This window comes from Anastrepha ludens, chromosome 2 (genome assembly GCF_028408465.1).
Source record: "Anastrepha ludens isolate Willacy chromosome 2, idAnaLude1.1, whole genome shotgun sequence".
Taxonomy (NCBI): domain Eukaryota; kingdom Metazoa; phylum Arthropoda; class Insecta; order Diptera; family Tephritidae; genus Anastrepha; species Anastrepha ludens.
The window spans coordinates 7,548,489-7,692,667 of NC_071498.1; the positions used below are offsets into that span (position 1 = coordinate 7,548,489).

The window sequence follows — 144,179 nt, forward strand, 5'->3', positions numbered from 1 at the left end:
CAATATCCTTTTCATCAAATTTTCCATAACCGAATTGCAAAGTGGCTGCTATGTACTCGATAGCTTCACGAGGTCTTGAATCGACCCTTTGCTGTTGGCGTAGACCTTCTCTTTCACATGGCCCCAAAGAAAAAAGACACTAGGTGTTAAATCACAAGATGGCGGTGGCCAATTGTGATCACCTCTTCGAGAGATAACACGGTCCGGAAACTTTTCCCGTAAAAGATCAATTGTTTTGTTGCTTGTGTGGCACGTAACGCCGTCTTGTTGAAAATCAACGTTGTCCATCGATTCCATTCAATTCCAACCATAAAAAATCGTTAATCATCTTTCGATAACGCAATTCATTCACCAATAACACCTGTTATTGGAAAACCCTATAGTAAATGTCAAGCAACGGCACACTACACAAGTACTTTAACAACACAACAAGGACTTTCGATGTATAGTTTTGTAATGAAACTTTCATACCTTCTTAAGTTCAATATAAAAATTCGAGGTGAAAATTATATTGCCAAAAGTGCTTTCCATGCGTCTCTTCACAAATTGTTCACTATCTCCATTGAACACCTTCCTTTTCCTTAATTCTTTCGAAGGTGTGTATGTAACATCAAAATCCTCATCATCACCAGAAAATTCAATTTTATTTATTTACATTTCAAACAATTACCGGCTGATAACAATTACGGTACTTGAATAACCACATGTTTCCACATACAGTGACTTGCATGATGTAAGTTACATCATTATTCGTTCACTTTAATAATTCTTTGCAAAAAATTAATTTTTATCAAAATAATTAATTCTACTTCGAGCTAATTAAATATCTAATTGCATTAGCAGAAGTCAATTAGATTTCTAATTGTAAAGGTAAACCAATTTTTTTTGCTAATGGCAACTAATTGCAATTAGTTTTACCATTGGAATAAAAATTTCAATTATCTAATGGGAATTAGTTGAACTCATTCTAATTGTTTGATGAATTCGAGAATATAAACCAATTGCATCAATTGCTAATTCTAATTGGAATTTAACATATTTGATTTGTACACGCTCAACTATGTCCATGTCCCTATGTAGCTCATAAACTCGCTATCTCACCGTACGCGGTACTCCTGACTAACGCGGAGGGGGCTAAAGTTCTTACGTAGAATTTTTCTCTCGAAGGCTCCCAAAACTTTTTCACCCGCTGTTGAGATCGTCCATGCTTCTGCACCATATATTAGGACGGGAATGATGAGCGTTTTGTAGAGTGCCAGTTCAGTCCTTCGAGAGAGAGCTCTACTTGCCAGTGGCCTACTGGGCCCAAAGCAACACCTGTTGGCAAAAGTTATTCTCCGTTTGATCTCCAGCTTCATTACTCGCACAAAATATATTGTTTTAAATCGTTCGTAATGTTGGCCTTGATTCGTCGAAATAGTTCTTCGTTCTCTGATCCCTATACTCTTAAACTGCTGTACTCGTCCTTAGTTCGGTCCAGGTGCGATATTCGCCAATGCGCGGTACTCGCCGGATACCGTTTAATGCAGTCTAAATTAAGAGATTAACGTCTATTCAAAGAGCTTTTCTGCGCCTTGTTTTGCGTGCATAAAATCCGTTGATCCCATTCCGTCCTATCGCTCTCATTGCTTACTAATAAACCTGGTCTATCATAACCTTAGACTCTAGGCGTGTTCTGTTTCCGTAGTGTTTTGTCTTCAATATTTGTGCGGGCTCAGGACATAGATTGTCCGCTCAATGAAATTTATTTTAATGTTCCCTTACGCATTTTCCGTCGTAATGAACTGTTTTTTCTGGGTATTGCTAACACTGTTTATGGGACGAGTGCTCCTTTTAGGAGGACGCTAGCTCAATTTATTGCTTATTCTTCTTCCTTAGACTTTGATTTTTCTTACACTAAGTCTACTTTTAAGAAGTTGCTTATAACTCTCTTTTCATAAGGTCTTTTTTGTATCTATGTATCTATTTTATAGTCTGTAATCATCTTGGATTGTGATTAAAAATAAATAACTGATGTAAAAAAAATGTCTGACTAGTTTTCAAGTCCTGTGTGGTCTCTTCGATTTTTTTGATTTTAACAACATTTTCGACGACTGACCAATCAGAACCGAATAGTTGAAATCACCCCTTCGCTACAGCATTCGATAGTGTATTACTCCGACTTTTCACTGTGCTCGTAGTGGCATTAAAGAATGTAATGGATTTTTATATTTAATATTTTTACCTTTATTTTGGAACGCTGTGATATATAATTGGATGCACCAAACACTAAACTATCAAATAACTTTTTCTCACACAATTTAGCATCACATGGTATCCTAGCAGTCCTGACCAGACTACGATTAGTGTGCAGAGGTCAGTTACGCTGATCGAGAAAATTGGTAAAGGTTTTGGAAAATTCCTAAAGTCTCTTGGTCAACGCAACATCAATCTGAACTAGAACTCTGAGTACCGGAAGCCAAAGTGTGCGAAAGGAAGTGTCGTGAGACACAGCTTAGCACATGGAATGCAGACAAAGGATCCCCTCTGGACTTACTTCATCCGATAAGTAGCTGTCCTATATTTTTATTTTCAATTTGACAAAAATTCCAGCCCTGCCTCGAATAAAGTACTCTGCTTTGAAAAATTTTAAACTAATATAAGTTGAGACCCTCCCTAATGAAATTGCTTGCAGTTAAATATGTGTAAATACATACACACACAAGAGCGCAACTACATAAATGCAAAACCTAATTTCTTCCGTTTGCAATGTTTTCGCTTTAATTGTTTGCATATCCGATTTTACCGCTTGCCGATTAATGCTTAGCGATATATCAGATAATAAAAATGCAATAGAAAAAGAAATTTAATAAAAGCATATAAAAGTTGATGCACTTATCAATTATCGCTTTAGTTGAACGCATTTGCTTACTTTCGTTGTTCGCGCTTACGGCCCTCATCGGGAATATGAGTGTCTTAATTTCATTGAATTCGGTAATCCTTGCCGCTGCAATTCTATTCCTTTATGCCAGTTGGTCGTTGTATATGAAACGAAGATCCTTTCGACATATAACCTCCAAAATACCAACGCGTTATGGAATACCTTTCATTGGCATCGCATACGAGTTTTTGGATTTAACCAGTAAGTGCTGTGAAAAGTGTGTCGGTGATGCAGTTTCTGGTGGAGTTGGTGTAAAATCATTAATTTCAATAAAATTGCAGAGGTTTATAAAAACGCCAGTCGTGGTTTCGATAAAATAAAAAGTTTAACCGCTTGCGTGTGGGTTGCCAACACTCCCATTGTTATTACCATCGATCCCGAAGTGATCAAACATGTCACAACTTCACCGGAGTTTCTCAACAAAGCCAGAGATTTGTACGCCCACTTCCATAATGGTGTAATTAATGGGCTCATCGTGAATCCAGGTGATGAAGAAACAATGCTACGAATCCAAACATTTTTAAAGTGTTTTTTGTTTTTTTGTTTTGTATTTGCTCGAAAGTGTAGTGAAAAAATGGAAGCCTGATCGCAAAGCTATAACTCCATTCTTGAGCCACAATAACATCTTAAGTTTTTTCCCGTTTTTCAACGATAATGCAAAGAATGTCTTGCGGAAGCTAACCGACTTGGCTGGACGCGGTGAAGAAGACGTCTATGGAATTATCAAAGCAATGGGCTTACAGTTGAGCATTTGTGAGTATAGTTTAAGTTTTTTTATTCTTTTGATCTGTGTCAAGTTAAGCCAAAGGAAGAGTTTAACACAACAGCCCAATATATGATATAAGGCAATCAGAATGAAGTCTTTACTATCGTTAGGTCTACACTATTTTTACTCAAAATACGGATCTTAACAATTATATACAAAGAAATACATTGTTTAAATGTCCATCATGACAGGCTGTCACATGAGAATTTAAATTTTCAAGCAGCCACTCACACACTATCGCATTGTGCTCTGCAATCTCGGTTCAAAAGTGAGATCAGCTCTGGAATCTTTGTTGGCTTAGATTAGATTAGATTTGTGAGGGGTTGGACAAGTCCAAGCACTCAGTCAGTAGAGTATTGTACTACACCCGGATAGATTTCAGTAGAAAGAATGGAGATAGGAAAGATAAAAAGTGGGTAGTAAGACAAATAAATTAGTTTGAGGTCACTCTTCCACAAATCTCTTGGATTCATTGATGAATCTTAAGAGATCCGGAAGAGGAAGAGTAGGAACTTTATCCATACTCAGTGTATCGCAATCCAATATCCTAAGTCTGATTCTGGAAAATGCAGGACAGCTACAGAGAAAACGCTCTGCAGGGTCGTCATTCTCCAAACAGGATAGCATATCAGGCTGTCTACGACCCCCATGGTAGCCATATGCTGACCACAGACGTTGTGCCCTGTGATTACACCCACCATTGCTCTCAGGTCCTTCCTGCTGAGTTTTAGGAGAAAGGTTGCTTTTTTCCTGTTTGGTTCTTTCACAAAGCACTTGGCTACTCTGCACGAGTTCAACCCAGATCAACGTCTTCTATGGGTAGACCTCATGAAGTCGTCAATCTATAGTTGAATCGATGCGAAATTGACTCCTAGAACTTTGTTCGCTTATTTATATGGATTTTACTTTTCGAAAAGCCGCACAAAACGTAGTCCAGTGGAGTTAGATCGCAATATCTACGTGGCCAGTTTGTGTCGCTATTTTGTGAATTTAGTCGACCGAAAAACTATGATCGCAATAAAGCAACATTTTCAAGTGTTGTACGACTTGTGGCTCTGTCCAGTTGAAATAAAGATCGTCTATGTATATTCCTTCAAAGATATTCAATTGGCTGTCTATGGTGATGTCCATTGACAGTAGCAGATCTTTCATTTTCATCTTCGGAACGAGAAATCGGGCCCATTATTCCAACAGCACAAAAACTACACCAAACAGTACATTTTATTCATTGCAACTAATTTTCTGACATTTCTGACAATGTGAAGCTCATTCTCCCCAGATGCAGCAATTTTGTTTTTTGACAAATCTATCCAGTGTCAAATGAGCTTCATCTCAAAAGATTGATCTTGACGACATTTCTGCGTTGATAATCATTTGTTGGTTTCAATTATTGTGTTAATTGAATTTTGTATGGATGCAAATGCAAATATTTTTATAACATCCGCCAAACAGTCGATTTATGAATGCGTAATTGTTGAGAATGTCGAGATATCGATTGCGCTACAGCAGCAATATTCTCAACAGAACATCCAGTTTTTGGTCTTCCAGTCCTTTTTCTATCCGCATCTTGGAATTGTTTCACCAACCTTTGAATTATCGACTCGTTCGGATGATTATTTCCAACAAAAAATCTAGAGTTTTGCGATATGTTGATCTTAAAGATTGACCATTTTCATAATTTCATTTTGCTGGGCTACTACCGCAGGGCCACTTTGCAATAACCTCCGAGGCACATTACTAAGACTTGACTGACGAGATCTATGATCACAATCAATATCTACTGGAGCCGCCAGGACAAAGAAATATCATAAACGAAATTCATCGGGAGTCTCTCATCACCTTTATGAACTGTCGCCTCTCAATGTCACCAGCGGAGTTCAACCACCACCTAATGCAGATGAAAAGCGTCAGCTGCCTCGTGAAATACGCGAAAGCAGACTTTACTTATAAATCTCTATTTACCCCTTGAAATCTAATGCGTTCTCCTCAAAATACGTTGGTTTTGGAATTATGTGGAATCCAACGCGGACCCATTTTCTTTACCACAAGGTGATCGTGCAGAATTCGGCCGCCGAAGCCCAATGGGTTGGTGCGTCGGTTCGAATCTTCATGCCTGAAACAACAAATGATAGAACAAGTTTTTCTAATAGCTTCAATCTATACACGAGAAACGATAGAATATAAGACTTGAAAGTTTGGAGTTTTGCACGCGCGCTGAAAATACTCGACGACCAAATAGGTCGGAGCTGTGAATACGCGACGTTCGTTTTATTTGGGAGATAACGTCTAGTTTCGCATTATATTCAGCGGCAGTGATTCTACCCAGGTAAACGAAAGTGTCAACGTTCTCAATTTGATCATCATTTAAGATGAACGGGCAGTTGTTCGTAGACCGTATTTCCATAGCTTTCGTTTTCTCGTGTTTTATTGTCAAACCTACACTCAACGATGTTGAAAATAAATCGCCAATATTTTTTCGGCGTGTTTGACAGAGGGAAGGCAGATATCATCAGCATAGGCAAGGTCTGCAAGGTGCTCATGGAAGTTCCGGTAAACACGCCTTCTTTTCACCTCAATGCAGCTCTTTAGTAATATCATTTACAACAATTAGAAATAGTCAAGGGGGCCAAGTACATACCATATATATATATATATATAAATATTCGACTCAAATTACCCAACAACCAGAGCAACAATTGTGTTGACCACAAAATATTTCAGCTCAATAAGTAACGCTAACTAATCCAGCGTTCACGAATAATTCATAAATGTATCGATTGTCTTATTTGTTGGTATTCAAAGAGGCATCAGTTATTGTTTTATATTTGCTTTATTGATTATCTCATAACAACTCATTAATTAAAGCTAACTTTGTCACCTACCATGAATAAGTAAATATTAAATATTTAAAATAAAACTATATAGCTTTAAAGCTAAAGAAAACAGACAACATACAAAAATGCATTGCAATGAGAATATAGACCGTAAAGCAGAACAAGTGACGCTCTACTTGGACCGTTAAAAACCTTTGAGCGAAAAGGTTCATTTCATAAATTCTTATACTCGTGCATAGCCTAATGGCCACTTGTTTAAATTGAACTTACTTGTGTGTGATGCGAAAGCGGCTACTCAAATTGACGCAGTCAGAAGTGCACCAGCGAAATGCTTTTTCTATTTAAATTTTACTTTCCCTTCACTTATATTCAAAATTTCTAGAGTTAGCAAGCAACCCACTGACTTGCTAAGTAGTCGATTTTTCAAGCGGGATTGAGAAACTGTTTACTGAGCAAGCACTTTGTTATTGCCAAAGTTTTATTTTTGTCTTTTCAAATTCTCAGGCAGCTATTCGTGTTGAATCCCGTCTCTGTGAGTGGCCTCCTAGTTTACTGAATTGGCAGAATTCACGCGGAGGCAGCTCAATGAAAAAAAGTCTACGGCTTCGCAATTACATATGGATAGGTTCCGATTTTGGACAAAAGTTGTCTAGCCAAAAAGGTAGCCGTGGTCTTGCGCATAGCTTCACGCAAGCGACGCACAACTCCAAAAAATCTGTCAAAAGCTTGGGCGCATCGAAAGAAACCGTTTAAAAAGACCTCATTTTTTAAGTGGGATTACCTAAACCTTCTCCTTTCTTTTTTCACTTTGAAAGCTATATTCATTCGCCTAGTCGGTTATATCGGGATTCTAAAAAGATCCAGGTCTCTATGGGATCGATCAGTACCTGTGCTTTAAAATAAACTGCGTTACTGAAGAAAGTGAAGGGTATTCTAGCTCACCTTTGAGCATCACAAGATTTTAGTTTAATAAATTCAAACGTACCTGAAAATTTCTTTTTATATAGGTGAGACCAACAGGAGGACCAACCATGAGGATAAATATATTATATAAAGGGTGGTTAAGCTTCAAGGGCCGGTGTTGATTTTGAATCAAATACAATTCTTTTAGGAAATTATTGTCATTTCTCTTTATTATGATAATATTGGTATGGCTCAATTACGTATGGAATAAAATATTGGCAAATGACCACCGCGGCCTCGGCGGCACACCGATGTGCCGAATTATCTCATTCTTTAGCTCTTTCAAATAACCCCAAAGAAAGAAGTCCGACGGTGTCGTTGACGTTCAGGTGTGGTTCACATTCAACATGGGCCCTTGAAATTTAACCACCCTTTATATATTTATATATTGAAATTCGGGAGTAAACTATTTATTCGGTATTTTAACGAGCTCCTCGTACTATTTGTTGTGTGTGTGTCTCTTGAAGTTTTTATTTCACAAATGGAGGAACCTACAGTTTTAAGCCGCCTCCGAACGACAGATGGTTTTTTATGAGGAGCTTTTTCATGGCAAAAATACACTCGCGGGCTGCCATTACCTGCCGAGGACCGACCGCTATTCCATCATTCTACTGTTTCATACTCGGGCACTTCTAAGTCACGCACCAACTTATTCAGCTACGGTGGGTGGCAGACCTACTTGTTTTCCCAAGAAATCGAGGGAGACAGCTAGGACATAATTTTCGCTGATTTTTCCCCTACAAAACTTCAACTAAGTTCAATAAAATACGAGTTCCATAATACCTCATGTCAATTAGAGACTTCTAGTGAGGGCTTTCCGACTTGATAAGTAGATTATGTTAGGTTAGCTTGAACTGGTTCACTTGCAGTCACGCATAGACCGATAGCGTATTGAAATAGTCCAACCCACTGCTGAGATATCTTCGAATCCTTCAAACTGTGCTGCCCCCAAATATTTTAAGTGTGTTTTGAATAACACAGGGCATCCGCAAAGCCGATTCTCTATAGATTGTTTTGAATTTTCGGAGCATGTTTTCGTCTAGTTCGTTGTAAAATATTCGTATTGGCTTTGATACTTCGTTGACAAAATTTGCTATATCGACTACTATCTCGTTCCCTTCCAATAACTAGAAGCCCATTTAAAGCAACACTCACCTAAATACATATTTATTAGTACACCAGTATATTGCAAAGAAGTAGACACTCTGAGGACAAAAAGATCCCTACACCACTTACTCAAAGAACTCCTTATAAAAGAACTCAACTCTCAGCTCTAGAATTGTCTCAACAAACTTGGCACTGACTACTGTCCATAGAAGGCAACAAAAAATTTAAAATGGTCAACCCCAGAACAATCATCCATTAAAATGAAAACTAACAAATGTGCTAAAGCAGATCTCGAGAAGGTAAATAGATTTGCTCGTCACTAAACCCGATTTTTGTAACCCCAAGAAATTTTTACCCTCTCCAAGCATTGCTCAAAAAGTTAAAGATATCCTGGAACACACACACCATATGGACCCATCCATAAACAAATTCTCGAAAAATGAAGTTAAAGAAGTGATAGAGAAACTTAATAAAAAGAAGGTTCTGGGTGAGACCTCATAACAGGAGAAGTACTGAAACAATTCCCAGGAGAAGCACTTGCTTCCTTACGTATATATAGAAAACTTTTCCATTATTTGGTTTTGTTCTACCTCAATGGAAAGTGCCTCAAGTAAAAATGGTCCTCAAACCAGGAAAAAGCAAAAGGAAAAGCACAAGTCGAATCATAACAGTCCATCAGTCTATTGCCTCTAAAGTAATAAAACCCTTTTCCTCAAAATGATGCCTATAATTTATGAACGAAATATAATTCCAAATCACAAACTCGGTTTCAGAAAAAAACACAATACCATCATAAAAGTCCATAGACTCATAAACAGCATACACAAAGCATTTGAACAAAAAAAAATATTCCACAGCGACTTTTCTCGATATATCTGAAGCCTTTGACCGCGTTTTACACGATGGCTTGCTCTATAAAATAAAATACACTTTTCCAATAAATTATTACATATTTATTACGGCGGCCGCCGTAGCCGAATGGGTTGGTGCGTGATTACCATTCGGAATTCACCGAGAGGTCGTTAGTTCGAATCTCGGTGAAGGCAAAATTAATAAAAACATTTTTCTAATAGCGGTCGCCCCTCGGCAGGCAATGGCAAACCTCCGAGTGTATTTCTGCCATGAAAAAGCTCCTCATAAAAATATCTGCCGTTCGGAGTCGGCTTGAAACTGTAGGTCCCTCCATTTGTGGAACAACATCAAGACGCACACCACAAATAGGAGGAGGAGCTCGGCCAAACACCTAACAGAAGTGTACGCGCCAATTATTTATTTTTTTTTTATTAAGTCCTACATCGAAAATCGATATATCTTTGTCAAACAGGGCAAAGGTCAGTCTGAACTAAGTGAAAGTTCAGCTGGTGTACTCCCAGGCAGTATTACGGGCCCCATCCTATACTTGCTATAAACTTACGATCTACCAGCTTCTGAAGAAACAATTGTTGAAACTTTCGCTGATGGCACTGCCATACTCACTATTGACTCCCACCCCCATATGGCCTCCCAAAAACTACAGAAAGGACTTGGTAAAATAACTCATTGGCTGAAAGATTGACACATTAAGCCGAACGAGACAAAATCTTCCCAAGTCACTTTTACACTGAATCGAAAAACTGGCGCACCAGCTAAGATCAATCTGGGATTTCCAAACAGAGGTGTTGTTTTGATATTCAAAGGAAAATGCTATTTTTTAATATAAATGATCGGATTTTTATTTCATTATAAAGAGGAAGGTATAGTGGAAAATAACATCAGACAAATGACCACCACAATCACGCTTACAGGACAATATCCTTTTCATGAAATTTTCCATAACCGAATTGCAAAGTGGCTGCCCTATGTCATCAATAGCCTCACGAATGTCATCTTTAATGTCTTGAATCGACCCTGGGCTGTTGGCGTAGATCTTCTCTTTCGCGTGGTCCCAAAGAAAAAAGTCACAAGGTGTTAAATCACAAGATCTCGGTGGCCAATTGTGATCACCTCTTCGAGAGATAACACGGTCCGGAAACTTTTCCCGTAAAATACCAATGGTTTCGTCGCTTGTGTGGCACGTACCGGCGTCACTGTTGAAAATAAACGATGTCCAGATCAATACCATCCAGTTGAGGCCATACAAAATCGTTAATCATCTCTCGATAACGCAATTCATTCACCAATAACACATGTTATTGGAAACCCCTTTATAATCATCTCACAAACTAACCTCACAAAATATCTCGGCATACATCTTGAAAGGATAATGGAAAACCCATATATTCACTAAACGGAAGGCTATAGGAATAAAACGCAGAAGCCTTTACTGGTTCTTTCTTTCTTCTATCTTTCATAGCGTTACAACGCGGGGTACGTCAAAGCTTCCTTCAAAATGCTCCTCCAAACCGGTCTATCCTGAGCTGTTGCTTCGTAGTTACGTATTCCCAGCTTCTAAAGATCGTGTTCCACTGCGTCTCTCCAACGGTTCCTCGGTCTGCCTTTGGCCTTCGCGCCCATTAGCTTTCCTGTCAAGGCTTTCTTCACGGTACAGTCAACAGGCATACGAATCACATGACCTAGCCATCTTATGCGCTGCGCTTTAACACAACGCACAGCTGTCTCGTTCTGAGTTAGATCGTTCAGTTCAGAGTTCAATCGGATTCTATAGGTACCATCATCCATTCTTATTGGGCCAAAGATCTTTATTAAAATTCTTCTTTCAATGCGAGCAATCTGAGCACAGTCATCAACCTTAAGAGTCCATACCTCACAACCAGTGAACTTTGTAGCTTTAGACAAAAGTCGGGGCTTGAACAAGTTAAGATGGGCATAATACGCTTTGTTGGCGGCGTTGATCCGATCCCTGATGGCGGAAGTTGAATCACCGCTACATGCGAACATAACTCCTAGGTACTTAAAGTGCTACACTGCTTCAAAAATAAAGGCTCCCACATGGAAATTTGGCATCTGTGCAGGTCGCCTCGATTTCAACAGATATTTGGTTTTGCCCTCGTTTACAAAAAGGCCAATATCGTTCGCAATTTTGTTAATTTGCATGAACACATATTTGGGTTGTTTTAGTTATCAAGGTACCACTTTTGTTGACTTCCCTTACGACAAAGTGCAGCATCAAATTGAATATGACTGTTGATAAGGCATCACCTTGTTTTACACCTGTTTCAATAGGGAACGACCCTGTGAGCGCCCCTTGAATGATCACTTTAGCTTGTGTATTTATGAGCGTTGCGCTACCGAGCCATATTAGTTTGGCAGGTATTCCAAGAATAAGCAATATGTGCTGGATCCTATCTCTTCTGCACTGGTTACAACACCTTTACTCAGCTATCTTGAAACCGATATGGACATATGGTATCCAACTTGCACTACAGCTAACTTAAACATTGAAAGATTTCAGTCGAAACCCCTCAGCATGATCTCAAATACTCCTTATTATATTACAAATACACAAATTCATTGTGATCTCAAAGTCTCTACAGTAATTGAAAAAATAAGAAAATATGCCCCTTCGCACAACACACGACCCCAATCGTACTCAAATCCTCTCGTCACAGAAATAATTGCAAACCCCATAACCTTCCCCATATTCAAGAGAAAGTCTACGACATACTTCATATCATAATAAATTAGTCTATGCTAATATATATTATAAAATTAATAAGTGGTTGCATCAGTGGGTGCATTCCATAAGTGTCTCTTCAGTTAATTAAATAGCTTTAAGTAAAAATATGACTTAATGTTTAAAAAACAGCTTACAATAAATAAATGGCTTAAAAAATGTTGCAAATTTCATAAACTTACAGTAACTATTATGGGTATTAAGATAGAGGAGGGCACCCAGAAGTACAACGAGATTATGAATTCCTTTAACATGTAAGTGAACCTCCAATTATAAAAATTTTACTCAGTTCCTAATTTATTGTACTACACACACACACACCCACACGAATTATGACCAACACACAGCTTAGTTCACCGCATGGCAGATAATTCTGTTTACTCCTCCGTGGGTCTTGGCTTTCTGACCCAGACGCCAACGTATAATAGAACAATTAAATATTTACGAGAATTAGTGCGCTCTGTAAGTAATAAAAATAGTTCAAAATCTCTGCTAAATCAACTGCGAAAGTATTTGGTAATGCTACTAATTTTTTTTTTGTTGTTTTTTTTTTCAATTGCAGTTAATAAAAGAAACACTCGCACGACAATCCGATGAGGACAAATTCGAAGAGGGTAGGCAAACGCTGATTGATTTGACGCTGAAAGTTATGCGCCAAGGACATTTCACAGCCAACGATGTGGAAATCGAGAGTTTCACAATGATTGCGGCGGTAAGAATTCGAAAAGCTTAGAAATAATATAAGTTTACAATTTTGGAATTTTTGGGAAAGGGTGGCAAATTTCAAAAGTTAAATCGCACAATAATGGTAAAACAAACTATACAAGAAGATGAAATTCGAATGGCAAAATATTTTATAGAGAGGACTGTTAAATTATTTCAAGTGCGCGCCCCCTACATTACCCATTCGATATATGGATTATTATTATGCATTCCAGTTGAAATACAAATTGTGTCTTCAATCTTTCTTTTTAACTGCTAGCAACTGGTACTTTACCCGTTGCAACTCCACGGACGGCATATTAAATATCAGCCTTTAAATCAGCATTCTACAATTTAATGGGTTGGTGCATGACTACCATTCGGCAGTGGACAAGCTCTAATCTTCATGCATGAAACATGAAATGAAAAGAGCGGTCGCTCTCTTCAGGCAATGGCAAACCTCTGAGTGCATTTCTGCCATGAAAAAGGTCCTCATAAAACCATCTGCTGTTCAGAGTTGGCTTCAAACTGTAGGTATCGCCATTTGTGGAACAACATCAAGGTGCACGACACAAATAGCAGGAACTCGGCCAAATGCCCAATAAAAGGTGTAAGCCCCAATTATATAAATCTATGTATAATATCGCCTTCAGCTCTAATTGATCATATGCAACTGGTACAATTGTAGTCACCCTAGTACTAGTAAGACTTTTATCATGAAGTACCAGTTTAAGAACTAGAATAACTGAGTAGTTTGGACTTTCAATAGAGGGTGACAGTTACATACTTGGATGTGTTTAGCTCGATTTGGTCTTACAAATGTAGCAACCAACAGATTTTATGCCGTCTCACAATGACAGCATGGGTTTATATTTATGATAGAAATACCCGCAGAAATTTGGCATTGGCCACTGAGGCGCGACTACTAATAATATAGAAAAAATATCTTCTATCACTTGGATTCTCCTGCCCACAGTGGATATCGAATGCGTCACGAATCAAGTAGTAATCACACAGAATCCTATCGGCCACTACTCGGTTACTACTTATACAAGATGGCGCAAAATTAATCACCCTGTTGGAAGATTTATAATTTTTGCGAATGGCGACGTACGCCAGTCATATTGTGTATCGCCAACGTGCAAAGGTTCAAAAATCTCTCAAACACTCCAAGACGCATCATCGGAAGTTGTCATCGTCGAAGCTTCTGCGCCATACGTTAGGACGGAAATGTTGTTAGTTTTGTTCGTTGAGACTACTCAATTCCCTACTTAGTCCAAAGCATTTGTTCTCAAGAGAGATTCTTCGCTGGATTTCATGGCTGACATTATCATCGGAGTTAATGCTGGTTCCTAGATAAACAAAGTCTCTCGCAATGACAGGAGGTACTACCTTTTGCTCTCGTTCACCACCACCATCACCTCGTTCGCTTTGCTTCTTTATATAGTCTGGAAAAGGCAGAACTAAGAGCGCGGTTGTTAAAGCTGATGATGTCAATATGTTTGCCTTATGCTTATTGCTTATTTCCACATCACGTAAATATTTAGTTAAAAGTGTAGTGACGAAAAGTGTGAAAAATATTTAGCACCCAACCTGATAATTAATTATTTTCAGTCCTACGAAACCTCAGCGATTGCAGTCTACTCAACAATTGTGATGCTGGCAATGCATCCGGAAATTCAAGAACGAGCTTTTCAAGAAGTCTATTCCGTATATCCAGACAAAGTCACATCAGTGGAATATGATGAATTGAAGAAACTTCCTTACTTGGATATGGTTATAGCAGAGTCATTGCGTTTGGCTCCACCCATACCCTACATCGGCCGGCAGACAGTTAATGAAACCGAACTTTGGCCAGGCCTTACGCTTCCAAAAGAAATGCAGGTCATAATTCCAATTTACGAACTACATAGACGCAAAGAACTCTGGGGTCCCGAGGCAGCACGTTTCAATCCCGATAACTTTTTGCCCGACAATATTGCAAAGCGTCATCCGTGTTCCTATATGGCTTTCTCGAAAGGACCGCGAAACTGCATAGGTAATTCAGGAAGTGATTTTAAATTTTATTAAATTTTTTTTTTTTAATTTAAGTGGAATAATTTATTGCTCTTTATATTGCAGGTTTTCGTTATGCTGACGTCACATTGCGTGTGCTCCTGATAACTTTGCTGCGTAGTCTGAAATTCTCAACCACTTTTAGATATGAAGATATCGTCTTTATGCCAAGAGTTACTTTGTCTTATGAAAAGGAGCCGCTACTAAGCATAGAGCTCAGAGATTGTTAAGGTGGAGCCCTAAATTGATTATTAGTCTGCAAATCTAGTTAAATTGTATCACTTATAAATACCAGCTCTGCAAGTTTACCATGCTTTATATGATAATAAAAACTTGCTTCCTCAATTATTTTCGTAATATTTTTTATTAGCTAAAAGAGTTTTATTTATTCTAGTCGATTCTAACATAACCTAAACGTCTTAAACCAAGCTTAGACATATGGTAAACAAATTGCTTCGACACATTAGTGATTTTGTTTTGGTATCATATACTTTTGGTTTAGTGAAAATGTCTGATTTTGTGCCGAATAATCGTAATTTGCGGGAAGTGTTAATTTTCCTCTTTCGTTCGAAAAAAACGGCGGTTGAAGCGCATCGAAAGCTACAAAAAGTTTATGGAGATGCTGCTTTAAGTGAAACAACGTGCCGAGATTGGTTCTGTCACTTCAAAAACGGTTATTTTAATGTTGTCGACCGTCCGCGTGAAGGAAGGCCAAAAACCTTCGAAGACGCTGCATTGGCATTGCTCAATGAGGATCCGTGTTAAACGCAAGAAGAGTTTGCTTCAGTATTAGGAGTTACCCGCCAATCCATTTTCAAGCGATTGCATGCTTTGGGAATGATTCAGAAACAGGGGACTTGCGTTCCTTATGAGTTAAAACCAAGGGATGTTGAACGTCGTTTTTTCGCCTGTGAACAACTGCCCTAGGGGCAAAAAAGGAAGGGTTTTCTTCACCGCATCGTGACGGGTGATGAAAAGTGGATTCATTAGAGCAATCCAAGGAAAAGAAGGTTATGGGTGCCCGGTCATGCTTCTACGACGTCGCCTCGGCCGAAAATTCACGCTGCGAAGGTATTATTTACTATGAACTGTTAAAACCAAGCGAAACCATCTCTGGGAATCGGTATCGACTTCAATTGACGCGATTGAGCCGAGCACTGCGCGAGAAGTGGCCGCCACACGCGGAGAGGCATGAAAAAGTGATTCTACAGCATGACAACGCTCGGCCTCACGTTGCCAAATCCGTTAAAACCTACCTGGAAACACTGAAATGGGAAATCCTACCCCACCCGCCATATTCTCCAGATATTGCGCCGTCCGAGTATCACCTGTTCCGATCGATGGCACATGGTCTAGCTGACCTACAGTTCCATACATATGAAGACATCAAAAAATAGCTTGATCCGTGGACAGCCTCAAAAGATGAACAGTTATACCGCGTCGGTAAACGAGATCTACCAGAAAGATAGGAAAAAGTAGTAGCCGATGGGCAATGCTTTCAATGATGCACTTGTAACCAGTTTTTCAGAATAAAATTATATTTTCATTGAAAAAACAGCGCGAACTTAGTTACGCACCTAATATTAAAAAAAAAAACAAAAAAAAAATAAAAACATAAAGTTCGACCGACGATTACATCGTCAAATCAGCTCTTCAAGTAAGTTCTGGGATCTCTGTTCATCAACTCCATGCTGCAGTGAAAATTAACTCGTTAAGTGGCCAAGTAGAGGTCATAATATAGATTTGGACGAGCAGTTCCTGAGTTGGTTGAGTAGTGAACCCGTTTTTATGTAGAAAAACACCTTAGAAAGTGGCAATTATAAAAAAGAGCTCTGTAAATTTCAGGTTAATTGCGAATTTTCCAAACATTCAAACTATTTTCCCAAAAGTTACAATACTAAAACAGACGAAATTCTTTCCGAAGATATTGTAAAACTGAAAATTGCAAAAAATTAAACAACCAAAGGTTTGTTTTGCAGGCGAGGTCGGACTGCCTAGACAAGGAACATGCGAGGTAATTACCCCGCAAAACGAGAGGATTGGGACCACATTGACTACCTGCGCGCCCAAGGGTCTTCTGCGGTTAACAAAATCTCAGCTCTCGAATTTCGTGGGTGTCCTTGCAGGACATTGGCCGCGTGGTATAGATACTGTGCGACCCGGCATTTCTTCGAGTCCAGTTGCGAGGAGCATGAGGTGGAATCATCTCAGCTTTTTCTCCTTAACTGGGCTGTTTTCGCATGCCACGCCTGCTGATATAGCAATTTTCTGTGCGCCAAATTTACCGCACGCATAAATGCGCGTGTAATAAAGGGTGGTTAAGTCGGCGACACACTTCCATCCGATGGTCCAAATTTTCGTTGACCTTGAGGCATAATTGAGGTTCTATGTCGTTAATGTGCCGAATTATCTCATCCTTTAGCTATTGAATTATTGCTGGCTTATCGACGAACACCTTTTCTTTCAAATAACCCCAAAGAAAGAAGTCCATCGGTGTCGTTGACGCTTAGGTGTGGTTCACATTCAACATCGGCCCTTGAAATTTAACAACCCGTTGTTTTTTTTGTTAAAACAAATTCGAACATTTAAAGCAGAATGCATTTAATTTTGCAAAAATCTTCATTAAACAAATCGAGAAACAAAATTTTAAAATTTATGTACAGCAACGGTTAGAAGTATAGATAATTTCAGGTAGATTTTGTAGCATTTGGATGGACCTCTTTCGCCAAATAAGGTACCTTCAAAGAACGGAAAAAATGTTTTATTTAAAAATGTTTAATGAAAATATGAGGAATCATAAAATATAACAGATTCCTCATTAACCCCTACGGGTTAATTTACCCAGCTCACTCTGCTCAAAGCACTATGAGAGAATTTAAAACCACAAATAAAAAATTCTAGCGAAAAGTTCACTTCCAGTCGAAAATGTTTTATCACTCAAATTATTTTCACTTTCCAATTGAGTGAAGAGCACCCATGGCGGAGTAAAATGTGAATGAACGCGCACTACTACAACCCCGTTACTGCATTGCTGATCAACAGCATCAACATCTCCTCAGTACCGTTCACTCTTCACAGATTATGCCTGCTATTTATTGTTGCAAAACATTTTCTACGCCATATGTGCGAAAGCGTAAGCAGAGGATACTAAAAGATGGGCAATGCTATGAGATTAACAAACAATGGCGCGTGTGTAGGGGGGGTGGTTATGCGTTATAATAATAAGAAAAAACAAAAATACGAAACTTGGCACCCTCTCGATGTGAACATAATTTTATCGCATTCAGTTAGCTGTTATTCCTTAGAAGAATATATGAGTTATACAAATTTATTCTCTCTATTGGAAAATTTGCATTTTTTGTAAGTGGTTCTGTAAGTCAGCCATATTTGACACTTGTGAACTAGACAGTAGGCAAGCAGACTAGCAAAGGAACGCGTAAAGGTCAAAACACAGATTTCCCTCACTCAAAATAATTTGTTTTGCTATTTAGTAAAAAAAATATTCAAAAATAAAATTGGATGATTAATTTTGCTCGATCTTGTAAGTGCGCATTTGTTTAGAAATAACAACATAAAATTTATATAAATTCTTTTTAATAAAAAAGTCTACCTAAAAAATTGTCTTTTATGAAATTATTATTATTAATTTTGTAAAAAAAAATTAAATAAAAAACAACATAGGGTGATAAATTTTGCGACACTTTGTATATTGGATGGGCATTGAATTTGGGGGAATTTTTTTTAAATAAAAAGCGCTACCAAAAAAAATTTCTTGGATAGAATTCTTTATTAATTAAATAATTTGTTTAACTATTGTAAAAGTATGAGTACTTGATATATCATTACTTAAAGATATCAGTTGGTTGGTTTAAGTCGTGATTCTTCCAGAATCCAACGAGCGCATCCGCACCATTTTGCTGCCACATTCTCGTTACCAAAAATAAGATATCAGTACTTCATTCTAAATTTAGGAAAAATTTGTTTATAACTTACTGAAAGATCACTTTCAACATTTTTGAATATTAATGTTCAGTGGCAGATGGGCATATGGGTTTCTTCCATTTTCAACCAATTTCTTTTTTCAGAACATTTTGGTACACAAGAAAGATTCATTTTCTATCTCAGGTTAGGTTACAATATCACTAGCGTAGGGCTATAGTTTGGCAAATAACGTTTGGCAGTTACGTCTCATAGCTCAAAGCTGGTTTATTGTGGTGCAAACAGCTTCTGGGAATGCGTATGATTCAGATTGATTTTCGATAATTCTCTGGTTGGCTATATCACCGAATGACAGGAGAGCTAAGAACCAGACGAGCTAAGTCGTGACCTTTAGAACGGAAGGGAGGTGACATAGAAAGTGAGAAAAAAGCTTATATCGCCTCATTTGTATAAACGGATATCAAATTAGAGGTCACAAAAAAAAAATAAAAAACAAAAATTATTTTAAAGCCATTTTAATTAATGATAATATAATATTATTCTTGTTTTTGCTTTAGTAATACGGGTAAGTCCTTTTATTAAATAAAATTCAACAATTTTAGATCTCTGCACATATAACTTCAAGATTCAGCTTTGATGTTAATGATGGTATTAAAGACCAAGCCCAGAAGTTATAGTGGTATACTACACCGTCCACTTAAATCCCAAACCCTACAGCCCAAACCTACCGCAAAGCGATTATCACCTTTTCAAGCTTTTCTTGATGTGGCGCCTGTGAAAATAAACTGGCCAAGTTTTCCAACAATTGGAGTTTCTTCAATCGCGAAATTATGAAATTTATTTCAAAAAGCACTAAAGTTATTGAACAAACATATTTGATCCAAATAGGATAAGCCGGACTTTTTTACTTCCCCTACAATTCATGTCGGCATAATGAGTCCAATACAGCTGAAAAATCGCAAAAATAAATTGTATCTGCTTATATTGTTAAAAAAAGATTGAAGAGAATGCTTGAAGGTATAACAGCCACCCAAAGTGGCCACGTAAAGCATTAGCACAAGAGAAAGACAAATTTGAGGAGTTCTGTTATATCCATTGCATTTTGATATAAAAGTGCAACTGTTAAATGTCACCAAAACCGTGCTGATTTTTGGCAATTTTTTCTATTAGCAGTCTTGTGCAATTTCTCTATCCAATGAATGATCAACATATTTTTTTATATGAGAGAAAGCACGCAACGCTATCAGCAAAAATAAATTTTCAAAAATCAGCACAATTTTTGAGCTACATAAAATTCGCTCTTTTAACACCCTACATACTTAAAATTGACAAATCCATCCTTGTATTTAAAACTTATGTGAAGAGAATTTCTTTAAAAAAAGGTCGATAAACAAAAAAAAAAGATAAGGTCAGTTTTTCAAAAAGGTCGTTATGGTTTCTTTAGTATTATCTGGTATTTTTGTTTTTTAACTTTTTATTTTCTTATTTCTACTCTGAATGCTACTACTACTAGCTTTAATTAGTATTCAGTAAATTCAAAGGTTTTTTTAATATATAAAAAAAGCTTTAAATGTTAAAAAGAGTTAAGAGAAGTAGATAGAATATTCTTGCATATCCTCAAAAGAAGCAAAAAATTAGACTTGCAAACACCAAATTTAAAAATATCAAATTTTATAAGAATTAATAAATTTTCAATAGCACTGAAATCATCTCAGCATAAGCTTAAATGCGAGAAAAGTAATTTTTAGCCTTTTTTTCATAAATTTAGGTTGGAAAATTACTTTTATTCAATTCAAAGTAAAAAAAGCGTGAAAAAATATGGAAAATACAAAATTAAGGATTAATTTACTTTTGCTCGACATGACCTCCTTTTGCTTTGACTCTGGCCTTACGACGGTCCAGAAACGAATCGCCAGCTGCCCGAATGTGACTTGCAGGTCTTTTGGCCCACTCGCGGACAATGGATTTTTTCAACGCCTCGAGACTGGTGAACCTTTTAGTTCGTACCTTGCTCTCCATAATGGCTCAAAGAGAGTAATCCATCGGATTCGCGTCTGCTAAATTTGAGAGCCATTGCGTGGACGTTATGAAGTTCGGAACGTTGTTTTTCGCCATTCTTCTTCACTCGAGCTTTTTGCGATGATTCCGAGTTCTATTGGAATGTCCATTGTCTGCCACCAAAATGATTGTCTGCCCATGGTTTCAAAGCAACCTCCAGAATACTTTTCCTATAATATTTCGCATTACCTGGACACCAGGCTCGATGAAAACGATTGGAGCGCGCCCATCTGCGGGGGTGGCCAATCGATTGCTCAAATTCTCGTTTAAGCGATCGGTCAAATAAACCCTATCGTTTTGGGAGTTTACGAATTGCTCAATTTGAAAAATTGTTTCGTCAGAAAACAAAATGTTTGGAAATTGACCGATTTCCGCCAAGCGAAGCAACTCCTTCGCTCAAGTCTGACTAGTTGGTGCTTTGGTGTGGGATCATACACCTTCGGATCTTGTAAGGCTTGACTTTCAGATCATTTCTCAGTATGCGCTAGATGCTACCGTCAGATATTTTCAGTTCATTCGCCATTTGATTGGCACTTCGTCGGGGATTTCGCACAAGTCGCTTCTTCCCTTTTTGAACCATTTGACGTGACGTTGCAGTCTTTTGAAAACCACCTTCAAGACGTTTCGCGATGCTACCAGTATCATTGTAAGAAATAATGGTGTGATAAACAATAACTTTATTTACTTTAAGGTGCTCGAGCTTACGAGCAATCGCTGGTTGTGATATTCCAGCCAAATATAATGCAATCGCACTATTACGTTTGGAATCCATTACTGATTTTCTTTTTTCGCATTTACTCCCGGCAAAATGCTTTCGCGAGCTTGTAAAAAATACTCTGGACTGTCATTTAGCCAACTCACAGACAACTGATGCCCGTGCACCAGCTGCGCAAGCGGTCTGAAATTGGTTACATTTGGAGGGCGGGACCCTGTAATATACATTTTTTTAAATTTACTGTTTTGGTAGCTTTAAATTGAAAAAAGAAAACAACACCAAACTTATAACTTTTCGTATGTTGGGTAAAAATAGCAATAAATAGATTGCGAAAAGCAAAGAGTTGGCAACAGTGTACAACTACATTTATGTGACGTCACGCGTTCGCTGACGGCCGCAATTTGTTTCTATCATTCTTGTAATTAACGCAGCGTATGACTCTGTGTATACATAAAAGCATATTTGAGTTCGTTTGAAATAATTTTTATTATTAGTAATGATTTTTTTTCCAAATGGAAAAGTTTGCCTTTTCACCTCCTTTTTGTGAGCCCATCAGCTGCGCCTCTGTCAATTAGCGCATTGCGCAGCTCCTCTGTTGTCTTCGGTACACTCAAATGTAGAAGGTTAAACGCTCTTGACACAACAACGATTTTTGTTTTTTTGATTTTTGGAATCAATGTTTGCCACCATAGATTAATTTCTGTGATTATAAGAGATGCATACACACATGTGGATGAATATTATTCCGTAGGGGTTGGAATGAGCCAGAGAGTGCCACACATGTTACATGGTTAGAGAGGGTCGCCAATTTTAATAAAAACAAAATGTAATACATTTTGCTTTGATTAAAATAGTTAATAGTTTTTATTTATTTAAATTCCTACACACAAGTTTGAGAGAAAATAAATATATACATATGTGCACATACAAGTTAACACGCGCTACATTTATTTTCTCTTTTTCCTTTTCTTTTGCTTTACTCAATTGTAATTTAATAAGACAAACAAGTTGTAGACATTAGGTAAGCAATTTATTTCTTAAGCGTGCCGGAAATGCAAGTAACAGAATACTGACCTGCAGGCACTAATTGGGCAATTCTTTCCAAAGAATTAAAAATGCAATACTTGCATTAATATTGTAAAACTTAGTATAATTAATTGAATTGTAAAAATAAATTTTCAGTCTAAAACTGGAGTCCAATAAAGCGGTGCATTAGCTCCGATCTTTTTTTAAAAACTCAATTCGACTTTCGAATTAAAAACTGGCGCCCGAGCAGGGACCAGTCGCGAAAAAGTGTAAAGTGTTTAAAAGTGTCTGTGAAAGGAAGAAATTAAAAGTTGACTTCCCAACGGCACCAACCCTACTAAGTGTCTGTGAAAGGAAGAAATCAAAAGTTGACTTCCCAACGGCACCAACCCTACTTTCCGACTGGTCATCAGGATTTCCAGCAGACTCAGGCTCTCTTGTGTTCGTCCGGAGACCACCTCGCATAGAAGTGTTGCAGCAGGAGCCGCAGTAGGTCTAACCGACCAAAAAGGAATACATCCGTGCAGCCAGCGAGGGAAGAGTAGTTCAATGCTACTCCTACTGTAAGTTAGCGTATTTAACTAAAAACATTAAGTTAAATTAAACCTTTTTAAATTTACAAAATAATAAAATTAATAACTAGAGATATTAAATAAGAAGTGAGTTATTACATTAAGTGAAATTAAACCTTTTTAAATTTACAAAATAATAAAACTAACAACTAGAGATATTAAATAAGAAGTGAGTTATTACATTAAGTGAAATTAAACCTTTTTAAATTTACAAAATAATAAAATTAATAACTAGAGATATTAAATAAGAAGTGATCCATTGTGTATTCCAATATATTTTAACTAATTTTTCGCATAGGTACGAAAAGCGTGTTCTAATTTGAACTATAGAAAATATTTAATCGACAAAAAATAAAGCGTAATAAAAATAATTTGAAAGTTAGGAATAAGATAAAGAAATCCAATTCTGGATCAAGACAAAATCTAAATACAAGTTAATTTTGACATTTCCGTTATTTAAATTATAAGGCGTAAATAATCGTGTCCAATTGCGAAGATGAGTAATCCAAGCAATCTGATAAGACCACCGGTTCTAGGGCAAATCCCTCCGGGTGCAAATCTCCAAAACGAAGAAAATAGGGGCATAGTTAGGCAAATAACAGAAGTGGTCAATAGAATACTAGACGACAGGTTAGCAGTTAGGAACGTTATAGAGGTAGACGAACCTGTTAACATAGGACCCCAAGGAATCAGTGAACTCGACAAAATTCCTGATGTTGTGCGTTCTTTGCGAGAATTTGCAGGGGACCCAGGTGAATTCGGATCCTGGAAGAAAAGTGTCGATAGAGTTCTACAACTATACGAGCCAATGCGAGGCTCACATAAATACTTTGGTATCTTAAACACCATACGAAACAAAATTACAGGCCAAGCGGACATTGTGCTGGAGTCCTACAGCACACCCTTAAATTGGACCGCGATTTCACGTTGTCTCACAACGCATTACGGCGACAAACGAGACCTAGGTACTTTAGAGTACCAAATGGCCTCACTGACTCAGGGAAATCTAACCATACACGAATATTATCAGAAGGTTTATTCAAACCTTTCTCTGATCCTGAACAAAATTTCTTGTTTAGAAGCCGGATCAGAACCCCGGAAACTTCTTGTAGACACGTATAGAAACAAAGCGTTGGATACCTTCGTTAGAGGTCTCAATGGTGACCTTCCGAGACTCCTAGGGATAAGAGAACCAACAGACCTTCCAGAGGCTCTGCAATTATGCCTCAAATTGGAGAATCAAACCTACCGAGCAAATATCGTCAGTAGGAAACCACCTATAAATCTACGAAGGAATTTTCCCCCACAGCCCCACGCCGCACCGAAACCGTTTTACCCACACCTTGCCCATTGGAATCAACCAATGCAGAGACAAACACTCCCACCCTCCTATATCCCACCTCAACAACAAGGGCACTGGCAAAGACCCCAGAATTTTTTCCCACAACAACAAAACTTCAATTCTCAACCTCGACACCTGCCACCACCTAGACCTTTTGCACCAAAGCCTATGCCAAGACCTGAACCAATGGACATCGACCAGAGCATGCAGACGAGAAGGGTCAATTACATTAATAGGCCACCACAAAACCTAGCATTTCACGGGAAAAGACCAGCACCTCCCCAGCAAGATATGGAAAAAAGACAACGAAACTTTAACATAGAAGCGGAACAATGCAACAGCGTTGCATACCGACAAGATTTGGAATATGCAAACCAACACGACGAAATTAGACAAGACAATTACAACGTGCAAGAAACTCTCGAACAGTACGGTACAGACGACAATGCTGCAGAGGATTTTTCGGACATCCATTTTTTAGATTAGCGAACTCCTCACTTCCATATTTTGAATGTAAAACGAAGGAAGGAGGAATTTTAAAAATATTGATCGATACGGGCTCAAACAACAATTATATGCAACCCTCTATTGCACCCAATTCACTCCCGAATGACCAACCCTTTTTTGCTAACACTATAGCTGGAAAAATAAAAATTACGCACCACACCAACGTTAGTCTATTCGGAATACCCGATCTAAAAATTAAATTTTTTTTGTTACCCTCCTTAAAGTCATTCCACGGCATCTTAGGCAATGACAGCCTCAAGCAACTTTCGGCGGTAATCCACACAAAATACAATTATATGACAATACAAGATAGAGTCAGGATTAAAATAAAACAGCAAACCATACAATCGATTAACGCAATAGACATACAGACCGACCACCTAAATGACAGACAGAAGACCACACTTAACGCAATTGCGAAGAATTTTCCCAAACTTTTTACCGAACCTGAAGAAAGACTGACATACACTACGAAAGTACAAGGAAGCATAAGGACGTCCACGGACACACCAATATACACCAAATTTTATCCGTACCCTATGTCACTGAAAGTGGAAGTAGAGGAACAAATCAAAGACTTGCTACAAAATGGTATAATAAGACCTTCAAGGTCTCCATACAATTCACCTGTATGGATAGTACCAAAAAAACCAGACACTTCAGGAGAGAAGAAATTTCGCATGGTAATTGACTATCGAAAATTGAACCTAGTAACTATATCGGACAGATATCCTATACCCGAAATAAATGGAGTACTAGCACATCTAGGAAGAAATAAATACTTCTCAGTACTCGATTTAAAGAGCGGCTTCCACCAGATTCCTCTAAAGGAATCGGATATAGAGAAGACAGCTTTTTCGGTAAATCACGGTAAATACGAATTTACCCGGCTACCTTTCGGTCTCAAGAACGCTCCTTCAATTTTTCAAAGAGCTCTTGACGACATCTTAAGGAACCATATAGGAAAGAGATGTTACGTGTACATCGACGACATCATAATATTTAGTAAAGATCAGGAAACCCACTTTAATGACATCCAACAAATCTTCGATACGTTAGAAAAAGCAAATCTAAAAGTACAACTTGACAAATGTCAATTCCTAAAAACAGAAGTGGAATTTTTAGGATTTATAATATCCGAAAAAGGCCTCAAAACAAATCCACAAAAAACCGACGCAATAGCAAAGTTTCCAATACCTAAAACTCTAAAAGAACTCCGATCCTTTTTAGGACTTTCAGGGTATTATCGCCGCTTCATCAAAGACTACGCGAAGCTCGCGAAACCCCTTACAGTCCTCTTAAGAGGGGAAGGCGGACGAGTGTCCAAAAATCAATCAAAAAAAGTCATGGTAACCTTCAACAAAGACGCCTTAGATTCCTTCGAGAAACTTAAACGATCACTCATTGGTAAAGACATAATGCTTGCATACCCCGACTACTCTAAAGAATTTGTGCTAACAACAGATGCCTCCAATTACGCAATTGGAGCCGTACTATCGCAAAACGACAAGCCAATAACTTTCATCTCTAGAACTCTTTCTAAAGCCGAAGAGCATTACGCAGCAAACGAAAGAGAAATGCTAGCGATAGTGTGGGCGCTGAATTCCTTGAGAAACTACCTTTACGGTTCCGCGAAGGTTAAAATCGTTACGGATCATCAGCCACTGACTTTCGCCCTAAGCAACAGAAACCACAACAGTAAGATGAAAAGGTGGAAGGCTAGATTAGAAGAGTATGACTACGAGCTAATCTATAAACCAGGAAAAACCAATATTGTGGCCGACGCACTCTCAAGACCGCCACAAGTATCACAAATCAATTCATTGACAGGAACGCAACATAGCGACGAAAGTTCGGCGCACAATCTTATCCCAGCAGTAGAAGGACCTATAAATGCTTTCAAGAACCAAATTTGGCTCCTAAATGGCGACGAAAATAGTTACCAATTCAAAATACCCTTTCCCACATACCATAGACACATTTTTAATCAACAAGATTACGATGAACAAAATCTAATTTCAATTCTTAAACGTTATTTAAATCCCTCCGTAATAAACGGACTTTTTACCTCAGAGCCAATCATGGGAAGAATCCAACGATTATACCCCCTTCATTTTTCTAAATTCAGAATACGTTTTACCCAAACCAAAGTCGAGGACCTTACAGACGAAGCCAGACAGGAAATAGAAATGCTAGAAGAACACAGACGCGCCCATAGGAATGCACAGGAAAATAAAATCCAACTATTACAAAAATTTTACTTTCCAAAAATGAGTGCTAAAATAGAAATTCTAGTCAGACAATGCAAAATTTGCAAGGAGAATAAATATGACCGGCATCCAAATAAGCCACAGCTGCTTGAAACTCCCATTCCGAAATATCCCGGTGAAATAGTGCATATTGACATTTATAACACAGAGAAAAATCTAGTTCTTACTGCAGTCGACAAATTTTCCAAATATGCCCAAGCTAGAGTAATAAAAAGCAGAGCTTCGGAAGATATTAGGGAACCTCTGAGACAGATAATTTTTGCATTCGGCGTACCAAAAATGATAGTAGTAGACAACGAAAAAGCATTAAACTCAGCCTCCTTATGTTTTATGTTGGAGGATCAACTTGGAATAGAAATCTACAAGACACCTCCTTACACAAGCACAGTAAACGGGCAGGTGGAACGATTCCACTCAACCCTCTCAGAAATTGCGCGCTGCCTAAAGGCGGAACGAATCCATAGAACATTCCTAGAAATTTTGGACAGATCGGTATACGAGTACAATTGCACAGTCCACTCGACAACAGGGAAGAAACCGATAGAAATATTTTTTGGACGCAGGGTCTCTACAAATCCTGACCAGTACGAGAAGGCCCGGCAGGAAAATATCGAAGCACTTAGGAAAAAACAAGCAAAAGACTTAGAAGTGCACAATCGGAAGAGGACCACAATGAAAACATATTTGCCAGGTGACATTATTTACGTGCGAATAAATAAAAGACTAGGCTCAAAACTTACTAACAGATACAAAAAGGAAATAGTAAAGGAAGACAAATCTAGTGTAGTCATAACAGAAAATGACCGAACCGTACACAAGAGTAATATTAGAACTTAACGCATATATTGCTTTCAGATTAATAATACCACTCGCCACAGGCGAGTTCCGTATCCTCGATTATACAAACTCACAACTTGCAACCTTTAATACAGGATGGACCAAAATCCAAAATGGCACCTACAAAATTATACATACAATAGACACGGACGAATACCAAAGGACTTTGAACGAACTCAACTCCACGATAAGACACAAAATAACTCCCGACAATTCCTTACTCCCCTTCTTGCTCCATGAAATGTCCGAAATACAAAGTTTCCTAAGTAGATTAAAGCCAAAGGTAAACAAGAGATCCATAAACGCAATTGGTACCGCCTGGAAATGGCTCACAGGGAGCCCGGATCACGAAGATCTCGTTATGTTAGAAAATCATATTAACAATTTACTTGAAAATAACAATAACCAATTAATAATAAATAGAGCAATGAGCGGAAGAATAAATAATATAACGGAAGTGTCAAATAAAATATTTAAAATATTAAAAGATAAGGAAGATGTTCAGCATGATATGGCTGTAAACATTAAATTTAAGCTACAATTAATAAAAGATGAAATCATAAATATCAATTATGCAATACATTGGGCCAAAGTTGGCATTGTAAATTCATATATATTTTCTAACGTTGAAATGAAACTAATAAAAGAAATTATTGAGAAAAATAATATTCCCTTCACTAATATAGAAGAGGCATTTGAATTCAGTAACGTTAAGATAGCCTCTAGTAATTCTAAGATTGTATACTTAATTGAAATCCCAATAACTGACAACAATTTATGTGAATCCCTATTAATAAAAGCAATAAAGAAAGGTAATAGATTATATGATTATATAAAATACCATTTGAAAAAATTATAAGATGTCAAAATAAAATCTTTGGAAAGAAAAGCAACTGTAAAGAACATAATGAAATTAAAATTTGTACAAAGGAAAATATTGTAGACATCAGTAACTCCACATGCATTCCTCATCTACTCAAAAGCCGATCGCCTAGCTGCATTACGATTAACAACCAACACATTCCCACTGTCCTAGAAGTCCTCCCAGGAATAATACTTTTAAATCGATTTAACGACACCGTTCACATCGACAAGGAGAAGATTAACTTAACTGGATCATTCGCAATCCAGTACCACAACTCCACCATTATAATAAACAACCAAACATTTCTGTCTAAAGAAATCTCCAGCGGAAAACCCCTTCCTGCAGTTCTACAACCAAATGCAACACTTACGGCCGAAGAAGAATTACTAAGCCTGGAAATGATGAAAGAACTTCACCTAAAAAACAGAAACTATATCGAGACTCTAAAAAATAAAGGATTAACAACATCAATAGTCAATTTTGGGATATCTGGTATAACTTTAACTCTAATGGCAATCGGGGTACTAAAACTAACTTCAACGAAAGGCCCAAAGCAAGGGGCCAAACACGTCTCCGAATTTTTCAAAAGGGCCCCATTACAAGAGGTAACAGTTAAAAATTTCCAACAACCCGAACCACATCCTGAAGATTATCCTACTCAGACGCACGAGGACGTTCGTTTTTAAATGCGGAGGAGTTAACACGCGCTACATTTATTTTCTCTTTTTCCTTTTCTTTTGCTTTACTCAATTGTAATTTAATAAGACAAACAAGTTGTAGACATTAGGTAAGCAATTTATTTCTTAAGCGTGCCGGAAATGCAAGTAACAGAATACTGACCTGCAGGCACTAATTGGGCAATTCTTTCCAAAGAATTAAAAATGCAATACTTGCATTAATATTGTAAAACTTAGTATAATTAATTGAATTGTAAAAATAAATTTTCAGTCTAAAACTGGAGTCCAATAAAGCGGTGCATTAGCTCCGATCTTTTTTTAAAAACTCAATTCGACTTTCGAATTAAAAACTTACATATACGAGTACGTGTATATATGTGCATGTAGAGGTCACTAAAATTTTTAAAAGAAACTATTTTATATATGAGCATAAAATATCTTTAATTTTTGTGTGCATATCCCTATCGCTTTGCATAGGCACGCATCGCTAAAGATCAATTACAAAAACTATATGTATGTATGTATGTATGTATATGCATGTTAGTTTAATTGCATGCCACCACTTTACCCCCTGTCAGCGTAAGCATTGAAATAAAGTACAAATTTTATTCACTATTATCGATATTGAAAATCACATTTGCTCTCATTCCCGTCTCCACCACCAGCCGATCAATTGTCATCCATGTCGACTATGCGATTTCGCCGCGTGCTACAATTAAGTGCTGTGCTGTTTTTGCTGTAATTATCGATGTTTTTGTTCGCGAAATTTTTTTCTTCTGTTTCTGATTTTGTGCTCACTTTGTAGGATGTGTATGAACACGCATACATACACATATGTACATAAACATGTTTGCAAAGGGGTTTCCGATAAGGACTGTGAATAGTTCGTTGCTTATGTAGATATAAAGGATTTTTCAAAAGGGACTCCAGGTGTCAGTAGTGCTTAGAATAATTCCTAGATGGCACCTTTTTTATATCATCTGTGATATTTGTCAAGTAGACAGATGTACAATTTTATAGGAGAGAACAACGCGTTAAAATTATTGAAACTAATTATGGAAATGGTCGATCCTTACGAACAACATATCGCAAAATTCGTGATTTTTTTTATGGAAATAATCGCGCGAATGAGTAGACAATACGAAGGTTGGAAAAAAAATTTCAAGAAAGAATTGGAAGGTTCTCTCGAGAATAGAAAAAAGACTGTCAGTCCAAAAACTGGGTGTTCTGCTGAGAATATTGCTGCTATAGCACCAGAAAGTTGCTGAATAACCTACACCACCGATATCTCGTCGTTCTCAACAATGAGGCACTCATGAATTGACTTTTTGGCAGATTTGGACATACTCATTGATGGGCATTTAAATGATGTAATTTTGCACATATAATTGTAAAGAGCCGTATTTTGAAAAAGAAAGTCAAACCTAAAAGAATCTAAACTTTTGAAGTGAAACTTCTTAGACGTCGACGGACGAGCGAGAATGGAGAGTAAAATTTCAAGGTCATGCAGCGTTTTGGGCATTTTCGTTCCGCGAGAGAGAAAAATGATATAACGTAGAGGAAAAGGAGAGAGAGAGCTATACTTCATAAATTTATACCTTAGACACACTTTAGGCTATTTTCCCTGAGTTTTTCCTCGTGGTTGCTAATTTCTGGTGGGAAATAACACTGCTTACTTTTTGGCGCTTGTTTGTTGGTGCAAATTTGTAGGAAATATATTTTTGGTGCCTACTTTTTGGCGTTATATTTCCTTGGAGCCTACTTTTTCGGGCGTTTTTGGTCCCAATTTGTTTGGCGTTTTTGGTGCCTATTTTTTTGTGCTTATTTTTGTTTCCTGGCTAGTGCTTGTGCATACTATAAATTGCTATTCATTCCGGCGTCGGATTTCTTGGTATTGCCTTGCGGTAATTTGAGCCATTGCTGCGGTCCTGCGCGGGTGATAAGAGCTCGGAGTAGTGCGCCTTGTTGTCACGGTTTGTGTTCGGCGTTTACCTACACCGGTCGACCCTTCTCCGTTTTTCGTAAATTTTGTCTAATTTTATTATTTGCAAATGTTATGAAAATATTTATATATATATTATTTCTCTCTCTCTCTCTCTCTCATTCTCTCTCGGGTCTCTCCCTCTTTCTTTGTCTGTCCTAAAAGTTTCACTTCTGTTATGTGTACTACGCTACATGCCCTTTTTTTATTTTTGTTTTTTTTTTTTGTAATTTAAAACTACATCTAAACGCTCCTTTGGAAATACCCTTTACGTATGTCAGATCTTCTAACATTTTTGATTTACATATTAACAGTTACTCCATGCCCAAAAAAGTGGCAGATACTCAATATGAAGTTGGAGAAACTTTAGTAGGAGTGAGCAGTACCTGCCTGCCTGTCAAAAAATCCATCCTTCACTCACTTCATTCAGTAATTCTATCAATTAATCCCTTGGAGCTGTGATCACGGTACGTAAGCCTTCTTTTGGTTTTTGTTAAATACCGTTGTTATATGCATGGTCCAAAAATTATTCACACCCTTGAAACGAAGATCAGGCAAGCCGTCCATCGGATACAACCAGAGAATGTGAATTTGATCTTTGAAAATTGGCTTGAGTGGATGGGTTAATGCCAAGACAAATTATTTTATACCCCACTTCATTCAAATAAATTTACACTCCACAACTAAATAGCCCAAAGATTTGTTCTTTCTTATGAACAAATAAATGCTGAAATATGAATATGTCACGAACCCAACAGATGGGCTATCAGGTGTTAATTTTGCTGCAATAAATGTTATCCTTCATTATCGCGACAATAAATGTTGTGGGGTTAATCCAAATTCTTAACTTCTTAAAGGCTTTGCATATGTTGCAGGGAGTACCCATCTCAAAGAATCAATAAATGTTACAGCGAGAGAATCCATTTCATAGGATCAATAAATGACGATGTGGGAATCGAAATGAGCTGGAACTATTGGCAAAAACGAAACTGTTATAAGATTTATAAAATCTCAGAGGATAAGATGGCTCGGATACGTGTTTAGAATGCCCAAGGAGAGAAACACCTCGAAAGGTAGTTGAATTACGTCCTGTTGGAGACCGAAAAAGAGGACGCCGCAGAAAGAGATGGCTCGTAGGCTCGTTGAAAGCTAATCGTGCGGCGGTGTAGGAGAGATAGCCTTAGATAGATACAGATGGCGCAAGGTTGTGAATGAAGCAATGGTTTACCAAGGACTGTGATACTGAGAAGAAGAGCAAGAGTTGATAAATATTAAAGTGTTTATAATTATAACATATTTTACTCATAAGCAGTAAACTCTACACATTTTAATGGCACCTTCGGTTCGCTAACCGTCATTAGTGGTGAATAAATGAAGCAACTGGCATAAAAAAATTATGTTGACAGCACTGGAAAGGAGCGGCCAAAAATTACATATGCTTAGAAGCACTAAATAAGTATTATTAAGAGAGAATTGATACAGGACAACTTTTGTTTCTTCGACTCGTTACTTGTAATGCTCAGACTCCCTTAACACCCTTCGTGCTCTCGTTGCTCTCAATGTGGCTATTAACTTTAGATGAAAAACTAACCATTGCAGGATGTGTGAACACACCGGAAACATCAAAGAGAGAGAGAGAAATGTTGAAGCAACAAATTTGTCCCTGTATAAACCTGGTGTAACGAAACTTGCCAAATATCAGAAAAGAGAGTTGGCAGCATTGCGAATAGTGAGTTGTACCAGTTTTATGAAGTATAACCATACTCTCCAGTGGCGAATCTTGCTCGATAACTTTACAGTTGCTTTCACAAATGTTGCAAATTTTTCTGCAAGTGGGCAGAGATGTAGTGAATCGAAGACGCCTTACGGATTTCTTTAAGCCACTGCAACGAACATATATGACTTCCAAGTTGTAGAGTCCTTGTGAAGTAGCGGGCATTAGGTATACAAATTTAGAAGAAAATTACTTATCTGAAATTTAGCAAATGAACTGAATGATTTCACTGCTCTATACTTTGTTTGCTTCGTTTATTCTCCCTACATTTTGTTGCAAGCAGTACTTCACTAGATTCTGATAGGATTTTTCTAGTAGAATACGAGCTATCTTTTATGTCGAAATTTTTTCAGAAAATAGGGTCAAAACCTTAAACCACAAAAATAATAATAATACAGTGGATCCGCCGCTAACGAACAGCCCGCCTAACGAACCAAATTAAAAAAACCAATATTTTGATTAGCGATTAAAGTTTCATTCAGCCGATAGGGCTACAGTTGCAAGGTTTGGCCATCCAAAGCAAAATTGTGCTAGTAACTTTGGCTGCCACGTCAGCGGGGATTCGGCAGCCGAATTCTGCTCGCTCATTTCACATGTATTCATACACACGTGCAATGAGTTGTTGTTCTGAAGGCAACGAAGCAACATGAGTAAGAACTGTGTTGATTTTTGCGTATATCACCAACAAAATCTCAGTTTTTTTGTAAACAAACTGCGACCCATGTGATGTCAGCTAATCAGCTAATGCCTTCAAATTCGCTGAGAGAATGTAAATGATCTGATGTTGAGCACACAGAGTAATTACAGAATAATCGTGCGTGAGTACGTTGCACATATGCTTATATAATATATGTATATATAAGGTGAAGTCCAAAATAAACCAGACTGGCGTCATTAAAATTTTTTATCGCATTTTAACTGATCATTTGGGCTTACGAAAAGTCTGTACACGTTTCATTCCGCCCAAGTTAACTAAGGCCCAGAATTCAACATTCGAAAGACCTCATTAATGAGGCGAGAAAAGGCGAGAACTTCTTTTACAACATTGTAACTGGTGATGAAACGTGGTGTTTTCAACATGAACCTGGAACTAAGCGTCAAAGTACCGAATGGAAAGCCCCAGTCGAGCCACCACCCGAAAAATTGGGTTTGGAGAAGTCAAAAATCAAGGCGATGCTCATTTCTTTTTACGATTGCAAGGGAATTGTCCACAATGAGTTCGTGTCAATGAGCCAAATCGTCAATGCAATTTTCTGTCTTGGCGTTTCTATTCTATCTTGAAGCGTTTGTTGCATCGCATTCGTCGATTCGTCCTGAATACCGCGAAGGAGGAAACTGGCGCTTATTGCATGATAATGCACCATCTCATCAATCCACTCTACGGACTGATTTTTTGACTAGAAATCGCATTCTAACCATCAATCACTCACCGTGTTTGCCTGATATGGCTTCCTGTGACTCCTGCTTATTCGAAAAATCGCATTTAGCCATGAAAGAAAACCGTTTGGCTTCCGTAGAGGCCGCCCAAAAGTCTTGTGCCGACATCCTGGAGGGTATTCCGGTGAATGAACTGAAACACTCTTTCGAAAAACTTTTAGGTCGCGCAAGACAGTGTATCGAGGCCAGAGGAGACTATTTTGAATAAATCAACTCGTAGTTATTGGAACAAAGCTTCTGCCGTTTCTATTTTAGCTCAGTCTTATTAATTTTGGCCTTCACCTTGCACATTTGGCGCTTACTCTCTTTTTGGGTGTTTAGTTGAGCTCCACCTCCTATTTGAGGTGTTCATCTTGATTTGGTTCCACAAATGGAGAGACTTACAGTTGTACATCACACCAATTTCGTTACTTTCGGCGTTTGTTAGTTGAAAGTTCAACAAATGTATTTTGCTATTAGTAACTTTTTTTACTCATTTCTGTTACTTTGGTAATGCTCTTTTGCACCAATTGATTTATACAAATTTGATTCTTTACAAATACAATGTTAAACAAAAAACTAAAAAAATCGATATGAATCGATAATCGATATAATCGAAAAAAAGATTATTAATCAATCCAATAGACTTTTGACTGCAAAAATTACTTACTTACCTTTTTTTCACTTTTCGATATTTTAAACTTACACTTCGCGCCTGACCATTAAATGCCAACTGTCAAAAAGCTGACTATTATTTAGGCAACTACTGATCAAATTGCCAACCAAGAAACGAGGCAACGAGCTTTGTGTGGAGGCCCCTAATAAGATCTAGTGGCAATTCCATGATTAAATTTTTTCTGAAAATTGTTTTACTTAAAGGCTTGAGTATAATAAGAAAACTGAAAAATTAAAAAATAATAATAATAATTTGAGATTTACTCAGTGCAGAAAATTTTGGTATGGAATTTTTTTAACATTTTTATAATATTTTTTATTTTGTTTTATTTTTTGCATAGCAAATCTGCTTCCTAATAGACGCTTCGATCGGTTTATGAACGGACGTAGTACATGTAATAAGTAATCAAACGCTTCGCTAGAGCAGTATTTACCACAGACCTTTCACGAAAAAAATGGCGCTGTATTGGCCACGTCCTACGCGGAGGAAGCAGGGACTTAGACCAAGAACTGCCATTGACTGGAACTCTTCTGGTAGCCGTAGACATGGGAGACCAACAAATACCTAGTGACTACTTCTAGAACTGGAAATTCGCTACGTGAGCCTGAACTGGGGTGGAGTGAAAATTTGGCGTGGATACATATTTTTTGATTCCAACTTGGAACTTATGTATTAATAAAAATAGAAACATAAACTGTTTCTAATTGCTTCTGTCTGGTTCTCTGCGTGGTGAAGCTTCCTACCTGGGTTTAATTAGCAAAACGGATCTGAATTGTTGCCTCTTGTTATTATACTAAGCGTTTTTCATCCTTATTGGAAAACCCTGTGCATATTCTCAAACAAATCTACTTAGTTGCGGCATCAATTGAATGGCAAGAAAATTTTCATTACGCTATTTTGAGTTGCTGCCACAGCCATTCTATAAATTTATACGCTGCCGCTCACCCTCTGCATCCCACAGCACTGCTCGTGGAAGTAGACGCACACACATATATACACACACATATGTATATGTTGGCGTGCGTGCTCTCATCAACAATAAACAATTTTATAAATAAACATCGTTAAATGTTGCGCGACGCACCGGTTGCACTCAAATCCATTTAAATTTTGTTGCTCCACTGAACTCTGAATTCGCTATTTGAGTAGAAAAAATTAAAAAAAAAAAACAAAAAAAATCTCATTTGAAATCGCGATCACTGCTCAATCGGATTCTATGTAGAATTGTATTTGCCGCAGTGAAGAAGTGTTCCGTTGCAATAAGCGATTTTCGAGCTTCCTCAGCGTGAGTTTCCAGCGCCCGGACCGGATATTCAAGTTAATAAGTAAATTTTTCGACACAGTTTTGAATAGATAAAATCGAGAAATAGAGGCAAGAATTTTGAGTACTTCTAGAAGTGATATTAAAAAAATATATATTTTTGCTACAAATTAATGTGATCGGAAGTGAAAAATACTATTACAATGAAAATGAGGTTTTACAAAATAAATACAGCCTATAAATAAATGGAAATACACACATACATTCATACATTCATTTATATAAATAGAATTGTTTATATCAAAATGGTAAGTAGTCGATAGTCGAGCGCATTTTCCATTTCAAAATTGTGTGAAGTTTATGAATTTCAATAAAAATCCACCTTAAAGTATAAAAATATTATTGCGTGCAAAAATTTTTTTTAGTACAAAAAATGACAAAACGCGAAAAAAACACGAAATTCTCAAGTACAGTGCGTTCATCACACTTTATGGTGCAACCAGGCATGGATAGTGGTGATTTCAGCAATCCCTTCAAACTAAAGATTTTCGGAAAGAAAGTAGTTGCACAAGCAAAAACTCTTTGGAAAGTACTTTTTGAAAGTCAAATTTTACTTTCCATGGGCTGTTCGCACTATGTTGACCAATGCCTTCTCACAGCGCCTTTTGAAACTAAATCACTAGTGGGAGTTCGGATGTTTTGTTATCTTTCATTTGCTAAGAATATCTTTAATTTACTACTAGAAGAGACACGGATTGTGCAGAAAGGGTTACGATACGAAGAGTATAAGAAAATATCATACATATTTTCGAGATGATATTCTAGGCGGTCGCCGTAGTCGAATAGGCTTGTGGGTGACTACCATTCGGAATTCAGAGAGAACGAAGGTTCGAATCTCGGTGAAACACCTAAATTAAGAAAAAGATTTTTCTAACAGCGGTCGCCCCTGGGCAGGCAATGGCAAACCTCCGAGTGTATTTCTGCCATGAAAAGGCTCCTCATAAAAATATTAGCCGATCGGAGTCGCTTGAAACTGTAAGTTCCTCCATTTGTGGAACAACATCAAAACGCACACCACAAATAGGAGGAGGAGCGCGGCGAAATACTCAAAAGTGGTGTCCGCTCCAATTATATGTATACATACATATATTCTAGTTTGAGGAAAAAGAAATCCATTATTGTGCGCAAAGTTTTTTCACAAGTGGTTCAGACTGTTTTATGGGCGATCTTAAGCGCCTGGGCGATGCTACGACAACTAAATGACCGGTAAAATTTGATTATTTCAGTGATTTTATCAACATTTTCTTCAACATCAAAAATGCCTCAACAGAATCGACGAACCCAAAATTGCATGTAATTAGACTCCATAAACACCATTCACAATTTCAGCTGCCTGGCTTGGATTACTGCCTTTAGCAAAAAAAAACTGTAAAACGTACCGAATTTTCTCTTTGTTGACTTCCAGTGTTAACACCCTGTAACTCACAACTCAATAAAACAAACAAAAAAAAGCAAAAGAAATTGTTTTTGTGTGAAGTGTCACCATGGCAACGACCATAAACTTTAAATTGCTTGATCGATGCTTTGAAAAATATAGATCAGTACAGCCATCTACCGAGCAAATAATGGATTTTTTTCTCCCGAAAATAATATTTGCGATTGTTTTTTTTTAACGAGGAAGTGCGCCGGTTTTTCAAAGGTAGCATATATATACTAGGGATCAGCAGAAAGACTGATCTTTCCACCCTTTCACTGAGTGTTTCTTAAATTATTCGTGAGATATTTGTTTTCGTACTTTTGTAGTAACCGACTTTCTGCAAAAAGAAAAAAATAAACAAAAAAGCATAAGAACCCAAAATTATGAATGACCAGCAAGTGCCAATCGTTATCATAAGTTCCTAGAGTTCCAGTGTGAAATATACAGCCACAACGAATTTCTCTCATTCGTGTCTGTTTTACGCCAATCTCTTAACTGCATTTCAGCTAAGCCGCATTGCGCATGTATCTGACTTCAGATATTCGCTGGTCGTCCTCGTCTGCGGCTTTCTAATAGTATTGGCTTCTGCTGGGTTGTGGCCCATGAGCCAGCATTCGATATAGTATTTGTACAGAATATTCTGCGGACTTTTTATAGGCATCCGTTTACAAAGATTTGCCATATCCTCTTTATTCGGTTTTTGATATCATCGCTGCCTAAGTAGCACAAAGCTTGCACTTCTTCTAGATCAAAACCATTGAAAATTTGTTGCGTTTTTTCGAATATTGAATGCCGCACCGGCTCTCTTAGCTGCTTCTTGCACTGCTTGGATCTTCGCTGCCATGTCAAGGAAGTTGTGAGACAGTAGGCAGTCGTCACCTGCATAGTCGAGATCCGTTGAATAAATTTCGAGGGTGTATAGGTACGAACGCTTTTTGAATGTCTATAAAGGCAAGGTAAAGTGGAGTATTCCATTTAATGGACTGTCTAACGATAACTCGGACAAAGATCATAGATTTACCAGGTTTGCTCTTCAACTATGCTGAAAAAGGAAACGGGGAAGGGAACTTCGGCTGCCACGCCACTTGGGAGATTAAGCCGAATTGTGCACGATCATTTTACAATTATTCATGCACCCGTCCAATCAGTCGTTTCTCATATAACCCTAACACATGCCAAATTTTGTTGCACATCCCAAGTGACGTCAGCTCATCAGCTGATTCTGTCAAATTCGCTCAGAGCCGAATAACGATCAGCTAAATAGCACACCTTTAAAAATCTTTTCACCAAAGACTAATGTGGTCAATGAATGAATGGTTTACTCTAAAAACCTCTTCCTGTCTAAGCTCTGATTGCATTATGAAATGATTTTATTGAATACGCACAGCCCAGAGGATTTAAGAAACTACAACAGTTTAAACAAATTTTTTAGAAAATGCGAAAGAAGTTAAAAAAGGCTAGCTGAATTCTTTTACAGTGTTGTCTTCCAATAATGATAACTTTTTCAATTATTTATATATGATATAATCTTAAGATACCGTTAGGTATTACTTCCTAAAATTACACATAAAAAAAAAATAAATAAATTTAAAAAAAGTAACTTAAAAAGATATAAAAAAAAAATTATAATAATAATTAAAAAAAAATTAATAATATAAAAAAATATATACATTTTTGTTGGAATTCAGGGAATCCTGCTCCTTAGGGAGTATTTGAAACTTGAACGAGGTGTTAGTCTAGAATAAACAACAAAATTTGTAAACAGGCAGAATCCAACCAAAAGCAATAAACTATCATCCGATCATCGTGAGAGGCAAAGGCAGATCCAAACTGGCATGGCTACAAAACATCGCCTAAGACCTGAAGAGATTAAAGGTAAAAAACTGGAAGATGGAAGCTCTTGACCGAGTTAAAAGATCGTCGGAAGAAGATCGTTGAGGAAGCTAAATCTCACCCCGAGCTGTAATGCTGATGAATGAAGATGATGATGATGAGGCGGAAATGAATGCGACCTAATGAAAAGATTTTAGAATACCATCCTTGTTGTGTCTGACTGCACCTTTAGAAGGCCAACTGTAAGACAAAATCGAAAGTGCTTAGCTTCAATCCGTAACATACACACATACATAGGTATATACATTTGCATATGTGCGTGCTGCTTAACTAATATTTTCTCGTGCACTCGCAAATGCACATTTCCACATGCGTCTATTTACGTATGCACCTACTAAGTACGCATACATACATGTATTTGTGCAGCTACAACAAATGATCAAATGAATAGCCAGCGTCTGTTCAACATATGGCCCACATTACGTTCACTTTGCGCGCTCGTGATGTCAAAGTGAACTCTTTTTCGTTAAGAGTAGGTTGGCGCATAGCTGATTGTCTAAATGAGTTGGAATGGCCCTTTCCAATAGTTAACTCCAAAATATACATATTTATTTAAAAAATAACACAAATTACTAGCTTTACTATATTATACAGGGTGTTTTGTTACCGACTACAAGACCGACCGAAAGAGACCTAAAAGTTGAGATCTAACTCGTACGCCTGAGGAATGACAGCCATCATCATCATAAATTTCTAGAGTTCCAGTGAGGAGTATAGGGCCACAATGGCGGCCTTATCTCATTTTACCTTATCTCACTAGGAAGGCGTATCTAAAAAAATATTTAAAAAGGTATGAAAAAGGATTTATGTAAAAGTCTTATGCTTAAGGACCAAACGCAAGATTAATCTTATAGCCAGCAGACCGTCGACTCCCGTGACTTTTTTGCTCTTTAGCCGCTAATTCGCATCTCATCATAGTGGGTCCCGTTATCAGCGAAAGGTGGATTGGAATCTGTGCTTTCTCTGTGTCATCCACACTATCCACCAAGTTCGAGAAGTGTTCACTCCATGGCTTAAGTATGTTCTAGACGAACCAAAAACGCCCCGCTCTTAAAGCCTTTTGTTGGCCGCCAATCTCTCTGGTGAAAATTTCGGGCGTTTTTCCTATCGGCCAGGTTTTCAAGCTCTTCATATTTACATATTTCGGCCTCTCATTTCCTTTTGGGGGCAATGCGTCTCTCTTCCTTTCTCAATTCCTGGTTCCGTTCACACACGGCTCGGGTTGTGCTCGATCACAGCGTGATCCTAAAGCAGCGTACTTTCTTTCGGCGGCAGCGCAACATTCCTTGTCATTCTAATCGCCTTTTTGGGCTCAACGTAATAAGATTTCTTCCTCGGTGACGGTTTGCAGAGAGCGACAGGTGTGGCCCCACGGATCATGCATTCTTACGAGCAATACTTAGCAGCCTTAGAGTAAAGTCGAGAGCCGAGTAGCGATTGCCGCTTTTCGATGTGTATGTAAATAGTTAGATACACGGTTTTCGCTACACAGAGGCGTTTGCGGATTTTGGCTGCAATAATATTATCCCCCTGCGATAGCTGTTACAACCAAATAGTGCTTAGAAAGAAATTCAAACTAAACAGATTCCGTCCAGCCGTATGGTAGTTACTCGTAAACCAACTCAACTATCTCAACCGCCGGCGCTGAATAAATATGACGACGAACTTTCTGACTTGAAGTAGCAACAGTTTTGACGGGGGACAAACAACTAGAATGGTTCATGTACAGTTACTGACATTTTAGGTTCACAAACCTGATTCGAAGACCAACCTTGAATAAGCGAAGTTTGTGCAAACCGTTTGTTTTAGGGAGATATTTACCATAAACTACGATCATAGGGTGAGCATATGTGTGTATTTACGTACACCAAAGCACACAAATGTATGTTTGTAGAAATAAATTAGTGCGCGGTAGACAACTTGAAACAATATTTGCCCTTGTCTGTCGTTCGATGTGAGCGTGCAGCCTGTAGCACTGGGTTGATAATGGGTTTGGGTGTACTTAAAGAGTCACTAAAAGTCAGCAATCATGTGCACACATTCATGCATACATCTGTGTATTATAGCAAATGCGATCTTATTTTAGTAAATAGTTTTCTTGTTATAATCGTATTATCTGCTGCTGTCGTTGCATCTGCTGTCGCTGCTGCTACTGTTTTAGCAATCTTTTAAGCGACGCGATTCCATATTTATGGAGGGGTGTGCGTACTGAGTGTGTTCAATGGCCCGCGAATACGCGCAAAATTCTACCTACAAACAAGCAAAGAGTGGAACTGTCAAACAGACAGAAAGCTGGAGTGGCAGACCGGCAGATCGGTCGACGGGCACAATGACAGGCCAAGAGACTAACAACATGCATGCAACATATGGGTTTGCGGCTTGCAAAGCAAAGAAAAAAATTAAAAAAAAACCAAAACAAAAACAATTAAGAGAGATGCGGGAAGTACGGCTACACGCTGCCGAACTGAAATAAAACAGAAATTTGTGTGCAACGCACACACAGGCCAACACGTATGCATGCATACATACACACAAATACGTGCTATATGACAGCAGCAGGGATAGTTTATTTCGTTTAATTTCAGAAATTTTCGCTGTTGAAATGTATTCAAATTGAGTGTAATTGACGAGTGCGATTCGCTGCAGAATGAGCGTAAGTGCTGGCTGCCATTGTAACGAAAAGTATGCTCATACAAATATATTTCCACACGCGCATACTTACATGTGTATATGTGACTAGTTGGCAGCAGAGTCATGCGGGGCGTAAGTACATAGGAGATCGCCGGCAACACATCCGCGCTGCAGGCGCAGGCGTATAGCGGGCGTGAGCGTTGCTGCGGCGACGAGTACGAGCACAACGAGCACTACTGATCTGAGCATTTTTGAGTAGCATCCGAGGGCGTTTGCCGCAGGAAGAAAGCTGTTGCTTTAGCAGGCTGGTTGGCCGGACCCGAGCGCTAGCAGCATACAGTTTGGATAAAACGTTGCTCCAATTAGGAACAAATAGACGTGAAAGCGAACGCTCGGACGTGAACAATTCAATGCAGTAGCTAAAGTGTGGAAATGTGGAATTGTGGAATTGTGGTGGAACTGTGCCGGCCAAAGAGGCGGAGGATTGTGCCAGTGTGTGTGTGTGCAAACCCAAACGAGAGCATTTTTCAAATCAAGCAATCATTGCGCGCAGCTCTCTAATTGTGGGAAATGTGGAAAATCGAAATAGACAAATAGACGAGTGGAAGCAGAACTAGCGCGGGCATAAGTAGCGTGAACGGTAGCTTATGTATTTCGAGCTGCGAGTATGAAATGTAGCGAGCTGCAAATAAGTTTAGCATTTTTAAGTGTAAATCGTACACACTGCAGACTTTTTATATAGAATATATACATACAAATGTGTTTGGTATTCAAAAATTTCCATCAAGTTTTGCTAGAGGAAAAACGCAAAATAATTTTCGCCAAAAAATTGTGAATAATTTGTTTATACTATGTACGCGTGCGGTGGTGTGAAGAGCGTGAAAAACTTTCTCGGAATTCCAATAGCCGATAAACTTACAAATCTTTCGATAGCGCATTTATATAATAATCATCAAAGCGCAGTGTATGCGTGTGCTCGCCTACGAAGTAAATAAACTTAAAAGCATACACTTTTTATATCTACACACTCGCCCATAATCGACTAAATATTCGAGTGCCTACGAGAGTGTGTAGCTTGTGAATTCAAGAAATTCTTCAAAGCTCATACAAAAGCTACTATATAAATCCAGTGTGGATGCAGAAGACAGGAAGAGCAGCGCACACGCCGCCATTAAGGAAAGTCACCGGAAGTATGTGAGACATTTTAATTAATACTAAAAGTGATTTAAAGACCAACGAGGCAAATATGTTGACACGCACACACACACACCTTATATGCCGATGTATGTAGATATGTAGGTGCATGCATAAGTATATGTGTGTGTGAACGAATGGTCTATGTAAATATACAGCAGACAAATTTATTTGACTGTATACAGAAAAGCTGTGTGCGCGTTTGCCGAAAAGCGCAAGAAAACTATGCGAAAATATACCTACACACGCACATATATGTACACATTGTAAATAGAGCGAAATTGTGAATGAAATTCATTGAAAAAACACAAAAAAACTGATCGTGAATCCCAGCAAAATTTTCAATATATTTTTTTTTTTAAGCAGGTAAATGCGCCGCACAAATTCTAGAACTCAGCGTATGTTTTATTTAGGCAAAGAGTAATGAAAATCGAAATTTTGCGAAGTAATGGCCGAAGTGAAGATAAACAAATACTTTCACTGTATTTTGCCAAAATATGTTTTTTTTTGGCGCAGACATAAAAAACGAATATGTATACATTTTTCAACGCGTATACACATATACGAGGGTCGCTTGAAAGGTTCATGAAGGGTCAGAGGCATGATATTACGCGCGATGCGTTTCAATTTTAGAACAGCTTTTGGTAAAAAAAAAATTAAAAAAGCATGCAAACTCTTTGCAACTTTTTTGATGAAGGAATGAAGAACCAAATAAATATAGGGTTTTCCAAACGGTGGTCTTATTTTTCAAAGAAAAATTCTATATTTTAAAATAAATTATCGGATGTTTATTTAAATATAAAGAGGAAGGTATGTCGTTAATAGTGGAAAATAACTAGCCTCACGAATTCCATCTTTGAGGTCTTGAATCGACCCTATCGACCCTGGGCTGTTGGCGTAGACCTTCTCTTTCACGTGTCTCCAAAGAAAAAAATCTCAAGGTGTTAAATTACAAGATACTCGGCGGACCTCTTCGAGAGATAACATGGTCCGGAAACTTTTCCCGTAAAAGATCAATGGTTTCGTTGCTTGTGTGGCACGCAACGCCGTCTTGTTGAAAATAAACGTTGTCCAGATCAATACCATCCAATTGAGGCTATAAAAATCGTTAATCATCTCTCGATAGCGCAATCCATTCACCAATAACACCTGTTATTGGAAAAACCTTGATTTGATCTTTTTATTCCTATATGGATACATTCTGTCAAAAAAGTACCGGGAATTGTTCAATAAAACTCGAAATAATTGCTTAATCATCACAATTTATTTCGTCACCTTCAAAATATAGACTCCATTCGAAGCATATGCCAACGATTAGTCTAGCCATCAAAACACCTTTTAAACGTGTTTGAGGAGATCTTTTTCAGCTCCTTCAGCGAATTCTCCTTAATGACCTCTATCGACTCAAAGTGGCGTTCGCGGAGTGGCAATTTAAGTTTTGGGGAAATGGGAAAAGGTCACAGGGGGCTTAAGCCGGCGAATTCGGTGGTTATTCGATGATATTTGTCGATTTCTTGATCAAAACAGTGTTCACAATATAAGCCTTGAGACGGTGCGTTATCATGGTGCAAGATCCATGAGTTTTCCTTCCGCAAATTGAGCCGTTCCCTACGCACATTCTCTCTCAAACGTCACAGCAACTTCCAAATAATATTCTTTATTTGCCGTAGAACCATTTGGAATGAATTCCGAGCGCAGAGCACCATGATAATCAAAGAAAACCAGTAGCATGATTTTCCCTTTTGACCCACTTTGACGTGGTTTTTTGGGTTTCGGCTCATGTGGATAGCGCCATACAGCCGCCGGTTGACTGGTTTGCAGGTCAGACTCATGTACCCGTGTCATCATCTATTATGATGCGCTGGATATACGTTGGGTCCGAATTCACTTGCTCAAGCATGTCTAAAGCCACCTTCTTCCGATGGAATTTTTGAAACAAATTCAACTCTCTTGGAACGAGTCGAGCAGCCACGCGTTTCATGCCCAATTTATGTTGTAAAATGTTGCGAATTGATTCGTGAGACACGCTAAGGTCACGAGCTACATCTCTCAAACTTAAATGACGGTTTCCCAGCACCATTTCCTTGATCTTGTCGCCGTTTTCATCCGTTGAAGACGTTGATGGGCGACCAGATCGAGGCGAATCTTTCACGACTTCTCGGTCCTCTGCAAAAGCCTTATTCCACTTTCAGACCCATATTTTTATAAAGCACACTCGCCATAGGCTTTCCGCAACATATTCAATGTTTCGGCGCACGAAATCCCGTTCAAGGCACAAAATTGAGGACAAATTCTTTGTTCGATATTTTTATCCATATCCGATAAACCGAGATATAATTAAATCCCAAAAACAAGCTAAGTATAATGCAAAAATAAAATCTTATAAAATTTACAAATTAATAAATCTGAACAAGTCCCGTAATACCGAGATTTTATAAAAACATCCGAAAGTTTGGGATCAACAACCATCGCTAATATTGGCATAACTGACGCAAATGTAAATGTCTGCAGAATGTAAGGCACGATTTGTATCGTTCACTTAGTGGTGGCCAATTCGACCTTAAATTGTTGCAAGAGGCGAATTTTCGAAACCTATCAATCCATTGATAACAAAAATGCGAATCAGTGCAAGTCTTAAAAACCGAAATGAAAACGTAAATGCATAAAACGATGGCGGAAATGGGAATGTTAGCTATGTTACTGTATGTATGTATACAGACGCATATATGCCCTTAAGGGAAATGTCCTAGTTCCGAACTGATTCGCTTCTGGTTAATGGAGAAAGCCGAGACTAGTTACCATTCCTTACGTTTTCATGTTTTCATATAAGCAACGATGTATGTACATAATAAAATGGTGGCGCCTATTTCGTACCGTTATTCGGCTCTCCGTGAATTTGACAGAAGCGTTATGTGTGTGACGCCGTACTTGTGCAATTTATAGGCCTGCCGCAATAGATCCGTTGCGTCTGTTGCGGCAACTAATTTGACTATGATCTAAATACATAGATTATGTGTTATGTGGGATTATGCGTTACTCCATGGCACGTATGAGGCGTCTTCGACTCAAATCCACATAATCTATTTTGCTCACAGTCAAATTCGTTGCCGCAACCGACCCATTGTGACAAGCCTATTTTACCGTTCGTTGTATGAGTGACTTCTTCTCCTTCTTGCTCTTTTGCTCATATTTTCACATTTCTCTCACGCAACTCTATCAGCGTGACATCGCCCTATGGTAAATTTGACTGAATCAGCGGATGGATTGACGTAGCAGGAGCTATGCATCGGTTTGTTTACGAAAAAACTAAGAATGTGTTAGTGATATACGAAAAAAATTAACACAATGGCCCTTATTATGAGCAACATTCGATCTTCGACTGTAGTCGAAAGTGCTGATCGAACGAATTTTCATTTGGTATTATGGTGCTCATTCGTTGAAGAATAGGACTATTGTGAATTTCGATCGCTCGACGCATTTACGATAGATAATTTTTTCTCAGCTGATACAGCAAATCAATATAAAAGAAAAACCGATTCTTTGCTAACAACATTTTTAAAAGTTAAAAAAAGTATTTTTTGTGAAAATGAGTTGTGGTTCGACGATTCATCGGACGATGAAAGATTAGTGGAACTAGCTAGAAGTAGAAAACAGTTGAGGGGCGCATCCAACCCCCTAGAAATGGTTTCCACTGAGTAAGTTTAGAATTTTCAAAATGTGTTGTGGCGTACTTAATATTACAGAAATTTCCTAACAGATTTTTGAAGAACTTTAGATTATCTAAAGAGGCGTTTATGAACCTACTGTCCAGTACATCAAACCAGTTGCAGCAGTGCACCCGAGCCAAATCCATTCCAAATATTTTAAAGATACCCTCAACGATGATGCTGAAGATATTGAAGTGGAGTCAAATAACGGAGAAGCAAAAAACATAAGAAATGGAATTCTTAGAATATTATAGAAAAATCTAAAAAGTATTAAATAGAGACCTTTACGCCACAGTTTCTGTTTTATTTTTGTTTTAAATTTTCTTTATTCAATTATTCGTCATTCGAAAAAAATATGTACAATATCTCCGTTCCTCTGCGTATTTCAGCCCATACCTGCCAAGGAAAAATAAAAATGTATTTCTATAAACATCACAAAAAAAAAAAATTATTAACCTTAATCCATTTTGCTGCCGTTCTATATTAACTGGTGGTCCCAAGCAATTCAGCTCCGTTGTAAATTCCTTCCATTTTTTTGCTGCTTGAACTTTGGTGCAAATCCCGTTTGTGAATTGTGGATTCTCTTCCATTAATGCAACTAGCCTTTCTAATTGCTGTTTGGTACTCACGACTTTCGACCTGCATAAAATTAACAAAATTAGTATATATTTATTATATGGTTACTATAAAACAATAAATAATCGCAATCAACTTACATTTTAACAAGTTTCCCCACAATACGCTACACAACGAAAATTTCGACAGCGTTGCACCGCTCATAATACCAAATTGACATTCGATTTTCGATCTTCGACAACCAACGAATATCGAAGATCGAATCCAACTCATAATAGGGGCCAATGCCACTACGTTGCCGTCTGAACAACGACATACTTGACGAGTGCGTGAAATGATCGTGCAGATTTCGGCTGGCGAATACTCTCGTGACTTGACAGCTATCATCCTTGATATCGCTCCTTTGTATTCTGTAAATTTTGCTATTTGCTATTTTGTATTCTGTTGAGTTTTGCAAGAAGCTCTGCCGTATTCTAATTTACTTAAGAAGATTAAATTTTCCGCTACATATTTATTCATTTGGGCATTGTGTTTTACTTAATATTCGGCTTCGCCTATTACGAGTCTACTTATGCAGAATAAGATGCCTAATTACTCTTGAATCCTATCAGTAAAAATGAAGGCTGTAAGATACCCATAGATATATAGTAAATATTTTTAAATAAATGCATGTTTGCGTGGCATATAACGAATGCAAGAATGACAGTCTAAGAGGCGCTGTTATTCAGGATGAGTAAATAATTCCTTTGCGGGATTTTCATTTCTCATTTGGTGGTTGTGTGATCTCTAATTACTATTTGATATCATCCAAACTGCCTGAATTTTCTTATACTGCCACAAAATTCCAAAGTTTCCAAGCGATGCATTAATATTTCCAACCATAGGGAAATAGCCGCCACCCTAATCTGGGTATAAATTACTGCAAATACTTCTTAAAAGCGTTGTAGATTGATTACCCTTCCATTTGGTTCGAAACTGCAAAAGAAAAGTGTTAAAGAAAAATGTTGAACAAGTGCTTGCTTGGTTCCTGCAAGGCTGTGCAACCGGCTGCAAGTTATTTTCGAATATGTAAATATTCGAAGGGGTAGCTATAAATAGCGATTTGGTTTTTATATATAAACTCTGCAAAATGTAAAGCTATGTAGATTTGTATGTATTTAAAATCGAACATACACATTCGCTTATGTTTTTTTAGATTTCGATACGTGTTTTCCGGCGTGATCCAAAATATGTACAAGGTGATATGAGGTTGAAACGATATTTAAAATAAAAGAATATATACAGTATTGGCGAAACGTAAAACATTGCACTTACAGGATTTCTATTAATGCCAAATAATTCAATAAAAGCCACGCGAATTTTGCATATTTTTGTACAAGTTTTTTTGCTCAGTAGTTCGTTATGAATAAAATGTATAATAACAAAAATTCGTCAACACTTTCAAGTTAAAAACTAAAAGTGAAAATATCCATAGTACAACAATGAAATGCTCAAAACTAAAGCAGCTCCAATTTTTCAGCCATACAAAAGGCTCCTCATGAAAATCATCTGACATGCGGATTCGGCTTAAACTGTAGGCCCTGCCGTTTGTGGAACAACAACAAGACGCACGCCACAAATAGGAGGAAGAGCTTGGCCAAACACTCAATAAAAGATGTAAATCCCGATTATTTATTTGTTTTATACGATCAACAGGAGTATTATTTCGCTACTTATTAAAAAAATTTAAGGAATTTCTGCAACGCATAAAGGAGGAAGGCCACGAAAAAATTCAAGGCAAGATGATTAACTAATTAAAAGAAGAATTCAAAGCGATCCCACAGTTTCCTCTAATCAAAACAAAAAATTAAATTTGCCAGTTAGTGCTAGGACCATTAGGAGACGAGCAATGGAGTTCGCCAGCGAGAAAGCCATTTAAAAAGAAATAAAATAAAAAATCCATTTATTATAAGACGTGTAAGAAGGAAAAAACAGCAACGTTAAGCATATACTTATGTATACAACGCGCTGTGGCCACCTATTCCGCCGGAGCTTTTTCGACTACTTCAGGCCGGATGAGTCTACCACCACTTGATGTTTTTATTCAAGGAGAGGCCTTGAAGGCCATCTGCAGGTTTAAGCACAATTGGAATCGGTACGGCCCCTGTCCGGCATTGGATAACAGAGTAGGCATGGACTTCGATCCAACGATCCTCTCCTGACTAACAGAATATCCCAATTTTTTTTATCTTTAAAGTTTCAGTAGGGATAGTGGTTTCAAAACACAGATAAAATAGCTTATTTACTTTAATAGTGGCATAATTCAGGAAACCAAAAAATTTAGAAAAACGGATTCAAATTCACTATGACTCTCAAAGGAAAAGCGTTTTTGCTGCTATTGAGATGGTGTTTATACTTATAGATATCGGCAAGTATTGTTTGCACAGTATGGACAAAAAGTTCGTGGTCATTTTTGGCTCGGTCACTTACTCGTATGTAAGAATTTTTTTTTTTTTTTGGAGTATGACACTATAGAAATAAAGGAGCGATATGATACTTAAAAATAGGTATCAAATGAACACAAAATTTTTTTTGTAGTTTTTAATACAGGTTCGGCCTAATCAGGTTAATTTTCGGGATCGCGATATTTTTGTAGGTCAATGCCGACATTTTCGGGATCCTCGAGATTAATATAGTCAATATCAAAATTTTTGAAATCCCAAGATTAATATATGTTAATGGCGAAATTTTCGGGATACCGAAATTAATATAGATCAATCGCGAAGTTTTCGAGATTCCTCGGTCGACATATATACATATATATGGTACTTGGCGCGTACACCCTTTTTGGATGTTTGGCCGAGCTCCTGCTTATTTGTGGTATGTGAGGATATTCCCATGATTCGGGTTCAAAAAATTGATTTTTTTTTATTATTTAATTCTGTAATCCTTTCCGAATAATCTCCACCAGGAATTTTCGAGAAATCTTGAAATCTCCATGAGTTACGGAGAATTAATGCCGAGCGCGCACAGGTCAGAAGAATGGTACTTTCAACTTTAAACGCGTTTCCAGAAAACTTACGTTTTTCAAAATCGAATATATGAACTAGAATTATTATAATCGAATAATATTTTCGATTTTTTATGGCCCACGAAATTAAAAAAATAGTAAAATCGCGATTTTCATTTTTAATAGGCTGCCATTTCAATGCATGTAATTGTTTTTCAAAGATTCTAGTTCATATGATGACGACAACCTTCCTTTATCATGGCTGAGGTGCGGCGACAACACTTTTTTTGTGGAGTTATATCTCCGTCATTTTTAAATATTTTAATTACACAATTATAAAATAAATATCAAACAATCTAATGTAAAAAGAAAAAATAGTTTAAGTTTATTTTTCTATAAAAAAATCACGAACATTTCCTGCTCATGGGAATACCCCCTTAATGTTGTTTCACAAATGGAGGGACCTCGATCGACAAGTATAGTGTGCCATGGCATTCCATTTATACCGACACTCTCTACTCTTAAAAACCGAACTTCCGACAAATAGAAAGAGCCAGTGTATACAAGTATTTTGTGATCAAATTTGTTTATTAATCAATATATCCGCTCTCTATTTTGAATATTTTTTCAAGTAGTCAAACGAGCTTGCTTTGCTTTGCCCTATTTTTGAATGGGTTTTATGATTACACTCACAGCGAATTCAATGGATCAACCGATTCATGATGTGCTTTCATCACCAAATGCAATTTCTGGAATGGGCCATAGTTGCCAGATACTAAATCAGTTTGATACACTGAATGAGACAACTAAGTAACTAATTTAACTTTTTCTTAGAAATTTACTTACAACTCTTGACCTGAAATGGCTATAAATCTTGAATTGAGAAACCCTTAAATTACGAAACCCTAAAGAAACGGTTAAAATGTGATATTTATATAGTTTTTCGAAAAACTCCGAAAATACAATTCAATGATTTTCAAAACGATCCGTATTTATTATTATTTAATTAGTTCTATGATCTTTTGTGGGGTTACTACTCTGTATGAACGACCTGGACTTTCATCGGCATCCATACTAACCGATACAAAAATGAAAGAACAACTGAAGTTGGCTACAATGAAGAACTAATTTATCGAGTTCAAAAATTGTCTCAAAAGATAAGCTATTTTTATTATAAAAAATTGGGATTTTTGGAATAGAGTGCATATTTCATAATATGGAAATAATCACGTAAAAGCGAAGCGCCAGTGTTTTTAATTTGGAAAAATACTCACAACTTCCGTGATTTCTAAATGATTAGCCCATCTTCGTACCAAATAGTTTCTATTTTGTGGGCATAATTTTGTGATGGTGAACAAATATTCAAGGTGACATAATAAATTTTAATTACACATTATTTATTCCGTTGTTCGTATGTAAGTACAAATGAAATGTAGTTAAGCGATGTAGATATGTACGTAATTCGGTGTGCACGCATGCAATATTTTCCATGAGCCATTTTTACTTACGGCGCTCTGCTCCCAGTGATGTAAATAGCAGTTTGAAGAAAAAAATGAACATTTGGTGTATACCAAAATATTCCAAATTACGGAAGGAGCCTATTTATTTAATCAAACAGTACATGATTCTGTAGTATGGCGTTTAGTTGGGTTCCCTTCACTAATCTGAGTGTTAAAATTTTAGAAGAGCTTTTCACAAGGAGGGCTATCAAATAGGCACTAGTTCTCCGCTATATGAAAACGCAACTGTTAGTACCTTCGGGCTGAATAGAGCCACGAAGAACAGGCGCCCAATTTACCCTAAAGAACTGACTTTCGCGAAGTTGTATGGTGGTTCTGATTTAACATCCAAATGAGTGTGCAATTTGGTGTAGTGTCAGCTTATTCAGGATTTGTATTGCAAGCAGCAGCCAGACCCCACACGCAGCTGAAACCTTAGACTGGTATCGAGTGCTGTCAAGGTCTATTCTGCGCAGCTGACGAGTACCGCCAGGAGTTTAAGGTGTTGTTCAAGGCCTTGAATTGCTGTACTTTTGAACTCCATAGCTCAACAGAGTATATTAGACTTTATCTACCAGCCTTTCTGAGCAAGCGACTGAAAATTGATGCCTTTCCATTGCTTGCGTAGGCCGCCTAGGTAGGCTTCCTTCACTACAAAAATATTCCAAATAACCGATTTTTTGCTGAAAAGTTTTTATAGTACTTTAGCATTAGCAAATTAAAAAATGAAGGTGGTAAAAAGCACCAATAAAATACCAAAAAAGCTTTGAATCCATAATTTTCTCTGATATTATTAACTTTTATATGGATAATTGGTGCGCACATCCTTTGTTGGGTGGTTGGCCGAGCCTCTCCCTATTCGCTTCATGATGCTCCACAAATGAGCACACATACAGTTTAATGACATTTCCGAACAGCAGAGGGTTTTTTATGAGAATCTTTTTCATGACAGTAAGACACTCAGAGGTTTGCTGTTGCCTGCCGAGGAGCGACCGCTATTAGCAAAATTGTTTCTATATATAAATTTGGTGTTCCGTGCCCGTACAAATTTATTTGGTCGTAGGTAGATAGGTAGAAAGGTCCAACAGCCAGATACCTTCAGCCAACCAGAGCTGTTGATGTAATGGAGAAGTCCGATGGGATCTAGGTTGGAGCACTGCTCCAGCCTCTCGAAGAAAGCTGCTCCCAGTCACCTTAATCGTCTATTCGAACACGGACATTTACAGAGAAAGTGTTCGACAGTCTAAAAGGTATCACAGCTTCTGAAATAGGGATTAAATGGTAAATCCAACTTTTTTGCGTGTGAGCCGATCGTACCATGACCGGTAAACACAGCTACGAGTTTGGAAATTGAATGATGTGGAGTACCCAGAACTTTCTGCGTCTTGCGTCTATTGTACTGTGGCCAAAAGCCAGTTCTATTTAGGGTAGTAGGAGACCTGTGGGACTAATTCAGTGCACCCCTTGCAAGATCATTACGAATTTCATTTTCCTCTATGTTACTATGTCTTGGAACCCAGATTAGAGGAATGTTCCGCACACCCAAGAGATTTGATCTCCTCCTTATAGGAGTTGGCCTGTTTGGAGCTGCACCATGGCGTCATCAGTACCTTGATTTGAAAAATTTCTAAAATATTTATATTTTTTATTCAGTGCTTTATGCTAACCCTTTAGGGAAGAGTTACACCACAAACTTTTGTGAGTTTCATGCTGTTGATGGGTTGAAGTTGTTGACAGAATTTGGATTTGGCTGATTTGCTGATGCTACAAATTTACGCAATTCTTAAGAGTGGCGCACACATAAAATGATTGTTCAAGCAAGGCATTAACGTGGGAATTTATCGTACTACGTCGTTCTCACTCTAGCTTGCCCAATTGTTACGTCACAACCAAAAATACTCTCATGGATGTCGCAAGCGGTAGAAGCATTTTATAATAAATTTCCTGGTAGTAAAATTTTTGACAACAAGCATTGAATTTTAAGGCACATATTTAAATTTTAAAGGTATTTACTGACTTTTTTTATTTTTGTTGAAGACGGATTATGATAAAAGAGCTCGATTGCTTTCAAAGTTAAAGGGCTTAATTCAGAACTCTGTCTAAGACAAAATAGCGTTAAAATCTATAAAATATTCTCTTTAAAATTCAGATTTTCCTTTCTTTGCTAAGAACTGGCTTTCATTTATACTGAACACCTAGCGAGGGGTTCACAAGGGAAACTAAATTTTCAAGGTGAAGAAGTTGGTCTCAGCAGATTAGGTGTGCAAAAATGAATCTATATGTTTTTAATACATAACATAAGCAAGAGCTTATATATGTATGTATGTATTTTAAACACTTCATATTTTTACAATACTTATCTACAATAAGTTCTAAGGAAATCGTACGTGTGCACGTATCAAATATTTTCAACAACAGACGTCAAGAAGTAGCTAAATTCGAGCGAAACCGGCACACGTTTTTAGTGAGATTTAAACAAAATCAAATAATATTAGATTTACATTTCTAACTTTATGATTATTTTGTACATGACGTAACATTTTCTACTTCCGTTCTCTCTGCGTTTGTTTATGGATTTTATTAGTTTTTGAAGATTTACTCGTATTATATTAACCCTTGTCCTGTACTCACTAAATGAAAAACGTATGCAACGTCGATGGAAAGAAAATAGTTCCAGCGAAATATGAGGAGATGCGCTAAACCAAGCTCAAAGCACTGGAGGCTGTACAACAAACTGCGGCGCTCAGAGTTGCTTCAACCTCCCGCACTGTCTTAGGCGCAGCAGTTTTTGTAATTAGCGGGAGATACCTATCGATCTCATGATCCGATAACGCGCGGATGCGTCGAACTCTAGGAAAAAACACCCTCTCACTAGTGCCGGGGAACGGAGACGCCAAACCATGCAGCGGTGGTAAAGCCGATGGGACACTGAATCGAGTGGCGGATGGACGGCAAAGCTCATTCCTAGAATTCGTAAATTCATTCAAAGGGACTGCGGGAAAGTGGGATATTTCATGTCTTAGTTCCTCTCGGATCACATGGGTCAGGCAAGTGACCCCAGGTGTATATATTGCGAAAGGCTGAGAGATGACGCCAAACACATGTTCTTTAGCTACGACAGATGGCTCATGGAAAGAGATTCCCTGAGGGAGCAGATTGGGGGCATCGCACAAAGAAAGTATTGCCATACATTTTCGGCTTAGCGTCAAGGCAGCAGTCAGGCCCTTCCAAAATTGAATTTTTTTTCGCTGCCAAAAAGTCTTTGACTTTTGCTTAACCCCTGACTTAGTTGTGCCGTAGCCGAATGGGATGGTGCATGACTACCATACGGAAATTAGTTGCGAATCTCTGTGCATGAATCACCGAAATGATAGAAAAAGTTTTTTCTAAAAGCGGCCGCAATGGCAAACATCCGAGTGTATTTCTGCCATGGAAAAGCTCCTCATGAAACATTTGCCATGCGGCGTCTGCTTAAAACTGTAGGTCCCTCCATACCATTTTGGTTGTTTGAGTTATAGCCCTATTGAGATACATAAAAGAGCGATATGCACATAGGTACATATATAAGCTAAGTTTATTTCTGCACATTCGCATTGAGAAGATCGCGTCATTCCGCCGGAATTGTCTAAAAATGCAAGCAACTGCTAGCATAAAATCACAGTACCATAAAAGAAATTAGCTCTATGCTCCCCAGTTGGGACTCTTTCTAAGCATACCTTTCTATGAATACCTTGAAATCAGAAAAAATATGAGTTGAACCTTTCCTTATGTTTTCCTCTCGGCTTATGTTTTTTTTTATCAAAACACATTTGTATTTCTCCAAAGTCCAAATAGTTGAGTTCAACACTGTCTCTGAACTATTAAAAGGTGAATATAGCGCTTCCTAGACGTTATCTGTCCCTTTGTGTCGGGAACTGTATAGAGCGGTGATCAGCTGGCATTTCTTGGACAACGCCGTCTAAAATTCACGACTATGCTTACTTACATATAGAAAAGTGAAGGAATGGACACTAGTCCCGCTGATGAATTCAGTAAAATCGATTTAGTTCACCATTAGCTGATTTCCCTGCAGTGTATTCGTCAGTAGATAGATATTTACAAATGTATGCATTTGCAATGCGTATACTTTCGTCATATGATGCTCTCATTTCTATCTTTTTTCTATTTTTTACGTTTTTATTGCATTTTGCTCTTAATTCACCTTCGTTCTTTTATGTTTTTGCACAATAAACACAACTCAATCTACACTCATTGTATGTTTAGACAGAATTCACACCAATGCAGGCAGTTGGTATGGGTACGTTGGTTATTGTTGCTACAACGCAATGGAAAAATAAAGTAGATTCCCCTTCTGGTTTTCATCTTGCTTGCGATTGGTGTAGTTGGCTTCATTGAATCTGCTAAAAACATAATTTACAATAAATTTGAAATGGCTTCGCCCATTCCCTTTCACATTTTTGCACTTTTAAGCCATCCATTCCCGCTATCTACTTGACATACATATGGACATATATGTATATATACAGAGATATGGTGTGTTTATATGACTTTGATAAAGTTAATTTTCTTCCAAAAGACCGGTGACAAACTTTTCAATACAAGGGTGGGAGTAGGAGTTCTCTGATAGGTACGTATTAATTTTAATTTTTAGGCAAATGAGCGTAAGAAAAAAATTCAGTATAGCTAGCAGCGCTGGAACAAAAAAAACACCATTTCTTGCCCAAAACAAATATTCAAAGTTATTTTGATTTATTTTTAATTCTTCTTCTTCTTACACAAAATAGTTCACAACTGAATTTGACAGTTTCCACAAATGCGCCAGAGACCGCCTTTTATTGGTTTTCCGCGCTTACGCTCAAGTTGATCGCAGTGTACAGTTACTTACTCGCTAAAGGCCAAGCTCAGAGCCTTTCCCTGCACACTCATCCGCTCTTTCATTTCCCCGTACTCTAGAGTGGTCGGAGACCCAACAAAGTCTGGTGTTGTGTTGTTGGATAAGCGAGAGGGACCACCTGCATTCTCTAACAAATCTTGAATTGATGCGCACTGAGGTCAGTGCCTTGATCGCTGGTTGTCAATCAGCAAAAATGGTAAGGTTTGTGGGGGGATTTACGACCATATGTCTTATCGTTTTTGCGGCTTTGTGTATAGAATATATCTCAGCTTCGAAGGCGCTACACCAGTCTGGAAGTTAAAAGAAGGAGCAATTTAAGGGTAATTGTTCAGAGTACACTCTCTCACTTTCACCCAGTGCAAAGTACTTAGGGGTAATTCTAGACACGGAACTTAGCCAGAAATTAAACGTCGAAGAACGGGTAAAGAAAGCAGAAATTGCTTTATATGCCTGTAAACGAATACTAGGAAGAAGATGGGGTCCCCAACCTAAGTATACTTTATAATTGTATAAAACGGTTATACAGCCAATTCTGTCATACGGATTGGTAATCTGGTGAAAAGCTCTAGGGAGAGATTACAATACCAAACTACTTGGAAGAATACAGAGGTCAGCCTGTGCAATAACGGTCGCTGCAACCAAGTCATGCTTTAGGGAGGATCTTATTGCCCTGACTCGTGTTATTTCGATAGCCAAACTGCAATTCAGGCACTGGATTCGGCTACAACAACCTCTAAACTGGTGGAATGAAGTAGCCTTACCACCTTGCGTAAAAAACATAATGTTACCTTAATCTGAGTCCCAGGGCATCGAAACATTGAAGGTAACGAAAAAGGATATGAACTGGCAAGAGGGTGATTTTTCATCAATTTCTCTAAAATACCTTCGAATCGCGGATTGTATCATAGATAGAGAGACCAAACCAATGCAAAATTAACAAAACGTTATAGCCTGCCAACAACAAAGACAAAGACGAAACGACGGAACGCCTGGAGACTCACGGCAGTCATAACGGGCTTTTGGTCTGTCGGGGAACAAGCAGAAAAAATTGGCATCCCTCACAATTCACATACAGTTATAAACAACTGGAGAAAAAGGAAACAATTTTCCATTTCCTCTGTGAATGTCCCGCCTTATGGGAGGAGAGAATGTCAATTCTGGGCAAACTACTATTCGATAGTCTCGAACAACTGTCTGGTATAGATGTCAACAATCTAATAAGGTTCTTAAACTGCATAGACTGTCAGACGTCAGTACAAATAGTTAAAAATCGTCTCATCGTGCTTATCGTGCTTTTATGAGATTATTTAGGTAGGATTGTGTCTGCGCCGCCTCGCAACCACACGAAAACTGCATGAGTGAAACTGAGTCCGATGATCGTATTGTACGCACAATGGTGGTTTAATAAGATATACGGTTTCGGACCCCATATTTTGTCAAATGTGCTCTTACAGATAGAGAGATCATTATAAGCTTTCTTGTTCCTTCGTGTTCCTTTTCCAGGAACGCTTTGAGTACAGAATTATGCCAAGATACTTGGCCCCGTTCGATAAGGTTAGTGTTACTTCAGCTATAGACGGTAACTGAAAACTCGGTATCTTAGATCTTCAGAACTAGTTCGGTCTTAGCTGGGTTATGGCGAGATACTTGGCTTCGTTCGATAGTTCGAACTAATTTGGTCTTGGCTACCATTAAACTATTGGCTTGGTTTGCCATTAAACTATTTGAGGTCGCTCACTTAGAGAGTATCCTTTCCAAACCCGCTGATAATCGAACGAAACTTCCTTGACATCAGGTTGTCTTCATCGTCGGCGTAAGAAACTTTCTTAATCCTTTTTCTGCTCATGGTAATAAGCAATTATTTTAAGACTATGGATACACCCTTTACATGAGCTACGTATGTATGTATAAACAATTTAAAAATTTTTCTAAATAGGTATATGTAACTAAGCATGGACTAACACCTTACTTGCGCTATGACATAATTTCATTTCCTCTGTTTATTTCTTTACAGGAATCTTCCTTCGTAAAAGCAAACGAATCTGCCATCAAAGAATTCGACAACTACATTACCGCAGATAAACACGAGCGGAATAAGAAGTAAATAAATCTTTCAACGACAGCGACAACAACGAAACTCAACCGCAAACCAATAAGTACGCCATAGTAACAGCATTTATGTGGATGCAACATTAAGATACTATATTTCCGCTCAAAAGGTGATTGTCGCATCAAATCGCTCAGCGAATCATCGCAGCGGCGCAAAGTGATCAAACATCAAACGTCGAACGTCGTATGTCAAATGATAAACGGGGAAAACACATGTTGCTCTCGATCGATGAAAGTGCGTGCAAATGCAAAGCCAACAACAATACCAACCATAGCAACTGGAAAAACAGCTACGAACAAAAAGGAATTATAAGTGGCGTAGCGGTAGTAATAAATTAAGAGAAGAAATAGAAAGACTCAAATTAAAAGAAACTAAAGTGGATTTCCGGTGAATCAAGAAGCCGAAAAAAGAGCAACCAAATAATATCAACAACAAAACACCACCAGCATACACAGGCTGCGTAGCGCACCGAATGACAAAACCATATTCACAACACATGTGTCAACGGGCACCCCTTGCTAGGTATTTACAAAAATAAACAGGCGGGTGCAACTAAAAATGGATTCAACACGCGACACAACTACAAACATAGCAGCAATAACAACAACAACGAGCATAGTGCAAGTGGAGTGTACAGCAGCAGGCAGGCAAGAGCACTCGAAACACCGCTGGAGAAAAAGTATGGCTGCCAGAGTCATAGACTCAGACAAGACAAGCCATAAACCACAGCATCGTCAAATAAATTACAAAAATAGACGCCATCGAAGCAGTGTAGTTGCCACAGCAACCCGCAGACGTACAACAGCAATCAGTAAACGCCTAGTAATAGTAGCGCGAGCAACTACACCGGCAATGGCTCCATTTACAGAACTTCTAAAGCTATTCACCTTCAGCATCCTCCTCCTTTGCCTACTAAACAAGGCGAATCCGGTATTTGCACGCAAGCCCACCTCACAGGAACTCAACGATTACGACGATAGTATTTTCGAGGTGCAAAAACGCAGCGAGCAGGATATTGGCGCGGAGGCGACAGCCGAAAATGGCGAGGTGGACAGCATTGGCGGCGATGATACGGGCGTCCAAGCGAAGAATGGCAGTAAGTCGATTCCTGATTTCGGGCCACGTTTCAAGTCTTCGAAGCCGCCGCCGAATATATTCTCAAAACCATCGGGTAGTTATATACAGCTCTCATGTCCGGCTGTCGGCAAACCGGAGCCAAACATCACGTGGACTCGCAACGACACCAAAATCAACCGCCATATGGGGCGCGTTAAAAAGTCAAAATGGGCTATTAATATGGAGGATTTAGTGCCTGAGGACTCTGGTGTATATAAGTGCAAAGTGTGCAATTATCTGGGCTGCATTGAGCACTCAACAAAGCTGATAATCAGTGATCGCGTCAATCACAAACCCATCATACTGAAAGCGCCAGCAAATTTAACATTGCCGCTAAATGCGAGCGGTCACATGGAATGCGTATTTCTGTCCGATCTTTACAGCAAAAAAACGTGGACATTCACGCCTTGCAACAAGACGGCTTGCTCGAAGAATTACACTTTCCTAAAGCATGCAGAAGATATAGATATTCTGAATTTCACGCATGTCACACCAATCAACGAAGGCTGGTATACCTGCATCGAAATGAACGGACTGGGCCAATCGTACAGCAAGGCTTACCTGCATGTGCAAGATCCGAATGCGCCACGCGCCATTGCGAAAATTATCCACAGCTATGAGATATGGGGCGTTGTGGCTGTCATGGTGCTGCTGGGTCTGGTCTGTATTACATTCTTCGTGTATGTGCTGCGTAAGGTGAAACATGAGAAGCTACTCAAACAACGCATCGAAACAGTGCATCAGTGGACAAAGAAGGTGATCATTTACAAGCCTCCAAGTGGCGATTCCAGCGGCTCCATGGACACCATGATAATGCCGGTGGTGAAAATCGAAAAGCAACGCACAACTGTGCTACAGAGCTCCAACTCGGAACCGGCGCCATTCAATGAGTATGAGTTTCCACTAGACTCGAACTGGGAGATACCGCGTTCACAACTCATACTGGGCGCCACACTCGGTGAGGGTGCTTTCGGCCGTGTCGTCATGGCAGAAGTTAATAATTCGATTGTCGCCGTGAAAATGGTGAAAGAAGGACACACCGATGATGATATAGCAAGTTTAGTGCGCGAAATGGAAGTGATGAAAATCATCGGCAAGCATATCAATATCATAAATTTGCTCGGTTGTTGCAGCCAAAATGGACCACTATATGTGATTGTTGAGTTTGCACCGCATGGTAACCTGAAGGATTTCCTCAACAAAAATAGACCACTAAACGCAGGCACGCTCAAGGATTACGGCGATCAGCAGCACCAGCTGCCGCTACCAAAGCATCTGCTCACCGAAAAGCATCTCATTTCATTTGCTTTCCAAATTGCGCGCGGCATGGAGTACTTGGCATCACGTCGCTGCATACATCGTGACTTGGCTGCACGCAATGTGTTAGTGAGCGATGATTACGTCATGAAAATTGCTGATTTTGGTTTGGCGCGCGACATACAGGATACTGATTACTATCGTAAAAATACAAATGGACGCTTGCCTATCAAATGGATGGCACCCGAATCGCTGCAGGACAAATTCTATGATTCACAAAGTGATGTCTGGTCTTACGGCATATTGTTGTGGGAGATTATGACCTTCGGCGCGCAGCCATATCCCACCATAATGTCCGCTGAGGAGCTCTACAGCTACTTGATGTCAGGCCAGCGTATGGAAAAACCGCCGAAATGCTCATTGAACATTTACATGCTAATGCGGCAGTGTTGGCATTTCGATGCCAGTGCGCGTCCAACCTTTGCTGAGATCGTGGAAAATCTGGACAAGCTGCTGTTGGCCAATGAGGATTATCTGGATGTGGCAGTGGCGAATCTGGAAACGCCGCCCTCATCTAGTGATGAAGAATCGGATGTTGAATCTCTGCGCTATCATTACAAATGAATGGACCGCTGTGATGAGGTGGTCATACGTGCAACGGTTGTCTGTAAATATAAAAAAAAAATGCACGATGGCATTGACTAAAGCCAAGCGCTGTCACCATCACGCAGCTACTGTTTAGATTTAGTTAACGAAAGTATTTAAATACTCGATATTGTGCGAGCTCAAACTACTTGTAAGCGTAACAATTAAGGCTCAACTCTGTTCTAGTACTAATTATTATATGATAGTATAGATACTTACGAAATTGTATAAAACTTCTAAGTACTTTCGCAGAAAAGTTGAAGAAACCAAAGGCAAAATACCAAAAATTAGTTAAGAAATAGGCTACGATGGCCAATTGTGCAATCATTAGCTCCATATAATATTACAACTATTTACGTGTGTATGTATTTTTCAAAATATTTATAACTAAAAGTAATAACAAACATTCTGTAATGTATATATATGTACTCATAAATATTAGAATAGCATCCCTGCTGTTGAACCTTTGTTAACTACTACTGTTTGGTGGAAGAAGCTATACTCTTTCGAGAGGGACTAGAATGGGTTTGGGCGCAAAATAAACAGTTGAAAAATTACTGAACTTTTCTAAATTCATGAACTACTGTTTGCGGGAAGAAACTATACTAGTTCGAGAAGGACCATAATGGGACCGGTCGCAAAATAACTAGTTATAAAATGACCAGTTAGAGGTGTATTCAAAACAAATATGTACCCATGAATATTACAATAGCATCCCTGCTGTTGAACCTTTAGAAACTACTACTAAGAAGCAACTCAGTAAGCATTCTAGTTAATGAACAACTGTTTGATCGAAGTAGCTATACTCGTTCGAGAAGGACCAGAATGGGACCGGTCTCAAAATATCCAGTTGTAAAGTGAGCAATTAGAAACAACTCAGTAAGCAATCTAGTTCATGAACTACTGTTTGATGGACGAAGCTATACTAGCTCAAAAGGGACTAGAAAGGGTATGGGTGCAAAATAACCAGTTGAAAAATAACCAGTCGCAAAATTACCAGTTAGAGGTATGTCAACTGACATTTTGTAAGACACCATAATGGTAAAAATAGCAGATAGAATACGAAGAAGACTGCTTCGGCTACGAAGCAAACTAGTAATATAATAAAGTAGTTCAGAACTAGTAAGTTTGACTGCAGAGAATACAGCCTCACCAAGAAAAGTTGCAGTTTTTCTTCCGAAATTATAAAGTTTATTATATTTTAAGACTTCTACTAAAATATAATTGAGCTGAACCGTTTGGAAAATACCTCAAAAGTATTAAGACTTTTGTGGGTTGGACCGTTTGGAAAATACTTCAAAAAATTTAATTTTTTATAAATAAAATTAGTTTAAATAAGGAATTAGAATTTGTTTAGTTTAAAATATTTTCCCCAAAAAAAGCCTCTATGCGTAAAAATCTGCAAACATTTTCTTTTTCTTTCACCAACTGAGTTTCAATAATGAGACTTTTTAAAGGTACTTCCAATTCGGTACAGCCCACGTAAATCTTAATAATTTTCCGAAATATTTTGACTGAAGACTTAAAAAATAATAAATATTATAATTCCAATTTTTTATGCAAAGCGATCAACCCTTTAACACATACTTTATATGTTTGTATGTATGTACGTATAAAGGCAGCAGAAGGCAATAACATGCGTCACAAGACTAGCGGCACATTTAAATGTAGTGCATAACTAATAATTAAGTAAAAACTGGTAAAACAGCAATAAAAAGTAAACACAAAATAGTTTTTTAGTTCGTTAGTGCTTCCGTGGGCTAAGCGTTGCACCAGCACAAAACGAGTGTCTCAATAGAGTGCCTTATCAGTAACACATTTTCCTTGCTCCATGTGACATTTCATACATATCGCACTGCAATCATAGGCATATTGTAAGCTTTAATTTTGTAGTGAACCATAGTAATTTAATGTCTTTCAAAAATGCTGGCACATTTTTAGCCTCATGTGAGAATATGAAAAGCTATGGTTTTATCGATTGCGCAACTATTTATTTAAGTATTTATATACTCGTATCTACTTATACGTAAGCATGTTAGTAATACTCTATTTTTTACATACATAAGAGTCATTATAAGAATTATTCGAATTAATAAAATAAATGTGCAAATTATAAGAATTCAATAGAGGAATTTTCTGGCGAATATGAGTAGGTCAATTGCTTTTTAAAACTTGCTCACCAGACAAAGAAGCTACAGGGAGGGTGTATTAGGAAAGGTTCCGAGGTTCTCTAAGAACAACTTCAGGATGCGGCAGTGTATTTTAGTAGATCACGACTCTGCGCTCGTAGAATAGTAGATCATCTGCGTGCATTCACAGTGACTGCAGAGCGGGATAAATATCCTGGCTCAACAATCCTGGAGCTAAAGCGTTTCGATTTCTTTTTGATTGGCGCAATAACCGCTTGAGCGATTTTAACCAAGTTGAACAAAGCGCGCCAGTTGTCTCCTCTTCGTGCTAACCGGTGTCAGTTGGACACACCAAGTTAAACCCAGTGCTTCTCCACCTGATCTTTTCAACGGAGAGTAGGCCTTCCCATTACTCTGCTACCATCAGCTGGTACCGCAGCGAATACTTTCAGATTCGAAGCTCTTGTATCCATTCGGACGACAACGGAGCCGCTAGATCCTTATTCGCTGCACTATGTTTATATGAAACACCAAAATGATAGAAAAAGTATTTTCTAATAGTGGTCGCCCCTCGGCAGGCAATGGCAAACCTTCGAATGTATTTCTGCCATGAAAATGCTCCTCATAAAAACTGTAGGTCCCTCCATTTGTGTTTGTTTGGTCTTGCTCTTGAGTGGTTAAGTCTTTTCCAAGACTTGGCATATTGTAAATATCTGACCAATTGTGAATTTTACAAGTCTAAGTGCAAATTGATAAGGTCGAATCAATTGGTTGATGGTGGGATTCAGTCTTTCGCACAATAGGCTCGATAGAACCTAGTGTACTCTAGTGAACTTGAGCACTTCCTCAGACTTTTTGATCTAAATCGTCTTGGTCAGTAGTCTTTGTCTTGCGAGAGCTACATATTCGCAAAGTATGCTATATTTTTTTCAACAAAGGTGCCGTCACACCAATGGTATGTGGGTCATGCTTCCACCAACCCCATAACATTCCTCCCCTCTCGGCTGATTCCACCCTTGGACTGCTAAAAGCATTTCATCAAGGTGGAGCCGTGCTTATGCCTCTTAGACAAACCAGGGATCTGCGCCCAGGTACGTATCACTATCGTACATTCTCACTCGGTCGGTTCAGGTGTCGGTTTGTGCCCACGCTTAAGTTCCTCTGCTCGTATATCAAAGGAAACTTTACTCGCTATAACGCAGATTGCCTTACTGTTCTGTACGCACATGCTTCTCTAAGCGCGCTAAGTCGGTTAGCTTGCAGTACCTCTTTTGAACATCTCGTTCGTCTTTCTGACCATACAAGGATGGCGTATAGGAGAATAGAGTCAGTAACAGTTGAAAGCATCTTTCTACTACCTTCTTAGGGTCCTCCAATGTTTGGCAGCATACGCATGACTGCGTTGTTCACTGTCATTGCCTTATAACTGGTTATTTTTAGAGGCTCATTGAATGTTAGCTTTTCATCGATGTGGACTCCAATACACTTTAACCATGCTAGAGATGCGATGTCATCTCCTTCAACCGGAATAGTCGGGCTCTCGCTCGTCCAACATTTACTGATAAGGACCAGCATAATGTTTTGAGCCGCCAACTCTAGATTAGCGTCGCTCAATCACCTTTGAACTCTCGCAACAGCATCATTCCACTCACATATGCTTTATGGTTACGTTTATCAGTTACCACTAGAGCAATATCATCTGCGTAACCCACCACAGTTACATTTGCTGGCATAACAATCTTAAGAATCCCGTCGTACATTGCATTCCAAGGTGTTGGCCCTCGTATAGATCCTTGTGGGACGCCTCCCGTCACTATGCACCTTTTTGGCCTGTCTTATGTGTCGTAAAACAAGACTCGCTGGCTTGGATAGCCGGTAATGATACGCTCACGTGGGACTGCGAAGCTTCTGAGTAGCGGAAGAAAATGCATTTTTTCCGTCTAGCGTAATCACTGCGCATTCCCTCCCCCTTGTTGACACCAGTCTTTCCAATATCAGCCACCGTTCTTATAGCATCGATTGTACATCTTGCTTTTCGGAATCTGAACTGGTTGTCAGAAAGTATGTTCTCTGGTGTTTCTAATTCTACTAGTCCTAGCTTCATGAAATGATAGCGCAGATTACAGTGTTCCGTATGATATTCAGTGGAAATTCTCAAAATAGATTTAGGAGTCTACTTGATAGTTTTGCCGCCTATGTCTCGATAATTTCCCTTGTTTGGACTTTGACTAGCTGTCTTACAAAGTACGGATTCGCTTCGAAGTTGTGCCTCTTCAAAGGCACTCTATGCTAAAATTGTCCATGTCATGGATAACCACTTGAATGACTGTGGAATAATTTAATACTACATTTAAGTGATCCTATTATATAAATATGGAGAGAATATATAAAAAGCTATATTAAGCTGAATGATTAATTATTTACTTATTTCCTTATAATAATTACAATAAATGTACTTTTTACTAATTCATCGCATTTGTGTATGATAAATTAATATTTAATGATTAAACATTTCCGGTGCACTTAAACTACATAAGTCCAACATAGGTTTTGTGTGTATAGCTCTGCTGTCAGAGCTGCCAGCTTCGACTTGTGTTGTCTATTCTTTAATTAAGCCATTTGCATTTTCCATAATAATTAATTAAATGGCAAAGCGTGCCGTCTGACCACTCTTGTAAATGGTGTTTTTTTAATGTGTAGGGGATTTTAATGCAAAGAGGATTGTTTTCAAACAACCTGTCCTAGTAGAATTATGTTTCTGACATATCTGTTAACTTTACTTCACTGAACATTCAAACAGCGCTTATATTTATAAATAAGTTTCTACAGTCTACAGTCCATGCTCAGTAAAAACAATTCGCAAATATTCTTTTCCCAGTTTAGAGAAAACTCACTACTGGCTAAGCGAAATAGTTGCATTTGGAGCAAAATTGTCGAAAGGTGTGGCACTGAAGGCAACTAGTGATGCCCAGCGAAAAATATATTATTTTGTTCATATTTTTTAAAAGCTTGACGGTGGAGCCAAGCTTATCGAGGTTGATGAGTTCATCAGACAAATATTTAAGGACCTTTAGGGTTCTCCACGTCAATACCTACCGTATAAGTACTAAGTGAATTCAAAAGTCGGGCAACATTCCATATAGTGCGAAAAGCCAACCGAATCATCCCAGAAAACGCCTAGGACATATGATTCCTGTGTATTACTTATTATTACATGAAGTCTGTGCTGTATGTTTCAGCTATGACTGACGAAGCAGATTTCACGATTTGGCACATTATTGAGGAGATGAGGCAGGTTATGCGGGAAAAGGTGGTACAAAATTGTCGACTGGTTGGTCTTCATAAACACAAGAATGTGGCCACAAGTCCAAGGGTTAGGTTAGGTTAGGTTATACATAGTTGTTGGCCGTGGGGAGCTTGGAGTTTTAGTGTTCTACCTATAATGGTAAATCTGCGTCGGGATAGAGTGGCATAGAAGGTACAAAATCGACTCTTCAGCTTCTGCAGAAGTTACGTGCCTGACGCCCATCCTCTGGGCATGTCTGTCTATTAAACGGTGCCCCGTTATAATGGAAAGCAGTGTGTTAAGCCTAGACTTATTTTGACTTAGCAAAGATACTGGACGCTTAGCATTGAGAGTCGGTCACAACTGTCACGCCATACTTCATTTGCTATTCTTGCAATTTTCTCAAAAACAAGTACCTTACATATCTGTAAGTGCAAGTCCATGAGTGCTCATGACCAAGTTTGGTGCCAAGTCTCACAAGTTCATTGGCGCTGCAGTTCCGTTGCAGGTTCTGCAGCTCAAAACATTTATATGTAGGTATATACGTTTTTGGGATAGCTGAATAGGAAATCGTTTTTGATTTGTCCTCGCGAGGCAAATTTCAAGGTCAGTTCAATCTTAAACATAGAAAAATCACCAGAAAAGTCTCAAAAAAATAAAAATTGATGTTTTTGTGGTTGAGTTCGATTTCGTTGTTCATTTGACCTCGAGAGGTCAGTTGAAAGTCAAGCATAGAATATTCGAGGTTGCTCAAAAATTCGTGTTAAAATGTTAAAAATTCGTCTCAGAAATTCTAAAAACTTAAAAAATGCTTGTTGGAAGTTCTTAAAATGTTAAAATAAAAACATTAAAATTGAGATTGTGCTCAAACCCAGGAATTACATACTATTTTTACTTCGATTTAGGTGATATTTGTTGAAGAATGAGTTCTGTTTTTATAAAAATTAATACAAATAATTAAAAAAAAAAAATAAAAGAAAAATAGTCAAAACTGGTCAACATATCACTAAACGATTATTTCTAACAATTATTCGTATATCTATTGTCTTTCAAACTTCTTATAGCATAGCTAATATTGTTCTTCAATCTGTAAAGGATCTAAGGCTTAGGTGTAATTTCTGACAGTCGTTTGTCTGTTAATCAAATCATATTATGTCTTAGCTTTATACGAAGAATAGCCTGAAATTGATGATTACTCTAACATATTGCTCTAGGTTCGAATATGTCGCATTTATTTGGCATAATAATTTAATCGAAAGAATCGAAGGTGTGCTAATGGTGTCTCGGAAATTTTGTGATGAAATGATCTTAGTAGATTGAGGCTTTCTAATCCAATCCCATCTTACACATCAAGTTTGCTAATGATGAACCTGAAGCATTTAAGAGTAGAATATGGGTTCTTGCTCTCCCGTTCATTTTCAATGTTATCAAGGAAGATATTGATTGCGCAATTCTGTTTCAAAGTATTAATTTTCTTACAACTACAGGAATTCATTGTAACGCTTTTCCTTTCTTTTTAAATAAGTGCGATACAAATTATGCTCGTAATGCCCCTGTAGAACGTGCGCTTCGTGAGTTTAATGAAATCACCAATTCCTACTTCCGAGATTTCTCAGTTTCAAAGAAAGAGTTTAAGTTAGTAATTTAATAAAATAATTTCATTATTCTTTCCTTTTATTAGTCAGTTTGAGACAATATTTCTTTGGCTTCTTGAAATAAATAAATAAGTATCTATAACCTCTATTTACCTGTGAATAAATAAACTCATAAACGCATCCATTAGTGCGAAATATTGGCAAAAAATTAAGGCCTATTGAAAATGTACATTATTTCGTGAGAGAGGGCGGTCATTGAATCACTTTGACAGGCAATTTGCATGTCTGTTGGCGCACACCGACCGCGACGACAGCGACAGCAGAGAGGGGTGCAAAGAGCGGTGCAGTCGGTGTACAAACTCCTCTTAACCGCCAGCATTCACTTATGTAGTATCCCAACAACGACATGTCTATAAATTCGCTTGGCGCATATTGTGCAACATAGCAGTTCAACCACCAACAAACAACCATAACGACAACAACAACATCGCACACCACACCAAAGCACAGCACACGGCTGCAACATACAAATTAATAGCGCATTTTAGCGAAATTAATTGATCTTCAAGTGAACGAGCTGAACGAGCAATTGCGATGTCCACAAATGGCGCCAAGGGAGTGAGGCAGCGGAAGGGTGTAAGTAATTTTTGAATGAAATCGATACAGGCGGCAGCGCATGCGCAAGCTAGCGAAATTACTTCTAACTTCTACTGTTATTACTGCTGTTGTTGTGCAGAATTGGTGTGCAAGTGGCCGGTGCATATGCATGTATGTGTGTATGTGTGTTTATCTAGTTGAAACCTGCTTTCCTGGTCGGTTCAAAATCGCGCTAAAGCTAAAATGTAGATTTTATGTGATCGACCACTTTGCATACTCACATAAATACTTGTAAATATGTAGTCGTATAAGTGTAGTTGCTGTAAAAGTAAATAGTGATACCCTGCAGGAAAATCGCTACGTAAAATAGTTTCAGTTTTCAAAATAGCAAAGTAGATGGTTAGCACTAAGTTCGTTTTGATGGAATACTGCCAACTGTTTAGAGTCTCACAGGCATTGTAAATGAAGTTAACAGCTATAGTTTTTGTGGCTCTTTTAATGTGGAGTATAAGAATTTACTTATTCGTTGTTTTTTCATTAAGGCAAGAAAGCTCTGAAACGCGGAATGGGATTGTGAGTTACTAAATATAATACCTGTAATGTCTCCGCACTTAATTTAAATGCGATTCAATTTTTGGTTTTGAATTTATACTTAGTTAGGTAGGTAGAAGTGGCAGTCGGTTTTTACACCAACTCATTAAGACCGTTGCCGATGTATTCTGATGCCACAAAAAGTAATATTTCTTCTTCCTTTCCTTCTTGATTGGCGCGATAACTGCTTAAGCGATTTTAACCGAGCTTAACAAAGCGCGACATTCCTTTCGTTCTCGTGCTAACCGGCGTTTCCATCGTCCACGCTTCTGCACCATACGTTGGGACTTGCATGATGAGAGTCTTGTAGAGTGTTAGTTTTGTTCGTCGAGAGAGGACTTTACTGCTCAGTTGCCTACTTAGTACAAAGTAGCACTTGCTGGCAAGAGAGATTCTACGTTGGATTTCAAGGCTGACATTGTTATCGGTGTTAATGCTGGTTCCTAAATATCCGGAGTCTTTTACAACCGCGAAATAATAACTGTCAACAGTAATGTGAGTGCCGATACGCGAGTACGCCGACTATTTATTTGATGACATGAGGTACTTCGATTTGTCCTCGTTCACCACCAGAGCCATTCGCTTTGCTTCTCTTTCTAATTTGGAAAAGGCAGAACTAACATTTTAATTAAAAGAGGATAGAAAAATGTCAGAGAGAAATAATTAAAATTCCGGGATTAGAAAACAAAAAATGCTAAATCAAGTTACGAAAATGTGAATCTGGTCGCACTGATCATCAACTTGGCTGATGTCATGAAAATCAGCTGATATTGTCAAATTCGCTGAGAGCACAGTAGCGGTAAGAGAGAACAAATAGGCGCTACATCATTATTCTCTCCATCGTGTCAAAAATCTGTGAGAGATTTGAGTTACTTTATACTTTTATATTTTTATTCTAAATTTCGATTGGCGTTAAAGCTACGTAACGAAATTCTTTTTCAAAAGTTCTGATTAAAATTTTTGAGATAACGCTAAAAATCTTTAGAATGTAAATAATCAAATACTCGAAACTTGTCAATAAGTGATGAGTTTATAATAATTTCGAGGACATATCAAAAATACTTAATAAAAAGTGAATTAAAATGGCTTGCTAAGGCAAAGAAGCTTAATTTAAAGGGATTGCAAATCTCTTTTGTATACTGTTTTGAGCTCCTTCAGCTGTTTACTGCTGCCCATTAATGAGTAAGTCCAAAAAATATTTCTAGCCAATTCCACTTATCGAGCAATTAAATCCGTGCCAAATAGTTCGTGTCTCTACAGGGCATGTAGCGGCATTTTGGCTGTTGTTGCTGGCTATTTTTATGACCCAACTTTAGAGCTGCTTCACAGCCATGGACCGCTGCACATAAACTTGTTTCAAAGTGGGCAAATAAATTTGATTCTTGAGCATTAAGTTGGTAGTAAATAAGTCGTGTGCAACATATAATGATTGCAAGTACACACACACATACACCCATATATAGTTATTGAATTTTAGATGTGTAAATACCGAACAAATACAAATACGTATGTGTGCCATCAACAAAAAATTATATCATATGATAGTTAGGTGTTTCGCAAAACAAAAAAACAAAAAGCACACAAAAAAATGAACAAAAACAACAAAAAAATTTAAAAAAAACTTGCTAAATCGCGCTAGTTTGGATAAATCAATGTGAATTTTAACACAATTACGAGATACTCAACAATTAATCATTTTTACTTAAGCGTGCAAGCTACAGCAGCGCTCGTCAATTTGATTGGCATTGTTGTTGTATGGGGCACCCACGCAGCGGAAATGATATATAAATTAAGCAATCATTTTATTGTAAAATTGGCATTTGCATTATACTAAGATTTATTTATTATTGTTTAATTCAGCAAATGCTGCGCTTCCCCAACCTGCTTGTCTGCGGATAGCGGTCGCAAATACATACATACATACACATATATGTATGTATAAATACAATCACAACCGATGAATCAAATGTGATTTAGTGATCTTTCGCAGATGCGAAAAAATGACGCTACGCTTTGAAAAAAATAATATTAATTTCAATAAAAATAGTGAATGAAACGGGTTCCTCAATCACCACTGACTCATTGATACCTTTTTCTGAGGGTCAAATTATTAAAATTTATGCAGTACTTATGCAAAAACTTTGTAGCGAATTATCAGGTACGAAAAACTAATCAAGCAAGTGCGAGGTGTCTAAGTTTGGGCGAAACCGAATTTCATACCCGGCGTATGTTCTTACTAAATTCTTACGTGGTCATATTTTTTAGTTTGTTTTCATTTCTCATTTATATCACTTTTTCTTCATTTTCGATGCATTACTCTTTTCCAGTTTTGTTCGAAATTACGATTATACGGAAGTAGATGCAGTCACAGTGCAATTTTGGCCATTATCAATTACTATTTTGGGACAAATTTTTGTTATTTTTGGAGACAGCCGTCTAGATGAAAGCGTTAAATCATTATAATGCCAGAAGATCTAGGAATGATGGCATACTAGATTGTGCAGATTCAAGTGAGAAAAATGAGCGTAACTTTGTGTCGACATTAATGTCGCTAATAAACCCCCCCCAGAAAAAGCTTGCGCATTCCGTGCTAAATTGCTAGCAATCTGGTAAGAGTGGCCCCATGTTATACGAGTACACTTTAACTCTAGGAATTTATAATGATAATAGCAAATAATAATAATAAAAACAAATGAAATTTGTTACAATACTTAAAAGTCGCACGCCCATTTTTTTGAAGAATCGTTGATATCACTAAAACATCTATGACCAAATTTTCATTATTTTTCGCAGTTAGTGCAGAGGGAACTACCGTTGCTTCGATAATGGGCATGGCTATTGCTAGATTTTTCAATTACTAAAAGCCAGCCTCACCAAGAGTGACATCTCTACCGACTACATTGAGATAATCGTATGTCTCTGAATATTTGCTCGACTTATCCGTTGCAGGGACACAGGGTCGGGCGGAGGAACAAAGATGGTTCTACTTATAAATATGTCTATATCTCTGTCAATTCTATTAGGCTGTTACAGCCAGCCGTAAAATGAAAGTAAATTATTTACGAGACCTAAGGCTCTAGCGGGCACTGGTATCAAATTCTATAAACAGCATTTCTCTATAATAAATATTTTTAGTTCCAGCGAAATGAAAAAGAATTACTGAGAAAAGCATCGATTATTCCAGGAAATTATTGTGCTTTGCTTATTCACAGTTGTTTCAGAACATTTTACAAAAAAATGTATGTAATTGGAGATGACTAATACGACTTTTTGGTTGACAATTAATATATTTTTGCGATGATTGTTTGCCTGCCTGATTGAAAGTCAGATATCACTTCCGTAAACAGAAACTGTTATGCCCTAACTAAGTTTAATAAGAACAATGTTTAAACAAGAGTTTTGAAAGTTGGCCTGTTCATTGATATAGCAAAGGGTTCTTCAGTAAGTAACAATTTTTTCATTAAGAAATTGAAATATGGGGCGCAATTTATGCCAGATTTGGTACAGTTGGCAACCAGTTCATACATGTTGGAATTCGATATCGTTCATACTCTATGATCTGAAAGTGCCGGCAATGTTTAAATAAAAATTTATTTTATCTCCTTCAAAATATGACTAGTCTGAAGCAACACTGATGTTCCAACAGTCCTTCATGCACCCCTGGTAGGCCGACGAAGGGATGGCCTTCAGCTCCTTCGTCGTATTCTCTTCGATCTCCTCTATAGACTGCAATCTCCTTCCACGTAGCGGTAACTTCAACTTGGGAAACAAAAAGAAGTCGCATGGGGACATATCTGGTGAATACGGTGCTTGCACGATGGTATTTACTTGGTGTTTGGTCAAATAATCCAGCACAATTTGGGGTCGGTGCGATGGCGCGTTATCAGCATGCAAAATCCATGAATTGTTTGCCCACATTTCCGGCCGTTTGCGACGTACAGGCAGACACTAACGATCCGATGGCGCTAAAAAGTGACAGATGTGTGTATTACAGTCCTACAAATATGGACCAGTTCCCAAGTGCGCTATTCGTTTAAATTAAACATTGCCGGTACTTTCTGATCAGAGGGTATGACGGCATCACGCATGTTTGCAGCGATCGATTCTGTGCAGCTATTTTTCCATCATTCTTTCACACACAACGGGAGAAAAGCTGTCAATTATGCTCTCGATAATTTCTCTCAGGGATATTGGCTGCAACGATGACTTCTTCCTCATTTCTAAAAAAACAAAAATGGCCCCATGATGTTGATCAGCATCAAACAGCCACTCGTTGAGGATTCATCGCCTTCTCCATGAGAAAATTTGGTTCATTTGACACCCAAATGCAACAACTCGGTTTATAGCGTTGTAAATATCGGTTTCAACTAAAAACATGGCTTTTCGCTAAACATCTCCAATGAGGATGCCTTTTTCAAGAAACCAACGATCCATTTAAATGCTTAGCCAAGCTTCTGACCCAACTGAATGCTATTTGAGTTGTCGAAAACAAAATTATAGTTGAAATTTCAGATATGAATAATAGAAAGTTGTTTATCTCATAGCAACTCTACAGGGTGAACGATATGAAGTCACCAACTTCACACTGCTTGTATCTGTAAAACAGCTCATGACATCAACGTCAAATTTGTTCTAATGACAGCTCAATAAATTCTTTATAAGCCATCAAAAGCATTTGCGTCTCAGTTTTGTTGAATTTTTTTTCTGTGATGGAGTTCAAACGTAATAGTGTGATTGCGTCATTGGCCTTGAGCTCAGTCACCTCAAAGTGAATAAAATGTTTGTGTATCGCACTATAAAACATTACAATGATACTGGTAGCATTGCAAAACGCTATGGAGGTGGACCAAAAAAAATGGTTCGGAAAGTGAAGGCTCGACTTGAACGAAATCCACGTCAAAGTGGAAGAAAAATTACCAAAGAACTGAAAATATCGCAAGACAGCATTCAACGCATATTGAAAAATGAGCTCAAGGTCAAGGCTTACAAGTTCTAAAAAGCACACGATCTTTCACCTCAGCAAAAAAAAGTTCGGTGCGAAAGAGCAAAGAAGTTGTTGCGCTTGCACGAACGTGGCGAATTTCCTAACATTGTGTTTCCTGATGAAAAAAAATTCCCAATTGAGCAGTTCATAAACACTCAAAACGATCGTGTTTACTTGACCGAACGCTCATACGAGAATTTGAGCCTACGTATGGCCACTCGAAGCAATTCCCCATCGCAAGTAATGGTTTAGGCCGCAGTGACCGCTGAAGGACGCTCTCCAATCGTTTTTATTGAGCCTGGTGTCAAAGTGAATGCGACTTATTATCGGGAAAATGTTTTAGAAGCTGCTTTAGAGCCGTGGACAAGCAAACATTTCGGTCGTAGACCATGGACGCTCCAACAGGACTCGGCACCGTCTCATAAAGCTCGTGTGAACCAAGAATGGTTAAAAAATCATGTTCCACACTTCATTTCGTCCACACAATGACTTTCGAATTCGCCAGACGCAAATCCGATGGACTATTCCATCTGGTCCATTTTGGAGAGCAAGGTGAGGACTAAAAAATATGCCAGTATGGATGCGCTGAAAAAAGCGATTATACGAGAATGGGCCAAAATACCTCAAGATCACATTCGTGCAGCATGCAACCCATTTTTTGACCGTTTGAAGGCTATAGTCAAGGCAAAAGGTGGTCATATCGAGCTAAAGTGAATATATGTTAAAATTGTAATCATTTTTGAACAATTTTGTCTTTGAAATCAATAAAAACTCATTTCACACAAAAAAGTTATGGGGTTTTGAATAAGTAACACTTCATATCGTTCACCCTGTACATGTACACAAAACTTTTGTACCCACGTTAAAGTGGCGCCTAAAAATTCGCCTTAGAGTTTGTTTTTATGTTTTTTAGATAATTTTGTAACTATTTTTTTGACAGGTGTAAATAATAAAATATTCCCACATAACTGCCCTTTGTTGATATACAGTAAATGTACTAACATACATATACATACATTCCTACATACGTACGGTTATAATGTATTCGACGTCTAAACGCTTTTGCACCTCCAACTTCATGGAACATCACCATTTTTAACATTTACCACTAAAGTTTGTGTACACTTCGCATGGGAGACGGTCTTCTTGATCATTAATTAAATTACGCAAATCATTTTACGAGCCACACGTAAAATCTACAAAAAACAGACTTAAAAGCATAAACAAACCGCCCACATTTGACAAGTTTAGTTGGCCAGGAAATTCAGCTATGGGCCAGCCTTCAAAATTCATTCATAAATTCAGCGTTGCGATACTCAAAACTCAAAGCGAGCGCAGTCGATTTGGTTGTGATTCGAAGCTTTTGAGGCGATCGACAAGCCTCACGAACCAGATTTGCGGCTTACGCACACGAGAACGCCAATGTTTTGCGGCTGGTAATTATGATGCTTTTGAGGTGACTTAAATGATTTTCATTTGCATAGGTTATGGGTACACTCATATATAGGTGTATGTATGTACATATGTGGTTGTGCCATTTTTACATGAAAACCACAATGAATAAACGACGCATTTATGAATGGAATAAGTGGCGGATGTTGTATGCAAATTTTTATTTCGTATTTAATAATTTACTTGGTCTTTTAGTTGCATAATTTCAATTGCTGTTATTGCAATAATTATTTTTCAACGAGTTTCTTGTTAAGCACTACAGCTTATAAGCAGAAATCGAAGTTGTTTGCAATAAGAATTTAATGTGAAAATTTTGTATGCGCCGGATGTAAAGGTGAAACATCATATCGCCAGCTACTAATTGGATGTTGGCAAAAAACTATAATTTAAAATGATGAAAAAATGCGCGTGAATATGTAGCCACATAACCGCTTGGCACGTGGTGGCACGCGGTCAACGGCCATGAATAAGTCCGTTCGCAGATGAGAAAATATTCACTGTTGAAGAAGGTTTTAATAAGCAAAACGACAAAATCTATGCTGAAACTTATAAAGACGCAAAAAATATTGTTTGAAGGGTTCAGGCTGGCCACCAGCCAGCCTCCGTAATGGTTCGGTGGGCAGTGTCTTGTAAAGGCGTTACATCTCTTCATTATTGCGAAAAAGGGTTTAAAACCGGGGCAAAAGTGTACCAGGAGGATGTCTTAGAAGGCGTGGTGAAGCAGTTGAGCAGTACTCTCTTCAATGGGAAGCGTTAGATTTTCCAGTAAGATTTCGCTCCAGCCCATAAGGCAGAAGCTACCCAGCAGTGGCTAAAAAACAATATTGCTGGGTTCATAGCTGCAGAAGATTGGCCGCCTGAAAGTGCAGATCTGAGTTCATTGAACTACAGGTTGTGATCAGAATTGGAAAGTATGACCTTTCGAAAACCTTATAGAAATTTGGAGAGTCTCAAACAATCTTTGGTTCGAGCAACGTGCATGCTGCAATAGCTGAACGGCCTATTCGTTTGAAGGCCAATGCAACTGTGCATGCTGCAATAGCTGAACGGCCTATTCGTTTGAAGGCTTATGTAAAAGTAAATGGTGACCATTTGGAATGATTTTTTTTTTATATTTACATGACTAAATAAAAAAATTACTTCATTAAGAAAGTTATTAAAATTTCACATTTATAACGGATTTAATTTGTAACAGAACTTATGGCAGGACTAAGTACACTGCGTTAAATAACTAAACCGCTAAGGATTATTGATACATTTTGACAATATATTCTCCTCTTATATAAATTTAATAATTTTTTTAATGAAAATATATTTCATTCTCCTACAAAACCCAAAAATTCTAGAAACAAGCTTGCGCCCATCAGAGAGTGTGTCCAAGGTGAATCTATTAAAGGTGGTATCGGTAAATCAGCTGCCGTTTTTTTCTTTCGCCGTGTCCATGTAGCTGTCAGCCCAGAATGAAACAAGGCGAATTCATTCTCTTTTTTCTTCTTTGCTAATACTTTTCTTTAACAACCAAACGTACAAAACATTGTTGTTAGTCTAGTGCCGCCGCTTTTAATGACTACGCCTTGAGTGTATCACACTAGCCTAGTTGAGCAAAATTGCCAACCCTTTGTTCCACGCAATAAATTTAGTGCTTTTTAATAACCATATCGCGAAAATTTTTGAGTTTGGTGTTTGTTTCCTTTTTTAATAAAAAGAAGCAAACAAAGTTAAAAAAAAAATTATATTATTAAGGCAAAAAGGCTTAAATGGCTTTTTTCGCATTTAAAGCTTATGCTGAGCTGATTTCAGTGCTATTGAAAATTTTGTAATTCTTATAAAATTTAATGCTTTGAAATTTGGTGTTTGCAAATCTAATTTTTTGCTGCTTTTGAGGTTATGCAAGAATATTGGATCTACTTATCGCAACTCTTCTTAACAGCAAAAACCTTTTTATAAACTTTAAAAACCTTTGAATTTACTGAATACGAATTAAAGCCAGAGAGGCGTATTAATAGTACAAAAAGAAACAAAAAAGAAAAAATACAAAAAAAATTCAGATAATACTGTAGAAACCTAAACGATCTTTTTGAAGAAGGGATACCTTATCTTGTTACATAACCTCAAATATAGCAAAAAATCCTTTTTTAAAACAAATTCTTTTAACACAAGTTTCAGTTTATTGTATTTAACCATACACATATATTTAAAAAACTCACACAGAAAAGATATTTGTGCAGTTTGTCACGCATGCAAAGTTCTTTAAGTAATTCAATAAAAATTTAGTACTTACTTTTCTTTAAATGGGCATTTTAGTGCTTTGTTTATCCAAAACTAGGCAACACTGCAGCTGCGAGAGAGAGCTGCTCGAGCGGGAAGAAGGAGAACAAACTTGAAAAAAATAAATATGTAAATGTAAATCAAGCGAACAAATGTCACGCACAAATAAAGTAGGCCACAGACGGGATACAAGTCAAAAAATCGGTTGAAACTCATTTCGCCCCCCACGCCCCATTTGTTGACGATTATAGTTTGACGATGTTCGTTGCTAGGTGAACACGGAACGTGGTAAAAATTTATTACAATTAATGATATTTATTTGCGCATGAAAAGAGGGAGTAGAGGAAAAATAAAAAAGTCGTTCATTTTGCGAGCAGAACTGGTTTAAAAGGCGAGATGAGTATTTTTATGCACATTTTCTATATTAGCACTTTTATATTTTCTAATCAAATTTGCCACGATTTTAATTTCTCCCTAGTGATGGCTGGCTTTCGAGCAAATCTATCAGTTCCTCACTAATTGTTTTGCTTAATGTTGACATTTGTCCGCTCATGTGCACACTTCGAAATTTCTTAAAAAACAAAAAATAAATAGATTTAAATGCGAAAACTCATCCCGCCTTTTAAGCCAGTCTTGCACCCAAATTGAATGACTTTTTTTCTTCTTTCTTTCTCATATAACTCACGAATAATCATAAACACCGACAATAATCGGAATCGCCGATAGTGTGACCAGATAATAATAAAATAAAGCCAAATAGACCTGAAAGAATTATTGAAATAATTAAAAAAAACATTGTATTTACATAATTACAAAAATCGCGTTTAAATTAGAAGAGGTTAGAAAAATATTAGAAGAATCTAAAACTCCGAACCCAGAGAACAAAAAAATGCTAAATCAAGTTAGGAAATTGGTAATCTGATCACACGGATCCCCAATTGGGCTAGTGTGACGTGTCGAAAATCAGTTGATAGTGTCAAATTCATTATTCTCCCCACCGTGTACACACTCATATAAATCCATGTATTGAACTTCTTGCATATTTAAAGAAAATTCAATACATTTTCATGAAAATTCCATAAATTAACCAGAACTTTAAAAAAAATTACGAGTACGCAGATTTATAGCCCATTGACTTTGGGATAGTAAACTGCAAGTTTCAAGTTGCTCAAAAATTTTCTTGAATTTTGACAATACTTTTTTTCTGGTTCAAAATTTCACGTTATTACAGGAAGTGGAGTGCTAAAAATCGCAAGTCCGATATTCCAGTTGCTAAAAAAAATTCGGTATATCCAGAATGTTTGCCCAACGTAACATCAATCGATAAAAATCTGGTGCTAAAGAGCACATATATGTGTGCAGTATAGACTTCCGAACACTTGCTTTATATAGAAGAAAATTCTCAACAACATTTTAAAAAAAAATTGTCAGAACTCAGCGCAATTTTGAGGGGTTTTAAAATTGCAATTATTATAAAAAAAAATTAATGAGCTACAGAACTGCGTACTGAAAAGGTTTCTAAAAATTCTTAGGCACAGATTTTCTCACTAGCGTAAACGAGGGTTGCGTTTCATATATATTTTGCAGCCAGTAATAAAAATACAGTTGAATAACTATAAAAATGGCTTTATTGCTTTTGAAAAGAAGTCAATGGAAGTCAATGCACTTCTGCATTCGCTTGAACTAATTTTCAAACCACTTTTGCTGCTCAAAATGGATGCCTCCCAAACGAATTGTTTAACGATTTCAACAGCTTGTTGAAAAACATCGAATTTTGTTTCTGATGTTCGGGAATAAAAAGAAATCATTGATTCGATCCTTTCAGTGCTCAAACTCTCTCCCGTCGGAGTCAATATGTGAGAGCTCGCATTGTCTTGGAGAAGGAGGGTTCGTATTCGGCGGTTGGTTTTCCTTGATTCTCCAAAAAATTTTGGTAAGCAAATGGTTGTGTAATACTCAGAATTGACTGTTATAAGTTTTTCTAGTGGTAGAGTTGCAACATTATCAGATTTTCCAAAAAATAGAGGACCATTTGCTTTGAGACTCTTCTTCCGCGCACAACTTTTATTCGATTAACCCTCCGATGTTCGGTGCCTTATGATGCGGTAAGTGCATCATATGGGTCTGCCCAGACCCATACAAATAATGTAAGAAATACGGTTTTAAAAATAATTTTATTTATTTATTTGAACGGATTAGTATTAATTACGAAGAGCAATTGGGTTTACAACTATACAGTTGCATGGAATGTTCATTAAGATATATGGGACGATTACATTTGCTACAGTTATAACGAGTTTTGCGTCGCTTTTTCGAAGAAGAAGCAGCACAATGGTAGCACGATGACCGTGTTGAAGCAGCTTGAGCGTATGATTGATGCTGATATTGAAAAGATTAATTTCTTGTCTTATATGAGCAAACCTCCATACTAATGGGTTAGTCGTCCGTTTGGCATATGTGGGATAACTAGCTGTCGTGCCAATTCAATGATAAATGAGCGCCTCTTATCTCTCTGCTTTACCGGATTCAGCTCGTCATAGATGATGAATGAGGCCAAACCGGCAATATCAAGCATATTATAAAACATTGCCAGTGGCCAACGGTTTGTCGAGCGTCTGCACGAATAGCCAGTCAACATTTGATCCATTGTATCTACCCCCGCATTAAATTTATTGTAGTCCAAAATTTGATCTGGCTTGAATCCTTTCAATGGATTGGTGCTTTGACGGTAATGGGCAGTGGATAACATAATTACTGGCTCTTTCGGCTTTGCCATATACGAGCGCAGAGCGATTTTATTATTGTGATAACAAAATAAAGTGCTTTTAACATCACGCTTCGGGTTAAGCAATTCATGCAGAATGAAGGTCTTATTTTTTCTTACGGTACCGACGAAAGCCACTCTACGATCCATCCACATTTCTGCCAAGTTGTATGTTGAAAAAAAATTGTTAGCATAAACAATCCTACCGCTGTCCACATAATTTTCCATCAATTTCATGATGACCCGTTCACCTTGATTCGTTTCTCGCTGGCCACCTGGTGGTTTTCCGGTATAAATTATACCTTTCAAAGGGTAGTTTGAAACAGAGTCACAAATCCACCACACTTTCATGCCATATTTTGCCGGCTTACTCGGAATATATTGGGTGAATCGAGTACGCCCACGATATGGAAATAACTGTTCATCGACGGTTACATGACAATCCGGAGTGTATGCTTTCTCTAAATTGGCCATCAGCATGAGTCATACATCGTCCAGGGCAGCAGATTTGCTTTGCTTCAACCTCTCAGCACGAGTACCACTGTTATCGAAACGGATGAAAGTAGTTAAGCTCTTGAACCGATTCAATGGCATAGTGGCCTTATAAATTGGCATATTGTAACTGGCCCACAATTCTTTCGCTGGCTGAGAATTCGAGTGGAATACACCAGTAATAAGTAGCATCCCAAAAAAATCATATATTTCGTCTTCGTTAGTCCTTTCCCACGAACGCTGTTTATTACTGGGATGCTTTTCATTCCATAGACGAAACGCTTCAACAGCTTTTCTGTTGGTTTCCCGCACAATGATACTTACGATTTCAGGAGACAGCAATAGCTTGAAAAGAGCTTTATGACTCGGTGACGATCCTCGTAGTGGCCCTTTACGAGTAAAATTTGTAACATTGTGACAACGAGGCCTTCAAGGTGGTGGAGGATTTGAATTCCACATCTTACCATCTTTCGACCTGTATATAAGGCCCTGGGTAATAGATGTACTGCATGATTCCATTGTGGTTGAAGCCTGAAGGGCAATAGCTTCTCTATACAAATCCTCAATATCATCATGGTTTTCATCCAGAACAGCCTTTAACTCGATTTCCTGTTCTATATCTGATGATTCACCGAAGCCATCTTCATCTGGAAAATATTCATCACCTTCTACGTCGCCACTTGTTTCAAATGGATCGGACTCCTGTCCCATAATTTCTTCAATTTGTGCCTGAAGTCGCTGACGTTCTTCCGGACTCACATTTGCTGCACTTAGCTTACGAAGCAAACGCGTAATCACATCAACTTCATCCATATTTACTTGTTCCATTTTATTTAAAAAAACACTTCCCACTAATTAAAAAACACGTGTTCACTTTAATTTTTAAATGTCAACTAGAAAATTATCTCTGCCGCTGCCTCCGCTAACAGTTTAGTTGTTTACACCTAACGGTTAACCAATTTACATGAGAAGCTTATATGGGTCTGCACAGACCCATGTGAGCTTAATTAACGAAATTAGTTTAACATTATTATTTTTACAACAAATATAGCAAAAATCTTAATTTTGCTACTTCATTGTGTTTAGCACACTACATTTTAGGAAGTCATGGACTAAGAAGCCTCAGATATTAAAAATAAAAGAGATACATACATTTAAAGATCGAATGGGTCTGGCCAGACCCATATGAACATCGGAGGGTTAAGATTGTCTTGGAGCACCCATACTGTCGATTGCTGTTTAATTCCTGGCTCATATGCATAGATCCAAGATTCGTCGCCTGTTACAATGTCACAGACGTGCTTTGAACGACCACGGCTGCATTTCTTCAACATTTTTGTTTACACCAATCGGCATGAGCCGTTTTTTAGGCAAAACGAAAACAAATCTTCTTGACGACCAAAATTTCATACAGTGTTGAATTTACGAGTATGCTGGTCCAACTAATGTCCATGAATGCTTCTATCTCGCGATTTGTGACATGACTACCTTGCGTTATCCATTTACGCACAGCATCGTTTCTCTCTGGCACAACAATAGTTTTTGGACGGCTGTCACGAAAATCAGCCTGCAAGGATCGACGCCCAAATTACTACTCGTTGTGCCAGCGTTTCACAGTGGCTAAGTGTGGTGCTTCAGTGCCAAAAGTCGCCGTATGTTGATCAATGCACTCCTGTCTCGCCAGTCCACGTCGACAATCGTAATAAATCATCGCATGAAAAGTTTCTGAAGTTGATTCCATCTTTTGGGCGAGATAAATTTTTCAACTCACTGAGAAAGGAAAAAATAAAGCACGTAAGTGAAATTGTTATATGCAAGTTTATGCTAAAAACTACCAAACTTTTCGATAAGAATTTCGAAATACAGCTTATTGCACGTAGTGTTGCAAAGGCGCAAGCTATAAAAGGCTACCCTCGTATAATAAATATTATATGGCAAAAACTAATTTTATATTTACGATTATCAGAAAATAAATAACACCAATACAATTTTGTAGTAAATACTAACTGAAGTATTTCCAATGTAAAAAATTCCCTGTTGACATGTTAATGTGTGTAGTACCTTTCATTTACCACTACCTAAGATAATAAAACAACCACTTAGGTCGCCTTTAATTGAGTGTGGAATTTTTATTGCCACCTTGTATAATGAATTCTAACACCTTTGTCTTTTTTATATTTATCTTAACAAAAAACATCAATCAATTTTAAGATGTAATGTGTAGATGTGTTTGTATGTACGTGTGTATATGCATATGGGCGATGACGCTTTTTGAAAGGAAAAGTTTGTTTCTTCAGTTAAATAAAAATTAAATAAAAGAAAGCGTGGAGTCGCCGAGGTGTTGAAAAAGCACTGCATTAAAATAATGAAAAATGAAAAAGATTTATATTTAGATTGACACTATTTTCGATTATTTCTTTTATTAGGTAAATGATGAAATCTTTGTTGAATGTCTTTGAAATTGAAATTTGAAAAAGGCGAGCCAAGAAGCACTGAGCGATTAGTAACTCGTAAAACACTCAGGCTAGAAAGTCCATTGCAGTAAGGGGTTATATACAGTCCCAATTAAAAAAAAAATTGACTACTTTCTTAATGTACACACCATACATATATTTAAGAACACACACAGAAAATTTCATATATTTTTAAAGTTACACGCAAATTTGAAAAGGCGTTTCAGAGAGCTTGAAAGTACAAGCCAAACTTTAATTCCGTTTTTCTCAAAATGGTGTTTTCAAAGTCGGTGACCAACCTTACTCGAAAACAGCTAAACCAATCAGTCTCAAATTTTAACATGAGCTTCTAAAATATATTTTTTAGTAATTAATCTAAGACTTTTTCTCACCGATAAATATTTTTTTTTACAAACAATTTAATTTGGTAGTCAAGGAGTAAAGGAGAGAAGTAACAGAAAGAGAGAGACAGGATAGAAAGAGTCAGACAAAGATAGTCCTGCGAGAACTTTAAGGCTGACAAAGTCCAGTTAACACAAGAACTCAAACCGGCTGGGTCGTCGTTGAAACGCATTAGAATGATCCGGAGTCCCATTGAAAAATTATCTTGAGTGGTGAGGCCCATTTCCACCTCGGCGGATTCGTCAACAAGCAAAATTGGTGGATCTGGGGTTCAGAAAATCTAAGAGTTATTGGTGGAAAGCCTCTCTATCCTCAACGTGTGACTGTTTGGTGCGGTTTGTGGTCCGGCGGAGTCATTGGACCTTACTTTTTCGAAAATGAAGCTGGAGCAACAGTTATGGTGAATGGATTGCGCTATCGAGAGATGATTAACAATTTTTATGGCCAGAATTAGATGGTATTGATCTAGACAAAGTTTATTTTCAACGATACGGCGCTACGTGCCACACGAACAACGAAACCATTGATCTTTTACGGGAATAACACCTCTTATTGGAAAACCCTTTATTTACAAGTTTTATTGTAAATATTCTTTTTTTAACTATTTTATCTCTATGTATTGGATTTTATGAATCTTATTTTGTACATGATCGATTGGTAATGAATTGAAAATTAATAAGAAAGTGCAAAAAATAAATAAAAATATCAAAAAATGATTTTGATTTTAGACATTTGACAATTATTTCTTATGCCATATTTACTAGCGAATCCTGCAGTCAGTAATTACTAAAGTTGGAACAAATTTCCAGGTATAGCCAATTCCTGGGGTTCTGAAAAAAGCGGGTTTACTAAATTTCCATTACCTCACCACCGGGGTAAGTTATTCCAAAGACGGACAGAGAACACAAAGTATTGACGTTCAGTCACCAAACAACTGTACTTCATCGCGACTAAGGGTAACGAACGGCAAGATTTTGAAAACATAAGTCGATCTCTGAGATATCTGAGTTCCTGCGTAGTTATGATTCTCTGGAGTAATACCAAGCAAGCAATTCAACTTAGCAAATTGCCAAAAAAAAATTTTAACAATTTGTTTATTTTGTTTTGGACGACAATGATGAGCTTTTATGGAAGAAAATAGGTTTTCAATAATCTGAATTGGAATGAAAATTAGAAGGCTATAAGCGCATAAGTTAAAATTTAGAAAATTTATTAATGTTTTTATTTTATTATATATTACAAAGATTATACACCCCGTTGCCTAATTACAAACACAAAATAATTGCCCTTCAGTTTTTTATTGTATTTTAGAGAGCAACATGAAGGAGCAACTCTGAAAATAGCAGAATACATAATTGAAAAGAAATGGAGCGAGAAACAATGGCAGTCAGGATGCACTGAAGGCCCTGGAAAACGCGAAGCAAACCTTAAAGATTATTTAAGAATATTACAAGAAGCGTAATTATGTTGCAGGACTTATAAGGCTTCCAGAGCGCCGGGGTGTTCAAGAAAATGAAATTGCCGATGAATTGGCCAACTGCGGATCAGCAATTCCGTCTAGAACGCTGCAAAACTGCAAAGTGTTTTGTGACAAGCCCGAACAGAAAACTGAGGGGACTTTCTTCTAAAACTTGGAAGAAAAGACTTCGGTTGATGGTCGGTATTATCACAGGGCACAATCCATGCGATGAACATATGGACATCATTGGAATCACTGAGAACCCGATTTGCCTGTCTTGCTTAGAGGAGGCAGACAGTACTGAGCATTTTCTCTGTGAGTGACCTGCCTTTGCTAGAGCAAGTCTATGTTCTTTCAAATTGCAGGATATTTTCAGATTTGCCAAATAATCTACAAAATTCTCATAGGAAAGAACTGTCTCTATTCTGTCCTATCTCTTTCTCTCTGTCACTTCTTTCCTTTACTCCTTGACTATCTACCCTTTTACTTTCAAGAGCTTTTAATACAATGAACTTTTTAGCCTGAGTGTTTTACGAGCTACCAATCTTATTACCTCGCTCCTTTCGCGAGTTTTTTTTTTGCTTGCTAAGGGAGTCCCATGAGTAAAGAATGGCATCTTTTAACTCTTCCTTTGTAGAGTACTGCTAATTGACGCCATAAACTGCTGGAGCGAATTCACCCCACACGTTCTCCATGATATGGAGATCTGGAGCAAGGTTCATTCATCAAAAGAACTCCAAGTACGATGAGATGAATGATACGCCCTTGTTCCTAAAGAAGATTGTTGCCAGAATGCACATAGAGAAATGGCAGCAGTTTATCTGAAAGCAAGCTTATGTACTATTCGCTATTCGATGTTGATGGGAAGTGGATATTGATATTTTCAAGTGTACTCGCAGCTCCACAAACCATCTGAGTTCCACCCCCAACATTTTTTGTTTTTTGAAAAATAGCTTGGCTCTTAACGCAAAACTTTCCAATACTTACTAAATCTATCTGGCCAAGTTGCCAGAGGGATTCCAATATTGACTCTGCTTTCAAGAAGATTAGAAGATTAGTACTCTTTCTGGCTAACTGATGGGACTTGCAGTTTCCTTCAATATTTCTAGGTCTCGGATTTTGCATTAAATTGACCTTGAAGGCGGTGCTAATACAATTAGAGCTACCAGATATTCCTGAGAAACTCCATTGATTTGATAGATATAAGATATTTATCGTGGCTTTAAGGTATACAGTTACCTCCTTAATGACTAAGACTTCTGCTTCTAATTCTAATTCTTTTAAAAAACCTCCACAGCATACTTTGATATCTGGCTTCAATCCATTCGTATAACAATTTATATCCCCTCTTCTCCACTCGCTCATTCTCTACTCCATTCATTGCCTCTCTCTTTTTGACAAGATGTTAGTCTTGAAGAGCTTGTCGAAGGTGGGTGTAGGGAAAAAGTAGTCGATTTCTTGATCATAACTACTTATAGTATACAGTAAGAAAGCAGAAAGACGAACCGCTGGGTCTTCATAGCGCCATACTATTGAGTTTAAAACCTTCTTCCTTACTTCGAAGTGATTTTTTTTCGGAAGCAAAAGCTAGAATTTTACCTGTTTTTCATTTCTCTAAGTTTTGTACTACGCGGCATTTTGATATAAAATGGCAAAAGGTCTTTAAATTTTTGCATTTCTTAATAATTTTAGTGGAAAATCGGAACTCTGTTTCTTCTACAGGGAATTTTTTTTCAAACTCGACTCTGAAATGTCCTACAGGGTTGACGTTTATGTTTACACATTTACATTAATTTATTTGGATTGTTAAACTTTTTTTAGCCACATCACATCTTCACACATAAGCATTTTGTAATAAGTCTTAAATTGCACCAAAGTGGCATTAATTGCGCACACACACACATACATGCATATCCATTTCCAATGCAACTTAGCTAATCCCTATACCTGATTTAACTTATATCCGCTGAGTAATTTGGAACATTTTAAATCCTAATTTGTTTGGAATTTCTGTAAAACCTGACTTTGTTTGTTTGTTGGCTCAGCATTTGGCGACCTGCCACCTTAGCAAAATTGATAGCAAATTTGTCAAACACAACCAGTTCAGCAAAAGCCGACTGGAATCAAGCTAAATGAAAATTCGTGTAAAATGACGTCAAACAAGTTCGGGTACTTACGTACAAACATACATATATAAATATATAGGTATGTGCAATGTGTACTTAAAAAATGCTTGTAATACCTTTTCACGTCTGCCCGACTAGACATTGGCATGGTTGCAAATTCTTGAGCTCGACACTGCGACAGGCTTTTGTAAAGTGCATGCAACAGTGTAGAGTATGCATGCGTTCATGCAACATGAGCCAACACCATTTATCATAGATAAATCCGCGAAATACAAATGACAGCGCCGTGGCCGCCGCTGCCTTGTCGGCCTGGGCTACACATGTCGTCGTCGACTCCCGGTGGTCGCAAAGCGAAAACTGATGCAAATACATGTTGCACGCCGGTGACACAAACAAACGCTACTGTCCGTTAAGTTGCACCGTGTAGGGGCACACGTGTATAGGGCGAAAATATGCAATGGGCGATATGCAATATGGCGATTAGGCGTATAATAAAGCCTGCGAGGGGCGGCAGAAAGTGCTGAATATGCGGTTCCTATTACTTGTATATGCATGCCACACGCCCGCACCTACGATGCGATGAGAGTAGAAGAATCTCACTTAGCTGGGATGTCAACTACTTTTCTTTTCTTTCCTGCTATAAAAAGATTTGATCAGTCTCGCTCTCGATTTACTCACGACTCCTCTCTAAAACGCGTGATAAATGTCGCACTGATGATGCTGACAACCGCAAGATGCTGCAAGGCATTGCGCAGCAGGCGAATAGGCGACAATCCGCAAAACCAAAGCTACCGGTGCCACAGCCTTGCCAGAAGGCGCGTGTCAGAAGCGGGACACTTAACTTCTTTATCGCGCGCCATAGCCACCCTTTGCAGCCGCCACGACCACAGCCACCACCACAAGTGGCAAGTGGAGTGCCGGCCATGCCAATGTCGCATGGATGTACAGCTATGCCACTGGCTACCGACCAATCTTGCCGACTGCGGCTTGTTTGCTTGCATTGCACCAATTTTTCTTTATGGAAAAAGTGGCTTTTATGGTCATTGTCTGCAGTTTGGGTTTGTGCGCGGTTTGTTAGTGGCTTACCATCCTCTCCACAATCGCAGTCGCCGCAGCTGCAATTTCTTTGGACATTGCACAGTTAATTGCACTGTTCGCCTATTGTGGGTGGCTGGCTGCGAACCGGTTCCACATTTGCATACTCTCCGGCGATATATCAAGCGCACTTATACGAATGCATGAAATAGTTCATTCAAAAAGCTTGCATGCACACATACATAAGAACATTTATATAGAAACATATATGTATGCGAATATGTACATCTAACAGTACACAGTTTTCCAACGGTTCAATTGCTTGTTACTCTTATAGATATTTCCATTGCAATTTATACTCAACGTATTTCAATAGATAAGCCGACCATTTGCCTTTGGGCCATGCATGCACACGTACACTTCCACATATGATTGTTGGCACTTCCTATTTGTTACGTCTTTATTACGCATTTGCTGCGGCCGCGTTTGCGTTTGCGTTTGCGCCATATTACTCCTTTAACAAAGCCGTTCGCTTTAGGCTGAGTTAATACAATATCGAATATGCATTTTTGGTGCTTGCCACATAGCAGGCAATCAAACCTCATTACGACCATTGCCAATGCAATCGACAGTTCAATAAGATTTGTTGCTGATTGCGTACATAACTTTTTGCCTACACACATACATACACACATGTAAAATCATTTTATTTGCATTGCGATTTGGCATCTACATATGTTTAGAGGATCGCTGGTCAAAGAGTTCAAAGGTGTGAGCAGTGAATTTTGAGATTAGGAAGTTTGGGCAAAGTTAAGATTTAAAAAGGAGCAGGACTGCATTAAGGCAGGTTTTCTTGCAAGAATTTGAAAAAAAAAAAATTAAAGTCAATTTAAAAGTATTTTTAAATAGAAAACTTAGGTACTCGTATGATGCGAAATCCTATTCGCTTGATAATCATCACTCAAAATGGTTGCTAAAGTCACAACTGGGCAACAGCATTGGGCGCAAAAAGCACTAATATGCTAATGCGAACCATTTTCGTCCAGTGCTTCGTCATTTGTTGATTCCATGTAATTCACTGAGTGGGGCGAGCATAATTAAGTGCATGATGGTTTGTTTTAATATTTACAATGCTTTTCGAGTTAAAAATTTTAGTTTATTTTTCTTTGAAATATGTTAGTGCTCATTCTTTAATCAAAACCATGTAAAACAGACTTTCACTCGTTACAAGGGGTGGTTAAGTTTCAAGGGCTGGTGTTGCGGCCTCGGCGGCACATCTCCATCCGATAGTCCAAATTTGCGATGACGCTGAGGCATAACTGAGGTTCTATGCCGTTAATGTGCCGAATTATCCTTTAGCGCTTGAATTGTTGCTGGTTTATCAACGTACACCTTTTCTTTCAAATAACCCCAACGAAAGAAGTCCAACGGTGTCAAATCACATGATCTTGGCGGCCAATTGACATCGCCGCGACGTGAGATTATTCGGCCATCAAATTTTTCGCGCAAAAGAGCCATTGTTTCGTTAGCTGTGTGACAAGTGGCACCGTCCTGTTGAAACCACATATCGTCCACATCCATATCTTCCAATTCGGGCATAAAAATTCGTTATCATCTCACGATAGCGAACACTATTCCCAGTAACTGCCTGACCGGTCTCATTTTGGAAAAAATACGGCCCAATGATGCCGCCGGCCCATAAACCGCACTAAACAGTCACTCTTTGTGGGTGAATTGGTTTTTGGGCAATCACTCTTGGATTATCATTCGCCCAAATGCGGCAATTCTGCTTATTGACGAATCCACCGAGGTGAAAATGTGCCTCATCACTGAAGATGATTTTCTTCATAAATTGGTCATTCACTGTTGCCATTTCCTGCCACCCTTCTGACCATTGACGACGCTTGAAATGGTCAAGAGGCTTTAGTTCTTGAGCCAATTGCACCTTGTAAGCGTGTAAATGCAAGTCTTTATGCATAAAGTTCATCAACGACGAGCGTGGGAGGTGCAATTGTTGGGCACGACGACGAGTTGGGGTCGACGGCTCTTCAACCACACTATCGCGAACAGCAGCAATATTTTCTGCAGTACGAGCTGTACGAGTATGCATTGGTGTTTTCACATCTCCTACAGACCCGGGTTGCTCAAACTTTTGCACAATTTTTCTGATTTTACGCACATTTGGACGATTACATTGACCGAAAAAATCACGAAATGCGCGATATGCATTTTGATTTGAACGCCCGTTTTCATAATAAGCCTGAACAACTTTAACGCGTAGCTCGATTGTGTATCTTTCCTAATTTCGAATTGAATTAGTTTGAAATTGAAAAATGTCAAATGAAATGCAGAAAAAGATTGAAGTTTAGGTGTGGTTTACATTCAACATCGGTCCTTGAATCTGAATTTTTCGAAAAAAATCGGGTTTTATAGCGCATAGAATTTTAGTCAAAAAGCGCAAATTTTTAGCGGCTAAAAATAGTCTGGCTATTTAAGAATTTCTGGCTATTTAATTAATTTCTGTTGAAAGAAAAAAACAAACAAATAAAAAAGAATCAACTACAGTTTTTATGAATTGCACTTGCATGTATATGAAAAAAAACACAAAAGCCGTCATCATAAAACTGCATACCTTTCTGTCACTCGACGATATTCCAACTCAATACGATATCCTGTATCTTTTCTAAGATTTGTGGGGCTGTTGCTGTTTTTGGACGCCCTTGACGTGGATCGTTTTCAAAGCTTATACGACCACGTTTAAATTCAGCACCCCATCTTTCTACTGTACTGGATGATGACGAAAAGCTCTTATACACTTTCAACATTCATAAGCTTCCTTTGCTTTTAAACCTTCTACTCGTAAGAATAAAAATTCAATCATCGCACGAAAAGTGATTTTATCCATTGTAGAAAATACTGTGATACGTCGATACTAAATGGCTTGTAAACGGTCTAAAAGATGAATGCTCGTATTGAAATGAAACTTCATATAATTTCATATGAAGAGTATACCAACATAACAACAAAAATTAAGGCTAGTAGCAACGCCCTTTCACATAGCGAACATACGCACATATGTACAGCAAGTTTCTGAAACAATATGCCTTTCATTTTGAAAATTGATGAATGCAGATTCATGTTAAACGTTTGAAAGTTTTATAATAAAAAAACAGTTCACCAAACGATTGAGTCATTCTTGATTTATAGCAGTTTGAAAATAAATTTACAAATTTTTTAGCACGTTTTGGCATATAGACGCAACCCTTTTGTGAGTTTATGAAACTTTTGTTGGGAAAAACCTTCCAGTACAGATCTCTCAATCTCTCAATGATTTTCTCTACTGAATCGAACTTCCGAAGCTGTACTTGGTGAAATTGGGAAAACTTCCAAAAGTGTGAGCTGGTGTGATTTTGATGCATTGCGCGATTATGTGTGCAGATGCAATTCTTCTTGCAGCTTGAAATGAACGTACGTCTTGTGACAGGCAGCCGCTGAAATGGGGAAGCAACCGAAATGTGCATTTGTGCAGCAGCATAAGGTAACAGCAATGTTGCACAAAAGATGAAATATGTTTTCCAACACATACACACACTCAGTTGATGATACAAGCGTGCCCATCGATGTGGCACCATATGCCTTGCAACATATGCGCTCGACTACCACTTGATGCCGCACCGCTCTGTATTGCCGACAATGTCATTGACAGCCAGCCACCTCCGAATTACCCCCTTTCTTGCTGTAAGCAGACATTTTTTTTTTTTTTTTCTTGAGAATAATGTATTACAATTCATACCAAATAAAAGCTTTCGAACGAAATTGCTACAAACGCGGAATTGAAGTGGCATGTAAGACACGCGGTGGCAATACTATGAATGCGCCTGAAATTGCCATTGCTGCTGCTGCTGCTGTGGCATGTCGCGTGATTTCCTGTCGTACGTTAAAAATGCCAGGCATCCTTTTGGAAATTGTTAATAAATTTTTTCACCAGACTTGCCACAGTAGCTGCCACACAACACACGCGCCTCAGCAATAAGGCCTCTATATTATTAAGGTCGCCTCTGTGGTGGCTGATGCTGCTTGCTGCAAGCGGCACTAGTTGTTATTGTAGTGTGCACAAATTGAATTGACTGTTGCAAACGTTTTAGCCGCTGCTGCTGTTAGCCTCATTGACCAAAATGAGTTCACAAATCCGACAGATGCGCACATAATCCTACCCAATTTGGCGAGCCAACAGCAACAGCGACAACAGCAACATCGCTTCAACAACAGCAGCCGCAGCAGCAACATCAATGCAAATGTAATTTACGAGTATCCAGCATAAAAGAAGAGCTGTGGCCTGCTGCAACAGCACTCATCGCATAGTACGCCGTGCAACAAACGAATTAGTGAGTACATAAAAATTACACCGAATTCCACATAGCCATTTATGCTGCGGACCTCAACGTGTTACCAAAGCGGCGCAGGCCTGTCAGGACCGCCACCTGTTCGCGCAACAAAGTTTCACCTACCGTTCGTTTCATTATTCTTGGCGGTATTATTTGTGTGCTTGCCACACTGCATCGCATCCTTAATGGGTATCACGACCTTACTCAGGCGAGACATACTCGCACTCGTGGTTGGTGTGGTGCGCATGCGCAGCGGGGCTAGCAAATGCGTTTAATTTATGGTGTGCTACCTTTTGTCGCCATACGCCTGTCCGCTCGTCACTCTCCGGCGCTGTTGGTGTTGGCATAAAAAGCATGTTCTTGCATTTGAGTTTACACCTCAATGCGAACTCAATGGCGCGAACTCTTTTCCAGTTGTTCAATGGGCGATGATGAATGTTTTTGCATCATTTAACATTTGGTTACTACAAAATCGCACACGACTCACCACTCTCCACTTACATACATATGGCAAGTATGCATGCACCTCTAGCTTTACGTATTGGACAATGCAAGAAAAATAAAGATTTCTTCCGAGTACAGGATAAAAAATGGCTCTAAAGGCTAAAAAAAAATGTTTTCTTTAATTTTTTTTCTAATATAATGAATGAATTTTTTCATTAAAACTTTTCGATGTCCTGAAGACAACGATTTTGAAAATATTTAAGAATAAAATTAATTAAACGGGTACTTTAAAATTTTAGAAATTCATGTGGCCCTTGAGTGTGTGAAAACGCGGTTAAGTTCTCCACAAGCTGATATGGCCTATTGAGCGAAATTTTCCAGAGCTCTAATTTCTAAAAGGTGGCGTAGAATTAATCAATCAATTTTATTCTTGAATAATAATAAAAAATAGTAATTTTGAATGATGGAAACCTTTATTCTGCCATTTATCCTCCATCTGGTGTATCGGGTGTTTTCTAAGAGCTTGAGAACTTAAAATGATAATACAAAACAGAAGTATTTTTTGAATGATTTTTTTTTAATTATGATCTGGTTGATAATTTCATGGCATTTATTTTTTGCATGTAATATCCGGCATATGTCCCTCGCGGCCACGAGTTACTTGATCCATTCAACTAATTTTCCATTTCGAATAAATCTGGTCGCATCGCCTCAATATATTAAAAAAAAACATATTTAGTTATTAACAAAATACATTTATTCACACTTAAAGTAAATTTACAAACCGTCCATAATTTATTTGAAATCTTTGATTACTTTAGTAAACTATATAAAAGGTATATATAAATCTATATAGTCTTATGGCTCTGCGGGGATCTAAGGGCCGCGACAAGGTTTCTCCATTTCCCTCTGTCATGCGCCAACCTCTAGAATTCGCTCCAGGTTTTTTTGGTTTTTATTACGTCAGCTTCCAGTTTCCTCCTCCAGGTGAGTGCTGGTCTGCCTCTACGACGGCTGCCTTAAGGGTTCCAGTCGATTGCACTACGAATGATGTGGGTTTGGTCGCTTCTTAACACGTGCCCAAGCCAGCTCCGTTTTTTACAACAATCTTACAGGTCAGAGTTTGAGATTTTGTTGGACCACAAAATTCTCAATATTTTGCGGAGACATCGAATGGTGAAAATCAGCAGCGTTTGGAGGTCGGAGGTGCAAGGTTCCAGATTTCGCAACCATACATATAAGCACACTTCACGTTGGAGTTAAACATTTTTATTTTTGTGCTCCGTGTGATAGTCATGAAGTTCCACACAACATTTAGAGCACCGAAAGCTTGTTCCCCTGTTTTTATACGGCTTCCGATGTCTTCTCTTGAGCCACCATTAGCAGATATATAACTAACCAAATAGTAAAAGGAGCCCACGCCTTCGAGCTCAGCGTTAAAGATTTGGAATTTTTGCCTGTAGTTAGTGTTTACACGCATCACCTTTGTTTGGGCGATGATTATTTTTAGGCCTACTTCTGCTGCAGTTCATTTTTTTGACATGTCTTCAAAAGTGTGAGCCATAAGATAAATATCGTCAGCGGCATCAAGATCTCTATTTAGTACCCATGTGATTCCTTTAGTTCCGCGTGCAGCCTTGCTCATCATAACGTCCAAAACAATGTTAAAGAGTAGAGGTGATAGGACGCAGCCTTGTCATACTCCAGTAGGGACTGGTAGACAACCCCTCAGTTCCTTTTTATCAAAGATGGGGCAGTTAGTGGTTGTGCATAATGCTAGGATTAGCTGGATTAGGAGCTTTTGTACTCCTTTACATGCCAGTGCATTTTAAATCGCAGGATGGTGGAGAGTATCGAACGCATTTTTGGAAAACGATAAAGATACAGTCTGGGTCAGAAGAAAAGAATCGATTTTTTCTTGTAACTTCAAGATATATTTCGTTCTGCTTTTTGCTGCGTAATAGTCCCACTCAAGGGCTACGACGCCAGTGCTAACTGAGGTTAGTGTCGTTCGAAACTTTCCCGTAAATGCAACCAAACAAAAATGAGTGAGAAGTACGCTTTGAGGCGGTATTTTTATGCACGCATTCGAAAGGGTCGAAATTGTCTTAAAGCGGCTGCAAAAGTGATTAAAAAATCAAAAAAGGTTTTTGTGAATTGGAATCAGCGGTGTAAAGTATACAAAAATTTTGATGACTTTTCCGAGCGCGGCTTGAAGCGAATGACGACAAAAAAGCAGGATAAAGTGATCGTCCAACTTTTTAAGCGGGAGCCTTCTTTGTGACTACGCCAAGCACGATCAGTTCTTGCTAAAAAAGGAACAGATGTGAGTCACAGTATTGGACTGGCCTTCCCAGTCCCCATTCGCCAACCCCAAAGCAAAGCATGCCGAGAAAATGCAGGCTATACTCGACAACGATGGATTCTACACGGCTTATTGAATAATTGCGACATATATATCTTTTATACTTCATGAATAATCGCGATTCCTTTTTTCTGACACAGACTGTAGGTTAGAGAGGAGATCACCATTCTACCGACTGTTCTACTATTACTCTGATGCTTTTGGCGTGATCAACTCAGGAGCGTCCAGCTCGAAAGGCTGCTTGTTCCGTTCGTAGATTTGACTTCAGAGCGCTCGATATGCGGATGCTAATTATTTGAGCAATTATTTTGTTCACCATGCTCAGAAGCGTTTTTCCCCACCAGTTCTGACATTTTGACAGATCACCATTCTTAGGAAGATTGATGATGGCAAAGTGTAAACAGTTTGTGTATATTATATTTTCTTTGTATAACTTCCAAGTTCCTGAAAATTTCCAAGACAATTGTTCGGCACTAATTTAGACAAATATTTTTTTGAGCACATGTTTTTGTATATTTTCTGTCTAAATTTTTAGGACAGAATTCACATCTACGCCCTTTTCATTCTGGTTCTCGGATGTTGTCTTGTAAATGTGAGCATTGTGTAAAACTCTGTATAAGAGGCAAGCGAGATGAGTTTCAATTAGGGAAAATGCCAGACTTAAGAAAATCCTGGCGTTTTATATTCTGCTCCATATTTAAAATGTCAAATATTATATGAGAATTTAATAAAATAACGAGCATTAAAAAAAAATAAACGAAGTGACCACCTGGAGCAGGAGGGGCTACTGAATAGTTAGATTTAAGCCTATCGACAACGTCTTTTAGTAAGACTGTGAAATTCAATCATTTCTGGAGGTTTCTTATGCGACGATATGTTTACAACATTTTTGTTACGCAAAGTGGAGAGTAGCAGTCTGGGAACTTTCCTTGTCACTTTCTACGAAAAAAATTCTGAAATACCCTCAATTGTTTATCATTTTTCATATCATTGTCAGCATCGATCAGTTATTTCGTCATCGGATTTCTCTTCTAACCACCGGAAAATGGGAGCTTCTTATTGCAAAAACTATCGAAAGTAACGAAGGAACGATGTAACGTAAACCGTCGCGTGGGGCGAAAAAGCACCCTGTGCAATTTAAAACAACCGTCTTTTATAATAGCGACGCCATAACTGAGCGAAACCACACAGAATATGTTAGGCATAGCAGTGCGTGAAGCTATAGGCTGGCCGTGAGTTAATTCATAGAAGAAGACGCAATATTAACTGTTTTTGAAAATGCAGGGTTTTTTCGCCCCACGTGACGGATGGCGGGTTAAGTAGATTTAACATACATAACTCACTCTAGGCTGCAAGTTTTACAAAAAAAAATTTCTCAAACAGACTAATACAATATTAAAAAAATTGAATTAGTTTTAAAGGTTTTTTCGAAGATTTGTGGCTTTATTGTGAAAAAACGGTACAAAATATTTTATTTGAAGTATTGGCCATCGCTAGCTACAACTTTCGCCCATCTTTCGGGCAATTTCCGGATGCCGTTTCTCCAAAATTCTGGCCGCTGCTTGGCTATCCATGACTCAACCCATATTTTGGTAGCCTCGTACGAGGAGAACCGCTCGTCCGCCAAATCGAGACTCATATGCCGGAACAAATGATAATCGGAGGGAGCTATGTCTGGACTATACGGCGGGTGGGGTAACACTTCCCAGCCAAGCGTTCCAAGGTATTTTTTGACAGGTTGAGCAACATGCGGCCGAGCGTTGTCATGTTGCAAAATAACCTTGTCGTGTCTTTTTACCGTTTCCGGCCGTTTTTCTTTCAATGCCCGGCTTAAACGCATCAATTGCAGTCGGTAACGATCCCCCGTGATTGTTTCGCCCGGTTGGAGCAGCTCAAAATATACGACGCCGACCTGATCCCACCAAATGCAGAGCATTATTTTCTTGCCGTGAATATTCTGCTTGGCCGTCGACGTTGATGCGTGGCCGGGCAAACCCCATGATTTTTTGCGCTTTGGGTTATCGTAGTGGATCCATTTTCCGTCGCCAGTCACCACCCGATGCAAAAAACCCTTCCGATTTTGTCGCTCGATCAGCAATTCGCACGTAAAAAGTCGCCGTTCGACGTCGCGCAGCTTCGACTCGTACGGGACCCAATGTCCTTGCTTTTGGATCACTCCCATCGCTTTTAGACGCTTGCAAACGGTTGATTTATCAACGCCCAATGATTCAGCAAGCTCTTCTTGGGTTTGGCACGAGTCCTCGTTTACCAATTCCCCCAATTCCGCGTCCTCGAACTTTTTGGGCTGGCCAAGACGCTCCTTGTCTTCGGTGTGAAAATCACCACTTTTGAATCGTCGAAACCAGTACTCACATGTTGAAATCGACGGAGTATGGTCTGGGTAGGTCTCCTGCAGCAATTCACGGGCTTGGGCTGTATTTTTTTTCAAATTGAAGCAGAAAAGCAAAGCTTCCCGCAAATTGCGTTTCGACGGCACGAAAGTTGACATACTCGGAGCACGAAAACACTGCGTTGTTTATACTTCAGCGAAATGACAGATACTGATAAACAAAGCCTAGGGATGAGGCTTTGTCATGAATATATATTCAGTATTGCCAACGCGATAAAGTGATAAATAGCGCCATCTGTGTGTCACCTTTAAAACTAATTCAACCTCCCAATAATAACGCCTGGTCTCCACAATTAGTGGTTGGGCACTTTCCGATTATTTCCAATTTCTTCTTATGAAACTTAAAGGCAAAGGTGTACACCAACAAACTAAGCACAAGCCCATATGGAAATAAATTGCTGAAATAGCGCCAGAAATTGTATGTATGTACATATATGAGTATGTATGTATGTATGTACATATGTATAAAAATTAATGCCAGACAAAATTGCAGTAGTGTAAAAACTTTGTGCAACAGCTGGAACGGCTGTTCAACTCGATTTGGCTTGAGCGATTTGTCGTAATCAAAGTGCTTGTCTATACATACTCTTGGGCTCACATAATAAGGTACTTTAGCTTTTAATAATGTTTACAATATTTTCCAAGCTAAATGAAGAGTTTTCTTTCATATCAAGTATCTGCTCGAATGCCTTTTATATGGAAGAAAAATTTTAAAGCCGTATTTAAAAAAAAATTGTTTTAGCAACTTAAAGCTTACACTTTTTTGTGTATTAAAATTCATTAGGCTACAAACCTGCATACTCAGAAATTTTCTAACGAATCTGATAAAAAAATTGAATATTTTTATTAGAAATTTGTGAAATTTTGTGAATTTTTGACAAAGATTTGAACTTTATTTTCTGAGGCTTTTGATAGAAATGAACTGTGTTTTTATAAAAAATTCAGTAAAAAAGTTTAGCATGAAGAATGTTGCGAGTAAATATTATAATATATAGTATTTAAAAAATATACTGTGAAATTTTCATGCGGAAGTTCCCAGTATTATAACTTCTACAGCCCATTAACTAGGTAGAGAGCATTCCGCGTGCCTCAAACTTTAAACAAATTTATCTCGAAACGGCTTTTTTCGGCCTGTTGTTGTCAAAAAACAACTATTCAACTATTCATCAATGGCTATCACCCGTACTAGAATTATATTATCATTTCAATTATTTCGTATTTTTTATTAATTCGTATTTTTTATTAATTCGTATTTTTTTTATTTCGTATTTTTTTATATTTTGTCAATTTTTTTTATTCTATTGCATAGGGACATAGCTACAGTTATACTGATTAATAATTTTTTTGGTTTTGGTGTTTCAGATAAATAGAAGAGCCAAAATGGACGACACCGTCCAGGTCCAATTTTTGGAAAGGGTCAACTTGAGCGCCATTTTTTAAATTATTAAAATTAAAAAAAAAAATTGTCCCACTTTTGTATGTAAAAGAAGTTAAAGATCATAAAAAATTTAAGTATCGTTTTTCATTTTTTTGTATCGTAAAAGAAAAATTCATGAAAATACCCTAAATTTTCAAGTAGACCAGCGGGACCCCCCTTAATTCTGCGAGCACAAGTGTATCTGTATGTATATGTTTGTGTGCATATACAGGTGTGTGCATATATATAGTTTAAGGCTTATTTGCAGACATTGGTAATTATGACGCTGTAGATGATGGCGATGATGATGAAAAATTGTTACAATTTATGAAAATGTTTCTATGAAAGATTGCTTTAAAGAGCGTGGCAACGGCAGCAGCAGCTCAACGGATTATGGTAATTTAAAGCGAAGTTAACGCCACAAAAACATGCATAATGGCATGAACCTATGTAAGTGTATATCTATCTGTGTGCATGTATGAATGTATGCGTGTATGTTTATAGACGCAATTTTCATCTGAGCCTAATATAGTGCACTGCTGCTTTGGCCGTAAATGTTGTTATCTCTGAAGTTAATGGAAATTTTTGCACCTCATCAAATGGGGCAACCAACGGTACTTGGCACTTAAGAGCAGCTGGTTGGTTTGATTAAAATCTAGCCAATAGTGTAGATCATTTTTTATAAGTGTTTCAATACTGTTATGTTTACACGATTACACCAACCAGACTCACCTGTGTATGTGTGCATAAATATGTAGATACTCGCTTATCCTATGGCTGACACCTTGCCTATGGGCACATAGCAAATTAGGAACCATGACTAGTTCAGATTCGTACGAGTTCTTGTCTGTAAGAAATTATGTATTTATAGATTATTATTAAATAAAAAAATAAATGTGTAACTGAAAAAAATGCAGGGTTTAATTGAAAAGTAATGAGCCTTTCCGCGCGGAGCGTCTGCCAAGCGATCAAGCGAATCGGTTGGTGGGGGAAAATGATCGTTGGTCCTTCCCCTTCCCCTAAAAACCGGTCCCAGTTCGCTGGCAACAGCGGTGCAGTCAACATCGCTCCGCGCGTGAAAGCTGTTTTAAAAGTGTGTTAGGATTTTGCAGTGGCGAAAATGCAGCGATCGTTGGAGCAACGTTACTCGATCAAATTTTGCGTAAAGCTAAACAAAACGAGTACCGAAACCATTGGGCTACTCAAGGAGGCTTACGAGGACCAATCTCTGTCCACTGCCCTGGTAAAACGGTGGCACAAGTCGTTCAAGGAAGGCCGAGAGGACGTTTAAGACGAACAGCGATCTGGAAGGCCTTCGACAGGCGAAAATGTGAACCGGGTTCGTGAATTTTTGAACATTGACCGTCGTGCTAGTCTACGTGAGATCAGTGTAGAGTTAAATTTAACTTATTACAATGTGCGGGTTCGACCCGACCTCGTCAACAATTGGACCTTTCATCACGACAATGCACCGGCGCACACCGCCTTCCTCTGCACCTATGCAGTGGCCAAGATGGGGGTTCCGGTACTTCCCCAACCTCCCATACAGCCCCTCCGGACTTCTTCGTGTTCCCGCGCCTGAAAAGAAAGCTGAAGGGGAGGCGTTTCGACTCCATCGAGGCGATCCAAAAAACTGTGACAGCCGAATTGAACGCGATTCCGGTGGATGAGTTTAAAAAATATTTCCTGCAGTGAAAGGACCACTACCAGCGATGTATTGACGCTCAAGGGTCCTATTTTGAAGAATATTAGTTGTATAAGCCAAAAGGTTTAATAAAACTGATTAAAAAAAATAAGGCTCATTACTTTTCAATCAAACCCTGTATGGATATGATAGTTCATCAGAAATCCATTTAGTTGAAGTTCGTTGAATTGGACTTCCTGCCCAACAATCTTAAACATTTATGCGATGACGGTATCGCCATATGTAGTCGGGTTAGGGTATTTTTTATTTTTGGAAAGTCCAAAATATTTGAAGCCCACCTTGTACAAGAAAAGTACACACATCATCAACATATTCAACAGTTTCTAAATCAAATCTGTCGTTTTTGTATTCAGCTGAAGAAGCAGTAGTATTTCAATTAGGCTAGGTTAGGTTAGGTAGGCCTGGCTGATCTCACTTAGACCTCTAGGGTCTATTGTGTTACCAGTGCTTTTAATAAGAGGTGTTATTTTGATATTGAAAGAAAAATGATATTTTTTAATATAAATGATCGGATGTTTATTTCATTATAAAGAGGAAGGTATACCGTTAATAGTGGAAAATAACATCAGGCAAATGACCACCACGACCACGCTTACAGGACATTGTCCTTTTCAGGAAATTTTCCATAACCGAATTGCAAAGTGGCTGCCCTATGTCTTCGATAGCTTCACGAGTTCCATCTTTGAGGTCTTAAATCGACCTTTGTGTAGACCTTCTCTTTCACGTGACCCCAAAGAAGAAAGTCACAAGGTGTTAAATCACAAAATCTCGGTGGCCTATTGTGATCACCTCTTCAAGAGATTACACGGTCCGGAAACTTTTCCGTAAAAGATCAATGGCTTCGTCGCTTTTGTGGCACGTAGCGTCGTCTTGGTGAAAATAAACGTTGTCCAGATCAATAGCATTCAATTCCGGCCATAAAAAATCGTAAATCATCTCTCGATCGCGCAATCTATTCACCAATAACACCTGTTATTGGAAAACCCTTTATATGTTTGGAGTCGAATTATTAATTTATTTAATTTATGATGCGCGTCTTAACAAAGAGCAGGACAGTAGCAAAGTTCGTTGCATTTGTTTTACACGTATTTATCTGGACTAATCCCATTTTGGCTGCGTGATGTGGGGTCAAACTGTGCCCCGTCAATACTCCAACCAATATTTTGTAGTCTTTTCTAGGGAGTAATAAAATAAAGTTTGTAGTTTTCGTATTCCAAGTCTTTAGCATAATTTTGGCAGTTTTGTACGAGGTTGAGTGTTCCCATATCGACTACGTTTCAAAAGCTAGTTCCTCATTTAGTTTTGTTTTCATAAAGAATCATCATCATCATACATTTTTAGAAATCCAATGTGGGACATACGGCCACAATGAATTTCTTCCATTCGGATCTCTTTTGCGCCAATCTCTTAACTTCATTCCAGCTTAGCTGAATGGCGCGGGTTTCTGACTCCAGCAGTCGCTTCCAGGTATTCGCTAGTCTTCTACATCTGCGGCTTCCTTAGGGGACTTCAATCAACGGCGGCTCTTGTTAAGTCACGTTTTCCTCTGCATAGGACATAGCAAATTCAGCCGCATTTTATCTTTCGGATCTGTTATAGTATGGGCTTCCACTGGAGGAAATTAAATCTCTTGGCTGTGCAGGTAACATTTCTCTGATCTGGGTTCCAGGACATAGGACCATAGAGGGAAATGAAATAGCTGATGAGCTTGCTAGAATTGGCCTCAGAGACTTCCTACCTGGTCATCGGCATCCCCCTGACAGTTGTTAAAGGGGAACTTTACAAATTATTTCTCAGGGAAGCGCAGAAAAGATATAGCTCCATTTCTTCCAGTACAATATACGAAGGACTCAGAAAGTCCTTTGGACTCCTCGCCATTCAATTTCCAAACTCGTAGCTCTGTTTACCGGTCACTGGACGATCGGCCGTCGATACGACGATACCGTCTAACCCCCATCGCAGAAGCTGTGAGGACCTTTCAGAGAAGGAGGCTGTTGAGACTTTTTCTGTTAATGTTCGGGTTGACAGCTAGATGACTAAGATCACTGGGTGCTCCTTTCTTTGACAACCTAAATCCAACCTAAATCCCGTCAATCTTCTCCATTATATCAACAGCTCTGGTTGGCTGTAGATATCTGCCTGTTGGAAGGCTCTTAATGGTATCAAAACGGCGCTTCAGTGCTACTTGAGGAGTCCCAGACTGGCACTTCAACCATTTCACCTACATACATACCTACCTACATCGTTCAATAGTATCCATCCAATATATAAGAGACTTATAAAGTGGGCATTACTTCAAATCTGGCATTACTGGCAAGGCTGATTTTTAGCGATGTTAAGGCTGGTGACTGTGTATAGCTACCAATAACAGAATAAGAGCAAGTCCGCTGCCTCTTTGTTTCAGTAGTCCTATCCGTTTTTCAATTTAGAGTTTGTTGGTGTTTTCAATCCTAATATTTTTTCATGAAGGTCTCTGCTTTGAACCCTTGTAAGCTGCCGACCTTCCTTGTGTAATGTTTTGACCCTTTTATGGTCGATTGCAATGAATTTTCTCTCTATTGTCTTTTTTGAAAAACACATGCCACTTACTTTTTTCACTCTCGATGCCACTTCTACTTACCTCGCAGTGTGTCCGAACAAATTTAAATCATTCTGTTGATTTAGCTTTTTCGTCTGCTTTTTCCTACTTCATTTTTCGAGGTCACTGAAATCCAATAATTTTTTTTGCTGCGGTATGCAGATAACAAAGAAATATTCATAGGGGTGTCGCAATCTTTGGCACTCTTTTACGGTTCCTATTTTCCGCGTCAAACTTTCTTAACGCTTTTTTGCAGCATAGTGACGAGTACAAAAAGGGAATGAACTCAGTTTTGACTTTACGTGGTGAGTTTCATAGTATGCGATTTAAATCAATACTAAGACCATCAGCTCGCAGCTGCTTCTATTGAGAAAAAACCGTTCCAGACCCTGATGTGCTCTTTAGCCGAGTGCATCAAGGGCGTCGCATTCGTGCTTTGTGAACCTAAGAAAAACCCTAAAGTAAAAAAGGTTTAGATAAACCAAAAGTGTCTGCCGCTGAAAAATGGGTCACATACAAGAATAGCAGCGGAAAAAGATTGTGTGTGATGAGCCAAGCCAATTGATCGCCAAGCCTGGATTAGCCAAAAAGCATAGCCTGAGTGTTATGTGAAATTGAAAACGAACATCTCACCCATTAACCCAAACACTCAAATTGGACCTTTACTGCCAACAACTGATCAAAATAAAGTAGGCGATCGAGCAGACGTCGCGAATGGTGGGTGTGTTGTTTGTCATAAAGACAACGCCAGGGAACAAACTACTTTAACGATGCGCCAGAAACTGGAGAAATTGAATGGGAGGTCTTGCATATCCAGCGTACTATCTAGACCAGGCACCAAGCTATTATAACCTTATAAAAAATTAACTAGTAGCATATGGGCGAGTTAATCGCGCAGTTATGAAATTTCTTTCAAAATAGATAATAGTCATCCTTCAAAATCGCATAACTCAAACTATATTAACTTCATCATAAACTATGAAGTATCATATTTGCTAAATTCGCACATTATCAAAATGAGAACAAAAAAATTCTCAAAGAAAAAAATTTATTGAAATCCAGTTAGTCATTTTAAAAAATTTTAATATTCAATGAATTCAAGTATGGTTGGCAGGCCTCTCAAATAAAAAAAATATTCACCTTAATACGTAATTCATCAGAGTTCGCAGGCAATTCAAGTTCACGATCATGACTTTGCCCATTGCTGACCAACTGGCCGACAAAACGAGCGTTTGACTGCGTTTCCAACTACAATACTCGTACACACAGTTGCATTTTGGGAGCACTGGTACTGGTACCAGCCTTTTGTGCCGGTGGTCATCGCTGAGATTATCGTTGGTAAGTCACGTTTTTGCAATTTCCAATGTTGAATGCCATAACCCCAATAAGTGCGCCTTTTGCGAGCCCCAATGCACTGCGGCGGTAGACAATGCATTTTTCCATGATAATCTGGCGTTCATTCACATATTTCATTGTGATTCTTTTACTGAGCGTCACTACCCACAAGAAGCGGTTACTATTTGCTGCTTTTATCTGTAGGGATAAAGATCCATTTCAAGGCGTCTATAAAACTAATTGCGCTTATGATCTGTAGCTACTGTGCTCGTTTGAAATAGTTGAAGTTTTATAGAAATGTGTGTGTATGTATGAACGAACGTAATTGAATTGTCTATGTTGGCCACGTTTCCATGAAAAGCTTACATTGTAAGATTTCGTTAAAAAGTATGAGAATTTATGTGCACTCGCATGGCGATAGCAAAATGCAAGGAAGGTATATCTGAGTATAATCACTGAAATCAAATTCGGCTACAGAAGTTTATTTGTGTGTTTTGTATTATAAAGCGGGTTTCAATCGGAGTATCTTATTTTAGAGCTCACAAATCAGGCACTTTTAATATTTTATTTGCTAAAATATTTTTTGTTTTTCTCTCAGAAAAGTTTCAGTTCTCTTGTTCTTCATGGTCCACCAAGTGCACGTGCAAATGGTTGAGTAATACAAAAATATAGCATTTCATTAATAAATATATTGAAATCATACTTGACTGATCGATTCTTCAGTGCCAAACTAGATTGCGACTATTCTAAGCTCAAAAAAATCAAAACTGGAGTCCCATAAGGCAACGTGCTAGGTCCTCTTCTGTATCTGCTCTTCTCCTTTGTCCTCCTTTTGTTTGAAAATTGCACCACCGCAACATTCGCAGATGACACGCCCATCCTATCAGTTGGGAAAACAGTAATTGAATCTGCGGCAAAACTACAGCAAGCAAATAACGAGATCTGCAAATGTACAGCTAAATCGCAAATAAGACTCAATGAAATAAAGTGAGTTCTCACAAATTTATATTAACACTCAACAAAATCGGCTAAATACTTAGGAAAGACATTAATGACGTGAAAAAGAAAAAAGTTGAACTCGAAATAAAACTTCGACAAATGCATTGGCTCCTAGGCAAGAAATCCGTCTTATCTGAAAGGTGATGTCACACCAAAGCAGCAACAAGTCAGACTTGAGAGAGCGAAGGAGTTGCTTCGCTTGGCCGAAAACGGTCAATTTCCGAACATTGTGTTTTCTGACGAGAAAATTTTTCAGATTGAGCGATTCGTAAAGTCCCTAAACTATAGGGTTTATTTCACCGACCGTTCATACGAGAATTTCAGTCATCGATTGGCCACCAATAGGCAACACCCGCAACAGGTAATAGTTTTGCCGCTGTAACCGCAGATGGGCGTTTCATCGACCCTGGCGTCAAGGTAAATGAGAAATATTATCGGGAAAGTATTCTGTAGATTGCTTTGAAGCCGTGGGCACACAAATATTTCGGTGGTAGACTATGGACGTTTCAGTAGAACTCGGCACCACCTCACAAAGCTCGAGTGAACTAAGAATGTCTAAAAAAGAAACGTTCCAAACTTCATAACGTCCACACAATGGCTCTCAAATTCACCAGACGCGAATGCTATGGATTATTCTCTAAAGATTCACCAGTCTCGAGGCGCTGAAAAAGCCATTGCCCGCGAGTGGGCCAAAATACCTATACCTGCAAGTCACATTCGGGCAGCTTGCGATTCGTTTCTGAACCATCTCAAGGCCACAGTTAAGGCAAAGGGTGGTCGTATCGAGCAAAAGTAAATCGATTCTTAATTTTGTATATTCTATATATTTAAACTTATGAAGTCTCACACAAAGCGACTAACTCTACATATAAATAATGAAGCAATTATCCTCTCTGATCCAACCCAATGGAAAGGATGACTGCATCGTAAAAAATCATTAAATCTAATACAGTGGTCAAAAGTTTACCAAATGTCAGTTTAACTTTCATACTCCTACTAGATCTCTACGGAAATTTCTTAACACGAATTATGCGCGTATTGCTTCTATTGCCCGCGCTCTAAGATAATTTAATGAGATTTCGAATCCTATTTCGCTTGACTTTTCGGTGTCAAAGAATGAATTTTATAAACTTCTAAACGCTTTTTTTAATTTATTTAATAATTACCTGTGGTAATTTAAGCTCATAAATGGCCGCCGTAGTTGAATGGATTGGTGCGTTACTACCATCCGAAATTCGGAGTTCGTTGGTTCGAATCTCAGTGAAACACCAAAACGAAAAAACCGTTTTTACTAATACCGGTCACCCCTCGGTGGGCCATGGAAAGGCACCTCATACAAAATATCTCCTCATAAAAAATAAAAAATCGGAATCGACTTAAAACTGTACGTCCCTCCATTTGTGGAACAGCATCAAAATGCACGCCGCATATAGGAGGATTAGCTTGGCCAAACACCTAACAGAAGTGTGCGTGCCAGTTATTTATTTGTTTACTTAAAGAAGTACTATATATTGATTTAAAAAATCTTTATATATATATTTTGTTCTTTTAAATATTATCCAAGACTTAGATTGATCAAAGTAAACTTGTACAATTATTGTCCATATTTATTCGAACATCATCAGAAACGGTTTCAAATTTAAAGTTTCTCCCTAATCGCTAAGCGTTTGAGCACGGAACGGAACGCATAAGCTTCGTAATTTGAGTGGGTCATATAGTCACGTTGTCGCAGTAGACGGGTGAACAATGCACGTTCCCTATCGATGTGTATTTTAAGGCCAAATGGCTCGTGTTCATTGTAGGTTTAACTCATGTTACAATATTCATAGTTTACGCGATGTCCTCAGTGAAGATTTGATTCGTTCACGTGTGTACGGATTATGACCAACAAATTCGGTGGCAAATAGCCCACTGCCGGTACCCAGCCAGACCTCAAGCACAAATGAAAATATTGAAAAGTTTGAATGAGGAACGATATTCGCGTCAATCCGTGCCCAAGCGAGCTGCTGCCCTGGGGCTTCCAAAAACTATTGTAATGATTACAGATTGCGTAAAAATTTCTAGAACAATTTCGTACAACGATCGTTATCTTTTGGAGCGATGAAGACCATTTTTATTTAAGGGGTCCCGGTGGTCTAGAGCTCGAAAATTTTTTTACAACAAAAAAACACGATATATAAATTTTTTAGGCTTTTTTTATCTTCTTTTACATAGAAAAATGAAAAAGAAAAAAAAAAAATTATTTTAATTTTAATAATTTTAAAAATGGTGCTGAAGTTGAGCCCCCGAAAAATTTGACCTGGACGGTGTTGTCCATTTGGGTTTTCTAGAATTAAAAAAAAAATTTACAAAATGGCGCGGTTTTGAATTTGACACTCTAATATTAATATTAATATTAGGAATTTCAGCATGAAAATTTCACAGTATATTCTAAAGATATATACGAAATATCGAAAAGAAACAAAAAATCGATTTTTGGAAATTTCTAGTCCACCGGGTCCCCTTAAATGGAAGCGTAAGTAAGCAAAATTGTCGTTACTGAACACCTAAAGAACAGAATCCACTAAGAAAACATCAACAGCCACTTCACAGTCTCAGTCGAGTAATTGAAAATCGTCCAAATTCCTGTGGACGGTGTATCTTATCGTTGCATGCTGAGTGATTGTTTTCGGTCAGTAATGAGAGAAGAACCTTCCTTCAGGACACACACATGGCTTCAACAAGATAGCGCCACGGCGCACATGACCAGAGAGACCCTGGCAAACTGCATGACATCTTCCCTGGCAAACTGATAAACCGTTTACGCCACGAAACAAAAATTCAGAAGGCGTGGCCAAAATCGTTAAGCGGCTCTCAGCGAAATTGAAAGCTCATTGGCTGATCTAATCGAGATCATGACAGCATCTGTTCCATGAGTTCGCCCATTCAGCTATCGAAGTGCGGGAAATTTATCAGCATTTTATTGAAAAATTCAATTTTCTGGCAAAGCTTATGTCTGATTGAAGGGGTATCTCAATAAGCACAAGAATGGAAATGCGTGAAAACAGCACAAAAAAATATCTTCAGACTCTATTTTGTGCACATTAATTGAATATTACATTTGATTTGGAATTTATTTCCATAAAAACTGCATCAAAATTTTTAACTTTTTAAACAGAAATTTTCCGGGTACGCAGTTTTTAGCCCAATGAAAAAATATTCCATGTATGCTTGTATGTGTGTACGAGCGTATGCCCGTAGGTATGTATGTACAGAAATGAAGAGTTTTGATTCAATAAATGTATAGCAAATTTGAAGCAATTTAACGAATAAAGCGATTAACGAGTCAAGCAACTCAAAACCTTTAAATCCTGTAGAAGTCTTGCTCCGCCACTTGGGTGTGATTTCTAAAAATTCCAGAAGCTTTGTAAGAACGTATTCCCCTAAGTCAAGCGTCCGATGACATGCGAATTATCATGATGATGCTGATGATCATCGCGGCCGTTTTAACGGCAACGGGCACGACAGCCACAATTCAATTTGTCACAGAGTGTCTGTGGGTCTGCACCGGCCGCATGCCATTGGGGAGCAATTGCGCGCGCGCGTCAAATTGTTGAAAGGGCAAATTCGCAAAAGTTGCCAGCAACGAGCCAAGTGATTTACGTGCACGCGCAGACGCATTCGACAGGCGTCAGCTTTGGGGCAGCCACTGGGCCCGTGACAGAAATAGGCGCGCACGCTCAACACACATGTGGCCAACAAGTGGGTCGCTGCTGGGCACGCTCAACTATTGCAATCCGCTTGGTATGACAGAGGCTGCTGGATTCGCAGCAGCAACAACTTGCGGCATTTGTTATGCGCATTGCACGTGTTGCCACATTTTGTTGGGTCTGGCTTAAGGAAGTGTGTCCAATGCGGGCATTTAAAATTGATTAAGGGGCGACAGTGGCGGTTGCACATGCGCAAGTGACAGGGCCACTCTGGAGCAACAAGTTTTGTTGTTTGCAGTTGTGTCAGCAACTTTTTCATAAAGTTTATTTTTTTTTTTTTTTGTTTTTTTTTTCTGGCGTATTTTGATTAACCACTTCATACGCTAGAAATGGAAAGCAACCATTCGTGTCCCTTATTGCGATCAAACATGCAAATAAATATTCTGCGTTGCGAGGCAAATGGAAAAAGAATGGAGCGAAACGGAACGAAAATGTAGATGAAATGGCCAAGACAAAATGTGGCGCAAATTATGTGTGCCGCATTCGGAGGCACTTATCGAATGCGTACATCGTCATCGGCATCGACATCGACGCAGCCTATCGACACAAATCGGTCGTCAAATTACACATTGTTGCACATGCAACCAGTTGCAGTATGCATGCGCCTGTGGCATCTGTGATTTTGTAAACGATTGTCAGCTGATTGCCAGTGTGGCCAAAAATGGCAACAATAATGACATAATTTGTAGAAACAAATCACGGTTGGCACCAAAATGGGTAATACTCAGCGCAGCGCAACATGACAAAATGGCTAACGATCCAGCGATCTTCCATCAGCCAAAAGCAAAGAGAAAAGTGGTGCCAGTCGCCAGTTACCAGATAACTAACCAGGCATCAGTCGAAAGACAGAAGGAAGGCACAATTCATTATGTCGCAATTTGCAAATCAAATTGGCCAGTTGTGGCAAGTGGAGACGGCCTCACCGCAACAGTGCTGCGCATTCACTCAGCAATTTGCATCTTTAGCAATGAAAACAACAAACACATGTCAAGTGTGTGAAGTCCTCAACAAACTGAAGGAAGTCATTTTATAGTCACTTTCATATAATTGACTTTATGTACGTACGTGGATATGTTTGGAAGATTTTTATCCTCCTTGAGTCAATTGCGAGCGCTTGAAATCGCAGAATTGCGATCTATTGCAAATTGACGGCTTTGAATGCAAAGTGGCATTTGCAGCAATCATGAAATAATTCCAAACTCTGCGACGGGCAATTTCGCGCTCAAAGGCGCTAATGTTCCCATTTAAAATTCGCACAAAGAATAATTTTGTTGATTTAACTGTTAGTTATTTATAATTTATTCACATAATTTTGCTAATAAAAAAAGATGGATAACCAAAAGAATAACAAAGTATGAAAGAAAATAGCAAACGTAGCTTCTTGGCATCTAATAACTAGCAATTACTATAAATCTGTTGCACAAGCGAATTATAATAAAAAACTTTATAGACTAAATTAGAAATTAACGCTGCTACAACGAAACTGGTAGGGCTCACGAAGAAAGTCAAAAATTCTCAATTATCTTAACCATACTGAAGGGAATCACTTTGAGTATGTGTTCCTCAAACTTTGACAGCGTTTGGCGGTCATCTTCGTAAAGCTACAACTTTCAAATTTGAGGAAAATTTTTACTTGGGTTTGAGATTTAACAATTTGTCAACCAAATCAGTGATCTGTTTGTTAAACCTTCGACAAAAGAATCATCTTCAGTAATGCTGGTAGTTTCTGGGTAAGAGGCTTCGTAAAAAAGCAATTTTGTTGGATTTGAGGTACGAGAATCCTACAAAATTCATCAGGTACCTCCATACCTTTAATGGCTCACTGCTTCCTGAGGATTGTTAAGGAGGGTAAGGAGGAGGATAAGGGCCAATGCCTTATTTTTTTCAGTGGTGCTCAATGTTAATATCTGGTTATCCAAAAGTGGTTCATTAGGGTGATCGAACTACAGCAGAGTCATCGAATGCATGTGAAAATAGAAAGTAAAGGCAATTGAGACAAATCCACTCAAAATATGTGTTTTATTTTATTTCAAAGTTCAATTGCTCTTATTAGAAACCACTATTTTAATTTGCTACTATTCCCAAAAAGTTTAAAAAGGAACACCCAGGCTGACTAGCCCACTTTACGCTCTAAAGGATAGGGGATTATTATAATACCTGCCAGCATGCATCAAAGGCCCTCAGTAATAAGTCCCATGAGACCACACCCACGGGTACTTACCACTGCAAAAACAACTAAGTGTTCTCTGAAAAGGCCTGACAGAGTGGTAGCAAAATTTATTCTACGAAAGAGGAGGAGTGAGCTGCGAGTGATAGGACTACTTATGCGCACAATCCATGGAGACGACATTTGGTCACCATAGGTATCATTAACGATCCACAGTGTACATCTTGTTTGGGGGATGAAGATAACAGTATAAAGTATTTTCTTTGCCTTTGTTCGGCTTTTGTCAGGCTTAGATTGTACAGTTTTGGATCGTATGTGTTGAGAATGCGCGAGCTACATTATTTTCCCCTCAAAACTAAAATACATAAAAAGTATGCGCAGTTTGCTGAGGAGTAATGAATCGCTACCTTACATGTACCTGTCTGTCCTCTTAAATATTTCCTCTTGGTCTCAAGTGCAATCAACAATATTTCCAGAGTGCTTGGAAAAATTTACGGCTATCCACAATTCCATTTCATCCCATGCATCAGATCAATCATTGCCACTGGAACCATGGTCGAATGGAGCATACGAGAAAAAGTAAGCAATAAACTATTTATTATACTAATTTGAAGAAGTGAAGTTTTTCTATAAAGGTTTTAGAATACAACCATAGACCACGCCAGGAAGTTGGGGTGGCCGTACAACAATAGATGTAGAGGCTGCAATCAAGAAGAATCTAAGGAAAGAGTATTTCACTAACTGTATGAGTTCCTAAATCTGCGTGCTCTGCGACATAGAATGTTGGGCTAATACTCGATGATCAACTTGGAAAAAATTGAAGAAAAGAAACTAGAAGACACAGGCAGATTCATAGTCAAATCAAAATGGATCTACTAATAAAAAACAGTAGTTCTACAAGTTTTGTGTAAAATGGCATCTTTTGTGCTAATTGGGGCTGGGCTGTATCACTCAGATAACACCTCCACCATTCATCTGCGTCTGTTGATTAAGGAACTCGAGTTGGTCTCCACTCGAATGAAGAATAATTAGTTATACCTTCTACCAGGTATTTATAGCGCCTTTCAAGCAAAGATTTTTCTTATAAAAAAGTCAGTGAAAATATCTCACTGAATCTAATGGCATCAATTATTTAAGATTGGGCTGTTGTGATATCACTTTAAGCTCGCGAAATCAAAAGAACTAGGAAGTAACGAAATAAAACAAGAATCGTATTATTAGGATATAATAGAACTGCAGGTCGAAGTGCTAAATACACTTATAATAATAATCGTATCATAATTTCGGCTTTGTTTTTGTTTGTCATCAAAGCAGCTGCGACAAAACCCATGCCACGGTAGATCCTGTCCACTCAATTCGAAGACTCTTGTTGATGTTGAGATTTATACGCCACCCCATGCACATTGGAGGGCCTAGTCTCAGGAGTACTCGTACATAGACTTGTCTTCAGGCGTCTATCAGACTGTAGGTAGGTGGTAGGTAATTGAAATGGTTAAAATACTAGACCGTTACTACCAAAGTAGCACTTAAGAGCCGTTTTGATACCATTATGAGACCTTCAACGGGCAGATAACTAAAGCCATCCAGAGCAGTTGATGCAACGGAGACGATTGATAGTATTAAGTTGGAGCACTGACCCAGGCTGTTGAGGAAAGGAACACCCATAAGCATAGCTACAAGTTTAGAAATTGAATGGCGTGGATGCCCCAGAATTTTCTCAGTCTTGCATCTATCGTACTACTAAATATCTATCTATCGTACTGCTGATGTATAAACAGAGGTTTTAATATGAGGCGTACTGGTAATTTCATACCTCAAGTTTCAGTCCACTTGACTCATTTACGATCATTCGTGGAAAAATTTTGAACATGCAACGATTTGAAAATGCATGGACTTGGTATGAATATTATTTTAAAAGTGTTTTTTAATATGTTCTTGTATTTCACATTCGGAGAAAAAGGAGAGAAGAATTTCCATTTAGAGCCCCTTTTACGGTCGATTGCTTAGCTTTTCGGCCTCTATCTTCTTTCAGAATACGAATACCAACTACTCTTTCCCCTCTCGATACCGTTCCATACCAAATTCTTTTTATACAATATGTTATTTTTATCAATTGCAACACAGTGGCATCACTAGTGGATTGCTACTTACATATAACCAATTGACCAACTTTCAAATGACTTCACATTGACACCATCAATGGCAGCCGAGAGTGCAATTAATCTACAAGTCGCACAGCCATAAATGGCAACTGCACTGACAGACGGACAAATGGACGCGCAATTGGCATGGAGATGAACGTGTGAAATGAATACAGATATGCCAATTCGCGCTCATAGCTGACGGCGCATGCGCATATTCAATCTCTACAAATTGCATACAACACATTGAGAATGCGCCATTATTACAGTATGTATGTGTGTGTGTGTATACTAAACAATCGGTAGTAATAAAATAATACACAAAACCAAAACGGCAAAACATAATTTGCAATTTTCGTACCCATCGTTTTAAAAAAGTTTACGATTGGAAATGTGTGTTTATTACCCTCGCCTCCATGCCCCCTATGGATTTTTCTATTAATATATAGATTTTTACTGCATATTTTATTAATTTCATTCATAAATATTCTACAAGTTACAACATCACTTTTGTAAATCGTATTTACTCGCATACAAACATTTTTCATTCATAAAATCACAACCATTTTTCTTTCATGCCACTTAAGTTTTTTTTTTCATGGAGTCACACGCGGTCAAATTTCAAATGCAACCACAGTCAACAATAGTCGCAATCGCCAGCGTGGCTTTGGCAATACGCTGGATAATTTATCTTCACTCCACAAATAGCTTGAACTTGTGGCCAGAGACGCACCTTTTGCCGCCAATGTTGCAGTGTTCCTATGCGTCCGCGCTAATGACTTCATTTTTGCGCTGAGTTTCGGGCCTAATACGGCTGACCGCGACTGCTGCCACTCTAAAGTGCTGCATTGCCAAACGATCTGACGGTCAGGCGTCATCTATGCATGTGCGAGTATGTCTAGTTGCATAGTTGTATGTATGCAGGTATGAATGAAGGTGCAACATGAGCATAAAGTTAAAAAGCCGCCTTCAACAGTGAAATCTCTGTGTTATGCCACATTTTATGTTTGTGAATTTGCACATGCCATAGTGTTAAAAGCCTCTTTAGCCAATTTTGCGATATGACATGACCTCTGACTTGAGCGCAATTACGTGGCAGTTAACACTGCATCTTTGACCGATCAGTACAGATGGCGGTTGGGCACTATTCGTATAATAATTCAGCGAATATAGTGTGATGCAATGTTTTTCTTTTCTAAGAAAAAAATGCATTTTCGATTGCCTTATTGTAACTCATATAAATTATCAAAACCCTGAAAATTTGCATACCAAGTGCATACCAGGTTTAGAAGAGCGTTCTGGCAAAAATTCTGTGCTTCTCCTTTAATGCTCCACGTCTCCCTTAGACTGCCGAAAACCATTTGTCTTTCTCAAGCATAGGTCTTCGCAATCCTGCAGGCATGGAAAATACTTAGCGGTCGCTTTTGAGAAGGATTCAAATATATCTTCTCCGATAGTCAAGCTGCGATCAAGACCCCGTCAACGCCAGCTCTCTTCTCTTCAACTCCTGTAAGGAGGAAATGAAATATCTCGAATGTGCAGGAAACATTTCCCTTATCTGGGCCCCAGTGCATAGGAAGGATAGAAGGAAATGAAGTTGCCGATGAGCTTGCCAGGAAGGGAACTTCAGAACCGGTTGTCCTCATCTCAAACATCGGTGTGCGCTTGACAGTTATTAAAATGATACTGCACAATTTATTTCCTAAAAACTCGTAAGACATTTAGAGCATCTTATCATGTGATATCTCAAATCACTTTGGCCTAAGTACGACAGAAGAATGACGTCTAAAGTGCTGCGAATTCCCCGCCATGCAATTGCCCAACTCAAAGCGGTGTTTACTGGTCACTGGGTGATCGCAATGGTAAAAGTTTGGCTTACGTACAACCCCCTTGTAGAAGCTGTGGGGGGTCCGGCAGAGAACGGTACTGCAAATGTCCGAGTCTGACTGCGGCGGTTTAGGTTCCTTAGTGTTTCTTTCCGGGATTGCCGGAGGCAGTTTTTCAGCCTAGATCTCGTTTCTCTGTTCCATTACATCAACAGCACTGAATGGCTGTAAATGTATTTTCTTCCTTTAAGTTTTTAAATGCAAGAACAATGGAGCAACATTCCTCGTTCTCTACGTACCGCTGCCGAAGAAGAAATCGGATTCCGGCGATCCCGAAAAAACAGTTGGTACGACGAGGAATGTCACGCTGCCGCACTAAGCAAATATGCTAAAAAAGAAAGAGATACGTATTATCAGACAGAAAAAACGAGAGACCGAAATACGTAAGTGCCATGGCCAATAGGAATAAAGCCCAAAAATTCTACCAGAAATTTCGGCGGTGTTAAATAGTAACAGCTGCGCAAGTCACAGAGAATATGAAGATCCCGAAAGCATGCCTGCCGATTGGAATTTAACTGTGCTCTACCCAATCCATAAGAAGGGCGATCCTGCAATCTATGCCAATTATCGCTCGATTAGTCTTCTAAATATCGCTTATAAGGTTCTAGCGAGCGTAATATGTGAAAGGCTGAAGCCAACCGTCAACCAACTGATTGGACCTTATCAGTGTGGCTTTAGACCTGGAAAGTCTACCATCGACCAAATATTCACAATACGCCAAATCTTGGAAAAACCCATGAAAGGAGAATCGACACACACCATCTTTTCGTCGGTTTTAAAGCTGTTTCCGATAGTACGAAAAGGAGTTGACTAAATGCCGCGATCTCTGAATTTGGTATCAATGCAAAACTAATACGGCTATGCAAGATCAATACGAGCAGCGCATTCAGAATTGGGAAGGATCTTTCCGAGCCGTTTGATACCAAAGAGGTTTCAGACAGGGTGACTCGCTGTCGTGCGGCTTCTTTAAAGTCGTCCGAATGGATACAAACGCTCCGGCTCTGAAAGTATTCGATGCGGCACCAGTTGGTGGTAGCAGAGGAAGAGGAAGACCTCCTCAGCGTTGGAAAAATCAGATGGTGAAGGACTTAGCTTGACTTAAACTCGCCCAAAATCGCGTAAGCGGTTATCGCGCCAATTAAGAAAAAGAAGAAGTTTTACAATTTTTCGCAGGTAGTGGTCTACATTAGGGTATCAAAACGGCAATCTAGTGCTACTTGTAGTGTACCCGTGGTACTCTTGCCATCTAACCTACCTTCCTACCATGCTCCCACTCAGCGGCATGTCTACCCATCGTGGAAACCGGCGATTTATGCTTCACTTTTATCTCACTGACAAGAGCAGGAATCTTTTTTCTATCAGGACTCTTCTCACACTAGTCTCTAAAATTAGATCAAAGTGCTTGATATGATCCTGATACCCATAAACAAAGTCAGCAGTAGATGGATTCAAAGGGTGCGGAACGGCCAATAAAAGTGAGTATGTCAACAGCGCAACTAAAGACAATTTTGATCGTTTTTATAGATATCAGTGGCAGCATTCGTCGTGCATATGTTTCTGGCAGACATGCAGCGACTGGACTTTTCTCTGCTAGTGTATTTTAGCTACTAAGTGTAGGCATTTATCGGACGCAAAGCTCGCAAACTGCAGAATCTTTCAATTACTACAATGCACTGGCCCTTTTCTTGCTCATAGTGAAAGAATTTTGGCAAACAATTACATTCCAACTTTATCGCACCCTCTCTATGGCCTCAATATGGCTTTAGTGATTTTTTAATGTATATTAAACACACTCGCGCTGCTCTCCGTACCCTATGAGTACCTCCTCTTGTTGTCAGGGCACGGCAATGCAAGGTTAAAACATTCCTCTGTCAAGAAATTTCCAGTGCTCTATAACCAATTATTCCAACAACCTTTTGATAGGCTGAGCAAAAGCTTCGTCGCCACGTGAATAGCTAAGTATCCCTGTTCTGTAAAATCCGCAAACTTCATGCCTAGACTCTTTTGTTCAATAACATTAGAAGAGCTTTCCCAATTTTTTATTTTTATTTTTTTTTCACATTAAGTAGTCCAAATGAGGCACCCATTATAGTAACGCATTTGCCGCCGCTAAAATATAAATAAAAAAATATACATTTCTATGTACCATGAGTTGGACTACCAAAATTTTCATAAGCCACAAGCAACGCTATCTCATGAATGAAAGCAGCCGCATCACCGCCACAACTACAAACGCAAATGCCTTCGGCAGGTCAAAAATGGAAATCTTTAAATGGAGTCAATTGAATAGATAATAATTTACGCCCCGTCTATCTTTGAAGAGTGTGAGGGTATAAAATATTGCAATGCAAGCAAAACACATTTGGAAGCCAATGAAAATTGCCGAGGATATGCATAAACGCATTCATATGTGAATGCATAAAATATTATATATATGCAAATATATTTACGGGTATGTGTACTTATGCGTTTGTAGATTTAAGTTAGAGTTCGTTGCCAAAAGCTCAACTTTTCATATGAGTGTATATGTAAATGTTCATATAAATTAGCAATGCATGTTGTGGTGTGTGTACTTCTATGTAAGATACATTGCCTAATCGGTCTCTATTAACCCTTTAACTGTTTATGTCGAGTATACTTGTCAGATCAAAGCGAAAATTGTTCGGATACGCATCGTGAAGATAAAAAAAATCGCATTCGTATTATTATTCAACGAATAAACAGTAACTTTTCCCACTAACTCCCACTGAAAAAGGGCAAATAAAGAGCCCAAATTGTGCTGGCATATTTGACCAAACACCAGGTAAATACCATAGTGCAAGCACCGTATTCACCTGATATGGCCCCGTGCGACTTCTTTTTGTTTCCCAAGTTGAAGTTACCACTTCGTGGAAGGAGAATTCAGTCGATAGAGGAGATCAAAGAGAATGCGACGAAGAAGTTGAGGGACATCCCTTCGTCGGCCTACCAGAGGTGCATGGAGGACTGGGTTAAACGTTGGCACATGTGTGATGCTTCAGACGTGTCATATTTTGAAGGAGATAAAATAAATTTGCCTGAAATTTAACTCTGTTTTGTTTTATTTAAACATTCCCGGTACTTTCTGCTCGTAGAGTAAAACCGAGCTTTATCGGCAGAAACATTTTACTCAGTTTATGTCGAGTATACTCGTCATCGCTATAAGTAATTAAGTAGGCAGAAAAAGTTGTTCGAAACAAAATTAAACAGTTAAAGGGTTAATAGTTATAACTACGTGGGGAGATCAAAAAGTTGGCGGAATATAAGTACTCAGTCAAATCGATTCAGCCACATTTTTTCACACCTATAGTATTTAAAAGCGAAAACTGACAGTTTGGTGGCGAGTAAAGTGCCTGAGATCGAATACTCCGAAGACAAGGCATTTTTAAGCGAAACGTCTTCGCAAAGAGTCTAAGTAAATATTCTTTATATTTTTTTGTATCAATATATTTGTATGTATGCGTGTTCAGTTTTTAAAAACACTTTTCTTACCAAAATTTGCCAATGGCTTCTGGGGCGATACTCATAAATTTGACGTTCTCACTTGAAAATCAATGTTGCTGGCAACATTTCATGGGAAGCCAGATGCATGTTGCTGGCGAAATTTAACAGCTGTGAAGTTAGTACTGGCCTTGGTCATTAAGAAACTGGACTTTCAGAACTGTCTGTGCATCTAGTCTGCCAGATTTTTGTAATCGCAGACTTAATAAAGAAATGAAATGAAAGGAAAAAATCTGTCCTTAGAGCTGAAACACTTAAATTGAGGCATACACATTCCTATCATTTTATTTTTATGTTATTTATTCATGAAAAACTTCACCAAATTCCAGTATTTTCCATTTTTTCTTTATGAGAATTTTTTCTATGTTGAAATAAAAGTGTAAAATATAGATTTATAGTTTATTGAAAACTAAACAGAAAGTATGATAGTTCATTTTCATATACAGTAGGTTCTGTTTTTATGCGGCTTTTTTTATGCGGTTTTGAAATAGTGCGTTTTTTTTTTTTAAATTACAAAATGCATGTCGACCTATCGGGAATTGTACATATAAACAAGATTCTAAACCAGCTAAGCAAATACTCATCACAGATTACATCAGAAATGCTAACCCTACAAGTATGGAACCGCCTGCATAACTATCTAGATCAGACGAGTACATTTCCTCAAGTGACGAAAGTGATTTTACGCCAAATCCTAAACGAACGCGCAACATGTGGGTATTGTCTGATTCTATTTCTGACTTAAATTTATTTTTCGATTCTGACGTTTCTTAAATAAAGATATAATTTTCAAAAATACAATATTTTGTTTATGCGATTTTATTTAATTATTTCAGATTCATGCGGTCTGTGGAACGTATCTATAGTTATAATATGGGACTAGTGCCCTTTTTTATGCGATTTTATTACATTATTTCAGATTTATGCGGTTTTAGCACTTTTAAAACGTATCTATAGTTTTACTATAGAACTAGTAGCTTTTTTTATGCTGTTTCTTGCGGAACGTATCTACCGCATAAAAACAGAACCTACTGTAATTTTAAATATTCACTGGTAGACAAAATAGTAGCTTAAAAAATTACAAACATTTAAATTGTTCTTATGTTTATCTTCTTGCTCTGACATACCTTAAGATATTATACAATATTATATTAATACTTTCCGTCCATTGAGAACAGCTCAATATTTTGTTTCGCATAACAAAATTACTTTGCATACTAAACTTTTTTTGGCATAAGTAAATATTTTGCGGATAAGTAAAAGGACTTTCAAACGACGCACGCAGATGTTGATTTAAAATAAACCATGTAAATACTTCAGGTTCCACTATTTTATTCAAAATGTGGATCTTAACAATTATATTTGTAAAATACAAGCTAAAGTCCAAAATAAACGAGGCTAGCGTCATAAAAATGTTTTTGATGACGTCATCTCTTTAATGAGTTAGTGCTTTGGAAGTTACATCCCCAGCTGACTTTCAGTGAAAGCTTGGTGACATTCGGTTCAGTGGCAGCGAAGTTATTGCGTGTAAAGTGTCAGTATGTTTGTATCATCGGTACAAAAATGAGTTTCGAACATGAAGCTAATATCAAATTCAGTTTTAAAATCGGTAAAACGTTTAGCGATACATTTAAATTGATGAAAGAAGTTTATGGTGATGATTGTCTACCTCGTGCCAGAATTTATGAGTGGTTTACACGTTTCAGAGATGGTTCGGAGGACATAAATGACAATGAACATACGGGCCGCACAAAATCAGTTATCACCGAAAACTCCATCGAAATTGCTTGTAAATTTATCAAAAAATGAACCAAAATCATCATTGCAATTCATGGAATCGGAGTTGAATACCTCCAAAGCATCGATTTGTCACATTTAACCTGATCATTTGGGCTTATGAGAGTTCTGCGCACGTTTCATTCCGCATAAGTTAACTAAGGTACAAAAATTGCTCAGAATTCAATATTCGAAAGACCTCATTAAAGAGGCGAGAAAAGACTGGAACCTCCTTTACAACATTGTAGCTGGTGATGAAGCGTGGTGTTTCCAACAAGAACCTGAGCGTCTGAGTGTCGAACCAAAGCGTCTGAGTGCCGAATGGAAGACCCCAGACGAGCCACCACCCAAAAAATCGCGTTTGGACTAGTCCAAAATCAAGTCGATGCTCATTTGCTTTACGATCCCAAGGGAATTGTCCACAAGGAGCTCATGCCAATGCGCCAAACCATCAATGCAATTTTCCATCTTGGCGTTTTGAAGCGTTTGTTGCATCACATTCATCGAATTCGCCTTGAATACCGCGAAGGAGAAAGCTGGCGCTAATTGCATGGCAATGCGCCATCTCATCGATCCGCTCTTGTGATTGAAAATTACATTTTACCCTTCAATCACCCACCGTATTCGCCTGATATGGCTCCCTGTGGCTTCTACCTATTCGGTAAATTGTATTGGGCAATGGACCATGTGTCCGTAGAGGCCATCCAACAGTCTTGTACGGACGCCCTGAAGGACATTTCGGTCAATAACCTGAAACACCTTTTCGAGAAGCTTTTAGATCGCGCAAAACAATGTATCGCGGCCAAAGGAGACTATTGTGAATAAATAAACTCGAAGTTATCAGAACGAAGCTCCTGTCGATTCTATTTTAGCTCAGTCTTGTTTATTTTGAACTTCACCTTGTAGCATCATTTAAATGTCCGTCCACCATGAGCATGCCTGCAGATGAAACGCGCCGAATGCCTATTATTGAGAACGTCGAGATATCGAAGTTGGAGGTCCAGTTTATGGACTACCAGTCCCTTTTTCCATCGTCGACAGAACCAGTTTCTTCAAATTTTTTCAACCAGCTTTGATTTGTCGGTTAATCAGATGATTATTTCCACCAAAAAAAAAAAAAGAAATAACGAATTTTCCGATATGTTGGTATTGAAGATTGACCCTTTTCATAATAAGTTTCAATAATTTTAATCCGTTCTATGGTGTAGTGTCAAAAATGTCTACTTGAAAAAAAAAAATTACCCATAAAAAGGACAGCCCAGCAATTATTCACTACTGACATCAAGGCGCCACTTTTAAAATAGCCTAATAGGCTTCAACTTATGAAAAATGGCTTTTGGATCATAAGGCCAGATTTGAGATTCAGTGCAAAATTCAGAGTATGCAGCTTTTTTTCTATATTCAAACAAAAGTTTTTTTTGTGTTACACAGCGTTATGTTTTGCTTCGAAAATATGAGAAAAAAGAGCTTTGAGAAAAAAATTTACTAGTAAAGCTAAAGCAGAGTTCCCTAAATCTGCCTATTTTGAAGGCATGGATTAAATTTCCTGTTTAGCAACCTTTAGCGAAGATTTGAAAAGTGTCCTAAGCTTGAATAAGAACCTGTCGAAGGCATCAAAGAAAATTTTAGTCTTCTCTTCAGTACGCAAACTTTTTGATCTCCCCTCGTAAATACATTCATATGAGCCCATTGTAAGTTTACATCCATATGTATAGGGTGTTTTTTAAAGCTGCATGAGAACTATCGATTAGAACGGCAAATTGTGTTGACATTTTTGTTCAGTAAGGTTTGGCAAGTCATCATGAATCGTTTAACGTCTTCAAATTGTGGAAATTTAATTAAAACAAAATAAATCTGTGCCCGAAGTTCATAGAGCACTGGCGGCATCATCGGTCCTTATTTATAATATTTCGATATGAAGAAGGGGCTGCCGTTGCAGTGAGTAGCGAGCGCTATCGAGCTACGCGGAGTAATTTTTTTTCCAAAACCTAATCAGCTAAACATTTGTTTCCAACGACACGTTTGTTTCCAACAGCGCACTTAATAATCGAATTATTGCAATATTCAAACCACCATTGACACCATGTGGCTAATTTTATTGGAAAAGTAGTCAAAGACTGGACTCATCGAGTGGACCATGCACCGGATATCTCATTCAAAAAGTAAATGTCATGTAGATAATCTACCAGTTTATAACAAAAAAAAATCATGCCAAAAATAAAGGGTTTTCCAATAGAGGTGTTATTCCCGTAAAAGATCAATGGTTTCGTTGCTTGTGTGACACGTAGCGCCGTCTTGTTGAAAATAAACGTTGTTCAGATCAATACCATCCAATTCCGACCGTAAAAAATCGTTAATCATCTCTCGATAGCGCAATCCGTTTACCGTAACTGTTGATCCAGCTTCAGCAAAGAGTTGAGGTGCTTCACGATGACTCAAAAATGTTCGACTTTTACGAACCGTCTTTTCATTTCTTTCTTTTCGTTCCATTTTTATTAATGGCGTATTTTCTACTTGTCAAATATCAAAAAATGACAGCTTCAAAAGTGACAACTACCGAAATAGTGGGTTCTTCAAAATAACACCTGTTATTGGAAAACCCTTTATTTCTGTTTTATATTATTACTTTGAATACCCAAGTTCTTAAAAAAACACCCGATATTTCTGAATGATATGGCACACATATAGCCTTAATATCTGTTGAACTTTCTGCATGTCCGGTAACGTTTCTTGGTTGTTTGTGTGTGTGTGTCTGCTGCAACGCTGTCATATTCAAATTGCTAATATGATTGGTGTTTACAGATTAGAAAACAAATATTTCACAAATATTGCCACTAATAATTTTATTGCATGCAACAAGCAACGGATCTACTTATACTACGCTGCACACGAGCACACTTGTACATACACTTGCACCAACGCAAGATGACGTGCCGCGATGTGCCTCACTACGACTGCGCGGCCTGTTGGCTAAACACAGCAGTGCAACAACTGTTCCAACAAGCGATAACCTTTTGACTTTGGCGCACATCACTTCAGCTAAAGACACCAAAGCTGCGAGCGAATTTCTGTTGCGCCAACTGACAAATTGAATGAATAAAAGAGCTGCAAGTGGTCGGACGGACGGTTGGACGGATGGACGGACGAACGCCGCACTAACGGCCAAATTTAACAAGCAAATAAACTTTAGGATTTTAGCTGGCGCAGCGCAGTTCAGCCAACTCTTGTCGGATGGCAGCGTACACTCGCCCCTTTTGCTAATAAGCAACGATGCAACACCCAACTTGTGGCAGCACACAGCGCGAAAATGTTTACGCGGGAAGCGTAGAAGAATTAGAAATCTTTTGAATTTTTCAATGTAGAAATAATAAAAAAAAAACGAAGAGTAAACCAAAAGTTTTTGCGGCAACAGGTTGTTGCTTGGCTTGAGTACCCAGCTGAGCTCTCACTTCAAATGGTGCTGGTTAGCTTCAGAATGATTTTTGTTGTCTGCTGATTTTTTTTTTTGGTACCTGAAAAATTTCAGTTTACTCCACAAGCCTGAAATGCTGTTTGCGGCTTTTTCGCTATTTAAAGAGGTGTTGCCGCTGTGCAGGCACAACGCATGGAAAGTTATAAAAAAATACAATATTTTACACTGTAAACAGCAATAAATCCAATAGAGAATTTATTTTTTGTACGAAAATCTATATTAAAAGTGCCGCAACGAAGCTGAGCAATACTGCACTTAAAGTGATATTGCCTATGCCATTGGCAACTATTTCGGAGGAGGAGTATTTGCCCATACCTTCATATATGAGCATACATGTCTACATATACATACATACACATGTGAGCAATACAATTTAAGCAATTTCTCTTTGGCACAGCGAATTACTTTACCTTATTGTGAATTCATTCAGACTGCGACGCAACCAACAGAGCTCGAAACTAGGCGCGGGTGTTGGTAACAACACTAAGAAAAATGAAAAAAAAAAACAAATCCAATATGTTAGGCACACGTGTGTGTCAACAAAGAAATCGGAAAATGCGCAAAAACCTGCTGTGCAAAAACAACAATGTTACTGTCCTACACTGCGATTTTAAAGCTCGACCAGCGTATAAATTTGCCTCAGGCGCCCTTCTCCCAAGTGCTATAAGCAGCTCCGCCTCGGCACGACAATTGACCATATGGCGCATCATATGCGCCAAGTGAGCCGAAATGGGCCGTGTGTGAATCTTCTCACGCACATCCGTGATGAACATGTAACATTTGTTAAGGCAACAATGCGAAATTACGGGGCAGTGGACGGAGGTTGCATGCGGATAATCGCTATGCTTATGACTACATATGGAATACAAAGTTAGCGAAATTGTTTCTGTAGCCAAAATCTACTTTGCGTAGCTTAACTAATTTACACCAAAAAAGTAAATGTTTTTTTTTTTCATTTATTTTATTTATATATTTATTTACTTATATCCAAATAAGACAAAGTTTTCATGGTTTAATAAAGAAAATTGCAAAATATTATTTAAATAAAATTCAGTTTCAAAAAACTTAAAATTAAGGAAATTTTAATATTAGAGTTGAGAGAGTAGGACAGAAGTAAAGGTAATTGCACAAGTGGCAACGCTTAGGAAAAATGTATTTTTTATGCATAATTATTCTTATCTACAATCAACAGAGAAATATCGTTTGAAAGATGTGTCATGCGGACAATTCAGAAGTGAGTCAGACCCTTAATGTGGGTGTGTGTTTCGAGCTATCTTTTTGGGGTAAAAAATGGTTGGTATATCTGATAATGCCACGATAATGTAGAGCATAAAAAACAAATCCGCTCAAGTGTGCAAAAACGTGTGTGGGTCTCTCCCCCATATACACATTTTCTAATATTTTATACATCCTCCCAACGAGTGTGTCCACCAAAAGACTTTTCTGTTTGACTTATTTTTATAAATAACTTCGTTTAAAAGCTTTTTATGTTAAGAGGTTAGGGGTAGTCAGAGGCCCGAAAAAATTATGATTTTCAATAATTTTTTTTTTTTTGCTATTCAATTGCTTTATTTTACAAAAATAAAAACATAGTATTAATACGTCATGTTTCGACTTGATTCTGGCAAAATTTCAAAAAAATTAATAATTGTAAAAGTTATCGCTGTTAGTGTGGTATAAATTTTATTGAAATCTACCAAGGGGCTTTTAAGTTGCAGTGATCGCCAATTCAAAAAATATAGTTTTGAGAAAAATGCGTTTAAAGTTTTGCCATCTACTCCGGAGCGCCCGAGTGCCCTTTGTCAATTGTTGAATAACTCGAAAAGTATTTGTCGAATTCACTTCAAATTTTCACGCAACTTTTCTAAGATATTATACTTTAAGAAAATGCAAACAAAAAAATCCTACTTTTTGAAAATTCTGACTACGCCTAACCCCTTAAACTTATGGGTAAATCAAATGAATGCAAGAAATAGTTTTAATTTTTTCGTCAAGTTCGCGTTCCGAAATTCCGGACCTTTATAAATGATCTATTGTACTAGGTTGTTCAATAAGTTTAAGAGAGGACGTTCAATAAGTTTTGCGATTCGAAAAGAGAGAACGTTGCAATAACCCAAATTTAATTTGTGTTATTTTTTGTTAAGGAGTTATATACCTTGTGACCCAAAAAAATGGACGATTGTCATAATTTTTTTTAAATATGATTTAGAACTTTTATTCAAATGAGGCATATATCATACTGAAGGGTAACTCTCGAAGAATACATTTTGGTGTTTTTACTTTAAAAAATGTTATTATTTATGTTATTGTTGATATCGCCCCTCCCCCGAAACGCCCTTCTGTAGAAGAGGCCTGTGGTGATCACGGTAGCGCATGAGCAGCTCAACTGAAATCAAAAAAATTAAATGATTATTGTAGAAAAATGTTTTTCTAGATATGAAAACCGCTTTGCACCAAAAAACGATTTTTGAGGGTAAATATTTATAAATAGTGAACCGTTCAGATTCACGAGATTGTAACTTCGAATAATTAATAAGCAAGTTTATGCAAATCGGTCAAATAGTTTTTGATAAATAATGATCACCGCGACGGTAGTTTTCAAAAAACACGACTTCGGGATAATCACGTCTAAAGTTTTGCGTTCATTTATGGATAAGGTCGTGCGCTTCCACGGTCTGTAACTTGCGTTCTAGTGCTCCGATCTCTATGGTTTTTTGAATTTATATTTTTAAGATAATGTACTTTTAGAATATGCCATAAAAAAATTTTCGATTTTTTAGTCCTACACAAGGTATATAACCCCTTAAGGGGACCCGGTAGACTAGAAATTTCTAAAAATCGATTTTTAATTTTTTTTTTCGATATTTCAAAAGTATAGTATCTTATGAAAATACTGTGAAATTTTCATGCGGAAACTCCCAATATTATAGCTTCCACAGCCCATTAACTAGTTAGAAAGCGGTCCGCGCGCCTCTGTACCTCAAACTTTAAACACATTTACCACGAGATGACTTTTTTCGACACGGCGAGGATGAAGGAAAAAAATATTTAACCGTACGAGTATCACTTGAAATTTTATTATGCTGTTCATAACATGCTTGGCTATCGTCGGAACTAGAATCATAATTTTATTTAAATAATTTCCTATTTCTTACACTAAAAAACTAGTGAGAAAAGATCCGGTTTTATGAACTTTTTTTCAAAAGCACGCCATTTTGTCAATTTTTAATTTTTTCGATTTGTTCTAGTTCCGACCATAATTGCACTCTTTCTGATTAAAAATCTTCTTGAATTTTGTGTTTGTGAAATCACCTATGCCTTCATGTGAACGTATGTGAAGTTTCATTTTAATCTGTCAATTCATCCTTTGCTTATAGTACCTGGCCACTGAATTATGACCGATGGCATTTTTTCTGAAAACTTCAAATATCAGGTAAAATTTTAAATCTTATTTGGGCTTTTCCAAATGAAAAAGGGTATTAAGGGGTTTTTAACCTGTTCTTAGATGTTTTTAAGAATTTCCGGTCAATTGGCCTGCGACGATTAGAAAAGGATCAGTTTTTTTGCTTATAAGTGAAAAGTTATGTGTGCAAATGCCAGTGCGAATTAATTCGATCTTGTGTGAGGAGCATAAAAAACTAATTGAGATCGTCTGAAAAGTGAAAGAATTGAATAGTGAATATTCATATATCTAAAATATAACAACAGTAAGTACAAAATATATATATATCTTTTGAATTTATCACCTTGATTATCCTTTTTTTCATTTAACCAGTTTTTTTTAGAAAATGAGCCGAAAGTCGGATTTGACATAGGGACAAAAGCAACAAATTGCAGTTCTTTTGAAAGCCAAGAACCTGAGCTATGCAAACATAGCAAGAACCCTTGGAATATCCAAGGCGTATGTGGTAAATGTTGCCAAAAAGTGGAAAAATACCAACAACGTTTTAGCGGTAACTTCAAACAATCGCCAAAATTGTCACCAAGAACGCATCACCTCAACCAGGCAGGATCACAAAATCGTCCAAAGAGTTCTCTGGAACAGAAATGCTGCAAGTCGGATGATTTTAAGAGAGGTTCAGGAATCTGGAGTAAATATTTTGGAAAGAACGTTACGACGAAGCTTATACTAAAATGGACTTTTTTGCAGACGACCAGCAAAAAACCCAAAACTGACACCAAATCGGCGGAAACTTTGGGCACAACTTCACAGAGAATTCGACGCGGAATATTGGAAAAAAATAAGTTAAAAAAGACACGTTTTTCCTTTGTCAAATAGCAGTAGTAAGAAGATGTGAATATTCACCCTTTTTTGTGGTTGTGTTTTTCTTCTTACAGAACATCTTCAGCGATGAATGCCGATTGGAAGCGGTCACAAAAACAGCAAACTTTGTTCGCAGAAGAGCCGGAGAACGATATTCAGAAGATTGTGTGCTTCCAAGGGTCAAACACCTCCCCAGTGTTATGGTTTGAGGCTGTTACCTTAACCCCATCGAAAATTGTGGGGCATACCTCAAATCGGCAGTATACCAGCGGAATAATACCACAATACAACAGCTGAAGGAAAACATCGAAGATTTTTGGTATAATGACCAAAATCTTAAGACGAAGATAACACCGTGCGTAGCCAGTATCCCTTAACGAATTGCGGCCGTCTTAACAGCAAGGGGAGAAGCCATGAAATATTGGTTTAAAATAAATATTTTTAATGCAAAAATGTCAAGAAGCTTTTAATAAAACCAAATATGTAAACTTTTTTAAATGCTTTAAAACTGTTTGTTTTTTATTCGCTCGCAAAGCCATAAATATGTAATTTTTATCTTCGGTCATAATTCAATGGTCAGGTACTGTACAAGTCATTTAGTATCGACACAATGATTGAATTTTTACTTTTGGAAGGTTTAAAAGCAAAAGAATTTAAATGTGGTCGTTTTTTTTTTTTTTTTATAAGATTTGAAGATGAACACCACCAGAAATTGTAGAAAAAATACAGAATTCGTATTTGGAAATTGTCAAGTTACTAAAGAGATTTAGTAAAATCCCCAGACATCTCATTGGGCAGTGTAAGAAAAATTTTGACTGAAGTATTGGGTTTCAGACAGCTGTGTGCACAATGGGTGCCGCATTCGCCAGCAATGGAATAAAAAAACCTTCAAACTCGACTTTCTTAGCAACATTTAGAGCGTTTTCGAAAGGATAAAGTGCATTTTGAGCATCAATTCCACACTATGGAAAAGATTTGGGTCTATCACCATGACCTCAAATCAAAACAAAACGCCAAAGACTGGTGTGAACCTGGTCCTCCGGCTCCGAAACGAGTTCGTGTCAGAAATCGGCCAAGAAGGTGTTAGCATCAGTGTTTGGGAGGCGAAAGGAATTTCGTTTGGGGATTACTTGTAAAGTGGTAAAGCAATAAAGTCTGAATATTATTCTTACCCCTTTTGACCAGCTAAAGGCAAAAATTCGTGAATAAAGACCCATATTGCAAAAGAAAAAACTCTTTTTATCAGGGCAATGCACCGTGTCGCTAGAGCTTTTTGACGATTATTAAAATCCATGAATTAAAGTTTCCAGACCGCATGCGTGAAAAACGTATTTCATTGAATAATGAGGCCATAACAGCTCTGGAAGCATATTTTGCAGCCCTTCCAGATTCCCACTTCAGCGATGGAATTCCCAAATTGGAATCTCGGTTACTGATGTTCAGGGAGACAATACTGAATAATTTTTCAAATGTATTTCTAACCAAAAAATTATGTTTTTCTTATCGAGCTGCAAAACTTCTTGATCAACCTAGTAGCTCCAGCTGATGTGAATACGTATAAAATTACAATCGAATCCAACTTCTTTGCCGGGCCAAATCGTCCGATCGGTAGAAGTATTGAACACTTTGTTCAAAAAGTTTTCTCTAACTTGTGTCTTTCTGGTTATCACCTCCAGCCATACTGGCTGACCATTACAGGACTCACCTTTGCTAGAAACTCAGTTCGTCCATTATAATAGCATTGCATTGGGCAAAGAGAAACTGGAAAAGGGGAAGAGGAAAGGAGTGTGCAGGCCTGAACGATTATTAGTAACTTTTGCGGTCTATACAATGGAATGTAATTTTTTTTCAATGAAATTGGCATTGGTAAAAACATTGCGCGTCATTAATGTGTGTGGCAATATTATCATTGCTGGCGGTCCTTGCACGTAAACGCCGAAATTTCCTTTAGCTCATTAACACTTAAGTTAAACAAAAAATACTCGCCGCAAGATCAGCTCTCTGAGTCGTTTAAAGACACTAGAACACACGCATCGGTTCTCACGATCCTGCTCGGCGATATTGCAAAATCCGATACAAAAAAGACAAAGGCTGGCGTAAATAATTTCAAGTGAGAGGCAGTACCGCAAAACCAACAAAACAAAAACAAAAACCAACACAATCAATGCAATACAATCTGATGTGGCATTGTTTGGAGAAGAAGAGCCCGGCAGAGTAAATAGTCGATACGCATAAGGCACGCAAGTTGAAAGATCAGCATCCGCGAAGATAATCTGCCTGCGCGCAGCAGTGCAGCCCAATGACTTGAAGTATCAACAGCATCGAAAAGAGGATAATCGATAAGCGCGCATTAAGGCTACGGTGTAGGAATCTATCACGATTACCCGACCAATGAAAAGACCTTGCCGCAAGTCAGCTACAAACGGTGAAGGTAGGTGCTGCAAAACCTGGCGCGCTCTGTGGCCAGATGTGTCGCTGAGCTGCGGGTCGTTTGCGGGCGCGATGTACTTTTTCAGCGCTTGATGCCAGTGTGAGTGGCCGAAATCAAAGGGTACCACTCTTTTAATTATGGGTTATTACGAGGGGCAGGATATGCGCTTGAATTGCTCGGTATCACCATTGCGTGGCGAACACGCGTGTGGAGGAATGTTTGCTGTGGGTTTGTTGGTTTTTGTGCGCCTATAAATACTTAATTTTAGCGTTACTGAGTCGTTGTTTATTTTATTTTTTTTTTTGTCATGCATTCGCTTGTGACCCAGCCACACATACGGTTGCGAGACCGGTAATTGCTAGGGCACGCACCCTGCAAATAATGTTGTATTGGCATTTTGTCTGTCTGTTGTTCTTATTGCCATTGACGTTTGTTTAACTTGCAACCATGCGGACAACGTTCTGTCTTCGATATTCCTGTGATGCGACGTTGACCTGGCGTCGCACGTCAAGTTGAGCCATTATGCGCATTTGCAATCGAGTGTGATCCATCATCGATCATTTAGACTACGTGACGGTCTGTCGCCACAGACGTCGCTGCGAACTTCGTCTTGGCGAACATTGATGAAGTTATTTTTCACGCAATTACGGCAATTATGTCATCAATATTTTGGTAGGGAGATTTTGAAAAAGAGCGTGACCACAGAGGGAAAGACGTTTCTTCCGTTTATTTTTTTTATTTTGCTTTACTTCTTTCATGTTATTTTAACGATAAGTTAAGTTATGTTACACTGCCGTATGTTTTCTTATGCTATGTTATTTTATGTTATGTAATGTTAAGTCGTGATATGTTGTGCATCTTTCGTCATGTTTTTTTATACTATGTTATGTTTGTTACGAAATGTTATGCTAGGTCGTGCTATGTTGTGTTCAGTAACGTTATGTTCTGTTCTGTTAAGTTATGTTATGTTTTGTTATGTTAAGTTACGTTTTGTTATGTTGATCGTGTTGTGTTGTGTTGTAGTATGTGCTTTTATTTTTTGCTTTTTATTTATAAAATTTATCAAACATAAATATATTATGGTATACAAATGTACTTATATAAAAATACTGCATTAGCTATGAGGCCTGCGCCCGTATTGTCATACATATGTTGTGCCAGCCTATATAAGATTATTTTATGTTACTACGTTAAGATTTTTTTTTATATAAATATGTGATGTTGTGCTCGGTTGTGCTATTTTTAGTTGCTATTGTTTGTTATGTTACGTTTCTGTTAAGTTTTAAGTTATGTTTACTTGTATTAAGTAATACTAAGTTTTATTATGTGTTATTCCAGACAATGTCATGCCATGCTATATAATATTATGTTGTTATGCTACGCTATATTATGTTATGTTGCTATATGCTTACTTGTATTAAGAAATGTTATGTTTTACTATGTTATTCCAGGTCATGTCATGCCGTGCTATTTAATATTATGTTGTTATGCTATGCTATATTATGTTATGCTACCATGCATTTACTTATGTTAAGTACTGTCATGTTTCATTATTTTGTTCCAGGCCATGTCATGCCATGCTATTTAATATTATGTTATTATGATATGCTATATTATGTTATGCTACCATGTATTTCCTTGTGTTAAGTAGTGTTGTGTATTATTATTTTATTCCAGGCCATGTCATGTCATGCTATTTAATATTACGTTGTTATGCTACATTATATTATGTTATGTTTTGCATACATATGTTTTCCTGTGTCAAGTATTGTTATGTTTTATTATGTTATTCCAGGTAATGCCATGCCATGCTATATTAAATTATATTTGAATTTTTCTATAACATCGCATGTTTTGTTATATTTTTTTTGCTGTGTTATGTTATGGTATGCTTTGATATGTCTACCTATTTCATGTAACGCTCTACTATGTTATATTAAGATATGTTGTGTTATGTTATGCTATATTATGCCACTTTATGTCATTTAATGTTCTGTTAAGGTTTTTTACGTTTCGTAATGTTTACTATCTTCTGTTCTGCCATGTTATGTCATGCTATGTTAGTATTTTTATGTTATATTACGTCCCATTATGTTGTAGTAAGTCGGGTTATAAATATTATGTTATGCTATGTTCACTATGTTATATTATGCCAGTTTAAGTCATATAATGTTCTGTTATGTTATGCCTTGCTATGTTAGTATACATATTTCATATTATGTTCCACTATGTTGTATGAAGCCGTATAGGTATGTTATGCTATGTTGCACTTTGTTATATTATGCCATATAATGTTTTCTTATGTTTTTGTTAAGTTTCGTGGTTATGTTGTTATGGTTTGCTCTGCTATGTTATGTTTTGTTATGTGTTGCTTTGCTTTGGTTTATTTGATTTGTTTTTATTAATTTAAAATATTTAGCTGATACCTGTCATAAAGTTATACGCATCAGTAAATCCACCTATTGTGTCCATTAGTCCACCTGCATCTGCAATAGCCCTCTTCGAATTCACTTCCACTAAATTCTTTTAGAGCCATAGAGCGATACAAATAAAAGCAATCGGCCACTCCTTCATTCTATGGTCGAAGTTAGCACCCAATTGCCAATGCAATGAAAACGCCCCCTCGTTTATTATGCACCAAACTGCTTATACGTGTATGTATAACTAAGCAGCAGTAAAAACAATAACAACAACCAGCACAACTGATCACCAGCGGTCATTTCTCACGCTCGATTTACTCTGCTTAACGATCAGTGGCTCAGAAGTCTTCAACATGTTCAAGAAGAATGGGGTACACCAGCGTTTTCTGGTTTTACTGCCACCATTAACTTATTAATCCATTGAGTTTTTGCTCCTCTTACTAAAATTTCATCACCTAACACTTGTTAACACCAACTACTATGCTGCGCATGCGCTGACATATTACCCTGCGGTCATGCGTATGGTCAAGCCTCTACTGTATTTTAGGCATATTTACGTATTTACTAATATTTAGAAAAACAAAAACTTTGAATAGATGTTTGTGAGCTTCGATTTGGTATGAATTTTTTACTTTTGGAGAAGATCAAAATAAATTTTAAATAAGACAGCAAGTCTCAAGATAAATGAAAATTGTATTATAATTTTTATAATACTCCTGTGCACAAATGCGTATAATAGTGAGATTAAACAGGACACATTTCCGCGTTCGAGAATAAGGCACTGAATAGGTTAGGTTAAGGTGGTTGTCCCTCTCATAAGGCTTTAGAGGGATCTCATTTAGGCCTGGAGGCTCAACTGATACCACTCATTTGGACTCAAGCTCCACCTCTAATTCCCAATATGGTGAAACCACTTCGACTCTCAGACAAACGATAAAATACTGCGGATGGCTAGCGATACCAAGTCTGGTAGGCACTCAAAGAAACAGGAATTTAGACCGCGATATCTTATTCTCGTAAGAGCGTTACACTGGCAAAGGAAGTTTTCAAAGCTCTGAACCTCCTCCTCGTTAGTGCAGCAGCGACAGCAGTCATTTGAAGCAAATCCCACACTTTTCCCATAGGTAGTATCCGGTGTTAATACCAACCACCATACTATTGGAAGGTCGCTCTAGATTGAGGAGGGATCTAGTTACGTGTGCATTCTTTTCAAACCAAACTTATCCAAATATCTCACAGGAGGGCTTCGTAGTCCGTCTACCTTTGTCTTGCGTCATGTACCCCAACCTGATGCACAGCTTGCTTGGCGATAAAGGGATACCCACATATTGGGTAGAATTGACTGATTCGAGTTCAGTTCACCTCCTAGCCTGCTTATCCGCAATGTAATTCTCTGAAATGACTAACACACTTACTAACAAGTTATTCTTTAGGCTGAGCACACTAGCATTGAACTCTTCTGACGACAGCCACAAAACGCGCTTTATAAATTTGTCATCACATCCGTCTCAACATGGCGCGGAAGCTTATAAGGCGGTCCTTGGGTTGCTCAAGAGAAAGATTTTATAGAAAATTTGTGAACGTTTTTATGTTAACACCCTTGCCTTTGCTCCTGTTTTTTCTCCTGCGGAAGGATTTTTACGTGACTGGTCCCAAACCCAGCGCACAACCAGATATCTTGGGTAGTTTCGCCTTCACACATTAGCTCGCTCTCAAACGGATGTTCGGAAGCTACTCAGAGGATACTTGGACGAGGAAGTTGTAAGCTGATTGGACCATATGCAGAAGAATCGTCACTTTTCTAAAATGTTTTTGCTTCGTATAAAAAGTTTTTGAACCAAAAGTTCCTAAATATGGTGATAGAGTATAACATTTTTGAGTTTACAAAAATTAAATATATTCGGTTTCCATCTTCTCATAGTTTACGTAAAACAAAAACAATAATTTCTTCTTTTTTTTGCTTTTTTGATTGCATTAAAACGAAAACTCATTCGTCATACGCATGCGTTGCTGAACTGCGCGCTGAGGACTCCACTTCATAGTAGTCAGCAACAAGCTGACACACGTTTTGCGATGCCTCCGATAGGCTGCCTTCCTCCATACCCTCGCCCACAAAGTGATACACGAAGGCGCGTCTATTGTACAGCTTGTCGAATTTACTGACCAGCCGACACCAAGCGCTTCGTATGATCGTGTTGTTGGAAATGGCGCAGACTGCGCGCGATGTCGGCGCCAAATCACCGCCCGGCACAAAGACAGGCGGCATGGCATTTACGCCAATTTTGAAACCGGTCGGTGTCCAGTCCACAAAACGCGTGGTTCGCGACGATTTAATTTGCTGTATCGAGACATTGATGTCATTCGGCGAAACGTCACCTCGGTAGAGCAGCACACAGGCCATATACTTGCCCAGCGTTGGATTACAGCGCACCATTTGATTGCCTGGATGGAAGCACGACTGCGTCAGCTGACCCACATCGCTGTTCACGTAAGGATACTTGCTGACCGGCACCAGCGGCGCATAGGTGAGTAGGGGATAGTGTATACGTGGATACGGCACTAGATTCGTTTGGAATTCCTCGAAGGAAACGTTGTTGGTGCCATAAAAGCGCTGCGACGCCGTAAATGCTGAAACCACCTGAAAAGAGAAGAAAATATGACAGTGAGTTGAGCTGCAGAGGTAGAATCTCATTCACCTGTCCTATGATGCGGTTCAAATTCGTGTAGGTCGGCGCTGAAACGCCAAGTTTTGTGTCACAAATCTCATACAGGGCTTCATTATCCACAATAAACGATACATCTACATAATCCATGGAGTAGTGTGTTGCCAAAAGAGCGTTGTAGGGCTCCACAATAATGGGCGATAGCCTAGAACGTAATAAATGCTGGCTAAGATAAACTCCATATTAAAATCGTTCGCTGAATTATCTCACGAGGGTGAAGGGAATACTAAAAACTCCGCTTTCGTCGTCTTTTTGCCATACGCTTCGGCCAGATTCTCCAGTAACAGCGTGCCGAATCCGGAGCCTGTACCACCGCCTATGGCGCGAAATATTAGAAAACCACGTAGGTTGTGGCACTGTTCTGCCACTCGCCGTATAGCGTCCATTGTGCGATCGATGAGATCATGACCCAAGAGATTATAGCCGCGCGCAAAGTTGCTGCCCGCATCTTCTTTGCCGCTTATAAGAGTGTCCGGATGAAAGAGGTAACGATAGGCGCCCGTTCGTATTTCGTCTAAAAGGTTCACGTGTAGAAGGCAATTGGAGGACACGAAAGCTCGCACTATGGCGCGGATACATACCAATAACTGTTGGCTCCGTATCGACGATGATTATGCGAGGCACAACTTTCAGTGCCATGCCCGATATGCCGAAAAACGTGAGAAACGAGTCGTCGTTGGGCATCTGGCACAACGCGCCATTCGCCATGATTCCATGCTCCAGACAATACAATTCCCAACAGGCATTCGCTATTTGCACCCCGGCTTGTCCAATATGAATTTGTATAATTTCACCCTGGAGCAAAGTAAGAGCGGGTAGATGAGACTCACGATGGAGCGATCATTTTTGGGTGAGACTAGAAAGCGAGTTACAGAATAATTGTCGACTTACGCGGCTTGACATTTATTGCTGTAGCCTTCATAAACTGGAATTTTGCACCGATTGACCAAATAGAAATGTGCGAAACATTCGAAAATATTTGTGTTTCAACTTAAAATTTTGCAATATTAAATATTTTAGAAAATAATTTTGTGAAGTTTATCAGTTTTTGTAGTTCTAAATATTAAAATGAAACTTTTCTGAAGTCTCTACATTTCGTATTCCTTCTTGTACACGAAAAAGTTGTGTTGGAGAAGTAAAAAAAATTACAGTCATGTCAAGAAAACTATATGAAAGTTTTATAAAACAATTTTTTTCTGAAAAAAGTCAAAAAAGGTCTTTGAACGTTTTAAAGACATAAAAGAAACTTTCAAATTAGAAAATTGCAGAAAAAAATGTACAGTTATAACATAAAAAATATATGAAAATTATAAAAAAAATGTAAATCAAAAAAGTTCTGTGAACGTTTCAAAGGCATAAAAAAACTTTCAAATTGGAAAACAAAAAAATTGGGACCAAAAAACGCCCCAAACAGTAGGCAGCAAGGAAATATAACGCCAAACAGTAGGCACCAAAAATATATTTCCTAAAAGTTTGCACCAACAAACAAGCGTCAAAAAGTAGGCAGTGTTATTTATATACTAGAAATTAGCAACCACAAGGAAAAACTCAGGAAAAACAGCCTAAAGTGTATCTAAGATATATATAAGGTATAGCTCTCTCTCTCCTTTTCCTCTACGTTATATCTTTTTTCTCTCTCACGGAACGAAAATGCCCAAAACGTTGCATGGCCTTGAAATTTTACTCTCCATTCTCGCTCGTCCATCGACACCTAAGAAGTTTCACTTCAAAATGTAATTCGAAAAAAGGAAAAAAAATTCTTTGCCTACCGATTGATAATAGTAAAACTTAGTGAAATAGTAGAAACTTAAAGAAAAAGTGGAGTTCCTATGTTATTAGCGGGCCGCTCTTGGGTCGGTAGATCTTGTATCACCGCACTAATCGCCGAGCTACATATACATACAAATTCGCAAGATATTTGTGACTAAGGGCCATTGACAGCAGCTGTAGGTTGTTAAAGCGCCAATTATCGATATTAACGACTTTTCTGGCCAGATTTTTCGACTTTGGACGTGGTTGGTAGGTAAGGTAAAATGGTTGAAGTGCCGATCTGGCACTCCTCAAGTTGCACTAAAGCGCCGTTTTGATACCATTATGAGACCTCCAACTGGTAGATATCTGCAGCCAACCAGAACTGTTGATTTAATGGAGATTGGTTGGATTTAGGTTGGCGCACTGCCCCAGGCTGTCGAAGAAAGCTCCCAGTAACCTTAGTCGTCTGGCTGCCAAGCTCGGACATTTACAGAGAAAGTGCTCTACAGTATTCTTCTCCGAATGGCCCCCAACGCTTCTGCAATGGGGGTTAAATGGTAACCCTAGCTTTTCCGCGTGTGTGCCGATCGTCCAGTGACCGGTAAACACAGCTACGAGTTTGGAAATTGAATGGCGAGGAGTCTAAAGAACTTTCTGAGCTCTTCGTATATCGTATTGAGGCCAAAGGGTTTTCGAAATAGCATACGAAGAAATGGAGCTCCATCTTTTCTGCGCTTTCCTGAGAAATAGTTTGTGCATTTCCCCTTTAACAACTGTCAAGGGGATGCCGATGTAGGGTAGGAGGGTAGGAGGTCTCTGAGGCCAATTCAGTCCCCTTCCTGGCAAGCTCATCAGCAATTTCATTTCCCTTTGGACGTGAATTTAATATACAGGTATCCCTCGTATAACGCGATAGTTACGTTCCAGAAGAATTGCGCGTTATGTAATTCCGCGTTATCTAATATAAAACATAGTTTTCATATAAATTTGGGGGTTATGTTCCAATAGGTTTTTTTTAAATAAAATACATACAAAATAACAGATGCACATATATTTCAACTCAATACTAAAGTTCAGACTTTCTTATACAATTAAAAACACAAAAAAAAAAATGTAAAAACAAACTAAAACAAATTAAAGGTTTATTAAAAACTTTATTGTTATTCTTCAAACTTCATATGGTAATTAATCTGTTTCACTGTCTTCAAAGATCTTTGCACGTGGGCGTTTTGGGGGAGCAATAGCTTCATCAGAAGATATTTCTTCAACATAGTTTTCGCTATTGGATAAGAAACTAGTTGTGGGACCTTGTGGTTCTTCTACTGGTTTTATAGTTGCAAAATCTGTTATCAGTTTTTGGTGGGTGGTTTTTTTAAGCTCCTTTTCAATTTCGTAATAATGTGCTAGATTAATATCTATTCTATCTATCTAAGGCAAAAAAGGGTAATTCCCGGCTTACATTAAAAATACATTACATATTATAAATATGTGGTACGCAAATTAGTGTTACCAGATTTTATAATTATGTTTTCCTCTTCGCATTATATAAGCCTAAATTTCGCGTTGTACTGAAACCTAATTTTTCCAAATCGCGTTATATCGAAACCGCGTTGTATAAGACCGCGTTATACAAGGGATACCTGTATTTCTATTATAGCTAACGGCTTCAGCTACCAGGTAGCTGCCTAAAATTTAATTGCCTATCTATTTAAGGATATACACCCCTATTGCGAGTGTCGACTAGCAGTAGAAACGACCTTTGTCGCTCCAGTCGATTATATTTTAATTTGGTATTGCCTAACCTGATCGACCAAAAATTGCACTTCTGTGAATAATTCGCTGAACTGCGATCATCTGTTTAATATTTGCTTAAATTTTCGTTTTGTGTGATAAAACTAAAATATTTAAATTATTCACTTGATGCTAATAAATAAAAATGGATAGTGTGGAGCTGTGGTTTAGTGATAGTGAGGAAGGGGGAGTTCAAGTTCACTACTGCTGTCTAGAGAAAGAAGAAAAGTGCGGGATTCTTCCAATCCTCTAGAGCTGGAAGAGCAAATGTATGTATTCAGATTTTATGTTCATTAAAGTTAAAAAAGAATTAAATAAAACTTTCATTTAAGCAGATTTTTTATTTTTTTTTTTATTTAAAAATTGGAAAAGTAATGAATTACAATCACAATGAATTAAAAAGCATTAGCGGCTAGGCCATCAGCTTTACGTAACATAAGTATTTATATAATAATATTCGTGTATAATTTAGATTTCAAAATACAAATTAATTTTGTAAATAAAGTGTATACAACTTTTAATGTTTTCTGCGTTTACTTCGGACAGAAGTTCTTCTATTGTGTGGCTTAATATTGATTGTCTTATTGAATGTAATGCTTCACAATTTGTAACGATGTGTTGGATAGAAAGTGTCTCTTCGTTGCAGAATTGACAAACGTGGTTTTGTGGGTTGTTGTTTTGAAAGAGGTTGCTGTGGGTCAGGCGTGTATGTCCAAGCCGAAAACGGGTATAAATAATCGTGTCTCGCCTTGTGGTTGTTGCTGGGAAGATTGGAGGGTTGAAGCTTGGACTAATGCATTTATAATAATGGTTTATGTTTTGCCATCGTTGTAACATTTGTTGTCGATTTGCTTTGTTAGTTTCGTTTTTTAGGTCGCCCTTGTTAAAACTGTATATTGTGTGTAACGGCGACTTAGTGGCAAGTTTTGCTGCTGCGTCTGCTAAGGTGTTTCCACGTATTCTAATATGGCAAGGGATCCAAAACAACTTTATTTTTTCAGGGTTTGATATTGGCGTATCTCTGATTTCAGATATCAATATTTCGTTGTTGTTTATATTTTTTATTGAAGTCAAAGTTGATAGTGGGTCACTGCAGATAAGCCATTTTCCTCCGTTTTTTTCTGCTATTTCACAGGCGTTATAGATGGCAGTTGCTTCGGCTGTGAAAACGGATGCATAATAGGGTAATAAGGCGGAAGATATGTGCCGTTTTTATTTACGGCACTCTGCTCCCAGTGATGTATACTGAATACTTTTGAACAAGGCGTGGAGTAGTGAATGCTAGATGAGCATACATTGCATTTTGCTTCAGACGTACAATGTTTAGCTGTGTGGCCGATCATGAAGCAGTTTTTACATTGCATAGGAGATGGGATATATGGTTCAACTTTTATTTTAAGCCATCCTACGTTCACTTCTTTTAGTGGGGTATAGGTGCTGAAGGAAACGATGTGCAGAGGGGTATTGATGAGTTTTCCCTCTATGTATTTTTTTTTATTTTCTTGCATTCTACTGCACCTTGCTGTTTCAAACCTTCTACGATTTCATCTTCGCTTAAATCTTTTAGTACTCCGGAGTATATTACACCTTTTGAGATATTGAGCGTTGGGTGAAGAGAGACAGATATATTCCAAATATTTGATAATTGTGCTACTTTAAGGAATTTATTCGCCTGTTGTTGAGTTTTAACTAGAATAAGTAAGTCTCCTCCTTTAGTTAATGATATTTCTAAAGGTTTTTCAGTTGTTATCGATTCTAGTGCTTTACTGACTGCGAAAATTTTGTAAGCTTTAATTGATTTCTCTGTTTTGCTTTTTATTAATAAAAATTTTGGGCATGATAAGTTTTGTTGGGTACTTGCGGGTTTGATAGATTTTAACGCTGGAAAGTCATAGTGGTTGCTTACATTGTAGGCTTTTCGTTTAGTTTTTGGTTCTTCGCCTAAGATGGCGA

The 144,179-nt window shown here is 38.2% G+C and overlaps 4 protein-coding genes across 5 annotated transcripts; 3 read left to right on the forward strand and 1 right to left on the reverse strand.

Moving 5' to 3' along the window:
- The first annotated feature begins 2,876 nt into the window (after window positions 1-2,876).
- Window positions 2,877-15,308, forward strand: LOC128862686 (probable cytochrome P450 313a4). The gene is made up of 8 exons (XM_054101346.1): window positions 2,877-3,121; window positions 3,202-3,405; window positions 3,488-3,673; window positions 12,388-12,457; window positions 12,551-12,665; window positions 12,766-12,915; window positions 14,520-14,943; window positions 15,027-15,308. The coding sequence occupies exons 1-8, from the start codon at window positions 2,947-2,949 to the stop codon at window positions 15,188-15,190; spliced, it is 1,488 nt and encodes a 495-aa protein (XP_053957321.1). The 5' UTR covers window positions 2,877-2,946; the 3' UTR covers window positions 15,191-15,308.
- A 7,314-nt stretch (window positions 15,309-22,622) lies between these two features.
- On the forward strand, window positions 22,623-30,098 carry LOC128862694 (uncharacterized). The gene is made up of 2 exons (XM_054101358.1): window positions 22,623-23,261; window positions 28,245-30,098. The coding sequence occupies exons 1-2, from the start codon at window positions 23,248-23,250 to the stop codon at window positions 29,083-29,085; spliced, it is 855 nt and encodes a 284-aa protein (XP_053957333.1). The 5' UTR covers window positions 22,623-23,247; the 3' UTR covers window positions 29,086-30,098.
- A 6,764-nt stretch (window positions 30,099-36,862) lies between these two features.
- Window positions 36,863-65,099, forward strand: LOC128862704 (fibroblast growth factor receptor homolog 1). Of its 2 annotated transcripts, none has more exons than XM_054101374.1 (2): window positions 36,863-37,184; window positions 59,751-65,099. In XM_054101374.1, the coding sequence occupies exon 2, from the start codon at window positions 60,405-60,407 to the stop codon at window positions 62,841-62,843; it is 2,439 nt and encodes an 812-aa protein (XP_053957349.1). In that variant the 5' UTR covers window positions 36,863-37,184; window positions 59,751-60,404; the 3' UTR covers window positions 62,844-65,099. The 2 variants fall into 2 exon arrangements, with proteins under 2 accessions (XP_053957349.1, XP_053957344.1); XM_054101369.1 differs by lacking the exon at window positions 36,863-37,184 and adding an exon at window positions 43,184-44,067.
- Window positions 65,100-137,850: 72,751 nt separating this feature from the next.
- On the reverse strand, window positions 137,851-139,863 carry LOC128856352 (tubulin alpha-1D chain). Its single transcript, XM_054091653.1, has 5 exons — window positions 139,575-139,863; window positions 139,265-139,478; window positions 138,894-139,197; window positions 138,657-138,828; window positions 137,851-138,598 (listed from the first exon to the last, which is right to left on the reverse strand). Exons 1-5 carry the CDS (start codon window positions 139,584-139,586, stop codon window positions 137,948-137,950), a joined length of 1,353 nt encoding a protein of 450 aa, XP_053947628.1. The 5' UTR covers window positions 139,587-139,863; the 3' UTR covers window positions 137,851-137,947.
- Between the last annotated feature and the right edge of the window lie 4,316 nt (window positions 139,864-144,179).

What these genes read in the sequence shown, in the direction of transcription:
- LOC128862686 (XM_054101346.1), top strand. Translation starts at nt 2,947, where the DNA reads ATGAGTGTCTTAATTTCATTGAATTCGGTAATCCTTGCCGCTGCAATT. An exon ending in CGAGTTTTTGGATTTAACCA is followed by an intron (nt 3,122 to 3,201) that starts GTAAGTGCTGTG and finishes ATAAAATTGCAG; the next exon opens with AGGTTTATAAAAACGCCAGT. An exon ending in ATTATGAATTCCTTTAACAT is followed by an intron (nt 12,458 to 12,550) that starts GTAAGTGAACCT and finishes ACCAACACACAG; the next exon opens with CTTAGTTCACCGCATGGCAG.
- LOC128862704 (XM_054101374.1), top strand. Translation starts at nt 60,405, where the DNA reads ATGGATTCAACACGCGACACAACTACAAACATAGCAGCAATAACAACA.
- LOC128856352 (XM_054091653.1), bottom strand. An exon ending in TACGGAGCCAACAGTTATTG is followed by an intron (nt 139,198 to 139,264) that starts GTATGTATCCGC and finishes TGAACCTTTTAG; the next exon opens with ACGAAATACGAACGGGCGCC. An exon ending in TTAGTATTCCCTTCACCCTC is followed by an intron (nt 138,829 to 138,893) that starts GTGAGATAATTC and finishes ATTACGTTCTAG; the next exon opens with GCTATCGCCCATTATTGTGG.